At 44.4% G+C, this 134,418-nt stretch overlaps 5 protein-coding genes across 12 annotated transcripts; 3 read left to right on the top strand and 2 right to left on the bottom strand.

Moving 5' to 3' along the window:
* Positions 1 to 1,353: 1,353 nt before the first annotated feature.
* Positions 1,354 to 31,334, bottom strand: LOC118087311 (dipeptidase 2-like). Of its 5 annotated transcripts, none has more exons than XM_060275954.1 (11): positions 29,877 to 31,334; positions 21,820 to 22,084; positions 20,364 to 20,490; positions 19,696 to 19,825; positions 18,542 to 18,689; positions 17,128 to 17,197; positions 16,580 to 16,756; positions 15,200 to 15,287; positions 13,317 to 13,392; positions 11,689 to 11,824; positions 1,354 to 10,133 (listed from the first exon to the last, which is right to left on the bottom strand). In XM_060275954.1, exons 2-11 carry the CDS (start codon positions 21,954 to 21,956, stop codon positions 9,945 to 9,947), a joined length of 1,278 nt encoding a protein of 425 aa, XP_060131937.1. In that variant the 5' UTR covers positions 21,957 to 22,084; positions 29,877 to 31,334; the 3' UTR covers positions 1,354 to 9,944. The 5 variants fall into 5 exon arrangements, with proteins under 5 accessions (XP_060131937.1, XP_060131936.1, XP_060131938.1 ...); XM_060275953.1 differs by lacking the exon at positions 29,877 to 31,334 and adding an exon at positions 26,705 to 29,868; XM_060275955.1 differs by lacking the exon at positions 29,877 to 31,334 and adding an exon at positions 26,705 to 29,868 and having other exon boundaries at positions 1,354 to 9,409.
* Positions 31,335 to 35,068: 3,734 nt separating this feature from the next.
* Positions 35,069 to 94,460, bottom strand: DDX28 (DEAD-box helicase 28). 2 transcript variants are annotated; one of them, XM_035119898.2, is made up of 4 exons: positions 92,669 to 94,460; positions 91,312 to 91,379; positions 74,951 to 75,011; positions 35,069 to 35,703 (listed from the first exon to the last, which is right to left on the bottom strand). In XM_035119898.2, the coding sequence occupies exon 1, from the start codon at positions 94,390 to 94,392 to the stop codon at positions 92,722 to 92,724; it is 1,671 nt and encodes a 556-aa protein (XP_034975789.1). In that variant the 5' UTR covers positions 94,393 to 94,460; the 3' UTR covers positions 35,069 to 35,703; positions 74,951 to 75,011; positions 91,312 to 91,379; positions 92,669 to 92,721. The 2 variants fall into 2 exon arrangements, with proteins under 2 accessions (XP_034975789.1, XP_034975790.1); XM_035119899.2 differs by lacking the exon at positions 91,312 to 91,379.
* On the top strand, positions 40,079 to 55,230 carry LOC118086776 (dipeptidase 2-like). The gene is made up of 11 exons (XM_035118768.2): positions 40,079 to 40,224; positions 43,518 to 43,644; positions 45,198 to 45,327; positions 45,645 to 45,648; positions 45,922 to 46,059; positions 46,606 to 46,672; positions 47,269 to 47,445; positions 49,061 to 49,148; positions 52,161 to 52,236; positions 53,331 to 53,466; positions 55,129 to 55,230. The coding sequence occupies exons 1-11, from the start codon at positions 40,079 to 40,081 to the stop codon at positions 55,228 to 55,230; spliced, it is 1,191 nt and encodes a 396-aa protein (XP_034974659.2).
* Positions 69,503 to 87,524, top strand: LOC118086775 (galanin receptor type 1-like). Its single transcript, XM_035118767.2, has 3 exons — positions 69,503 to 70,192; positions 78,635 to 78,700; positions 87,119 to 87,524. The coding sequence occupies exons 1-3, from the start codon at positions 69,503 to 69,505 to the stop codon at positions 87,434 to 87,436; spliced, it is 1,074 nt and encodes a 357-aa protein (XP_034974658.2). The 3' UTR covers positions 87,437 to 87,524.
* Positions 94,461 to 95,144: 684 nt separating the features above from the next.
* DUS2 (dihydrouridine synthase 2) lies at positions 95,145 to 112,702 on the top strand. Of its 3 annotated transcripts, XM_035120081.2 has the most exons (16): positions 95,145 to 95,181; positions 97,445 to 97,584; positions 99,308 to 99,353; positions 100,305 to 100,396; positions 100,724 to 100,767; positions 102,014 to 102,074; positions 102,668 to 102,715; positions 103,645 to 103,710; positions 104,666 to 104,736; positions 104,907 to 104,993; positions 105,626 to 105,794; positions 106,453 to 106,574; positions 107,425 to 107,568; positions 108,385 to 108,472; positions 110,005 to 110,078; positions 110,646 to 112,702. In XM_035120081.2, exons 1-16 carry the CDS (start codon positions 95,151 to 95,153, stop codon positions 110,872 to 110,874), a joined length of 1,512 nt encoding a protein of 503 aa, XP_034975972.2. In that variant the 5' UTR covers positions 95,145 to 95,150; the 3' UTR covers positions 110,875 to 112,702. The 3 variants fall into 3 exon arrangements, with proteins under 3 accessions (XP_034975972.2, XP_034975971.2, XP_034975973.2); XM_035120080.2 differs by lacking the exon at positions 95,145 to 95,181 and having other exon boundaries at positions 95,211 to 97,584; XM_035120082.2 differs by lacking the exon at positions 95,145 to 95,181 and having other exon boundaries at positions 95,212 to 97,606.
* The last annotated feature ends 21,716 nt before the right edge of the window (positions 112,703 to 134,418 follow it).

Here is a 134,418-nt window from a genome sequence, read left to right as displayed (position 1 = left end):
AGGTGGTAGAAACTTCGTGCTGTATTGTGAAGTCACTGAAGCAGCCAGGTTGAACTTCTGTGGTGACTCTTGGCACGTGAATAGAAATCCCAGCAACACAGTCCTGTTTTTGTCTGTGAAATGGTGACCGTTGTGCAAATTCTCCAGGAAAATTGGAATGGTGGGGGAGACTTTTAAGGCCCAGCCATACTGCTTCCCCAGGAGCTGGATTTAGCACAACTTGTGGCCCTTCATATGTTATTGGACTCCATCAGCCCCAGCCACACATAAGCCCCAGCCACACAGTTGGCACTAATATGAGCCTTTCTGAGGCAGCTGCCTCAAGCGACAATCTGGGAGGGGTGGCAGATTTGGACCTGGGTGCTGCGCCTGCCTCCTGCCCGCTTGCTTGTGGTGGCAAGACCTCCTCACTGGGGCAGTTTCTTCATACTCACACATCTCTTTTTATCCCCCATTCAGGCAAGGATTACTATCTCACCCACTTCCTCAACCCATGCCCCCCCGAAAGTACACTTTACAAAGGAGGGGAAGGGAACATTCTTGTTTGCTTTTCTGAAATGTGGTTGAAGACAAAGGGACTTTGAGAAAACAGTGCTTATGGAAAATTAAATATTTGCTGTTTTGTGGTATTCATTTAAAATGTCTGGTGTATTGTGGATATAGGGGTAAAAATTCTCCCTCCCTCATAGGACTAGAACTTGCAGACACCCAATGAAGCTGCCTATTGGAGGATTCAGGACAGGAAAAAAGAAAATACGTCTTCACACATAGTGTGTAACTTTGGAACTTGCTCCGACAGGAGATTGTGAGGGTCACCAAATTGGCTCACTTTTAAAAGAGGCTTAGACAAAACCATGGAGGAAAGGGCTAGCCATGGTAGCTATGCTTTGCCTCCATGGTCAGTATTCCGAATGCCAGCTACTGGAAACCGCAGGAGGGGAGAAAGGGCTTTCGTGCTCAGGCCCTGCTTGAGAGCTTCTCATAGACATTGGGTCAGCTACTGTGAGAACAGGATGCTGGACTAGATGGACACTGGCCTGATCCAGCAGGTTCTTCTTATGTTCTTCTTATTGTGTGTGACCGGGTGGCTATAATCAGAAGTTTGTTGTCTTGGTGTCTGATATTTTCATGTTACAGGTAGGTAGCCGTGTTGGTCTGGATCGAAGTAAAATAAAAAAATTCCTTCAGTAGCACCTTAAAGACCAACTAAGTTTTTATTTTGGTATGAGCTTTCGTGTGCATGCACACTTCTTCAGATACCATAACATGATATTTTCATGTTAGAGAAAGGGGCTTCTTCCAGACTACTGCTACAAATTCGGGTTGTGTAGTTGAAGTAGATTTGGTGATCTTTCCCAACAAACAACTCACTTTTTAAAAGTTTTTTTGGGGGGTGGTGGTGGTAAGGAAGGTGACCAAGAAAATCACTTGCAAAGTATAAAAGTAGCTTGACACAATATTGCTTAACCTCCCTTGCAAATAAATCAGAATAAATGCTTAGATAACAAGTGATATGAAAGGAATGCAGAATCCCCCCTCCACTTTTCCCAGTGGTGTCTCCCCCACTCCCTCCATGCTCTAGAGCAGGGGTTCCCAACAAAATTTTCTCGAGGACCCCTCATCGAGCCGCTATTGTGACAAGGACCCCCATTAATTCCTAATCCTAAAATTAAAAAGTGAGAGCCAAATTAAGAGTCTTTTTATAAGAGTCCAGGGAGGAGGGAGGGGAATGGAGAAGACAGGGTACCTGCGCAGTAGCGCACAAATGAAGCCGACGCGCGCAAAGCATCTTGGGGAGGTGAGCGTTAGTAGAATGCGCGCGCTGCCTCTTTGTAAAACAGTAGTGTTTGTAAAGCGCCACCTAACGGCATACAGCAGAAGTACTGCCTCATCTAATTCTAGTTTTGCGCTAGACTCTGCTCATGCAGGAAGCGGCCAAAACAAAAAATCTGTTATCATACGAAATATATTTAAGATATTTTTTATTCTAATAGCATCTTGCGGACCCCTCTGGCATAGCTCGCGGACCCCTGGGGGTCCCCGGACCACCTGTTGGGAACCACTGCTCTAGAGAGCACATCATCCTGCTTTTTCATTTATAATGAAGGACAATGGCACTGCTATCGCTTCCATTACAAGCAAACAAGAGTTTTGCTTTATTTTCCTGGAGCCCAGGGTGTGTAGGATTAAACTCTAAAGCCTAAAATGCAATTGGTGCTGCATGCTTTGAAGTGGTAGGCAGTCAGGATAAGCCTAGTCTGATTCACTGATATAAAGCAATCTTGGTTAAGGCTGAGCAGTGCGCTGGTGCATTCTCAAGAGGAAACTTTCAGAAGTTTGTTTAGATTGTTTATTCGATTGCTTCTTTCAAAGGGCGAGCGGAGATGGACAAGAAGCAGTGTTTGTTTTTCCATGTCATATTAGTTAAATCACTCTCCTTTGGGGAGGGACAATAGCTCAGTGGTAGAGCTATTGTTTTAGGAATCATAGGAAGCTGCCTGATACTGAGTCAGACCATTTAACACCTCTCCATGGTTTCAGGCAGAGGACTCTCCTAGCTCTGCCTGGAGATGCCAGGGATTGAACTTGGAACTGCCAGAAGATAGTTCGGAAGATGCTTCCCTGCCGGAGGCTGTGGGTAGACATTGCCAGGCAGTATTGCTTTAATGATTTGACAGTGGGCTGGTTCACACATAACACTAAACCATGGTTTATTTAAGCCACATGTTATTTAGCAAACCACAACACAAGTTGTCCCACAAATGTCCAAACAAACCAAAGCTTGTCTTGTCTTCCAGTTGCTCTTGCCTTATGACTTTGTAGTTTGGTGAGCATCTACAGTGAGGTTCCTAAAGAAACTGTGGTTAGGAAAAGGTGCTGGGTTCATGCACAATGCAAAGCTATAGTTTAAACAAATTAGGAATTTCACTTCACATTTAAAGGTGAATCTACTTAATTTGCACTTTCTAAAACAATACACAGATGGAAACACAGCCATCCTTCAAAGTTCACACCTCTCAAAATTTTGCAATCCAGTTATCCAAGCAAGTAATTTGTACCATAATGCATATGGTATATTAAAGTGTGTGTAAAATGTGTGTCATGTTGTTGTTGTTTTATTACCTGCTTTCCACTGTAATGTCCCAGGGTGGGTTGCAACATCAAAACAACATTAAAAACCATTTAAAACAGCCCATTAGTGAAAATAACATACATAAATGGATTATATTAGGTAAAACTGACTTGCGAAATGGGTATATGTCCTGAGCACACCCAGCACCCGATGAGGACATGCAATTGTAAGTCTAGTTCTTTATTGCCAAAGCATGCAATTACATCAGTACCTGTGGTGCAAGAGTCACATGCACCATTCCTGCTAAGTACGGTAGCTAGCTAGGCATCTCCTTCAGACTTGTGCTCTGAGCCAGAGCAACAGTGTGACCACGCCTCCATCAGCACATTTAAACCTAGTGTGTGCAAGCAGCTGGCAACTTCTTCTGCGTAGCTGCTCCTGTTGCTTTAAGCCAATCTTCATCTTGGAGACAGCGGGAGAGGGGACTGAGGAGATTCTAATGGCCCAACTATCTCTGGGAGCATCTCTTCTACTTCTGTGCCTTCCTGCAACTCTTCCCCTGCTTCCTCTGCTCCCATCTTTGACTGCCCGACTTCTTCCTTTTCCTCCTGCCCCACAGGTGGCACAGAACCCTATAAATCACTGGTCCTGGATTATCCTCCTGCCCCCTCTGCCTAACCTATGTGAGGCAAAATTGCATAGGGAATAAGGGCAGATTTTTGCCTATATCACATGTATATTAGGAGAAATTCATACTAAACTGATGAATAATTTTCATTAGGACTTTTAAAAGAAATATCACAAACTGATGTGGAAAATGGAATTTAAGACTGGAAAAATGAGAAATTGCCATTGATTGATTCACAGACTCATATAGTTGGAAAGGACCCTGAGGATCATCTAGTCAAACCCCTGCAGAAATATGCAACATTGGCATTATCAGCACTATGCTTTAACCAACTGAACTAGGTAAAGGGGCTCCTGACCATCAGGTCCAGTCGTGTCCGACTCTGGGGTTGCGGCGCTCATCTCGCTCTATAGGCCGAGGGAGCCAGCGTTTGTCCGCAGACAGCTTCCGGGTCATGTGGCCAGCATGACAAAGCTGCTTCTGGTGAACCAGAGCAGTGCACGGAAACGGCGTTTACCTTCCCGCCGGAGCGGTCCCTATTTATCTACTTGCACTTTGATGTGCTTTCGAACTGCTAGGTGGGCAAGAGCTGGGGCCGAGCAACAGGAGCTTACCCCATTGGAGGGATTCGAACCGCCGACCTTCTGATCAGCAAGCCCTAGACTCTGTGGTTTAACCCACAGCGCCACCTGGGTCTACCAACTGAACTACCATTTGTTTACTGTATTTCTAAAACAAACCAAGGTTTGTAAGTCAACAGCAAACCAGGGTTTTAGGATGTGTTTTGTTGTCAGTAAACAAACCATTGTTAAACTACTAGTTGAGATTAATACATCACACTAAGCCATGGTTTAATGAACCTTTATGTGAAAACATAAAGTAATTTACATTCCAGAAGCTGAAGACACTGTTGAGCTCCAGATAATCTAAGCAAAAGGACAAACACTTTCCAAAATAAGAGATTCAATTCCACAGACGACAGCAACACAAAAGCCACCTGGCTCCACCCTCTATTTCCAGATGCAAAAGACTGGTGGCAAAGTTTGCACAGGAGCAAAATGGCTCTCCTGTTATTAGCTCTTATGAAACAAAACCTCTTGGCTTTCAGAAGTGTTTGCCCTGTTGCTTGCACTTGTGTGGAGCTCTGCACAAGTATCCAGCTACTTGAGATTAGCAAAATCTGGACCATTTGGTAGCCCCTGGGGAGAAAGCCAGCCTCTACAATAACCAAAGATGGATTGCTCTGTTTCTCTGGCAAGCCTCAGCTTTGGGCTTCAAGGGCACCAGCTAGGCTGTGATGCCAGCCTGTCAGAATCTCTAGTCAGCTGACGTCAAGGGCCAATCCCAGAGCACCCATGTAAAGCTCTGGCCTCAGATGTGGAGCAATATTTCCAAAGTGTTGCACCTCATGCTTAACCAGTCGGCAGCTGTGGAAAGCACAGAATTTGGGTGTATGTTAGGAAAAAGGGATTTGGCAGTGGGATGTGTGTGCATGTGTTACTTCTAGTTCTAAACAATCTGTTTATTGATAATTCATTTGCTTGCACAAAGTTTGTAGCCCAATGATGTTGGTTATTTACTGAGCACGCATTCTCCTTTGCTGAGGCTGTATGGTGTCACGGTAAGCAATTGTTCTCCCACATTTTCCTTATTGTCTGTTTCAATTAGCTTTGGGGCAAGTCACATTGCAGCGCCAGTGGCTTTATTGCACAGTTAACAAGATGACTTCAGTTTATATTCAGAATTTTCATATATGCACTGTTATGGGCCTTCCAGCTCTCTATAGAGGGCCAGGGTATATAAAAAATGATACTGGGGATGCCTTTACATGCTGCACATGACTCCTTTTTCTTCTTTGGCGTGTGTGTGAATGTCATAGCAATGAAAGGGGCTTCACACACACAACGGATACAGTGTGTTGCTCAGGGTTTGTTTCCTCTAAAGAGATCCATGCAGGAAGAAGCCACCACCTGGCAGGTGTTTTGCCAGGAGAACCACCCACCCTTTGGGCCCTTCCTCTCTTGGGAATACAGGGAATAGCAGCACCCCACATTTCTGGTGACAGACAAGAGGTCAGCACTGCAAAGGTCCCCCTGACAGAGTAGTCAGAGGGGACCCTGTGATGCAGACCTTAGATTTGGGTCTGCATCACCTGGCAAGACAGACGAGGACAGAAAGCAAGGACTCTCTCACACACACAGTTAGTGGCACTCCCTGGTAGAGGGCAGTGGTCTGCCTCTTTGGTCAAGGCCAGCCCCCCTGATTCTGAGGTGTTGTATCCTCCTGTGGGTTTGAGGTGTTACGCAGGCAGCAATAGTGAAGCTGCAACAGATCAGGACTGCCAGCAGCATCAAGTCACTGATGGCATACGCATCAAGGCTCCCCAAACTAAACGTTAGCAGCTCACCTGTATTTCTTTCTTTGGGATTCTTACATCCCACTTGATAGCTGCAAGAGGCTCTCAAAGCAACCCATAAGAGAGCCTCACAGAAGCTATCATGTTTGATACTTGGAAGGCAAATCATGATATGTGCCTCTCCGGTGCCAGGGTTATTCAGGAGGCACTTCCTGCCCTCGATCTTGGTGTTGTCCTTTGACCTCTGCCTGCTAGGCCGCAGGGTCCACTTAGGTCCTCAGGGGCAAGAGATTGGGGCTGGGAAGCTGGGGCTCACTCAGGCCAGGGTGGAAGCAAGTCTTCCTTTCATGCCCTTACTCAACTTCTGTACTCTTTTTTTTTACCCATTATTTGTTTTTCATATTAAAAAAAAGGTATCTGATTCGGCATTTCCCTTCTTCTACAGATGGCTAGTGTCCCCCTGGAGGTATCTGACTGGTGCTGAACCTCTGGCCTACACTAAACTAAAAAGCCTCTAAAACAAAAAAAGGGGTTGGGTGAAATTGGGGGGGGGGAAGAGAGTGAGGCGCTTGCAGGGACTGCATAAAGACACAAGAGGGCTCTGCAGCCCAACAAATGAGGGTCAAGGCAGACTTCAAAGCCAAGCTCACATTCTTCTGTTGCTCCAATGATGAGCTGGGCTTCCTTTCTCTGAAAGGGGAGATTGTCACCTGAGATTCGCTTTGGGCAGCTAAGTGTACTGGTCTGGCTGGCACACTTCCTCCCTCTGTCCCTTAAAATATTCCAGATGGTGGGCAATATTTGCCACTTCTGTTCCTGCCAACCAAGTCTAACCTATTTCCTGGTCTTTCCCGAGTGTGTCTGAAATTTGTTCATGATCAGATTATACAGGTGCGCTTGGGGCAATTGCACATGGCTGCAAGGATCCACAGACTTAAAGCTTTCTGTTTGTTTGTTGTTGTTTTTAAAAGAAGTATCTAGTCCTCCTAGAAAGAAAGTTAAGCAGCAAATTGTGCAGGTACCATAGCTGCCAAGTTTTCCCTTTTCTCGCGAGGAAGCCTATTCAGCATAAGGGAAAATCCCTTAAAAAAAGGGATAACTTGGCAGCTATGGCAGGTACCCCTCTAAGTCATACCTGTGAGATGACCCACCTTGGCTGCTCCCGCCCCTTAGAGATGTTAACCAGTGAGTGAAGTCAGACCTATGATGGATGAGCGAGTTGTTTGGACACCAAACAACAGGAATCTCTTTAAGTCCTTAGGAACTGCTGTTTCAGCTCTTTGTGGCTTAGATTAACAGATCCAACTTTTTCATACTATTCCCTCAGAAACGTGGGTGTGCACACCTTGTCTCCTCTGTATCTTTTTTGGGTGTGTGTGTGTGTGTCACGTAGAAGTAACCAGAGGGGGTGGTACTCACAGTCGTCACTCAAGAACCTGAGTGGAACCATCCGCCAGTGAGGTCAGGTTACTTAAGAGGAGACACAGCAGGACCAGTGTGGTTTGAAGCCTGGGGAAAAGGGCTGGACAGATTCGGCTCTTGGCCAGAGCTTCCCCACCCTTAAATTAAAACAAAACTACTGGACCCAAGTCAGACATTTGATCGTTTACATGTTACTGCCTTTCTAAAATTTTCAGCCAAGTGTTTTTTTTATTAAAAAAAGCAATGTGGTACAGAGAAGTTAAGCCCTGTGTTTCATACCAACATGCACGTGGTTGTTTTTAATAACAAAAATAAATAATTATTATTAATTTATTTATTGCCTTCTATACAATCATCACAGCATTTGAAAACACAAAAACATATGTTTAAAACAGGCATCCCCAAACTTCGGCCCTCCAGATGTTTTGGACTACAATTCCCATCTTCCCTGACCACTGGTCCTGTTAGCTAGGGATCATGGGAGTTGTAGGCCAAAACATCTGGAGGGCCGCAGTTTGGGGATGCCTGGTTTAAAACATAACGAAAACCCTTCGAAACAGTCACTAATGGTAAAGATCCATTTATGCAGTTGGGAAAAAGCCTGTTAGAAGAAAAATATCTTTCTGTTTCCAGAACGTGAAGAAGGTAGGCTCCTGTCATATTTTGACAGGAATGCTATTTCACAGAACAGGGGCAGCCACACTGAAAGCCCTGCTCTGAGTTACTGTGGAGTAGGCATCTGAGATGTTTGGAACTTGCAGAAGAAAATGTGAAAGTGCCAAGTTTTGTCCATGAGACTAACTGGGGTGGGGAATGATCATCCTTCCAGATGATGTTGGACTCCAGCTCCCATCAGCCCCAGCCAACATGGCCAATGGACAAAGATAATGGGATCTGTAGTCCAGCAACCCCTGGAGGGTCAGAGGTCCTGGAACCAAAGGTTCTGATTCAACTGAAGTTAATCATAATAATTGACTGGGGCTTTAGCTTTCAAACTGCTCTAGCGAATCCAACAGCAAGCAGTCACAGAATTGCTCATTATACTGATTTTAAATATATATATTGTACAGCAAAACTCTTCACAACTATTACATCGCATGTGATATTTTCCAACAATTTTTCAGCATGTTATAGGATCCATGAATCTAACTCTCCTCTCCCTCAGCAGCTGTCCCTCATTTGTTTTGGTGATCCTCTTAAATTGCTGAATCTGAAACTGCTGGATATTGATCTGGTTTTGGATTTATTTAACGATTTACTGCCTTTAATAAACAACATCATTTCTTTTCACTCAGCATGCTTGAGACAGCAAACAGCTAAGAAAACAAGCTAAAAGTAAAAAAAACAGAACAAAACAAAAAACAGCATACCACTAGAAAGAGAAAGAGAGAGATAATTAATCTCAGAGGTCAAAAGCCTGTCAGAAGAGGAAAGCCCTGAAATAGCGGTGAAAAGTCATCAATGTAGGGATGGACAAACCTCCATATGGAAGGAATTCCTATATTTCGGTATGGTAGCGTTGCCATATTTCAAAAAGTGAAAATCTGAACAGAAGTTGTTGAGCTTGCCATACGTCCAGATTTTCCCGGACATTTAAGCAATTTCTGCCCAGACACTGTTTCCAAGGGCCGATTGCTGGCTATGTCCAGGAAATTCCAGATGTATGGCAACCCTGCGGTATGGCTATCAAACAGGCAACCACATACATTTAAAGTGCATGGCTTTCCCCAAAGAACCCTGGGAATTGTCATTTCCTCTCAGAAAACTACATTTAATAAACTATAGTCCCCAGGTGTATTTGGGGGAAGCCATGTGCTTTAAATGTATACGGGGTGTGCTCTAGATGTATATGGTGTGGTCAATCTGCCCCAAGTTTCTCATCCCTCCACTCTTCAGTTCTCCATATTTCTAAACCAGTTTGTGGTTTTATCTGAAAAGAAAAATAAAGTCCTTGTGAAAATCTAACAGTGGTTTAGTGCAAAATTATGGATAGTTAAGGATGCCTGTGTTTTGAATTGCATATTGTTTTGGAAAGTGCGTTAGGCTGGTTTGCCTATAAACATGAACTGCACTGAATGTCTCCCACATTGCTAGCAGTGACCCTCCAGGTGATGTGGGGCTCTCAGCTCCCATCAGCCCCAGCCAATGCAGGCAAGGGTCAGTGAGGATGGGAGCTGGCGTCCCACAGCATCTGGTTCCCTGCCCCAAACTTAACACCTGCTGCATTTGGAGGTGGCATTTGCTGAAACCTGGTATTTGGCACGAGTATTTAAGGCAAAGGAGTCTTGTCCTTGTATTTCACCTGACTGCCCTTCGTGTCCAGAGACAGCCTCTACTCTTCATTCACGGAAATGAAGAAGGCACAGTGGGGGCCCCCCACAGCAGCATCTACATGCGTCACACTTCACATTGTATCTTCCAGCCAGGCATGCAGAGTTGTTGCACCACTGCCTGAGATGATGATCTCAATTTAGCATTGCATACACCGCAATTGTGAGTATGAGGCTGTACGGCTGCTGCCCTCCCCAGTGCAGTCCACGGGAATTGGTCGCTGTCTTAGATGGGGGCTTTAGTTTTGTGCGACAGGAATGGTCGACTTTTTCAGGAGGAATTTCCACTTCGCTCACGCCCTCTGACAAGCTCTCATTACGCACCTAGAAGTATTCAAACACAACGATATGTATCAGAAAGCGAGACCTTTGGATCAACTGTAAACATATGAAGCTGCCTTATTCTGTTGACCCATCTTATATGTGGGAGTAGGGCTGTTGAATTTAATGGGCACAACTAATTTAAGCCCGTTGATTTCAATGGGTCTACTTTTAGTACAACTTAGCTGGAGAAAATTCAGGCCAGGACTGGGGAACATGTGGCCATCCGGATGTTGCTGGACTGTGGCCAGGGATGATGAGATCTGTAGTTTAGCCACATCTGGCAGGTCAAATGTTCCCCAGTCCTGATTTAGGCTGTGCATAAACTGTCTAATGATGTTTCCTTGGGTTGGCAGTGGTTTACCAGGGTCTTGGGAAGTCTGGTGATGCCAGTAGCTGGGACCTTCTGTGAACAAAGCATCCTAAAATAGCAGCCTGGCGATGCTAGCGGAGGCTGATGGAAGTTGCTATTCAAGACTTGTAAAGGTAAAGGACCCCTGGACAATTAAGTCCAGTCAAAGGCGACTATGGGGTGTGGCACTCATCTTGCTTCAGGCTGAGGGAGCCGGCATTTGTCCACAGACAGTCATGTGGCCAGCATGATTAAACCGCTTCTGGTGCAACGGGACACCGTGACAGAAGCCAGAGCACACAGAAGCGCTGTTTACCTTCCTGCCACAGCGGTACCTATTTATCTACTTGCACTGGTGTGCTTTCAAACTGCTAGGTTGACAGGAACTGGGACAGAGCAACTATTGGAGGGCACCTGGTTGGGGAAGGCTGCTACATACAAAGAGTGAACTCATGCTCTAAATTCTGGTCCTTATCTAGGAAAACAAACACCACCACACCCAGGAGAAAAGTATCATCAGACCTGGGAGGACTCCAAGGTTTACAGAATTACAATTTCAAAACAACAAACGCTCTATTATGTACGTACACACACACACACACACACACACACACACACACACACACACACAGAGAGAGAGAGAGAGAGAGAGAGAGAGAGAGAGAGAGAGAGAGAGAGAGAGAGAGAGAGAGAGAGTCCTATACAGACTGAACATGCTTAGTTGATCCAGACTGCTGTCTAATCATTGTGGGATGGGGAAGGAAGAAAATGGAGGGGGGTGGAGAGTTTAAACTCTGCTACTCTCCTGCTGGAGGGTGAATTTAGCCCCAAGTTGTGAATCCAGGCACCCAGCTGATACTTTTTATTATTATTTACCCCACACATGTGGGTCACAGGGATTATATTTTCCTCCCACACTAAGTGATGCCCATCTTTAGGCTGGCCTGCTCCCCCCCACCCCCCGGGACACCTGACTAGCTGTTTATTGGAGGCTGAGTACTGACCTAAAAGAGTCTTAAATTTGATCCAGCAATGAAATGTTTCTGTTTTTAATTCCCACAATTCCAATTTGCTGGGTAACCTCAGCCCTTAGATCAGGGAACATCTAGAAGGCGCAGGTTCCTTCTCTCGGACCTAGAGGATCTCTTTCCCTCCCTCGGGGAAATGTAATGCCAGTTAAAAGGGGAAAACAAATATTAGCAGTACTTTTTCCACCTCCCGGAAAACACGAAGGAAGTTCTCTCTCAAAACACCCTTCAGCTCTTCCTCACTCCAGCCTCTCCTCAACAGCTCCTCGATCAAGGCTGGATATTTAGAGACATCTTCTAGTCCTGCAGGGAATCTGTTAGCAAAGAAAGCTCACACTGAGGTATGGAACAAACAAATTGTATATTGGATGGCATTTTTTTCCCCCTAGAGAGGGAACTTAATAAGTTCCCGAGTTCGGTTAACTGTGCAGCTAACTCCTGAGGGGATATACATCCTTCTTGTGCTAAATCAGATTCAAGAGTCCGACTGAGGAAGCCTTGCTGGCATTTAATCATTTCCTCCACCTTGCACTGTGTGATGTAATTCCTTTCACAGAATGAAAAGGCCATGAAAACTGTGGGATATCTAAATTGTTTTCAGGGATTTAATCCCAGTCAAGTTTGGAATGCCCCTCCTGAGCGGGATGCAACCATTTTCATAGGCTTTTCGTTCTAGATAAAGTCCTTACACTCTGGAAGTTGAAGCACTTATGAAAACGGTGTGCAGTGCTGCGTTTCCCCCTGTATTCCATACTGTACAGAGGTTGGACAAGCAGTTAGAATTTAGGAAACTAGAAAGCTACCTTCTACAGAGTCAGACCGTGGTCAATCTAGCTTGGTCCATCTACACCAGGCATCCCCAAACTGTGGCCCTCCAGATGTTTTGGCCTACAACCCCCATGATCCCTAGTTAACAGGACCAGTGGTTGGGGAAGATGGGAATTGTAGTCCAAAACATCTGGAGGGCCGAAGTTTGGGGATGCCTGATCTACACTGACTGGCAGCAGCTCTCTAGGAAGAGAATATTTCCTGCGATACCTAGAGATGCTGAGGATTGAAACTGGGACATTCTGCATGCAAAGCAGATGCACCACTAGTAAGCTACAGCTCTTGAATCTTTGGTGACAGGACAATATCCTCTAACATTGCCTAGGATAGCAGGTTAGAGGATATCAGCTCAAATGGTAGACCACTTAGTTCGTGGTCTGATTCAACCTGTCGTGCATTGCCTCATCCAGAGGGTTGCCAACTATTTTACACATGTGGGAACGTGCAGATTTTTGACTGACTGTCACAGGCACCATCACTTCTGAGTACTTCTCCCGCTCCTGGATCATCTGACCATAGAGCGACAGAAAGAAGGTGTACATGCACGCACACACAAACATTCTGCTTTCCCTATACATCTGGGTAAAAGTTGGATCCAGTAGAAGTAAGCTGAGAGCATAGAGCTGAAACAGGAAGTGGGGAAGAGTGTCATTCTTCCAACTTCCTCCATCAGCTCGATGTACTTTTCAAGGGGGTGGCTGCAGTGTGCTTGGAGGAACATCTCAAGGGTACCATTCTTATGCTATAATCTTTGGATGAAGGGTGGTTTGTAAATTTAATCAATAATGATGGTGACCCCTAGTCCTCACCATTAGCTACCAACAGTGGAGGTGGAGAAACGCAAGACACGATGATATCAAGAGGACATGGGGTGATTCTACACTGTGGGGGAATTCCAAGGATGCCATTTAAAACTGCATCCCACTGTAGTGCTGAATATATAACTGTCTTGCACAGCAATGAAAAAAGTTTACTAACCGAACTAATCCATCATAGTCACCGCCAATTCCTATTGAATGTGAACCTGCAATTTTCTTTATGTGGTCAAAGTGATCTAGATCATTTAAAGGAAACAACAATGACAATAGGTGTCAGAGCAGAAGTACATGTCAGGGGGGAAATGCACACCCATTTATGACATCTGATAGAAACACATCATGTCCAATTGTGGGCAAATTCAGTTGCAAGTTGGGTCACTGAAGTATGTGCAACCCACCCTGAGGTTCAAACTACACATTACATGATTCTCCATGGTTTTTTCACCCTTTGCATTTTAAAGACCAAGATCAGGTTGGTAAGTCTTGAAAGTGAGGCCTCTCTGTCTGGCCCTTAGAGCTTTTTCCAGGCCACACCCCTCACTGGTCCTGCTTTACCAGAGAATGATGAGAAAACTGAGTGGGGCAGGTGTGGAACAGGTGTGGGACGGTGTGGGATTCTCTGCTGTCAAGGGACACCTTATAGACAGCTAACCAAAAGGTAAAATAAAAACTTTTATATATCAGATCTACTTTATGTTTTGCAATTTGAATGTTTACCTCAACACCCTAGAACATTTTGTTCTTAGTTGCAGAAATGCCGCAATTGATTAAATGAACAAAAACATTTGTACAGATTTTAGGTTATTTTCTTAGTAACATTATTCATTAGGACAATTTTTCACAGAGGGAGAAGTCAGAACAGGCTGAAGGAAGGCAGCTGCCACAGTAATGCAAGCTCATAGCTGGAAATGAAAATTTTCAAGGCAGCTGGCCTGATATTTATCTATTTCCCTGGTCACTGACCTTGGGATAATAAGACCTGGGTTCAATATTACCTTCAATTACATATACAAAGGGGAAACCATTTGAACCGTGCTGAAAAAGAAAATGTCATGTGCTGGGAGCAGTAGTTATGTTAGTGCTAGAAGGGTTACAAGTGGGAGCTGCAACAAAAGGTTGCAGCATGGAGCACTGTTCAGCTATGCTCTCTTCCAGAAACCTCCAATCCACGCCCCCTCTCTACTACCCTCCAACAGATACTCAACATACTCAACATAAAACCACAAAAAGTTTAGCTTCCCCTAACCAGCCATAATACTGATGAAAATCACCACACTTTTTTTTAGTGGTGGTGGTGGTATTTCATTGCAATTGTAGCTGTGGAGGAAAAGGTTCAACTTCCCTTTCGTCTGTTCTGCAGCCCTGATGAAAACCACCCTCATGCACCTAAAAAGGTACTATTTTAAAGCTCCTAATCACACCATTAAGTAAGGTCTAGTTCAGGGGTCAGCAAACTTTTTCAGTAGGGGGCTGGTCCACTGTCCCTCAGACCTTGTGGGGGGCCGGACTATATTTTGAAAAAAAATAGTGAACGAATTCCTATGCCCCACAAATAACCCAGAGATGCATTTTAAATAAAAGGACACATTCTACTCATGTAAAAACATGCTGATTCCCGGACCATCTGTGGGCTGGATTTAGAAGGCAATTGGGCCGCATCCGGCCCCCGGGCCTTAGTTTGGGGACCCTGGTCTAGTTTGTTCCTTAGGGTGGATATCTACCTTGAATAAGCACACCTGCAGTCTTTGTGTGTGGCAGAATGACACAGGCTGCATCCACATGGCAATTTATTCCATTTTCACAACTTTCCACTGAAGTTCAGTATTCTGTTTGAGCTTTCACAGCATGTAAAAGCCACTTCTGGAACTATAGTGGACTGTGGTGCAAGTTTAGTGCTCATTTCTGTGTCGTTTGCTTCCAGAAATATTCCATTTGCAAATAACATGGAAATGAGGGCTAAACTTCTGCTATATTCCACTCTAGTTCTGGAAGGTAGTCTGATATTACTAATAGAGTGATATATAGAAAGCTGCTTCTGCTAACCTGCAACAGTTGAAATGCTCACCGCTTGGCTACCACAGGCCAAGAATTTGGTAGGGAACGTCACCATCACAATCCCACGATTCCTTTTCTAAAACAAAGGAAGAGGAAATGAAGCAAGTCCGATACAAGTAGACTGGTACCATCAATAATGATATGGATGTTGGCAGCTAGAACATCAACGACAAATTAATTGTATCTGAAAGTGAAGGCTGAGGTGGGGAAGAAAAAACTCTCAGAAAAGAATATAAAGTCAAACCCAGATTTGATGTGGGAACAAACCAGGGCTAGATCTACATTGATCTTCTAAAAATTATTAAATATAACATTGTATAACATTTAATGGCAGTTTCCCTTTGCTCTGCAGCGCCCCTGGTGTCACATTTTAATAACTCATTTTTAACGTTATAAACCAGGGGTCAGCAAACTTTTTCAGCAGGGGGCCGGTCCACTGTCCCTCAGACCTTGTGGGGGGCTGGACTATATTTTGGAGAGAAAAAATGAATGAATTCCTATGCCCCACAAATAACCCAGAGGTGCATTTTAAATAAAAGGACACATTCTACTCATGTAAAAACACCAAGCAGGCCCCACAAATAACCCAGAGATGCATTTTAAATAAAAGGACACATTCTACTCATGTAAAAAACGCTGATTCCAGGACCGTCCGCGGCCGGATTGAGAAGGCGATTGGGCCACATCTGGCCCCCGGGCCATAGTTTGGGGCCCCGTTATAAACCATGAGTGTAGATACACCCCAGGTTAATTACAGAATATACAAGTGAAACAACCGAAGGTGTTCCTGTATTAAACAGGTCCGGGCTACCTCAGGGTATCTTGGATATCTTGGAATGTGGCCCTACCCTGTTATAGACTGCTACGTTTGATACTATTTTGGCCCATTTTGTTTGTGTTTAGTTTCGTGATTTTTTTTCCTCTAGTCTTTGTCCCAGATTCCAGCTTTGTGGAACAGTATTTCGGGAAAAAGTGGTTTTTTTAAAAAAAAAGAAAAGAGGCTACCTCAGGGACCACCAGAACCCTTATATCCTAGCTTGATCACTGAGATCATATGCAGAAGCATTATTGGTCATTCCCTGAGTTGGCGAGGCTCATTGGACAACAAGAAATAGAGGTTTTCATGTCATTGGCTAGAACAGGAGGGGCTTATCCCAGGAAAACCCACTCTTTAATGCCGAAGCACAACAAATGGCAATTTGGGTTTTCAATGGATTTCCATTTGCTCTGATTCAGCTTTAAAGAATGGGTTTTTGTGGGGGAAACGCCAAAGCAAAAGAGAAAGAAAGAGAGAGTGCTCAGACATGGAGCTTTAAATCCCAGACCGTGAAGGAAAGTGAGTTTGGATAAGCCCTAAGTCTCACTCACCAGATCCTGCAGGATATCATCTGGAACATTTCTTGGATGGTTGCAGATTGAGAAGGCGGATGAATGGCTGAAAATGACCGGTGCTTTGGAGATACTAAGAGCTTCCCTTGCTGTTGCGTCAGACGTGTGAGATAAGTCCACCATCATCCCCAGTCGATTCATCTCCTTCACCACTTCCTAGCACAATATGGGCAGATGGTGCTGTCGGTTATGCTACTCTTCACATGATCTAAGAACATAAGCAGAGCCTGGCTGCTGCATCAGGACAAAGGCCCACCTAGCATCCTGTTCCCACAGTGGCCAATCCGATACCTCTGGGAGGCCCACAAGCAGAATCTGAGCGCAACAACACTCTCCCCACTCAATGCTGTGTGCAGTGTGGTTCCCTTTGGGGTGTACAATTTACAAAGGCATTGTGATATTGGCAGCTTTATTTTGATCCCGTTACTAGTGATCCTAATATGGAATTTGCCTTTTCTGTACATTTCGAATACATTCAAGTGCATAGCAGCCAGCAATTTGCTAATTTTCACTTCACTAATGCTTACTTTGCCGAAAGTGCTCAGGCCCTCAGTGCCGGGATAAAAGTCATGTTCTTGCTTTGCTGAGGTTTCTGCCCTGCAGGGGGAACAAAGATGGCAAGGGATATTTAAGAAGAAACTTAAGCCTGTCAAGGAACAAACTCTGAAGTGGAACAGTGTTACAAACACACAGAGAGACAGATGTAATTGCATCTAGAACACTGAACTTTTTGGGGATGTTGTGAGCATCAATAAAAAATTGGCTGCCATGGGGTGTGTGGCATGAAACAGAAAGGTTGCTGTGGGTTCGTGACATAACACAAAATAGCTGCCACATCCAAGAGAGCAGAAAAGATTTAAGGGTGGGCGGGGAGGAACAGGCATGCTCCCCATCAGCCACTTAAAGCGGGGGCAGGAAAGACACCTCTCTCAGCTCCTGCACATTCATTTACAGAGAGAAGCCCTTTGCACCTCTCTTCTGGTCAAAACAGATGGGATGCTGAGTGCCCGATCCTGGCATCCCATGACATGTGAGCATGTTTAAAGGGGCATGTTCAGTGAAAGGGGAGGCTGAGCCAGTGCAAACAAGAACTGAGCAGGAAGAGCAAAGGGCAGGCATCCCCAAACTGCGGCCCTCCAGATGTTTTGGCCTACAACTCCCATGATCCCTAGCTAAGAGGACCAGTGGTCAGGGATGATGGGAATTGTAGTCCAAAAGATCTGGAGGGCCGAAGTTTGGGGATGCCTGGCAAAGGGTATTGCAGGGTTTTGAGGGGATATTTACTGCTAGAAGATCAAACCTATCCATTCTGAAGGAAATCAGCCCTGAGTGCTCACTGGAAGGACAGATCCTGAAGTAGAGGCTCCAATACTTTGGCCACCTCATGAGAAGAGAAGACTCCCTGGAAAAGTCCCTGATGTTGGGAAAGATTGAGGGCACTAGGAGAAGGGGACGACAGAGGACGAGATGGTTGTTCTCGAAGCTACGAACATGAGTCTGACCAAACTGCAGGAGGCAGTGCAAGACAGGAGTGCCTGGTGTGCTCTGGTCCGTGGGGTCATGAAGAGTCGGACACGACTAAATGACTAAACAACAACAACAACAGAGCAAAACTTCCTGAGCCACCCCTGCTTCAACTGCACTGCCTCTTCCTTCCACTTAGCACTGACTGGCTGTGACTCTCCAGGGTTTCATACAGAAGCCTTTTCCAGCCCAACCTGGAGATGCCAGGGATCAAACTTGTGACCTTCTGTATGTAAAGCAGATGTTGAACAAGTGAGCTACAGCCTTCCCCCGGTCCTTCATTTAGCATACTGACCTACCCCTACTGGCACATGTATTTTCTCGGTACAGGAATAAATACATTGTAGTGTTTTAAGCAATGTTGGCAAATCCCAGAGAAACAGCCCCTCTCTGAAGGAACACTTGTTTGTAGTTTACCAGGGAGTGTTGCAGTTATGGGTCAGCGTCATGTACCGAACACCCAGCTCATAAAACATCCTCAGGGTCGCAAGGCTGCTGTCAATGGAGTGTCCCCCTTCGATGCCAATCAAGCATGCTATCTTTTTGCTGTCAGTGCTGGCAATGCCTGGATTTCAATCAGAAAAACAGATCCAACTTTTTTAAGGCACATCAAATCAGAGCAACATAGTTGTGCAACTACAGGTAGATTTACAGCATATAGGAATGAGGAATTTTGTTTTCGCTCGGTTTCTGGTTTCTCCAGTCTTAAGTTCTGTTCCTCACATTTCCTCATCGGTTTTGGGGTTTGTTTGTTTTTTTAAGTTCTCCTTAAGATTCATCAGCACTTTCATGTGAATTTCTCCTACTATGCACCATTTAAAATGACATTTCCTCTGATATAAACATTTTTGCAAAGCAATTTCCCCCAATATAGTGCATTTTTTCCTGTTATTTTCACTAATATATACACATTTATATGCACAGTTTACTATATGCATTTTGGCACACATTACATGGCTGGAGAACTGAATTGCAAAATTCAGAAAAGTGGGGCGTTTGTGTTTATTTGCATATTTTTATGCAAAATGTTAATTAGGTAAGTTCCCTTTTCAATGTAAACAGAATCAAATTTCTCTCCCATCCCTAACAGCTTTTTATGTTTTTACTGTTAGCAATGCCTGCAAATACTAAAACAAAATAATATCTGACCCCCCCCCCCCGCCAGCCCCAAACAGCCATGAAACATGCCTGCCCTCCTCATATGCAGTGCTCCAACCCTGCCTCTGGCACCCCCTGCTTCCATGTGAGGATGGAGCATCTGAAGGGGCTGTGGATAAGCTAATATGCAAATGTGAAAACTGTGCCACTTATTTCTGGATCTAGCATATGATTTTGGGCTGATGTACATGGGATATTTTTCTGCCTGAGTAGGGCACGCAGGTGGCGCTGTGGGTTAAACCACAGAGCCTAGGGCTTGCTGATCAGAAGGTCGGCAGTTTGAATCCCTGTGACGGGGTTAGCTCCCATTGCTCGGTCCCAGCTTCTGCCAACCTAGCAGTTTGAAAGCTAAAAAATTAAAAATTAGCTGCCTAAGGAGACCATCTCACTCTAGCGGATGCAGGACACGTTACCTTGAGAAGACGTCACCAGCTCAAATTCTTCATAGTCTTTGCACATCCGCTTGACAACATCGATCTGTTCCAACGTCAAGCGGACAGCATCTTTGTTCTGTGCACTGCAGAGAACATACACTGACCAAAACTGGAAGAAGGTTGACAAAATGCAGCTTTAAAACAGAATTTCAGATGTAAATATGCCTGTTTGGCACAACTATAGGTACACACAATGGATGCTCGGTTGATATGCCGTTGACCCAGCTGCCTTCAAAGGAGCTGATGGGTGCTGAGAAGGGATCCCTTTGAAGGTGTGGTACGAATTCAAACTGTAACTGCAAATGGACATTTTCCCTCCATAACCCAACCCCATAGAAAATACCCATATCATAGATGGCATGCTCACAGGCCTTATTTATCATGTTTTTAATATTCTGTTGGGAGTCACCCAGAGTGGCTGGGGAAACCCAGCCAGATGGGCAGGGTATAAATAAATAAATATGTTGTTGTTGTTGTGACCAGGATCCTACACCCTTCCTTGCTATACTTTTCCTCTTTCACCTTTTACATCAAGGGACTACACAATAATTCATTTCCCACACTCTTTTGTACCAGCGATTAAGTAGAATCAGCTGATGAGTTCAATCCTGCCTTTTGCAGGGTTTGGGTACATACTGAGCACCTACCTGAGCACCAACATGGCCAGTTTGGAGCTTCCGGATGTTTGTGTCTGTTTTGTTGAGTGTTCTCAAGTCAGTCTTGCTCAGCTTGTTCCGGTAGAACCATCTCAGCTTCAGGGGCAGGTCATTGTGTCTGCGTGATAAGAAGACAGGACGTTCTAGTCCAAGCATCCCCAAACTGCGGCCCTCCAGATGTTTTGGCCTACAACTCCCATGATCCCTAGCTAACAGGACCAGTGGTCAGGGATGATGGGAATTGTAGTCCAAAACATCTGGAGGGCTGAAGTTTGGGGATGCCTGTTCTAGTTTACTACTGCTTTCTAAAAGGTACGTTTCTGTCTGCTATCGCTGTGGGAGCTAATGAAAGAGGATGGACTGTAAGGCGTTCTTTGAATTTCTTAGTTCACACACGTGCATTTCTGTCACAGAACTTGTGGCATGCCTCCCTCCCTCTCTTGACCCGAATGACCTGGACTTTTGGCCCCCAGACTTTTGGTCTCATCATGGCAGCAGTTTGCCACAGTACACTTGATATTGAAATGTTGCAGGTCAATGAGACTCATATTTTCACTTTTGGGGGCCGGGCCCGGGGATTGTATAAAGGAAACATGGCTGCCCCTACCTATGTTAAAACAACCATATTAATAGCCTCATGCACTGGGAGGCTGGGTTTTCTTTCTTTCTCTTTAATGTAAAAGGAAGAGATAAAGCAATGTGGAACAGCCCCTGCACTACCTTGTGAAGGGAACCATAGGAATGCAGGTTATAAGGAGGACACGTGATCTGATTTGGCTCATGTACGGACTGGAATCAAATCAGGTGTGTCTTCTTTGAAATTCGAGTTGGGCAGATTCCTTCCTCATTGCTGCCTGGCAGAGGCAGTTTGCAACACAACCAGGAATGTAATTCCAGAGGCAGGCAGGAATGACTGAATATTTGCAAGCTCTGTTTGTTTGTATTCAAGAAAAGCATTACTGTATATTGAATCAGAAGAATACTGTATTCACAGGGGTGGAGATCCTCAGGATCAGGGGCCAAATCCAGCCTTCCAGGCCTCTCTATATGGCTCTTGGGACTCTCCCCAGGTCATAACCCACCTCTAAGTCATACTCTTTCACCTCAGGCTGTCTTTCTGCCATGCCAGAAGAGGCTTTTGAATTCTGATAATGGTTTTTGCTTTCATGGGTGGAGAGAGAGAGAGAGAGAGAGAGAGAGAAAGAAGGAAGGAAGGAAGGAAGGAAGGAAGGAAGGAAGGAAGGAAGGAAGGAAGCTAGCTTTCTGTACAAAAGAAAACTTGACATTCATTGCTTTGTCCACTTTTGTATCTGGTCCCACCAGTAACTGGCATACAACCCACAGAAATCTAAAAAAATGTTTCCCCAATCCTTGCTATATCAGAATATAGCACAGCCCAGACCACAGTGATGCTTTCGTAGTTATGAAAACAAGGAATTCCACCTACCCATCGATTAACGGGACTTGCTTCATTAGATCATGAGCTTTCTTTCTTAAGTCTGCCTCAGCTCTGGATCCCAAAATGTCAGCAAGCAGCAGGAGCAGCAGCATCTTCCACGGATCCCTTTTTGGACCCGCAAGCATGTTTACCGAATGGCAACGTTCACGTGGCACCTTGAATAAAGAGCACCACCAAGCTGTCAAGCTTGTGGAGTTTCCTCAGGCAATGGCTTCCAAACACAGATGATGCTCTGTGTTTTGTTGGCTGGCCACTGAAGGAGGGGCGGAGAGAGAAAGGGTGCTAATTACAGATGAGAACCTTGCAACCCCACTTTCAGAAAGCAACGTCTTTAAGCTGGCTCTCCAGCAGAAAATGATTAATAGCGTTTTAACCCACAAGAGATGTATTTAGCTTTACATTCCATGGACGTGACAGGGGTTGACTCCCACATGGATAAAACACACACTCACGTCCTCCTTGAGGGCATTTAAGGATAGCCTTGATCCTTTCCCTGCCAAGACTGAATGAGTTCCAGGCCATGACTGGTTTTTGATACCGTATGTGGCATCAGATGAAAAGGCTCTCCATACATTTGAACAAGCCCTCACACGTCTTTTGCACCCTCACTCACAGAGACGGTTCTCAAGTAAGGCAAAATGTTTCAACAGGTTATATCAGTTGGGCTGAAAAGAATTTACTTTTACAAATGCCTTGTGACATACATTCCACACTTGCAGGTAACCAGTCTTTTCATGTGGCAGCAGCATCTACGCCACGGAACTTCCTGTCCATTGATATTAGTCAGCTTTTCTTTATTATCTGTCTTATAATATGACTCCAACACTGTCCAGTAAGGATCCTATTGCCCTGACTGAAGATTCGGGCCTGGAGTTCATGGGAACTCCCTCCTCTTAGATCAGACAAGTCAAAACTATCCACCCTCCCATCCCCTATCTACCTCGTTTTCCTTCTTTCTTCTTAGTGTCTTAACAAACGAAACTGATTTGAAAAAAATGATACATGTTAAAATATGAGACACTGCACACACCTTTGTAATTCAAGAAATCTTTAATAAAAAATAATTTAAAAAACTATTTTAAAGATTGATGAAGCTGTCACTATAACAGCATAAAGAATTAGTGAGAAATAACAGAGAACAAACAACACATGCAAGGATTTCTCATATGACTAGGATTCCCAGGGCTTTCTTGCTTTTTTCTTGCTCCTACTTAGTCCCTCCCATTCCAGATCTCACCCCTATCTCAGCCTCATGGAATGCAAATAGTACCTTTGGAGAGGTGATTAAAAACAAACAAACAAACGTAGCAGGGATAGAAAGAGTTAAGCTGTTCCTGTCCACCCCTCAGTGTCACAAGATTGCTCAAACTTTTCCGTAATTGCTGTTTACATAGCAAAAAACAAACAAGCAACAGCAGAGGGGCACCTGAGGATGTTGAAGCATTCTGACTGGCACTTTTTGATATGGATGCAATTGAAGGCATCCTTTGATTCCTGCACTTCTCTGAATTTTGCAATACAGTTCCCAGTTCAATGTGTCTATTATTCACTTGTCAGTCTGATACACCACCTTTTGCTTGTAATGGCCCAGGGAGATTGACACAGATAAATCCCATAACTTCAAAATTGAAATTATTAATCGCTGTCATATGGTAGAAACCCAATTGCAGGGGCTCACCCACATTTCTGTGGTCTTAGAGGCTATACTAAAGAGATTCAAATATACTGAGAGATCCAAGTCTAGAGATAGATCCACCACCACCACAATTCACTAAAATGCACCCAAAGGACTGCTTTATAAACACATATGAAACACCAATGCATATATACACATTCTTTGGAGAAAGGGAAGGTGGATCAGTGATGCCAGAGACCTGTGGCCTTGAGCTATTTCAAAAGGCCTATCACAGCCTGCATTCTAACACTGAACAGAAATCAGATGTGGGGCAGGGGCAACTCGAAACACAGACCAAGCAGTTTGTGCAATTTCACACACATCCCCAAATTACACATTCCTCACCCTCTGACAGTGCTGCAATGGCGCTGTAGTTTTGGGAGCCCAATCTGTCATCATACCGGTCCTGCAATATAGCACCATCTGTAAGCGACCAAGTGAACTGCTGTGTGATGACAGACCTACAGCCCTATTATATTGCAGGGACGTTTACTGACACCTTTCACAGGTACTGGTGGGCACATTGGTACCCAAAGTCACTGCAGTGGTGACTCTGGCCTTATGAGCTTTTGTGGTCTCAAGACCACCTCTTACACCGTAAGAAATCTGCTAGCTAAGGTGTGACAAGGCATGCTGTTTTTGCTGCTGCAAGAGACAAATGCGACTACCCCTGTGAGAAGTTTAAAAGGGCATCCTTAAAAGGCAAAACTGGGACAGCAATTTACCAGGGACCAATAACCCAAATAGGGATTTCCCCTGGAAAGCAGGGTCACTGGAATGTATGATCATAACTGAGTTGCTGGCATTTCAGTTTCTCAACCGCATGCTGTGAGAACAGCTGAGAAATCATAGCAACATGTTTCCAGGCTGACATGAAGTCGTTTCTTTCTCTCCTCCCACCTCACAATGCACCATCTCACTTCATATCTCTCCTCTTTTTTCAACTGCCTAGGGCAGGGGTTCCCAACAAAATTTTCTCGAGGACCCCTCATCGAGCCGCTATTGTGACAAGGACCCCCATTAATTCCTAATCCTAAAATTAAAAAGTGAGAGCCAAATTAAGAGTCTTTTTATATTTTATATTTATACGTTTTTTACAGTTACAACAGAGTACTCCATCAGTATACAGTTAGTTTTAATTTTCAGTTCTTAATGAGATGAACCACTTTTTAACCAACGGCCCATTTTTAACTACGCGAACTGTAGCTTCTGCGAAAAACAACGCTTTGTTTACAAACACTACTGTTTTGCAAAGAGGCAGCGCACGCCAGGGAGGAGGGAGGGGAATGGAGAAGACAGGGTACCTGCGCAGTAGCGCACAAATGAAGCCGACGCACGCAAAGCATCTTGGGGAGGTGAGCATTAGTAGAATGCGCGCGCTGCCTCTTTGCAAAACAGTAGTGGCGCTGTGGTTAAACCACTGAGCCTAGGGCTTGCTGATCAGAAGGTCGGCGGTTCGAATCCCTGTGATGGGGTGAGCTCCCGTTGCTTGGTCCCAGCTCCTGCCAACCTAGCAGTTCGAAAGCACGTCAAAATGCAAGTAGATAAATAGGAACCGCTACAGCGGGAAGGTAAACGGTGTTTCCATGTGCTGCTCTGGTTTGCCAGAAGCGGCTTTGTCATGCTGGCCACATGACCTGGAAGCTATACGCCGGCTCCCTCGGCCAATAATGCGAGATGAGCGCGCAACCCCAGAGTCGGTCACGACTGGACCTAATGGTCAGGGGTCCCTTTACCTTTAGTGTTTATAAAGCGCCACCTAACGGCATACAGCAGAACTACTGCCTCTATCTAATTCTAGTTTTGCGCTAGACTCTGCTCATGCAGGAAGCGGCCAAAACAAAAAATCTGTTAGCATACGAAATATATTTAATATATTTTTTTATTCTAATAGCATCTTGCGGACCCCTCTGGCATAGCTCGCGGACCCCTGGGGGTCCTCGGACCACCTGTTGGGAACCACTGGCCTAGGGCTTTTCATTTCTCCCAGCATTCAGGCCTTTCAGCTATCCCAAAACATTACACCTCTCCTCTCTCTCTCTCTCCTCTAAAAGCACTACCGTAACTAGATACTCACTTTGGTGTGTTAAATTGCGCCCAATTCCGGGCCTGGACAGAACCAGAGGCCATGCACAGCCCTAATTTGCACTTTTTGAAACAATACTTGAACTGTAATACAATTACCCTTCAAAATTCACACAACTCCTCATTTTGCAGTGTAGTTCTCCAATCAAACATTGTGTACAAAAATGTGTATACCGGTATTAGCAGGGAAATGCAGACACTGCAGACCTTCCAAATGTCCCTATTTTCCAGGGATGTCCCTGATTTAGAGAAGCCATCCCAGTTTCTGTTTTGATCCCGGAATGTCCCACTTTTCCTTAGGATGTCCCTGTTTTCATTGGAGAAATGTTGGAGGATATGGAGTTATCTGACCCCTGAGCTGTCTAAAGGCAATCCTGTATAGGGAAAGTTTTTTTAAAATGTTTAATGTTTTATTATGTTTTCATATATGTTGGAAACTGCCCAGAGTGGCTGTGGCAACACAATAAGATGTGTTGGGTATAAATAGTAAAATTATCATTATGGAATGGGACGTCCCTATTTTCATCAGAGAATTGTTGGAAGGAATGACATTGTATGTCCTATCATATCAATGTATTCTGAAACATTTAGCTGTGTGAATTTCAACGGACAGTGAATTTCAAAGGATAGTTGTGTTTCAGTTCAGATATTGATGCAAGATGTGCAAATTAGGTTGGTTTTTTTCCATTAATGCAATCACAATCAAATATCTCCCCCATCTGTGTTTTGGAACTATTAAGGCCAACAAGCTTCCCAACCTCTCTATTCTTTCAGAGTCCCCCCCCCCGACATCATTTACAGACTCCGGAGAGCTCCATGTAGAGATGATGATTTTTAGAGTAGGCAAGCAATCCATAAAAATGCCTGACCTATTTTATTGGTGGACATTCTAAAAGGGCTTTCAAGTTTATATTTTCACCCATTGTGGGTAGGAAGTACTCACAATCTCTACTACAATTTTTCTTTCTGTCTTGTAAAAAAGAAATGAGGAGGCAAATGACTGTAAACCCTCTGGGAATGGCAGCTTGGTCTTCTCCCTTAGAATTAAATAAGCTCTAAAGACAGTTTGCAGCAGTTGCTCAGAGGTCTATGGCAGCAAAATAGAACACTTACCGGTACATTAAGTGTAGTCATTGCAGATGTCTGATGACCCAAGTTGCAGCAGATCCATTGTCTGTAGTTTCAGAACAATTTGGACAGGACCGAATATCCTCACTCTCTGTGATTTCTCGGCAGTTGTTGCCAACTTTGCCCTGCACTGGAACTTATCTCTCTGCGTCATTATCTATGATTGCCAGCTCTCCCTTCCCCAGCAGAAACCCATAACACAGAGAAAACAACAACAATCCACCCCATTTTAGATTGCCTGACAGTCTTAATCCCGCCAAACTGCAACAATAAATGGCCAAGTAATTTTAGAACATAGGACAAGTCTGCTAGATCAGGCCAGTGGCCCATCTAGTTCAGCCTCCTGCTGTCACAGTGGCTGAGCAGATGCATGTGGGAAGCCTGAATGCAGAGCCTGAGCACAACAGCCCTCTGCCCACCTGTAGTTCCCGGCAACTGGTATTCAGAGGCATAACGCCTTAATAGTGGAGGTATAGCAGGGCCATCCTAGCTAGCAGTCACTGAAATCTTTGCCCTCCATGAATTACCCTAATCCTCTTCCATTAGCATCCAAATGGATAGCCATCACTGCCTCCTGGGGAAGTGAGTTCCATAGTTTAATTATGCACTGTGTGAAGAAGTACTTCCTTTTGTCTGTCCCAAATCTTCCAACATCCCCCTTCCTTGGATACCTCTGAGCTCTGGTGTTACGAGGGAAGGAGAAAAAGTTTCTTCATGCTTTGCATAATTTTGTGAATTTCTATCACGTCATATCAGGAAAAAACCCTGAACGCACAGCACTTCTGCCAGCAACAGTGCCTGATATGATGACAGCTGGCAGGAGAAAGATTAGGAGTTGCTCAACTTGCTTAGTATCAGGTCTCTCACCCGTATTACAGGGAGGGAAAGATAATAAAGCTTCTGGCAATGAAATAGGATGTTGGACTATCATGGAAACTTATAAGAGAGCCAGTTGTGCTTAGCTAGCTGGACTAGGGTTGCATCCATGTCATACATTTAAAGCACTCTTCTTAACAGTTACAGCTTCCCCGAAGAATCCGGAGAACTGTAGTTGGTTAACAGTGCTGGCCTCGCAGAGATTCAATTCACTGAGCCCTTAACAAACTGCAGTTCTCAGTATTCTCTATGACTTTTCAAATTAATATTTTTTATTAATTTTACGATAGATATGCAGTAATAAAGTGAAGAGAAAATGTGAATAGGAAAAAAAGCATTACGAAGAGAAGGGAGAGCGCAGATAGATAATTACATTAATGTAAATAAGGAGGTTATTATCTGCCACATTGTCTTTCCAGAAATGTATAAACATTGGTCAAGACACTTGCTTTGGTAATTATTCTGTTGTTGTTTTTCTATTATATGATTGCTTTCTCTGCAAGGCTGTTTCCCAGGTTTTCTTTAGCAATTGTGTAATTGTTGGAGTATTTTTTTACATTTCCAAAATTGGGCAAATACAAAGTTTTGCTGTCACCAGCAGAGTTTGTATTGGTTGAAGATCAACATATTTAACTGCAAACTGGAACATTCCAAGAAGCATTTTTAAAGGATTTTCGGGTAAAAGCATATCCTGTAATTCCCTGTGCTGTTTTCAACATTATTGTCCAGAATATTTTTCCTTTGCTACAGTTCCAGGAATTATGTCTAAAATCTGCTTTCATTCTTCTCCCCAGCAGTAGATCCCTGTGTGGTAAACTTCGTTCAGTCTCTAGATTCTCTTTGGTTACATTTGGTAATGGCTTAGCATCCTCCCCCACAGCTGAAAACAGTAGGTTAGCTTAGGGCAGTGGTTCTCAAACTTTTTTCTCTGGGACACACTTTCAGAATAAAAAAAATTGCTTGAACCACACTGATATTTTAAAAAAATAGGAAATACAATGGGGGGGGGGACAACTTCTAGCAGTGCTTGATTTATAACATAGGACACAACTACGTTACATGGGACTACGAACTACGAACAACTACGAACTTGGGACACCCAGAAAGTATAAAACAATGCAGCTACAAGAACACAAATCATTCCCAAAATATAATTAGAAACGAGTCTCTTGCATGTGTACCTTCAGTATTTATACCAACTTAATGAGAAGTGTGAGCTTGTTTTTGCTGGGTAATCTCATTTCAAAATTGAGACAAAGAAACTCGCAACTCCTCATCAACACAAATGAAATATTTAAATGTTTCCTTAATGGTCCTTGAATCTTCCTGCCACGCTTACCATCCTCTCTTGCCATGCCAGTGTGGCATGCCACACCCTTTGAGAACCACTGCCTTGAGGGATATGGGACATGTTATGTGGCACACACAACGCTGTCCTTAAACACCTTGAAGCTGCTTCCCACCACCTCTGCCTAATGGCAGTGCCAGCCCTGAACACTCAAACTGAAGCCTCAAATGGGTGGGCTATGATGCTCCTCAGCATCACTGGGGCAATGATGCAAGATGGGGTGCCATAGCAGAGAACTCCCTATGAAACTCCCCCAGGGGCAGGAGAACACAGGCAGCGGCTGTAAACCAAAGCAGACCATCTAGCCAGAGGCTGCTCAGAAAAAAACAGGTAGGCAGGCAGGCAGGCAGGCAGACAAAAAAACTAACCTGAAAAACCCAATTGCCACATACACAACTCACCTCTAGAGTCCCTAGACAGAATCTCAACTTAGGAATAGGGGAGAAAGTCAATTCAGTGTGCATTTAAAGGCAAACCTACCCAACTCACACTTCTCAAAACATAATGTGAACCAAAACACAGCCGTACTTTGAAATCCCCACTTCTCTGAATTTTGCACTGCAGTTTCCAAATTCATGTACTAGTGTAAATTGTGTGTGAGAGAGTGCACACACACACGTATATGCAAATAACATTTTTACTATCTATTATATTAGGGGAGTTGCTTTGCAAAAATGTGCCTCTTAGACAAAATTGCATAGAAACGTGCCTGTTAGGAGAAATCTGCCACTGTCACACATGTATAGTCCTATCCTTTGAAGCCAGACTCTTGGTGCCCTTCCACCCATCAAGTGGAAACACACTGCACTACTGTGTAGCAAGTACAAACAATTACAACCATATAGCAGAACCATCATTGGCAACCAAACCACCGTAATGTGCAATGGCAGCTTTGAAAAACAAAACATGCTATTTGGGTTTTGTTGACCTTACTTTTCCCACTGTCTGGAAACCATGAAGAAGTTCTCTTTCAATGTGCCCGTCAGTTCTTCCTAACTCCAGCCTCTTCTCAGCAAATCCTGGATCAAGACTGGATATTTAGAAACCTCCTCCAGTCCTCTAGTCTAGCGTGTCTGTTGGGGGGGGGGGAAACACCTCATGATGAGTCACCACAAAACTCATTACTTCTTCTGTCCAGTAATTGTATATGTGGATCTTCCTTGCAGCAAAGTAAGGGCTGAATGCGTGGAAACTGCTCACTGGGGGGTTTATAATGGGTTTCTAGAAGTCAGAGCCACACTGACTTCCAGTAGTTTCCGACAGTTTGGTACATGGTTTTCTTTCTCCCCAGAGATAACGAAACACAGAGAACTGAAATGCACAGGCTGCCAGCGAAACAATTTCAGCAACTCTGGCATGGTAAAAGCTGCTTAGTGAAAATTGTGCACATTGTAGTTCAGATGAAAATAGGTTTTACTTTTCTGGCAGAGCTCCCAGGCCTCAAAAGCCATATAAGGCTAAAATGAGTGCACTTAAAGGAGGAAGTGGGAGGGTAAGAGAAGAACAAACCATTCTTACTATGGATATTTGGTAATAGGCAAAGCATCCAGTGGTGTTTTCTGTCACCTGCACCTTATCAGCGGGATAATTTTTTACTGATGATGTTTTCTGGAAATGACAACACACGCAGTGCACTGATAGTCACTGATAGCCTTATCCTCTACAAATGTGTCTAATCCCCCTTTACCGCCATCCAAGTTGGGGGCCATCCCTCTTGTGGGAGTGAATTCCTCAGTTTAACTATGTGCTGCATGAAAAAGGTGCTCTTTGGGGGGGGGGGTCTGTCCTAAATCTTCCAACATTCAGCTTCATTGGATGTCTACAAGTTAAGAGAGAGGCAGAATTTTTTTTCCTCTAGCCTTTCTCCACCCTATGCATTATTTTATACGCAATTATCATGCCACATCTTAGCTGTCTTTTCTCTAAACTGAAAAGCCCCAGATACCTTTCCTCCTAGGGGAGGCTGCTCCATCACCTTTGAACTTTCTCGTTGCCCTTTTCTGAATCACGTCTAGGGCTGCAAGATTTCAGCTTTTGCAATAAGAGGTCATTTCAGACTGAGACTCAGAGCTCATCCACACTTCCGCTTGCCCCAGTCCTAGAAAGCAGAAGTCCAAGTGGTTTTCCACTTGACCCACACTTTCTAGGCATAGGTCAGAGCGGTTTTCCCATTGCCCTGCTCCTTTCCCAGGTTAAACTGGCTCTTTAGTGCTATATCAGAGGAAACAACAATCCCGAGAAAACCTGAACTGCCTATTATTATTATTATTATTATTATTATTATTATTATTACCCCACCCATCTGGCTGGGTTTCACCAGCCACTCTGGGTGGTTTACAACATATCTAAAAACATAATAAAACATCAATTCTTAAAAACTTTCCTAAATGGGGCAGCCTTCAGATAGTTGTTTATTTCCTTTACATCTGAAAGGAGGATGTTCCACAGGGAGGGTGCCACTACTGAGAAGGCCCTCTGCCTGGTTCCCTGTAACTTTGCTTCTCACAGTGAGGGAACCAGCAGAAGACCCTTGGAGCTGGACCCCAGTGTCCGGGCTGAACGATGGGGGTGGAGACGCTCCTTCAGGTATACTGGGCGAAGGCCATTTAGGGCTTTAAAGGTCAGCACCAACACACTGAATTGTGCTCATAAACCTACTGAGAACCAGTGAAGATCCTTCGACTGGGAGTGGCCCGGCAGCCACTCCCAGTCACCAGTCTAGCTGCCGCATTCTGGATTAGTTGTAGTTTCCGAGTCACCTTTAAAGGTAGCCCCATGTAGAGCACATTGCAGTAGTCCAAGCGGGAGATAACCAGGGCATGCACCACTCTGGTGGGACAGTCTTAGGGCAGGTAGGGGCTCAGCCTGCATATCTTTGCTCTGACTGAGCCCTAGAGTGGAAGGGTGGGGAGCAGCAGGAGAAGAGGAAGTGCATGTAATTCCTCAATTGGGAGTAAGTTCCTTGAACCCAGTGATCTGTCCATGGTACTGCAAGCCTTGTATTTGACATCTGTGGTTCTCCTGAACTCTGGACACATATTGGCTACCTCTCTCTGCCTTTGGATAGCAAGTTGGACTGTCCTTCTCATTGATCATATCACTCTAGCCCAGTGATGTGCTGAAGCTCCATCCCTCATTTCTCCAATTACTCCTCCCTGCTGCAGAGTGTATTTTTCTGCTGCTTCTGCATATTTGGCATAAGGGGTCGCTTGGTTTTCTCTCTCATAAAGGTAAAGGGACCCCTCACCATTAGTCGTCCAGTCACGGACGACTCTGGGGTTGCGGCACTCATCTCGCTTTACTGGCCAAGGGAGCCGGCTTACAGTTTCCGGGTCATGTGGCCAGCATGACTAAGCCGCTTCTGGCGAACCAGAGCAGTGCACGGAAATGCTGTTTATCTTCCCGCCGGAGCGGTACCTATTTATCTACTTGCACTTTGGCGCGCTTTCGAACAGCTAGGTTGGCAGGAGCTGGGACCGAGCAACGGGAGCTCTCCCTGTCGTGGGGATTCGAACCGCCAACCTTCTGATCGGCAAGCCCTAGGCTCTGTGGTTTAACCCACAGCGCCACCCGCGTCCCTTTCTCTCTCATACTTATTACTAATTTTAATGCCCCCCAAGCTTTCATTGTCCCTGAACATTAAATTGCTGTACAGACTAAGCTGTAGCTTGGTAGCACTTGCTGCAGTGTCCATTCAATCAGTCTGGTTTCCATGGTAATGCCAGCAAGCAGAGCGAAGCTGAGAAACTACAGGAAGTGGAAGAGTATCTAGCAAATGCTAGAGGTCTAGCAATCTTACATTGTTAATAGAATGCAAAAGAAACAAAAACAAGAAGCACAGGGAGGGTTGCCTAAGAAATTTCTGTTTCATCTACCCAGACATCATTAGCATTTCTATTTGTCCCTCCCCCTCCAAGAATGCCAGTCAAAGAATCAGTCCAGAACTATTCCAGGTTACTGGTTTGGTTCCTCTGCAACAGTTGCCATCCATGGGATGGGACTGGACAGGACCAAATGATATCAACACTGGCTTTGTCAGTGTACAAATACACCTTGTGTATCTTGTTTGTACCTGGGCTCTTTCATTTGATCCTTTGAGGAATCAGTTCCCTTACTGGTTTTGCAGCTGGGAGGAAAGACATACCCTACTATGATCCTCTCTTAGCACAAGTATGGACACTGGCATGAAGGATTTGCCACACTCACCAGAAACTTCAAAATAGGATCAGGAATGTTCGTTAGGCTGTTGAAAGGGCCAATGAAAGGCTGGAAATGGCCAGGGCTTTGGAGATGCTGAGATCTGCCACTGCAGTTGCTTCAGACTACTTCTTAGTGCAACAGAGACAGATGGCACCATCAGTTATAGCAACCTGGCTAAACACAGCTCTTTGTCTCAGTTCAAGTATTGCACAGACAACTCTCAGTGTGGCACTCTATTATTTCAAATTGTGTTTTGAAACTGAAAGAGAAAAGCCATAAAATGGGCATACTTCTTTGTAGTGTTAGAAAACAGTCTACAAGCTCCCTCCAGCTCTGAGACCTCATCTACACTATGCATGTAAAGCAGTATGATACCTCTTTAAGCAGTCATGGCTCCCCCCAAGGAATCCTGGGAACTGTGATGTGTCAAGGGTGCTGAAAGTAGTTAGAGACCCCTATTCTTTTCTCAGAGCTACAATTCCCGGAATAGTTTAACAATCAATTTCCCTTCACGGAGAACTCTGGGAATTGTAGCTCTGAACCCCCCTTTGGATTTCACCATTGGAAGCTAAGGCTCAAAAGAAGCTAAATATGGAGACCAGATGGCCAAAATACAGGGATATTCTGGTGGAGGAAGGAGACCAGTTAAAATTAAAGACATATGAACAATTAAAAAGCAATCCAGATGATTGGCTCCAATACTACCAGATAAATGAACTGTATAAAATGGACAAGAAAAATGGTTTTTCATCAGAAAAGTCCAAGCTGGAGACGGAGTTGTTAGATCCAAACACAAAGAATCTTTCCAGAATGTATAGTTTGTTGCTACAGTGGCATTTGAAAGATGAGCAGACAAAGAAAGTTATGATAGATTGGGCAAAGGATGTGGGGCACAATATTATGATGGAGGATTGGGAAAGGTTATGGAAGAAGAATATGAAATTTACTGCATGTACGGTCTTAAGAGAAAATATGATGAAAATGTTTTATAGATGGTATTTGACGCCAGTAAAACTTGCTAAGATCAACCATAACCAAGATAATAAGTGCTGGAAATGTAAAAACGCCGAAGGAACATTTTATCACGTGTGGTGGACCTGCCCATTGGTTAAGGATTTCTGGGAAATGATTTATAATGAATTGAAAAAGGTGTTGAAAAACACGTTTATTAAGAAACCAGAATCCTTTCTATTGGGCATTGTGGGAAAAGAACTACCTATGAAAGATGTGAATTTGTTTTTATATGCCACAACTGCAGCTAGAATATTGTTAGCAAAGTACTGGAAGACACCAAAGACACCTACTGTATAGGAATGGCAAATGAAAATGTTGGACTATATGGAGCTTGCTGATCTGACCGGAAGACTATGCGACCGGGGAGAGGGGAAGACGGAAGAGGAATGGAAAAAATTTAGAATCTATTATAAAAAATATTGTAGAATTGATATATGAAGAGAAATATAAGCAATTGTGTATGTTGCAGGTTAAGAATTAAGGGAAAGATATTTAAAATTTAGATTAGAATTTTATAATGGATGGTAAAGCGTAAAATAAAATGTGGTAATTGAAATTAAGGATAGAAAATACGAGTAGAACCTGCGAAGAATGATATGCAATGAACCGTTAGAAAGGGGGCTCGGGGAAGTCCATGATTGAAACGGAAAGTGAGTTATTAAACTAGATTTATCTGTTATCTTGATTCCTAATGTTTCTTTCTTTTCATTGATATGAATGTTTGAATATGGTACGTATATATAGATGTTACTGCTTGTTTTTATATAAAAAAAATCTTTATATATATATAAATCTCTCTATATATAATCTTTATATATATATAATCTTTATATATATAATATCTTTATATATATATATATATATATATATATATATATATATATATATATATATATAATCTCTCTCTATATATATATGGAATTGTAGCTCTGTGAGGGGAAAAGGGATGTCCTAACAGTTCCTACCGGTAGATCTAATTTACTTTTGTTCTCCTTCCTATTCAATACCTTTTTTAACACAGTCTGGCAGCCGTATATTGCATTTATATCCTACAAAGAACATAATGGAACAGTCCTTTTTACAGTCCAAGGTATGCATGCCAAAGCAAGTGATTTATCAAACCCTGAAACCAGCTGGGTTTATTGATCATTCTAACAAGGACATCGATTCAAGGATGCAGACCTGAGTGCAATTACGTGTTATGCTAAGCATATTTAAAAAAACCAAACATGCTGGCCAGTTTATTTTTCCTGAAGAAGCCCATCCTGCCATGTGCTAGCGTTCTAATCCAGGACAGAGGCTCTCACGGTTGTTTTTACTGGAAAAAGTAAGTGGCTTTTTCTGAAAAAATGCTAAACACACCTTGAAAAACATACACATAATACAAACTGAACATAATGCATGGTCTGCAACACTTATCTGAGCACTAACACAGCCAGCCTGGAGCTTCTGAACATTTGTGAGGGTGGTGTCAAGGGTCCTTATGTCAGTTTTGCTCAGCTTGTTATGTTAGAACAATTTCAGATTCTCGGATAGATCATCGTCTCTGCATGGTAAAAAGAGGAGAGATTAGCAATCTGCACAGGTGACCCCTTCTACCTAGCAAAAGTTGCACCCTGCTAAATAGCACATTCCCAATCCAGTACTTTATATAATAATGTGTTTGTGACAATTCCATGAAGGTTTGGTTATAAATCAAATAAGTAAGGGTAAAAATAATATCATATTCTTCCTTTAGAGGACATCGTTTTAATTCTGCCTTCTTCTTTCCCTCCTTCAATATTTGGCTTCAGAGTGGAAATAGCAAAAATAGGATCTTTGTGCAAAATGAGCATATTAATTTAATTGCATAACTCATTTGGGTACAGCATTTGAAAGGCTTTTCTGCATTCAAAATGATGGGTTTTTTTTTAATGCATTACATGATAATACGTTTAATACATGATAATGTACTCAGAGTGCCCAAAACAATAATGTGGCAAGGTGCCTTAATGCATTTGGGGAGGGAGAAAGAAATTGGGCATACTAATCCATTAAAGGGACTCCTGTCATGAGGTCGAGGCGGCTCTGCCTTAACAATCGGTCAGTTCTGGTATCTCAAATGCTAGAAAACAGAAGCCACTTCAGCAGAACCTCTTTCAAGGTCATTGGGTGGAGCTGTTCAGAGGGTGGCAGATTTTAAACTCAGTTAGTGGCAATTTCTGGATACATTTCAGTTGTGGTTTAGACTTGGTTGTGGCACAGAAATTGCTTTGGTCACCCTGTATCTCTGTCAGGTGAGAAACGGGAAATGTATCTTTGCTAATTCTCCTCAACTTCTCAGTGGCTTTTGATACCATCAACCATGTTATCTTTCTGAAGTGGCTGTCTGAATTAGAGTGAGTGGCACCACTTTGCAATGGTTCCTATAATACTTGGATGGTCATTTCCCTCCCTTTTTCAGAATTCAAAAATGCATTTGAACATACCATAGGGAGGCTGCTTTAGCATCTATCTATCATCTATCTTGGGACGCAGGTGGCGCTGTGGGTTAAACCACAGAGCCTAGGGCTTGCCGATCAAAAGGTCGGCGGTTCGAATCCCCATGACGGATGGGGTGAGCTCCTGTTGCTCAGTCCCTGCTCCTGCCAACCTAGCAGTTCGAAAGCACGTCAAAGTGCAAATAGATAAATAGGTACTGCTGCAGCGGGAAGGTAAACGGTGTTTCCGTGTGCTGCTCTGGTTCGCCAGAAGCGGCTTTGTCATGCTGGCCACATTACCTGGAAGCTGTACGCCAGCTCCCTTGGCCAATAAAGCAAGATGAGCGCCACAACCCCAGAGTCAGTCACGAATGGACCTAATGGTCGGGGTCCCTTTACCTTTACCTTTCATCTATCTATCATCTCTATCTATCTATCTATCTATCTATCTATCTATCTATGTATCATGTACCTATCATCTATCTGTCTATCTACCCTGTTTCTCATATTTTAAGACATACCCATAAAATAAGCCATAGCAGGATTTCTAAGCATTCAAGGAATATAAGCCATACCCCGAAAATAAGACATAGTGATAGGCGCAGCAGCAATGCTGGCTGCGGCAGGAGGAGGAGGAAAAAAATAAGACATCCCTTGAAAATAAGCCATAGTGTGTTTTTTTGAGGAAAAAATAAATATAAGACATGCCTTATAATATGAGAAACACGGTATCTATCTATCTATCTATCTATCTATCTATCTATCTATCATCTATCTATCTATCTATCTATCTATCTATCTATCTATCTATCTATCTTTCTGTCCTATCTGTCTTCATTTACGGACTTTCAGTACTGTATATGTGAGTGGCAAATGGTAAACATATGGAGTGCAATCCTTTATGATAAAGCAAACAATATGGACAGTTCTCAACAGATCACACAGAAGTAATCTAAACCTCTTAGTTTTCGTTTATGAATGTAGTCATTGCGTATATCATTTTCAAGTTCCAGACAATGTGAGAACTTTAAAATATATTGGAATGAAGCAGGGTGCCTCTTAAAATGCAAAAAGCAGTCTCTGGGCTTGTACTTTGGGGGAAGCGAAATAGGGAAATGGAAATGGAAGAAACTGCATTTGCTCACGAAGGGAAGTCACGCTTCTGAAGGAGTTTGCGGAAATGCAATGGAGATTTGTATTGCCAATGCTTCAACTGCTTGCATTTGCTTCTGTTCTAAAAGCGAGCTACAAGTGGCATTGACCAGGGGCAGGGGTGGCTTATACCTTCACTTTCAGGAACATAAAGTCCCCGTCTCCCCCCCTCCCCTGCCGCCTGGAAGATGATGTCCATCTTCAGGTCCAGAAATCAAAGTGAATAGCTTTTAAAGTCACTGCAAAACAGGGTGCCCCCAGCTTCCTCCTGTTCCATTCCTTCCATCTGGCAGAACTGTTCAGTCTGAGTTGTTCAAAAGGTTTTTGTATATCTTACATATGGGTCATGTTATTCTTTGAAGTGATGCTAGAAGAAAACAACTTAGCTGAAACATATGCAGCTCACAAGAGCCCAGCTGTGTGTGTTTTAAGTTTCAGAGAACTTCATTTCTGGTTAAGGAGCAAGGAAGTGTTGAAAACCCTCTTTAGTTTTTCTCATGATCAGAAGAAAGAAAGAAAAGAATTCTTGGAACTGAGTGAGGATCTTTTGTTCTATTTGCTTAACTGTCGTGACAGGGCTGGGGAACATTTTTCAGCCCAAGGGGAGGGCTGTGTTTCCTTCTGAGCAACGTTCCTTGGGCCACGTGCTGGAGTGGGTGGGGCCAGAGGCAAAATTAGGTGGAGAAACAAATGCAAAACTTACATTTGTATAATAGGTTACTCACCAACTCAGCCATCGCTATCCTCCATCCAGGAGGCATTATCAGACTCCAAGGACACATTCCAGCCAGGGAAAACCAAACTCTGTGGAACTCTCACCCACAAGAGGTTATACAGATGCCATCCCAACTGAGTTTCAGGTGCCCAGTCAAAACTGCTGTATTTCAGGAGGCCTCTTTACGCAGAAATAAGCTTCCCAGATATTTTACATTTTAAAAACTTTTATTTTTAAGATTTTAAATTCTGGAGGTTTAATTTATGTTTTAAATTTTGTATATTGTTTCTTTTATTATTGTATGCTGCTTTGTGACCAACATGGTGAAAAGTGGGATATAAATTTCTATGTAAACAAACAAGCAAACAAGCAAACAAACAAAGTTGTGGAGCATCACAAATTAACCACCCCAGTTGCATGATATTCCACAATTCTATAAATGCTGAAACTTATTTAGTTAGCAGCCTTAAGTGAATTTTCCTCATCTCCTTTGAAAATCTGGACAGCCTCACTGTCTTTACTTTTTCTTCCTTTCCTCTTTGTAACACAAACTAGATCTCCTGAGGGATGGGGAAAGAAAGGCAAATCTTCCTAATTTGCACTTTCTGGTATGTGAACCAAGAAACACCAGTCCTTCAAAATTCACATTTCTCTGGCCAAGTAATGTGTGCAAAAATGCATATGCTAGGGTAATTCGTGCATAAAAAGCATAGAAATAACACACCCAAATGCACTATGTTAGGGTAAACTGCTTTGCAAAAATGCATATATTTGTCAACATTGCTTATAAACACGTGGATATTTGCACTAAAATGCTGATGAATTTTCATGAGGGCCTCTCTCTTTTTTAAGCAAACTGTGGTGGAAATGTGGGGAAGTGAATTTACTCAAATGTGAACAAGCCCCAAGGCTTTGTGGGAAACAGAGCCTGAATCACCCAGCAACATATCCCAGGTACTGTACCCAACATGGTACAGAGCAGGGGTAGGCAACCTAAGGCCCGTGGGCTGGATGTGGCCCAATAGCCTTCTAAATCCAGCCCGCGGACGGTCCGGGAATCAGCATGTTTTTACATGAGTAGAATGTGCCCTTTTATTTAAAATGCATCTCTGGGTTATTTGTGGGGCCTGTCTGGTGTTTTTACGGTACATGAGTAGAATGTGTGCTTTTATTTAAAATGCATCTCTGGGTTATTTGTGGGGCATAGGAATTGGTTCACTTTTTTCCTTCAAAATATAGTCCGGCCCACCACATGGTCTGAGGGATGGTGGACCAGCCCACGGCTGAAAAAGGTTGCTGACCTCTGGTACAGAGTCTTCCCTCCTACATTATTAGGCCATGTAACTTTTTATATCGACAGATTATGAGATGTACAGTATATGACCAGGGTGTGGGTGGAGAAGAGCCTTTCAAGAAGGGATTTCCAGTACTCATTCAGAACAGGGTCACCATGTGTTTTCTTTCTGTGTGGGAAGAGGCCAAGGCTGATGGATGATTTCAGGTGGGTATTCCCCTCTTCCTTTCAGAGCTAAACTAGTAAAAGATAAAACTACCGGCTGAGTTTAAAACTGCCTTGCTTCTGCCACTCAGCAAACATGTTTTTGGACCTGAAGAGGATTGTGCTGAAATGGCTTCTGCTGGAGCTGTTGCTGCTGCTTTCTGGCATTTGGGATGCTGGAGCTGACGATTCGTTAAGACAGCAGGCTCTCAACCTCATGGTGGAAGTCCCCTTAATTGATGGGTAGGCCCGATTTCTTTCTTCATCTCCCTGTCCAAAACACATGGTTGCTGTTGTTTAGTTGTTTAGTCGTGTCCGACTCTTCATGACCTCATGGACCAGAGCATGCCAGGCACTCCTGTCTTCCACTGCCTCCCGCAGTTTGGTCAGACTCATGTTGGTAGCTTCGAGAACACTATCCAACCATCTTGTCCCCTTCAGGATCTGTCCTTCCAGTGAGCACTCAGGGCTAATTTCCTTCAGAATGGATAGGTTTGATCTTCCTGCAGTCCATGGGACTCTCAAGAGTCTCCTCCAACACCATAATTCAAAAGCATCAATTCTTTGGCGATCAGCCAATTCTTTATGGTCCAGCTCTCAATTCCATACATTACTACTGGGGAAACCATAGCTTTAACTATATGGACCTTTGTCAGCAAGGTGATGTCTCTGCTTTTTAAGATGATGTCTAGGTTTATCATTGCTTTTCTCCCAAGAAGCAGGTGGGACTGCTGTCACCATCTGCAGTGATCATGGAACCCAAGAAAGTAAAATCTCTCACTGCCTCCATTTCTTCCCCTTCTATTTGTCAGGGGCTGATGGGACCAGTGGCCATGATCTTGGTGTTTTTTTAAGACACCTTTTTGTGTTATTTTTTGGCCCTATGGGCAAGCCTAAGGTATCATACGCTGTACTAAAAAGACCTCATTTTGTACCCAAGAGAAAGCTTTCAAATTCTGCACCAAAATGATTATGCCATTAGATGATGGTGCTCATTTTACAGAACCCTTATTTAGCTTTACTATCTCAATGTTGAGATTTCAAAATTGTTATTCGCAGTACTTAAAACACCATTTCTTGGGGTGCCTGAGGGTCAGATTAGTGAATTAAGTGTCCCCTTAATTTCCCCTTATTTAATCAACTTTAATTTCTCATAGTGGGGGCTTATATTCCAGTTTCTTACTATTCATCCCCCCCCTTTTCCCTCTTTTATCATAATGGAAAGAGAAGAGGGGAAAAATAACAGGAATCAGTTATTTAACACCCCCCACTTGGGAACAAAACAGCATGAATGAGGGCAATTAATTACTAATCCTCAGGCCACACTGAGCAAGAAAGCAATAATATGGCCTGAATCTGCAAGCAAAAAGCTTTCAATTTAACCAAACAGTTACAACCCAAAAGACTTACCGGTAGTAGTATGCTTTAACTTTCCACATTAGATAAGCTGGTTCTGCAATTGCATTTTTAGCTCTCTTAAAAAAAAACAAACAAACTCCAGTACCAGGTCTGATAAACACAGGAGTTCAACACCAGAAACTGATGTGAGATGTTTGGGGAAAGTTTTGCCCTAAAAGGTACCACATAAATCTTTGAAATAAATAGCTGGTGGATTATTTCCAATATGGAGATGTGAGTGGTAACTGTGTGGTTTAAGTATAAATTTAATTTTTTAACTGTTCTTGTTTATTTTAACTCCACAACTTACCTTCTGCTGACCTCAAACCAAAAGAATTATGCCTGCTGGGTTTCTGCCTTGCCTTTGTGGTTTAAAGGGCTCCAAAGTTCATTTACTTAAATTACTATCAGCTGTGTGGGAGCTAGGGTGATGACTTTTTTACAACCTCATTTCCCTGTATCATAATTTGATGAGCTTTCATTAAAGATTAGATAAAATCTTACTTTCAAAGAGATTTGATATAAAAAAAAACCTCACACACAAAATGATTTAAAAAAATTTATTTATCAGTTTTTTGACCATTTTTGAAGTCACTGTAAGCAGATATAAAGTTGAACCCACGCTTTAGAGTCACATATATACAACTTTATATAGGGTCATCAAACACACAAGGAAGCTTTTTTTAGCTGCAGTAACAGTATAGACGCTGCTAGAGGACGATGTTTTGCTACCTCTCCTGTAGGTTCTTTTCCCAGCATGTCCGGCAGGGTCTGCTGGCTGAGTTTTGAGGTCCCAAAAAGGGGCTTTTACCTTGCGCAGGTGTGACATTTGTATACCCTATGTTGCTAAGAACACTCCCCATTGTGGAATGTGGTGTTGTGTCCAAATTTGATACGAAATATATATATAATTGTTAATAGAATTTTATGAAATGGTAAAACGGCAATTAAAAAATGGTTTGTGCGTAACCTTTTTTAAATATTTCAATGGAATATACCTCATTTTAGTCATTAATAGGCAAAAGTTCATCCATTTGTGCTACAGGAAATAATTTTTGAGGAAAAAAATGAAAAAGTCATCACCCTAGTGGGAGACTTTAGCGCTTGGAACTAGAGTTGGAGCTTTTGGTTTTTGGAATGCTTTTCTGGAACTCTTCACACACAAATTGTTCCCTTTTATGAACTGTGCTCCTTACTGCATTTTGTTGATCCCCACCAAGATTAACCAATGGAGATTTACCCACTGAGAAAGAAGGAGAAGCCCCCCAGTAAAAACCCATAATAAGAAAGATACAGCACTGAGTGTGGATGAGGTGTCAGGATGAGCAAAAGAATTAAACCAAAAATGCCTTTACAGCTAAGGTGGAGGTAATGTTGATTGGAAAACTTTACAACTATAATACTGCTCATAGACTGTACTATACTGATATAATATGATGTCGTGGGTATTTAATAACGAGGAGACATAGAGGACATGCAGAGACTGCAACCCTCCCAAACTCCAAGCAATCCGAAATTGACAGTTTCATGCTTGGCAGTTTTGGCAACTCTGGTCCATCTGGGTATTCTCTTTCTGCGTCTAATCATCATTTTGGCAACTACTTTGGTGGAAAGAGGTTAATGAGGACAGCCAAGAAACGAGGACTGAGAAGAGTTTGCAGGCTTTTGGATCTCAGCCTGGAGATGAGAGTGATGGCAGAACCGTTTTAAAGGGAAGTTAATCCTAATTCCAGAGCAAGTGGCCTTTGAAATGTCACCAGTGCCAAATGGGATCCTGCCAAATTGGCAGGGGGGAAACAGAATTGTTTAAATAACGAAGCCATTCAAGATAACTATGTCCAGAATAAATCTTGATGGGTCCCTGCGTGTCAGGGAGGTTGTTCAATGCTTGGTACATGTTGTGATCCTGCCCATGAGCTCAGGTGTTTTTGGAACTTTCTATAATGAACAGTGCAAAACACAATGGACTAGGGTTTTCTGTTATGTTTTATCAGCAGATACCAAGATGTTGTTCTAATTGGATATCCTTATAGCTTCGATCTATGTGTGCTGCTAGCATTGTCTGAATGCCATTTTTTTTAAATACGGAAAGGATTTTATAGCCTTTAACTCTTCCACTAGGTATTTTTATTTTTCAGGCACAATGATCTGCCACTGAAGCTGAGATGGTTTTACAAAAACCAGCTGAGTAAAATTGATTTAAGGACCCTCAGCACCACATCCACAAACATTGAGAAGCTCCAGGCTGGTCATGTGGGTGCCCAGGTAGGCTCTCTTCAGGGTGGAAGTAGATCCATACTCTTGGATTGAGTTCCTTACTAGAGTGAACCAGAGACCAAGCATGGGGGAGGGATGAGTACACTTCCAGCTTTGGCTGGATGTCTGTTGCCATGATGGGAAAGATGGAGGTGGAAACCAAGGCTAGATTGGGTGTTGGTTGGTTGGCCAACCTGGCCCCCTCTGGTGGATTTTGTGTTAGTGGCCAGGCCAGCTCCATATATCAGGAGGCCCTCAGCAGCATGTGCTGCCAATGCCTGCCCCCAAACACCCACGCTCCCCTCCCCTAAGATGACTGCACACACAGTATATGTAGAGTTTTAGTAGTGGCAGCGGCAACACTTTTGATTGGGAGCTAAGTTCAATTCCCCTCTGTGGGCAAAAGCTCTTGAATGCTCCTGCCCTTCCTTCCTTATCCTTAAAATGGTGTTGGACTGGAGCTCCACAAAGGGAGGACTTTTCCCCGACAGTTCCTCAAAGGAGAGGGCGAGTAGAACAGTGTTGTGGACCTGACAGATGAGAGGGCAAGTAAAACATGACCCACGACCCTCCTGACAGATGTAGCAAGTCTCCTTAGCAGACAAGTCCTTGAATGTAGGAAGTTTACATTCTCCTGGCTAAGAGGCCTGTGGAAGGGAACCACTTCTCTGAGCAGTGAGCAGTTTGGTTTCATTCAGTGGCAGCAGTGGAGGCTGTTGTTATCAGAGAGAACAGGGCACTACCCCATCAAGCTCTGTCTGCCCTCAGCCAACTCCACTTGGTGGCCATCTAGGCTAGGTTAGCACTGCCTATCAGTTCCCTCCTCCTTAATCCCAGGGTTGCCATTGCAGGATCCTGCAGGCAGGAGCTTGAGGACAAAACTAGCATTAGCTGGCTCTGCCTGTCACTGGCTGCCTCCCTCTTTCATCCTTCCTGCCTTCCACCTTAGGAGTCCCAATGGGCACCAGCCACCACTGGGAAACGCAGGCTTTTTGACATTTTCGCGATAATTGACTGGTTTTAAAATGGGCAGGTTAACCTCAGGTGGGGGATGCACAGCTTAAATACTCCAACAAATAGCCCAAACCCACATTAGATCTCTGGAGAGGCAGCCAGCACCCTCAAAACGCTGTTCGTTTTGCAGAGCCCCAAAACTCAGTTCTCTGCCTGGCTGCCTCACACTGCAGGCCTAGCCTGCCTTCCTGCCTGCTGGAAGTGAGGTGACAAGTCATCATCTATCTATGCCTTTTTGAACTATCTCGGTTCCCATAGAAACACATTGCCAGAAATTGTCTAACAAAAGAATGCTCCTGGCTAGATCCATCAGATCAGTCTGACCATTTTAGCAGCCCTCCCCTCTCTTGGCCAGATGCCAGTCTTACAACTGAGTTGGAAGGGACCGTAGGCATGCTCCAGCTTTCCACCATAGCTGCCAAGTTATCCCTTTTTTTAAGGGAAATTCCCTTATGCTGAATAGGCTTCCTCGTGAGAAAAGGGAAAACTTGGCAGCTATGCTTTCCACCCACCCGCCCACTCATGCTCTATTTTCATGTTTCTTTCAGTTTTGGTCAGTGTATGTTCTGTGCAGCGCTCAGAAGAAAGATGTCGTGCGCCTCACTCTGGAGCAGATTGATGTTGTCAAACGGATGTGTGAAAGCTATGATGAACTGGAACTGGTGACATCTTCTGAAGGTGACGCTTGATACTGATTTTTATATTCTGATGCTTTCTGAACTTTGAGCTCTGGTCCATGTGGCCCCTGGAAGACTGCCCAGAAGGCAATGTGGCCCTCAGGCATAAGAAAGTCCCCCACCTGTCCTAGACCAGCACTAACCACTATGCTGCACTGTCTCTAACTATAAAAGGTTTTGGTCGCAGGTCTCCATGAGTTACACTCCATATTTATACATAAAAGGAAACTATTGGTTCCACTAACAGAGCTTTGGGAAATTAGAGGTGGGAGATAAGAATTCTACCCCCATAATTGTTCCAAACACTCACCCTTTGAGCTTTGTAGCTAAGAGAGGATTTGAACTCAGGACTCCTCATTCCGACACTTTAACTACTGTTCCACACTGGAACTGAAATTACTGTTAAGCTAGTCTATGACTACATGGTCATAAACTACATACATACATACATACATACATACATACATACATACATACATACCAAACAGAGCAGTCCATGTATCTATTAGCTCCCTGTATTGCTCTCTTTTGATCATTCTGTGTTAATGTGCCTGGTAAACTTCTGTCTTCCTGATCGAAATACAGGCATTGACAGAACTGACAGCAAAAAGATAGCATGCTTGATTGGCATCGAAGGGGGGCACTCCATTGACAGCAGCCTCGCGACCTTGAGGATGTTTTACAAGCTGGGCGTTCGGTACATGACGCTGACCCATAACTGCAACACTCCCTGGTAAATTACAAACAAGTGTTCCCTTCTTTGGGATTTACCAACATTGCTTAAAATACTGTAATGTATTCCTGCAGTGAGAAAATAAATGTTTCCCCCCCTTCAAGGAGGTGGGATTCTAGTAATGGTCAATGGTGGTTAAAAAAAACAACACCCTACCCGTCAAATGTTCAGATTGCACAGGTTGATGGTTGACCAGTGAGCCACAAGCAGAACAGAAAGAGATTGGGGACTCAGCTACATTAGTAAAGAAAAAGCGTTTTGTACTGTATGCGTTATAACACTGTGACAACAGATGGCGCTGTGGAATCCCGTCTTTCGCCAATGTGATTTTCCATTTTGAAGTACAGAACGCGTTTTCCTGAAACACTTTTTTTTAAAATGTGTCTAGATCCAGCCCGAGATTACCTGTGCTGGTTCAGAAAGGAGTTTAATACAGGTCACTATAAAGAAATATATAAAATACACAGGTGTAAACAGTACTGGGCTAGATGATTCCTTGTACTTCTTTTCCATTTGAATAATCATTTCCCTTCCCTGCATTTTTAGGGCTGAGACATCATCAAAGCAATCACAAGACTATCCTAACACTAATGGCTTGACTGATTTTGGCAAAGTACGTAAACTGATGAAGTCCTTTGCAATGCCCGCTACTGATTCTCTTCCAAAGAAGCATTCTAGCATTCTTTAGCAACAAAAGCTTATTATCACCTGTCTGGGTTTTAGGCCAATTTAATAGTCTTTCCCCAAAGAATCCTGGGGGTTTATAGTTTGCAGAGGGGGCTGAGAATTATTTTCTGGAGTTCTCCATCTCCATCCCACTCCCAGACTCATAGGGAGGAATTCAACATTGTCAGCAGAGGCACTTAAGTTTGCCAGACAATATCCTTCTTAAACTGTGGTGCCCAGAACTGGACACAGTACTCTAGCTGGGGTCTGATCAAGGCAGAATAGAGTGGCTCTATTACGTCTTTTAATCCAGGCACCTGTTGATACCGTCTAGAATAGCATTAGCTTCTTTTGCTGCTATGTCACATTGTTGACTCGAGGATGCATGTCCAATTTCTGGCTCTCCCTTCCCCACAGGGATTTTCAAAGCTCAAGAAAAATAGAATGCATATATTTCCATTGCCAAAGTGAAATATGAGTTGTGCTCTATTTTTGGCCAGAGTGGCAAAACTGATGAAACCGTCTTGTTTATTTTTGTGCTAGGAAGTGGTGAAGGAGATGAATCGTCTTGGGATGCTAATAGATTTATCTCACACATCTGACGCAACGGCAGAAGCTGCCCTCCGCGCCTCTCGCGCACCAGTCATTTTCAGCCATTCTTCAGCCTTCTCCATTTGCAACAACCCAAGGAACGTCCCTGATCATATTTTGCAGCTCCTGGTGGGTGTAGCTAAAGCTTAATGCTTGTCCAAACCCATGCAAAGGCAGGATATAATAGGGGGCTCAGAGGCACATTTTTCCTCTCAGCTGCAAAGTCAGTTTAAAAAGTGCTTCCTCAGAGAACCAATTCAAAGATGTCCAGGTAAAAGCAAGATGGAGAGCTACTTATAAAGCTGTATTATAATGGTCCATCTAGTTTAGTATTGCCAACACTGACTGACAGCAGCTCTCCGGGGTTTCAGACAGAAAGTCTCTTCCAGTCCTGCCTGGAAATGCTGGGGATTGAACCTGGGACCTTCTGAATGCAAAGAAGATGCTCTCCTGCAGGGCCACAGACCCTTTCCTGGTCAATGTCTTAAACTTAAAGCCTGGCTTACTATTGCTTAAGAAGGGAGGAGAAACCAAACTGATCCCAAATTATTCTCCTCTGTGGCTGTTTGATGATTGATATACATGGAATATTCAAATATTTGTGGAATATCATATCTGCAAGTGAAAATATGGTACTATTTGATACGTGCACATAATGGCATTTTGTGTTTTGCATGTGATCATTTCCAGAGGGGCAGCTGTGCTGCAGAAAAGCAACAAAAGAGTAATCTCTGCACAAATTGTGCGTACGTCTGCACCACAGGCATTGAATCATCTCCATCAGTTTATTCATCACCTTGTAAACAATCAACTCAAGGCAATGTACAATAGAAACAACAAACAAAAGTTTAAAAAACCCCAGCAGATGACATTTAAAGCAAAACAAACCCAGCAAAACAGATGCTCATGGCAAAGACCCATTTATATGATTGGGAAACCCTGTCAGAACAAGAATGTCTTCAGTTGTTTCCAGAAAGTGCCGGTAGTGGGAGCCTGTTACAGTTTTACAGGAATGTTGTTTGGAACAACAGGTGCAACCACATTGAAAGCCCTGCTCTGAGTTACTGCAGAGTAGGCTTTTGAGATCTTTGCAACTTCTGGGAGAAACTTTTGTGCAGACTGCAGTGATCTCCTGGGTATATAAAGAATAAGGTGGTCCCTTGCAGAACCTGGTCCCAAGCTGTATATGGCCTTATATGTTAGTACCAACACCTTCAACTTAGCAGATTGGAAGCCATCGCAAAGCCTGAAAGATATTACACGCTGGCAGTAGTTTGCCCCTGCAAGCAAGCAAGCTACTGTGTTCTGCACCAGCTGCAGCCTCTGAACTGACCAGAGGACAATATTCACCTGGTGCCAGACAAATACATTTCGTTTTTTGCCAGACTTTTTAGCCAGGCTCTTAATTATCTGTGGCCTTGGGTGAATGGAATGTTTTAATCTTGCCTTTTAAAAAAATAGGATTGTCTTTTAGATATTTCTTTGTTTTTCCTTTCATGCCACTTTCAATGTATGTGTTTGTTTGCTTAAATATTGTAAGTCGCTTTGAGTTCCCTTGGTAAAAAAGTGACCAATAACTTTAATACATAAGAATGAGAACAATGACCCAAAGGGTGGCCCCACATGGAGTGCATTGTGGTAATCCAACTGAGAACACTAGGAAAGTGCTATCAGACTGCAAGTGTTACCGTACTTTGGATTGTGGTGAATGGGCTGGCCATTCATTTTGCCTTCCTCCTTGCAGAAAGCAAACAACGGAATTGTGATGGTGACCTTCCATGCCAAGATAGTGGGCTGTGACAATGATGCAGTTGGCATTTCGACCGTAGCAGGTGTGTACCTCCCAGGGCAGGAGTCAAGCGTAGTGGGGGGACAAATCTGCCACTTTCAGTTCTCCACAGTTCTCATTTTCCAGTCTTAAATTCAGTTCTTCACATTTTCACAACACTCTACCAGCAGGGGGCACGAGTGGCACTGTGGTCTAAAGCACAGAGCCTAGGGCTTGCCAATTGGAGGGTCGGCGGTTCGAATCCCCGCGACGGGGTGAGCTCCCGTTGCTCGGTCCCAGCTCCTGCCCACCTAGCAGTTCGAAAGCGCATCAAAGTGCAAGCAGATAAATAGGTACCACTCCGGCGGGAAGGTAAACAGCATTTCCGCGCACTGCTCTGGTTTCACCAGAAGCTGCTTAGTCATGCTGGCCACATGACCCGGAAAAACTGCGGACAAACGTCGGCTCCCTCAGCCAGTAAAGTGAGATGAGTGCCACAACCCAGAGTCCTCTGAGACTGGACTTAACTGTCAGGCGGGGTCCTTTACCTTTTTTACCTACCAGCAGGGATTTGGAATACGAGCTTGTGTCTCCTTACCTTTTTACAACAGCTGGCCTATACAGGTTTAAAAATAAAATAAAATATTGAGTAGCCAGTAATTATGATGATTGTTCAGTTCTGCTTTTCAGGGTTGGTTTTGTTTTGTTAAATAAATTATATATATATATCACATTGCTGTACACCTCCCCGATATTTTATGAGTGGGGAATGCACAAACACCTTTATAAATAAAAATTGCCACTGCTGCAATTAGCAGCACAAAAAAACCCCTTCCGTGAATTCCAAAGAGAGATTAATTTCTGCTGCTGATTGCAGTGCATGCACCAACTTTGTCAGGATCAGAGTGGGACAAAGGGGTTATACCTGCGTTCCCCACATGCTGCAGTCTTGATTGAAAATGGACAGCCCCACCATGCAATTTTTTTTAAAAAAATAATTTTTATTAAATTTTACATATAGGGGGGGAAAACAAAAAAAAGAAAAAAATTAAAGAAGAAATACAAAAATGCAAAATACAAAAAAGAAAAAGAAAATGTAAATCCCCTTCTACTACTTCTAACATTTTCCCTTCCCTTTCTTTCTGACCTAATTTATAATTAACTATTATCATTTCCAAATCTCATCTGGATAACATAAAATTACATCTTATCACACATTACATAACCTTATTTTAAATCCTTCTTACTCATTGTGTATAAAAAGAGAAGGAAAGATAAAGAAAAGAAGGGGGAAAAGGCCCAAATTAAAAATAAAAAGGCATAAAACATTATCATCTTCTCCCATTTCTAATCCAAATCTTTCGGACTTCCTCATTTCCCCCTCTTGAGTTCCTTATCGATCTCTAATTATTGCAGTTTCCAAATCTAAAATTACCTTCTTTCATCCAATTTATAACTTCTTTTTAACCTTTTACCCATCCTACTTCTCCTTTAATATCCAATATTCTCTAACCTTTTACCCAAAAATATTCATAATTAATTTTCAAAATCTTCTTCCCCCTTTTTCTTGCTACCCTAAAAACTAGATCTCCCCCCTTTCCTTGGAATCGGTGTCTCCAGAGATTTCAGCCAGCACCTTATTACATTCCATGTTCAGACCGTGTTTAATCCGCCCATAAAAATCAACTCAATTCCCCCTCACCCCACTCCTGTTCTGTCACATTCTAAATTTTGCTCACCCCTGTCTCTCCCCTGCTATATTCCCAACATTATATCCTCAATCTTCTCTTTCAGCCCCCCTCCTACTTCCTTCTCCCCCTCTCTCACTGGGGTAAAAACCTTTTTATTTTTCCCCTTTTGGGGGGGGGGCTTTTGAGTCAAGTCCCTTCGCTGTTCCACCCCTCCCACTGGCGAAACAGTGGTTTCCTCTTCATCCCTTCCCTGTTCCACCCCTCCCACCGGTGGAACAGTTATTTCTTCCTCTTCAATCTCAAAAATCAGATCTTTAGAGTCAGCAAACTTCTTCCCTCCTTCAGGATTGCGGTTGCCCTCTGTCATTTCCAAAGTTTTCCCCATGGTCAAGTCACAGCATACATCTTCTTCTAGTGCATCCCCTAGTCCTTCTGCGTCTTCTCCATCTTGTTCCTCTCTAAGTTCATATGGATCATCTACTTGAAAGTTCTTTTCTGTTAATTCCTCAGTCCTTCCGTCCATACTTGTTAGAACATCTTTACGATTACGAATCTCCTCTGTCATTTCCAAAATTGTTGTCAAAATCAAGTCCCACAGTGTGTTATTCTTCTCACAGTCCAGAACATTCTCTTCCTTCCTGTTGATGCTTTCCACCTCCATAATTGTGGCAGAGCAGGAAGTGGTGTTGTTATTGTCCTTATTTTAAATTTTCCAAGTATACAAAGAATAGAGTTCCATCTGAACTGGATCCAACCTCTATTTCTTTGCTCTTTTTTCTTTATTTTTCAGTCTCAAATTCAACACTGAGTAGCCTTAGAGTCTATTTTTTTAAAGACTTCCTCTTTTGTTTGTCTGCAGCTCTCAGTCAGTCTCATACAAGCAGACACATTCTTTTCCATTGTGACGTCATAAAGACGGCTAGCTGGTCCTTCCTTTGACCCGACTCCAAGTTCACCGGGGGGGGGGGGTTCCCCTTAAGAGATCACAGTCTTTGCAGAGATTTTAAGCACTTTCCCCTTTTCTCTTACTCTGCATCTGGAAAAAAGCTCCTTTTAAAACAAGATTTCTGAGCTTTCCTTAGCTTTGCTGCATCGTCCATTACTCAATTAACTTACTTAATCCGGATTGGTCTTTTTTTAAAGGAAGAATCCGCCGCTTGCTGGCTGGAGGCTCGGAGCATTTGTTAGCAATTTAAAACAAAAAACAAAAAACCACACCCAGTACTGACCCCAATGTTGCCCAGTGAACTCCATGGCTGAATTCTGATTTCAACTCTCTTCTCCCAGTCCAATTACTTACCAACCCCAAACCACACTAGTCACATTTGCCAGTCTTTCTGAATCATGTAACTCATGCTTTTCTGCCTCTTCCATCCTCCCCTTAGATCATTTTGACCACATCAAGACAACGATAGGCTCAGAATATATCGGAATTGGTGGTGACTACGATGGAGTGACCAAGTTAGTAAACATTATTAGGGGTAGGCAAGACTGAGTGACTAAGCTAGTAAATCAATATGTTGCTAACAACTTAATGTGTTAGTTAAACTGTGGGCATCCCATAAGCCGCTGTGGGAACAAGATGCTGGACTTGCGGGTTTCATGGATTTCCCCCATCCTGATTGCTTGGCTGTTTGGTTTGCTGCACTCTGCTAGGATTTAATTGGTACTGTATTACTGTTTTTGGCATTGTGATTTGTTTTTTTGTCTACCGCCTTGGCTTTATTTGAAAAGAAATGTGGAAATAACAGCAACAGGAGCAACAACAACAACAGTGTTTTACACTTGGGATTAATCTGCAAGGTGTGAAGCAGTTGTTTCCATTTCACCTGGAATTCTACCAGACCTGAATTGTTGGGAGATATTGAGAAGCTCAAGTACATTTGCTACCCGCCTCCCTCAATTGACTTTCCTCTGAGGGGAATGACCGTTCCCCCCATAGAAGGGGAGGCGCATTTTGTGCAGTCGCACACAGCCCCCTGGGATCCCTGAGGCAGCCTTGTGAGTTCGGAGGCCGGTGCTGCCTTCCTGGGCTGGATACTGGTGGTCTCCGCACACACAGTTAGTCGTCCAATCCAGCTTGGGGAGGCGTTGCTGGGGAGGAGGGATCGGCCAGGTAGGAGGAGGTAACCTTAGAGTGCACACAGCAGAAGCAGAGCCATTCCCGGGAAGCAGCCGACGGCTCCAGAGCTGTTTTCCTCTGAGGGGAAAAGAAGAATATACCATACAGGAGCCTTTGCCAACCTGGTGCCTCTCCCCAGACTATGACTCCCATCAGAACAAGCTGTGCTCGCTGAGGATGCTGAGAGTTGCAGTCCAAAACCTTAAGAGGGCACCAGCTTGATGAAGGTTGCAAAAAGCATACAGTATAGGAAGCTACGAGAGTTCAATGTGGCCTTCCTAGCTGGGCTCTTGAAGTCCACTGTAACCATCCAAAGGTTAGCTGAAAGCAGCTTGCCCCTTGCTTTGTTCTGAGAAGGACATCAGCTCCCTTCTCTGCAATTACTGGCCCAACGGCACTGTGGCTTATATGGTGAATTGTAATTTCTTTGCAGGTACCCTGAAGGGCTGGAAGATGTTTCCAAATATCCAGCCTTGATCGAGGAGCTGTTAAAGAGAGGTTGGGGTGAGGAGGAACTGGCGGGCGTTTTGAGACAGAACTTCCTTCGTGTTTTCCGGGAGGTGGAAAAAGTAAGAGTGAAAGAAATCCTTTCTTTGTCCATCTGGCTCTCTTGCTTAAAGCGACTCCTTTTTAATGCAGCTTGGTTTCTAACAATAGAGACTACCTATCTGTTTATCTAGCAGATCACCTTGGCCATTTGGATGTTCAGCTGAACTCATGCTAGGGATAGGGAAGAAATTCAGTTTAATGCAAAACTGCACTCATTTGCACTTCCTGAAACAAACCTAAGGGTCTGGTATAGATGCCTGAAGGGCCACATTCGGCCCCTGCATTCCCTATTTTTGGTTTACAGGCATAAGTGATGCACCAGGCCTCCTGAACAAACAGTAGCAACTTTGGGACTCTTATGGAAAACACGTGTTCGATCCCAAGCCTATAATCTCCATATTCATACAACATGCCACTTGGGAATGTTGACGGAATACTTAAAACATTGTGTGATTAATTTTGCTTAGCAGAATTCTGGGGTGATGGTGGAAATAGATAACTTCGAAATTTGTTTGAATGGTTAAGGAAAGTTTAGATGATAGTTATAATAAATTGATTCACCTTATTGTAAACATTTACAGCAAGGCAAAATTCTACAAATTGAATTACAGTTTTTAAAAGCCTGATATTGTCTACTGGAACAGAAGAATGAGCGACATCGACTTAGATCCTATCAAAGTTAGTTGAGCTTAGGTCACACTGAAATCATTGGGACAAGTTAGTTGAGTCTTAAATTAACTCCTATTGGTTGCAATAGGAACTGAGTTCAATTAATTAAGTTGGGATCCAGCCCATTAAATATTATTATTATTAATTAATTAATTAATTATTATTATTAATTTTATTATTTATACCCTGCCCATCTAGGTGGGTTTCCCCAGCCACTCTTGGCAGCTTACAGAATATATAAAACATAATAAAGCATCAAACATTAAAAATTTCCCCATACAGGGCTGCCTGCATAACTTTCAGATGTCTTCTAAAAATTATGTAGTTCTTAATCTCCTTGACATCTGAAGGGAGAGCTTTCCACAGGGAGGGTGTGACTACCGAGAAGGCCTTCTAGCTATGCTAATGGTCCAGTGGTTTAATGTGCTTATGGCAACCTGATATTTTTAAATTTCTTTTCTTTCTATTTTTCTGGCCTCTTGAATTAAAGATAAGCACCTAACATAGTCAGTAGCTGTCAACAGCAGAGAGATATTACAGGCTTCCCATAAGCATCTGATTGGCCTCTGTCAGAACAGGATACTGGGCTAGATGGACCTTTGGTCTGATCTGGGCTTTTGGTTGTTGTTATTGTTGTTGCTGATGCTTTTTAAAATAGACAGACAGAACCATCAGTATATAAAGCAGCATCCCCCAGCCTGGGGCCTTTCAGGTATTTTAGATACCTGAAGCAAAGCCCCTGCAGCGAGCAGGTTGCAGTTAAAACTTAGACAGCTGGTGGAAACAAAAGAGCAAATGGAAAGATGGCTGTAGTGAGGAGTCATGCAAATAAATATACCTACAGATTACATCTGCTTCTGTATTCTTCGTTCTTTCATTATTTTTAGTTTCATTGTATTGAAGCTCCTATGCACCAATTAGAAAAGATTGGTATACAAATTATTGAAATAGATGAAGAGGAGATTCCAGTGGGTTTTGCCTTCTAGTTAGCTCTGAATTTTGGATTTTTCTAGGTGCGTGATGAGAGTGCTTCCATGACAGCCGGAGAAGAGGAAATTTCCCCAGATGACGTACAACACGACTGCCGTTTAGAGTTGAAGCCTCCTCCTGGTTAATGTCTTCTTCTTGGGGACAACCAAGCACCTTAATATGTGGGAATCATGTTGTGCAAAGAGAATAATAAAGGTACTTGCCTCCACGGACGTGGAAACTGGTGGCAGCTGGTGATCTTTGAAGATCAGGGCCAGGGATCCTACAGCCTACAGGCAGAATTAGTGGGGAAATGTACCTGTGCTGCTGGTACAAGTAGTGGTATAAAACATACAACACGTGGGCGACACACAATAATCCCTATATTAATTATGCATTATTCACCATACGTTATTTATCAAAACTTCTAGGAAAAATACAAAGCTTTATGCGAAAGCCACAGAGACTTGCAAACTACCAAATCTGAAATGAACTGTTGTTATCTGATTCCAGTGAGTTTCTCAAATGTTTGACTCAGTCTAAATGTCCAGTTCTAATATGTTTTATAATATTTAACTCAGTCTTTTGATTTCCTTTGGATCAGTTCATAAGGATACCAACAGAGGTAAGTTTGATGTTATTCACAATACCGAGAGATGCTGGTAGAGTTGTAGACAGATGTTATTGAAAATGTAGATGAAGATGTAGACAGGGTGCCGGCATTTTGATCCTGTTTTGCCCTGGCAGTCCTGTTACTTAGGAGGCCGCTATTCACCCCCTTTGGCTGGGGTTTGCAGATAGCACACTCCCACAATAGTTTCCGGGCTTCTTCAGTGGTTCTCAAAGCTTGAATACATATTGATATTTAATTTCATGAAGAATACTTTTTCTTGGCTTAAGCTGAAGAAATTAATTTGCTTAGCAAGGTTACCCTGTTTGGATCTGGGTATAAAAACATTCTTTCATTAACATTTGCTTAACAGGTGTTAATCATTAGTGAGGAGAAAGGAAGTGTAGGAGAGGATGAAGGACAAGAGGAGATAGATGCTGACAATACTTACAATGTCTATGTTTCTCATACAGATTCCACTGCTCATGACCAAGACTTTTTGGATATCTTGTTTATTGTATTTCCTGGCAACAAGAAACAAGATTAATCTTTTTGTTTAAAACATTACAACCGGGGGGATTGAATTCAAAGTTTGCTCTCTCAGTGTTTATTTAAATATGGTCATGAGCAGTGGAATCTGTATGAGAAACATAGACATTGTAAGTATTGTCAGCATCTATCTCCTCTTGTCCTTCATCCTCTCCTACACTTCCTTTCTCCTCCCTAATAATTAACAGCTGTTAAGTAAATAGAAATGACAGCCATGAATTGCCGATTTAAAGTATTCTTCATGAAATTAAATATCAATATGTATTCAAGCTTTGAGAACCACTGAAGAAGCCCGGAAACTATTGTGGGAGTGTGCTATCTGCAAACCCCAGCCAAAGGGGGTGAATAGCGGCCTCCTAAGTAACAGGACTGCCAGGGCAAAACAGGATCAAAATGCCGGCACCCTGTCTACATCTTCATCTACATTTTCAATAACATTTGTCTACAACTCTACCAGCATCTCTCGGTATTGTGAATAACATCAAACTTACCTCTGTTGGTATCCTTATGAACTGATCCAAAGGAAATCAAAAGACTGAGTTAAATATTTTAAAACATATTAGAATTGGACATTTAGACTGAGTCAAACATTTGAAAAACTCATTGGAATCAGGTATCAACAGTTCTTTTCAGATTTGGTAGTTTGCAAGTCTCTGCAGCTTTCAGATAAAGCTTTGTATTTTTCCTAGAAGTTTTGATAAATAACGTATGATGAATAATGCATAATTAATTTAGAGATTATTGTGTGTCGCCACATGTTGCATGTTTTATATCACTACTTGTACCAGCAGCACAGGTACATTTTTCCAGTATCTTTGCATTTACCATGGCATCTGGTACCCATGTGTTTGGTTATACTGAGGAGGAACAGTCCCACATTGTTGGTAACTTTCCCTTAGAGGAGGAAGAAGGAAGCGATATGGTGAATTACTTAGAGGATTTATATGATTGGAAAAGGAAAAGAATCAGGGCATTTTCACATGCCTCTACCCTGTCAGAATACATAAGGTCTAACATGATCCCCAGGGTAAGAGTTCTAAAACAGCCTAGACTCTATAAAGGAGATGAAGATTTCGTTACAAAATGGACAGGCATATTGAACAGATGTGCTATCGATTTAATGTTGTTAATTATCGAAAAATCAAAATCTGAAGTAGATAGAATAGACTCAGAGATAGACAAAATCAAAAAAGACTTTAAGGAGGGGAGTGATAAAGCAACATATGACAGAGAAATAAAGAATCTACAGGCAGAATTAGGCCTGACACAGGCACCAGTTTGGCCCATGAGGCTATTCCCCCGAACCTCCCCCCTCCTGCTCTACCTCTGTATTTTCAGGTGTGAGGTAGGTGGGGCAGCCAATGCACAATTGAGAGCCTTAAAGTATGCATCCTATTGTGCAAAAAATAACAATAGTATTTCGTATTTATAAAAAGGCTAAGTTTCTCTTGCTTTCAGAAATCCTCCTGACTAGCCTGGACATATAGAGCACCCTGTAACATCACTATCCTTCCCATTTCCTACAGACAGAGCCAAGCTTTCACAATAGTGAATGACTATTTTGTATGTGTTGGATGGCATCTGCTTTATTCTCAAGACAAAACAAACAAGATGAAAGTCACTGAGTGGGCTGTAGCACTTTTCTCATCTCGCCATTATTGAGTCATGGGAATCAGCGGGATTCTAAAAATTGGAGGAAGATTATTTTTCTACCCAGATATTACTTTTTGAGGTATGGGGTAGCCAACATACTGCCCTTCAAATGATGCAAGCTACAACTCCCATCACCCCTAGTCATTGGCCATAATGGTTGCTTGCTAGTGGGAGTTGTATTCTGAAACATCTGGAAGGAATCAGAATGGCTACATATAACATTGAGCAATGCTACCCAATTTTGCGCCAGTTGCCTTTTTAACCTAGTAAACCAGGAGTGGGAAGACTTCTGGCTTCCGGGACCCGAGATCCACCAAAAGGAAATGTGGTGCCTCTTGGCACATGTTCAGCCCCGGAATTTGTTTTTTGGTACACAGACTGGCCACACAATAATTCTACTTCCAGTCTCCACTCCACCCCTGCAAACCTTATTCATATCAGCAGCTTAATTTGCTATTGTGTTAAACAATTGGAAACTAGAATCCTTTCTGATATACTGAGAAATCACCCAGAGACTTACTAGACAACCCCAATCTACCTTTGGCATGAGCCCTCAAGTTATCTGCGGCCAAACCACTAGCCCAACTATTGTATGGCACCCCATTTATGATAACATCTAAATTGGATGTGTATGAGAAAATCCAATCGGGATTCTTAAGATCTATATTCCTTACGCCCAAATGCGTTCCTAATGCAGCCTTACGATTGGAAGCTGGACTACAGGAAGTAGAATCTAAAGTATGGCATTCAGCTCTACTGTACTGGCTAAAAGTGAATAAGACTTCAAACGGCCTTCTCCCCCTAATCTTCACTGATAGATTCTGATCTATATGGGAGCAGACCATCCAAAAGAAATTAGTCTCGTATGGACTGCTGGTGGGGTCCACTCTGTCCACGGGATGGGAAAGGGCGAAAAAGCTAATTAAGGAAAGAATCTCTGATATTGATCGACAAAACAACTTAACCCGACTTTCCTTAATACATAGACAACTGTACGAGCATTGATTAAATTATCTAGCTAATTATTTAAAAACGTTAGAAAATCCGAGATATCGGTGGGCCTTCACTAGGGCTCGTTTCAATGCTCTACCCTCGGTGTTGTTAACTGGTAGATATCTCCAGATTCCGGTAGAACAGAGACTATGTCCTTGTGATAACAAAGAGATTGAATCTATAAGTCATGTCCTCCTCCATTGCACATTGTATCGAGACATGAGGAAGGAGTTAATTGATCCCTTGTTAAAAAACTTACCAGGCTGCTCAACAGAAACGCTTACTAGATACCTACTAGCGGATTTTAATTCAGAGTGCACTAAGAATGTAGCTAAATTTTGTTACTACACGTCAAGACTAAGACACGCAGAGACATCAATCAATAACAGTGATAAAGCCGCCTATTAATTCATAGCGGATAATAGTTAAAGGGAACCTATCCCTCATTAAATTTTAACCTAATTTTAATTTAAAATAGGATTATGAAACAGTATTGCCCAAAGATGATACTATCTATTTTATGTATTATTGGTTTTCTTTTTCTTTTTTGCTGGTCTATGACTGTAAAAAAGATATTATTATTATTATTATTATTATTATTATTATTATTATTATTATTATTACCTTCTGCATGGAGTCAGAATGTCCATCTGGATTCTGGAGAGGGGCTAAGTAATCTGGGTTCGATCCCATGTTCAATTACCTAGCGTTGCTCCCACCTCACAAGCTTCTGTTCCAGCCACTGCCCTGTCTCTGACTGCCAACAGGGAGGCTCACGTCACAAGCCTGGCTCAGGCATTGTTTCCAGGGCTGCACCAAAAAGAGCATGTGCTGGCCCAACCTGCCCTCATGAATGCTTGTTTGCTTGCCCAGCCCTGTCGTTTGGGATGGGACTCGTGTGAATGGGCTGTGTCAGGTGTTGAGTCAGGGACTAGCTATTGCCCAGTCATGCACCATAGAGCTCTGCTTTGAATTCCTGAGCTGTGTAACCTGATCTGTGTTTGGACATTGCAGTGATTTGGGGAATAAAACCTTTGGCAAGAATGGTGCCAAGAGTCCATGTACTTCATCCACGAGTGGGAGCCAGGGCAGGGACATGCTTTCCTTGAGGGTCATCGGCTGGGTGGCTTGGGAATGGTGTCGTGGGATGTTGTTTCACATACACGCAGGACTGGGGATCAACAATTTGAAGGTGATGATAATGGCAGCATCAGCTATCAGCCTGGAGCTGTTTTCATCAAAACCGCAGCGATAGCAATGATAGGTAAGTAATTTTCACTACACACACACACTTTTTAAAGTGTTTCAGCTTCCACCTTCTTCAGCTTCTCCGCTAAAAATAAATTGATGCTTCCCTCCTGTCTAGAGAAAACCTCCATCCAAGGGAGGTGGCAACTAACAAAGAAACTCTGTGGTGGAGGCTGCCCTGTCATTAGTATTGAAGCAAAATTCAGCTACATGGAATGGGACTGGCACCATCTTATCCTTTGCCTCATGGTCAGCCCTGTATGGGCCATTAGGCTGCTTGTGTTAAGCCAAGAGGAAGGGAACAAAGTTATTGCTCTCCTCTCCTGAGTTGGAGCAAAGCTAGGCAGTGTAGCTTTGCACACACTTCTATGAACACCAGGAGAGTGCCCAGCAAGCTGGCTCATTCTGCATCGAGCTCCAACTAACTCTGGCTAAGGAAGCAGGCCAGAATTAGCAGCCATAAAAGCCCAGATGAGCCCCAGCTGGCTCCTCTGGTCACCTGATCCTACTGCAGTACATACTTTGGCAATCATCCTTAGAGGGATGGCACTGCAGATTGAGGTTGAATCCTGACAAGACAGAAGTACTGTTTGTGGGGGGCAGGAGGCGGGCAGGTGTGGGGGACTCCCTGGTCCTGAATGGGGTAACTGTGCCCCTGAAGGACCAGGTGTGCAGCCTGGGAGTCATTTTGGACTCACAGCTGTCCATGGAGGCACAGGTCAATTCTGTATCCAGGGCGGCTGTTTATCAACTCCATCTGGTACGCAGGCTGAGACCCTACCTGCCCGCGGACTGTCTCGCCAGGGTGGTGCATGCTCTGGTTATCTCTCGCTTGGAATACTGCAATGTGCTCTATGTGGGGCTACCTTTGAAGGTGACCCAGAAACTACAATTAATCCAGAATGTGGCAGCTAGACTGGTGACTGGGAGCAGCCGCTGAGACCACATAACACCGGTCTTGAAAGACCTGCATTGGCTCCCAGTACGTTTCTGAGCACAATTCAAAGTGTTGGTGCTGACCTTTAAAGCCCTAAACGGCCTCAGTCCAGAATACCTGAAGGAGCGTCTCCACCTCCATCGCTCTGCCTGGACACTGAGGTCCAGTGCCGAGGGCCTTCTGGCAGGTCCCTCGCTGTGAGAAGCCAAGTTACAGGGAACCAGGCAGAGGGCCTTCTCGGTAGTGGCACCCGCCCTGTGGAACGCCCTCCCACCAGATGTCAAAAAGAAAAATAACTACCAGAATTTTAGAGGACAACTGAAGGCAGCCCTGTTTAGGGAAGCTTTTAATCTTTAAGAAATTAGTGTATTTTAATATTTCTGTTGGAAGCCACCCAGAGTGACTGGGGAAACCCAGCCAGATGGGCAGGGCATAAATAATAATAATAATAATAATAATAATAATAATAATAATAATAATAATAATAATAATTGTGGCAGGGACCAGGCCATCAGTTCCCTCTGTTTGCAGTCTTCCACTGCCTCGCCCACAAGACTTGATGCTGCTTGGGTTTTTCTGTCACAGTTACCATTCCGTTGCTCCAGCCTCTTACAGTGACCCCTGCTGGAACAGGCTACAAGGGCTATCTAGTAAAACGGTTTTAGCAGTCTCTACCACAGGCATAGGCAAACTCAGCCCTCCAGCTGTTTTTTGGGACTACAACTCCCATCATCCCCAGCTAACAGGACCAGTGATTAGGGATGATGGGCGTTGTAGTCCCAAAACATCTGGCGGGCCGAGTTTGCCTATGCCTGCTCTACCAGTTACTTTCCTGAGGGAAACTCGCAGGAGGATTTTGCACCAGCAGTCAAGTAATTTATTTTGGGCAATCTGATTATGTAAAGTTTATTACTGCTGTTTGAGATCAACTTACCGTTAGCAACAGACACACTCAAGAAAAGTATTTTACTTCTGCTGGAGAAAATTACCACTTTCTAAGGTGATTGGTGTAAATACCTTAAGCGTGCACCAAATACATTTTATCCATGACGCAAATACTCCCAGAAGCACAGCTTTTGCAACCTGATGCAATTCAGGTGTGTGTGTGTGTGTGTGTGTGTGTGTGTGTACCGGTAGCTGTGTTTTTCCCTGCAAAGTTTAAAAACTGGAGCTAGGTGGCAGCACTTTCTCGGCGTTACCTACTGTAACAGCAGGAAAGTATATAGCCAGCAAAGAATGCATCCACCACCCTGCTTTAAAAGTAAAGGTTCCTGAAATTATGGAGCACCATCGCAATTAGGTAATTTTAGATTCTGGAATTAATGGGCTCGTGAATGGCATTGGATATTACTTCACTTACTTAGGGAAGGGCTATAGCTTTGCATGTAACCGCCTATGGCATTTCCACGTAAGGTTCTGAATGTCTGAAGGCTGGAGAGCTGCTGCCAGTTAGTATAGGTGAGCTACAAGACCAATAGCCTTATCTGAGTCAGTATAAGTTCCAGAACATGTGTTGAGTTATAGCGCATTGATATACTCTGCCTGCAGAAGGTCTCATGTTCACCCTCCAGTATCTGCAGTATGTTGCCCAGCATGGCTACACTGGAGTAGATAATACAGCTGTGCGGATTGGAGCTGATGGACACTGTAGTCCCCAAACACCAGGTCCAAGGAAAGCTGTGTAGCGTGACTTAGTATAAGAACATTCCTGAGGAAGCCTGTGTAGTTGTGGAGGGTGATGCCTCTAACCTCCTTACCAGCCCCTGGTCTCCTCTTCCCAAAAAGGTCATTACCAATTCATGACCAAACAATTCTCAGTATTTGCCTTTATATCTTGCCAGGGCTTCTTTGCAGTTGCTAAAAAAAAAAAAGTAATTTCCTCTCTGCATTGGATCACCTCCATGCCTCAGTGACCATATTTGTTGTTGTTATGGATGTGCCATCACAAGAGTACTTGGAAAGAAGCTTGTTTTGTTTTGAACTCACAGTGGCCGGCTTAGTTCTCAGTGGTCTTCATTCAATCCTATGGGATAAAGCGTGTGATTTGACACAGTTGCGAGGGGGGCAAACCTGCCACGTGGCAAGCACGAAGCCCACTGCAGCCCCCCCCCACAAGTCTTAGCCCCAAATCCCCAAGGGTGCATCTCTTCACTTTCTCCCAGAGACCATTATTGACTCGTAAAATGTATGCTCTGTTGTTCTGCTGCAATCACAGCACTCTGGGAAGGTTCAATTTAAAAACTATTAACAGAATAGATCGTAAAACATTTACAAATGCAATAAAATGAGAGGCGGTTATAGCCGATAAAAACAGTTCTTAAAAAAAAAAAAAACCCTAACAACTAGGGGAAATCATGTTACTAAAAAACAAAAAACCTTCAGTCTGGTATCAAATGTGGGCCAGAGTAAGGCATCAGAAAACCAATAGACTAGGATAAACATGTGAGGTATGGACTCTGATTGTTCTACTTGCCCAAAAAGGTATTAGCCAGGATAGATAGATGATGATGATAGTCATCTAGTCCAGCCCCTGCATTGCAGGATGCAACAATGGCAGCCCTGACAGGTGCCCATCCAGCTTCTGCTTAATTCTCTCCCAGAGAAGGAGAGCTGACCAGCCCACAAAGGTAGACTGCTCTACTGTTAAAACAGTTGATCCTGTTAGGATGCTTCTCCTAATACTTAGCCAAGATCTTCCCTGCAATTTCATCTGTTGGTCTGAGTTTTGCTTCTGTGTGGCAGCCCTTTGAAGACCACTCATGCCTCCCCTTGACCTTTGCTTCTCAGAGCTAAACATGCCTGGCTCTTTCCAATAATTTGTTATAGGACTTGGTTTCCAAATCCCTAAGATAGTTGGGAATGAGATTGGGAGAGGGGTATTAACAGCTTCTCCCTTCCACCTCAGTCCATAGCATGGATTGCTCTAATGCAAGTTGTCTAGCTAATGTTCTATCCCAGTTCCTGCTGTTCCTGGGTTCTGTTGCCAGAGGAGTCCACTTAACCATTTCCCCACCTCTGTAGGTAAATATTTGTTGTTTAGTCGTTTAGTCATGTCCGACTCTTCGTGACCCCATGAACCAGAGCACGCCAGGCACTCCTGTCTTCTACTGCCTCCCGCAGCTTGGTCAAACTCATGTTCGTAGCTTCGAGAACACTGTCCAACCATCTCGTCGTCTGTTGTCCCCTTCTCCTTGTGCCCTCAATCGTTCCCAACATCAGGGTCTTTTCCAGGGAGTCTTCTCTTCTCATGAGGTGGCCAAAGTATTGGAGCCTCAGCTTCAGGATCTGTCCTTCCAGTGAGCACTCAGGACTGATTTCCTTCAGAATGGATAGGTTTGATCTTCTTGCAGTCCATGGGACTCTCAAGAGTCTCCTCCAGCATCATAATTCAAAAGCATAAATTCTTCGGCGATCAGCCTTCTTGATGGTCCAGCTCTCACTTCTATACATCACTACTGGGAAAACCATAGCTTTAACTATACAAACCTTTGTCGGCAAGGTGATGTCTCTGCTTTTTAAGATGCTGTCTAGGGTTGTCATTGCTTTTCTCCCAAGAAGCAGGCATCTTTTAATTTTGTGACTGCTGTAACTATCTGCAGTGATCATGGAACCCAAGAAAGTAAAATATTTCACTGCCTCCATTTCTTCCCCTTCTATTTGCCAGGGGGTGATGGGACCAGTGCCAAAGAATGCTCAAACTACCGCACAATTGCCCTCATTTCACATGCTAGCAAGGTTATGCTCAAAATTCTACAAGGCAGGCTTAAGCAGTATGTGGACCAAGAACTCCCAGAAGTGCAAGCTGGATTTTGAAGGGGCAGAGGAACCAGAGACCAAATTGCAAACATGCGCTGGATTATGGAGAAAGCTAGAGAGTTCCAGAAAAAACATCTACTTCTGCTTCATTGACTACGCAAAAGCATTTGACTGTGTCGACCACAGCAAACTATGGCAAGCTGTTAAAGAAATTGGAGTGCCTGATCACCGCATCTGTCTCCTGAGAAATCTCTATGTAGGACAAGAAGCTACAGTTAGAACTGGATATGGATTGGTTCAAAATTGGGAAAGGAGTACGACAAAGCTGTATATTGTCTCCCTGCTTATTTAACCTTTATGCAGATGGGGCGGAGCAAGCGGGGGCGGGGCGGTCCGCCCCGGGTACCGCCCTGGATGGGGTGTCACTCAGGGGCCGCACCCCCACCCCTCGCCTCTGCACGGCAGCCTCGGGGGAGGGGGGAAGCTGCAGGTGCACCAGCCGAGCGATTGGGTGCCATGCAGGTGCCTGCTGGAGGGGAGGTGGCACTCAGGGCCGCGCCCTCGTCCCGCAATCGGCGCCTGAGCCTGGACGCTCTGTTTAGGCTCCATTTAGAAGTCACAGGGCCACACGATCCCCCTCTACGTAGCACACATGTGTAGCGGGATGAGCGCCAGTGGGCTATCTACCTGGAGCCCGGACGCTCCGTTTAGGCTCTGTTTTGAATTTGCGGGAGGGGTTGTGATTCCCCCTCTACATAGCAACACATGCGTCGTTTCATAGCGACGCTGCGCCCCCCGGAGGCATGGCAATTTGCCGCCCCGGGTGTTGCGGCGCCTCGCTACGCCCCTGTATGCAGAATTCATCATGCAAAAGGCTGGACTGGATGAATCCCAAGCCGGAATTAAAATTTCCTTTTCCACTGCATCATTAGGACATGCTTTGCCTGATTTTAAAGTGCTTTTGAGAAAGTCTGATGAAAGGGGGGTCTGCAGAGTGCGTAATCAAGCCCAGGCTGCAAAACAGAAGCATTTCAGAAATTCATGACCCCCCGATGCGCAGATAAACAGCATCTAAATGAGCCAAAGCAATGTTAAGTATTCTTGGCTCTGGCTAATTTACACGGCTGTCTTGACATTCTCACATGCAGGGGAGGTACATAAAATGAAAAACAACCGGATAGGGCTAGCATCCAATTTCCCACAGCGGACAACCTGGGAAGCCCACAAGCAAGACGTGCACACCAGTTGTCCTTTCTCATTGTGGTTGCCCAGCAACTGCTTTGAGAGACTCAAGCTGAACCTGTAACAAAATATTGCACTATGGAGTGTTTCTGTTCAGCCAGCCATGCCCCCCTCTAAGACACTCCATTCCCTCTCTCCTGTCGGGTCACCCTCTCCAAACAGCCAGCCAACATTCCACATTCACGTACTTTGCTCAAACTGCACTGGGCTCTGCACTTCTGTAGAACTTGGAGTTTTCCTTGAGCTGCTGATATGTCCTGTGCATGGATGGTACTGTTTTGGCTACATAAGCCATGGCACTCTGCTCCGAACACTGAAAACATAAAGGGAATGACACAGCCTCTGAATGCAGTGGTTGCATATGGCTACAGTGGTGCCTCGACTTACGAATTTAATCCGTTCCGAAGGCACCTTTGTAGGTCGAAAAATTCGGAAACGTGATTTCCCATAGGAATGCATTGGAAACGGAAAAATCCGTAAGTCGAAGCAACCCCATCTAAAAATTCGTAAGTCAAAAAAACCCTATCTAAAACCACCGTGGTTTCCGTTCGGATGTCGAGAAATTCGTAAGCGTGCAGCCATTTGCCCCATTCGTAAGTTGAAAAATTTGGTTGTCGAGTCGTTCGTAAGTTGAGTTACCACTGTATTGTGGAAAGCATCCATGGAGAGTCCTAGCCTTCTTCAGAAGTTTGTCTGGTTTCCTGTTTCGAAGCCATCTAAGTCAGCATATCATAAATGCAGGCTGCATTCTGCGGGGAAAGTACTTTCTTTTATGGGGGTGGGGGTGGGCAATTGTTTTGCCAAATAAGTGTTCCTCCTAAAATGTGCATATTAGGAGTGATCTGCCATAAGATGCTGAAGAATTTTCATGAGGAACTTTTGTTATCAGTGCAAGCATATGTAGAAATGTGGAGAAGTGAACTGTAAAAGTGGAAAAATGTAAACTAATCGAAACTGAAATTGACAGTTTCAGCTTTCCCTACCTTAGTCACTCTTGGCTTTTTCCAGTCAGATCAGCCATCTACCTTATCTGACATTTTCATATTGCTTCACTGACTGGTGCCTTATTATCTCCACTTTTCAACACCTAATGAAGCAATCTCCTTTGCTTCTTTAGGCAGGACATAATGATATAAAGCTGAAAGAGCAGCAAAATGTGTCAGAAGCCAGAACACTTTATTCAGAGAGCAGTACATTTTAAGACTCTATTCTTGCTCCTGATGAAAGCAGAAAATTGCAGCCTCTGTGTAACTTAAGGCTGCAATTCTATACCAGCTTAACTAGGAGGAAGCCTCACTGAACTTACTTCTTCTGAGTACACTTGTGGCCATCTACAGGCTGTCAGTATTTTACCAGAGAGAGATTCAGGTGCATCCCAGAACTTTAGGTTTATGCAATTAAAGTGGATTTGGGTGTTCTAGTCCAACTCCCTGCAATACAGAAATCTGCAAAATATATACTTGAATTGTAGAAAGAAAATTGCCTCTTGTTTGCCTGGATGACTCTCCTTCATTGAAGGCTTTTAAACAGAAGTTGGATGGCCATCTGTTGGGGGGACATATGCTTTGAAATACTGTTGTAAGCTTCAGGAGTACACAGAACTATTGGGCAGAAGAGCAGCCTGAGTGGCCAGGACCCACCGGAAGGGAGTGAGGTTTTTGTATTGTAAGACGTTATTAAGCTGAAAAGGGATTGATAGATGTATTAAATGATAAGATTACTGGCCATTACAGAGTGGACTGAAATGGGAGTGGCAAAATAATAAAGTATTTGCATTAATGTTAATGAGTAATCTTGCTCTATCTCTATGGCTGTGAAACCTCCTTCCCTCTTCCTTACTGAAGAGTTCTGTGTAGCAGGAAAGCTTACGTACTTGTTAACAAAAGTTAGTCAAATAAAAAGTATATTTTGACCTAAAAAAATAAAATGCTGCTGTAAATCTGTCTTTATTTTACACTTTTAACTTATTGAAACCTGCTTTAAGGGTTTTTCTTTTCTCTTTTTTTACAATCAAATGGTGTATAAATATTATAAAATAAAACTACCGTATTTCCTTGTGATTCCTGCTTTGCAGGGGGTTGGACTAGATGACCCTTGGATCCCTACCAACTCTACAATTCTATGATTCTATGAGCCTCATTGGGTGTGCAGCAGCTCCAGGGAAGGGCAGGACCTAGGGAGAAGGCGTGGTTTAGACCTGACGGGCCAGGCACGTAGGATACCAGAAGGTTGTCTATTGGAGAAGGTGGCCCTCAGATTTCAAAAGAGTCCCTGCTCTGGCTTTCTTCAGGTCCCTGGGCAGCCTGCACTTCTTGTACAGAATATTGACACACACAAAGACAGACACCTTTGTGTACATGTTCTTTAACACTGCTCAGAAAGTTGAACGCCTAGTGAGCCAGCAAAGGGATTGAAATATCTATCAATTCTGATTCCTCTCAGTTTCTCACTTTTCTAAGAATAAGTTTAGTTCTCCACCATTCCACATCAGTTTGCATGAAATAATTTTAACAGTCCTCATGAAAATTCACCAGCATTTTAGTGCAATTTTCTCCCAATATACACATTATTCAATGCAAATTTGCCACATATGCACACATTTGCAAAGCAATTTCCCTAAGATAATTCACATTTGCATGCTGATATATGCATTTTTATGCACACTTAGCCCTAGTATATGCATTTTTATACACATGGCTAGAGAACTGCATTGCAATGTTCAGAGAAATGCAAATTTCAAAGAACAGCTGTGTTTCGGTTTGTGTATTGCTCTGGAAAATGCAAAAAGCTTCACCTTTAAATTGAATTTCTGCCCCACCCCTAGAACATGTTTTTAATTTGCACTGTAGATTTTGGGAAATTGGGGGGGGGGAGCAATACTCTTGATTACCCTTCTCGAAACACCCACTATACCAGCACTTTCTCTGCTTAGCTGTCAGCCCTCTCCCCTCCCTCTGACTACAAAGCAAAGGGAGGAGGAGCTGGAAAGGACTCGGTCTGCCACTCTCAGCCTAGGCTCACAACACTTCAGCCGCAGATCTTTGGAAGAGGCTTAAGGCAACAGCCTCTCAAGCGCAGAGGTCTCTTTAGCTCTTTCTCTCTCGCACGCTGTCTCCTCCTGCTGCTGACCTTTGGCTTCCAGTGACCAAACCCAGAAGATTCTCGTCCAGCTGCCTGTCTAGCCACACACCCTTTCGTGGGGCATCACTGACGTTGACCACCACCACACTGGAGAAGGTATCTGAAGAGAGAGCATTCGGGATCCAACAGGTCTCCATCCTGGAGGAGAAGCCTTTGCCCCAGGGTCCAAGAACTCCCAAACCTCCAGACAAAACACACAGACACCCTCTTTTTACTGGAGGGTCCAAGGAAAGGTAGTTCTATCCCTTTCAAAGGGTGTGGGGGGCATCCCATCAAGTGACCTGGCTCCATGGAAGAAGCTGTGAGCAATGCCACCGTTTGCAGCCATGACTTTGGGTTCGAACAGGCCAACGCCTCCCTTTCCTGGCCAAGCATATCTGGAAGTGGCCCAGAGACGGTGATTGTGCCTGTGTTGTTTGGGGTGATCTTCCTCCTGGGCATGGTGGGGAATATGCTGGTCCTGGTGGTGCTTGGCCACCTCCGGCCAGGTGGGCGCCCATCACGCAGTGCCACCAACATCTTCATCCTCAACCTGAGCATTGCAGACTGCTCTTTCCTCGTCTTCTGCGTCCCCTTCCAGGCCACCATCTACTCCCTGCCCGAATGGGTCTTCGGTGCCTTCTTCTGCAAGTGGGTCCACTACCTGGTCATGACCACCATGCTGGTCAGCATCTTCACCTTGGTGGCCATGTCGGTGGACAGGTACATCGCCGTGGTGCATGCCAAGCGCTCGCTCTGCATCCGTAGCAAACGCAACGCCACCCTGGGCGTGGGGGTCATCTGGCTCCTGTCTCTGCTCATCGCCATCCCGGTGGCTCAGCACCAGGCCCTCATGAGAGGCCACCGGCAGGCACCCAACAGCTCCTTCTGCTGGGAGCATTGGGCAGACAACCCTGCGGCCAAGCAGGTCTACAAGGTTACCATTCTGGTGGTGGGTTACCTGCTACCTCTGGTGCTCATCACCTGCTGCTATGCCAAGGTGGGTGCCGGGGCAAGAGGGGATGGAGATGGGTGGTTGGCAACAGGGTTTCAGAATGGTGCCACAGACTTCTTCTCTGTGGCTTAGTGGCTTAGTTTAAACCACGACTACTTGATCCCAGAACTTCTTTTGACAGCCTGCGTAAGATCATTAGGTCTAAGACCACGTAAACTGTGCCACCGGCAATCCCAGCATGTTTGAAGTTAGCTATGTTGCTAGACCTCTTGAAAATCTGAGATTAAGAAGTGTAAGTGGGGGCATTTTCTCCATTCTTGTACTTTTTCTCATGGTCATCTTGCCACTTTCTCTCCGTCAACTATGTGCAGGTCTCTCCTCCCTTGGATATCTGGCAGGACACCTCACTGCTTTCTTTCCAGAAATGCTCTTCTTCCTGCTCTTACTCTTATTCTGCTTTGTTCTCTCTTGTAGGCTGCATTGGCTCCCGTTATTTTCTACATTCATTTTTTATTCAGCCAAGTACAAGCACTAAGATTTCCCTTTTTCTTCTCCCTTCCCAAGTCCCCTAGGACAGTGATGAGCATCAAATGGATTGTGCCCACGGGTGGACACTTTCTGGGGCTCTTGCAGCAAATGCTAAGTTACGGGCGGTGGTCTAAGGAGCAAGGTGGTTCTTACTGCACATGTGGACCTCCCATGGCCTGAGGGCCAATCCTTAGCCTCAGATGCCTTCAGTGTGGCCCCCAAAGGTGACCTCTTGCCACCAAATCCCTCCCCCAATTTTTTGCTGCCTCTCTGTGTTCATTCTCCCCATGTTCAGCCCTCCCCATAGAGATTTGGCCATGCTGAGGAGCCGGGACCTACACCTTAAATCTAATATTGGTAGGTAACCCTTAACTGGTGCTACTCCTGGGCTACTGGTGCTAGTGGACCTCTATTATAGTGGACCTCTATGGCTGATGAAGCCCTGGATTGCTGGGAGTGGGGGAACAGAACTGCAGTTAGGGGTGTGAATTGTTGTCCATTTCCTCCTGATGTGTATCTATCAAAAGAAGGCCGCCTTTCTCCCTTTACATGCTCTCTCATTTCCCCATTCATTCAGTGGGATTTCTGAGTGGACGTTTCGAAGATTGGTGCTGTAAGGCTGCATGTGCCGTGTGCATTACGTAGACATAGGTTATTCCCTAAGTCGGGAGGACTAAATGTCCAAAGGCTTACCTGAGAGTAAACCCCACTGATATCCAAGGGACTTGCTTTTAAGTAGACATAGTTAGGATTCAGGTAAATAGTTTGCCCCACCCTGTAGCTCTCCAGAGGGGATTTATTTCCCTCATATTCTTATTTTTCTTACTCATATTCCTATTCTTCCACGATTATTAATTGCATGCTAGACAATTGTCTCATGATGCATGTTTGCCTGTACAGCAAATTTGAAAAGGAAACAGGGCAGTATTATTAGCATTATCTACATAAAGACCTGCCATTGGGGGAAAAAAACAAAGCAAAAAACAGGTCTGGATTGTGGCTTGTTATGTGTGCTTACTCCCTGATTTGGAATTGCAGTCGTTGTTGTTGTTGTATGTTTACTCAAAAGTAACTCCCGACCTTGGATGTGATTTGGACAACACAACATCCCTGAAAACCTACGCACAAGAGAACAAACGGACCTGCCTCATTGCTTTGAGGGGCTAAAGAGAGCCTTGAGACACTGGGGGTGAAGTGCAGAAAGGGAATCTTAGTAGGACAGGATCCTACAGAAGGAAGTGCCCTTGAATTTAAAGGGAGTTACTCCTAGGTAAGTCATTTTAGGACAGCAGCCTTAGTCCAGTTTGCTTGCTCAAATGTTTAAGTCCCAATCTCAGGATGCTTTGGACAGCACAACATGCCTGCAATGTAGCAAATCCTAATCAAATAACTCCTACTCAGCGCAGACTGAATGAAATGACTGAACCTACTGTAAGTTAGTGTGCCTATTAACTTGAATGACCTACTACTTTCAGTAGAACAAGACTGAATACCACTCCAAGTCTACTCATAAGGAAGTCCTTAAACCATTAAAACAACTACCCACCAATATAATCATACGCAGAAAATAAACCATCATTTCACCTCCCCAAAACCTTGGCAAAAGAATATGCACCTTTTCCTTTTTTATGAAATAGCTGGGGCCAGGTATACCTCAAGGGGCAGGGAGTTCCAATGTCTGGGAGCCACCTTTAACAATGATTGCAGGAAAGCCTGTGTTGTTTTATGATGAGATAAATGTTGTTTGTGACTGTAAGGGAAGGTCTGTGTATTTAAAGCATTTTTAAGAGGGAGAGCGTGAGAGACACTCAAAGTGTATTTGTCTCTCCCCATAACCCCATAACGTATTCTCTCCACTCTTAGACCATTTGTCCCAGTTAGGATGTGTGAATATTTCAATTACTTTCAATTTCTCTCCCCCCCCCAACTTAAGTACAGTTCTTCAAATTACCACATCAGTTTGTGGTGGTGTGGGTGTTTTTTTTGTTTTTTTTAAGTCCTCGTGAACCAGTTACAAACATTTTAATTGAGTCATCATATGAGTTTTCATTCCATTTGCATATGAGTAAGATAGTAGTTCTGAAGCAAGAAGCGTCCTCCCTTTATTTTTAGGTGATGTACAAGTGTGTCATCAGAAGACTGCATCTTACCTTGTACAAAGTGTGTGTGCGTGCGTGCCTACCATCTTGCATGATAATTTAGGGACACCATTTCAGTTGATTCAAAGTTTCTGATTTGATTAAACTTTGCAGTCCTACTTTTTAATGTGTTTTCTTCCTAAGCAAAATTCAGACAGAGATCTTTTGCAGAATATCATTTTCTTCTGCAGGTAATAGCTGGAACAGCGAAATTGCTCGCATCAAATTCTATCAAGCAAGTGGATTACATTAGCACATAGTGTGTCTGGGTAAAGAAAGCCTTTTCAAAGAGAGGAATAGGTATGATCATCCTTGTGTAATTTTTTGGGGGACAAGACCTGGTTACACAAATCGCTACATAGTGTATAAATAGATTTTGGAAAGACCACAGGGAATATAATATCTACGAAGGTAAAATATATTTATTGATCTGCCCACTTTTGTCTCTGGCCCTGTCCCTCTCTGACAATGCCCAGAAGGGAAAGGACTCCTTGCATTCACTTCTGGGCCACTATGCTCTAGCTTGTCTCTGAGACAGGTGTGGCCGGAGTGGACAAGTGTGGACAGGTGTGGACAGTATATTAAGAGCAGAGGAAGGAGGAAGCCTTCTGGGTGAGAGAGACAGGAATGGAGTGAGAATAGCTTCCTTCCTACAAGAGTACAGCCCTAAACTTATCTTGCCTCCTTTCCTCCTTTCTTTTCTTCCCCTCCAGCTAAGATCTTGGGAACTTCCTCCTTTCCCTTCCTGTGGGGCACTAGGGACTCAGGGAGTGCCACTATCACAAAATACAGAAGGTCGGGTCTAATGGACTTGATCCCCAATAAAATGTCCTTTTCATGACAGGTATTGAGTCAGATTTGTCTCCCACGGAAGCTGGGACTACCTCAAATTATCCATGTTCCCAGCCGGGTGATGCTCACAGCAAACTAATTGAACCAACGACAATAAGAGTTGGCTTTCTTTCCCCTTTAATGCACACCTGTGCAGAGCTTGTGAAGCATTAGGCTTGAGTCAAATCCAGAATGTACCCACATGCCTACTTGGCTTTATGAATCCTCCCCATTCCTGAACCATGGCAGGTCCTATTCTACATACTTGCTCAGTCATGAGACTAGTTCAACACCTGCCCACCTTTTCTCGGGTGGTCGTGTGCCCTGCTTTACAGAAGACAGTCCTCTGTTTGAAGGCATCCTGTATTTCAAGGGTAGGAAGCCTGTTCATTGAACGCAACCCATAGAAACATAGGAAGCTGCCTTACAGTGAGTCAGACCATTGGTTCACCTTGCTCAGTAGTGCCTTCCTTTCAGTAAGTAGCAGTGACCTGTCTGCTGGCAAGCTGGCTCAGCAGCTATGCTCCCCCTTCCACTTTCCTGAGAGGCTCCACCTCCTCACTGCAACGGGTCCAAGGGGAGGGCGACTTGTCACTGTGTGGGCTCTCCGCAGATACCCAGTTATGCTGACTCTTGGTGCTGGGCCAGATGCAAAGATGAGCAAAATGATAAGCAGCAACGTTCAGCAAAGCAAAGAGCAGGAGCGGAAAAACCGTCCCAGAGAGTTAAGCTGGTGTAGTTGTTTGATCAGGACTTCGGAGACCCATGTTCAAATCCCCATTCAGTTAGGAAGTCTTGGACAAGTCACTGGGAGTGGCCTAAGCTACCTCCCAGGTTGTTAATGAGGGTAATACAGCAAACTAATGTGCAGGAGCACCTTGTTCCACTGTGAACCCACCTCAGGTGCCAACACTGCAGGGAAGATGTGGATCAATCGAAGGAAATGTGATCAGTCTTGCTTTGGGACAGGCAGGTGGCTGGAGTGAGTGAATGAATGTATGTTTCCTTCCAACCAAAACATTCTGTAGTGTGGCTGCTTGGGAGTAGTTTGCCTTCTGCCTCATTGCTTTGTGTAAGTATGCCAGCAAGAGGTATGCATGATAGATTTTCTTTTAATTAATTGGCTTAAGTACGTAAAGTCTCCTAGCATTAATGGTTAAGCCCATTCATTGCTTGGTTACAGTGCTTGCTGTAACTGCGTTTTCAAAAGGTTAATCTAAATTTTGTTGGTGCACTGCACGAATTCCCCCTCTTAATGCCATTCTTTAAAAGAATTAAAATAAAATCTCCAGTGAGTCTAACGTACCTTATCTTGATCCTGGAATGGAGTTAAATAAAAGCGAAACCTTTATGCAGAGATTATTTACCTGAAAGTAAATAATAGACAGTTGTTTACAAGCAGCTCTTTAAAAAGAAAAAGACTCTGTCGAGGGGAAGGGCCATAGCTCAGGGGAGAGCATCTGCTTGGTTTGCATGAAGATTGAAGAAGGTCTCAGGTTCAATCCCTGATATTTCCAGGTAAGGCTGGGAATGTCCTCTGCCTGAAACCCCAGAGAGCTGCTGCCAGTCCATGCAGACAAAGGTGAGGGAACCTTTTCAGCCCAAGGGCACATTTCCTTCTGGGCAACCTTCCGAGGGCCACATGCCAATGGTGGGCAGGGCCAGAAACAAAAGTGGGCAGAGCAATGAATGCAAATGCCACCTTTGCCCAGTAGCTTAGTTTTTGCATGTGCCCCTCTTTATCTATTTATTAGTTACAGAAACATTTATATACCACTATATCACAAAAATATATCATTCTCTATCCAGGGAAGCAAAAGGTCTCATCAGAGTTCAAGGACACATTCCAGGCAGGCAAGAATCCCCAAGGTGCAAAGCAGAGTCAGTCAGAGAAGGGGGCAGCCTGGGAAGGTGAGGGGTAGGGGTAGGGGGAATCCTCGGGAGGGTTTGGAGGACCAGATAGAGAGGCTTGTTAGGCCACACTTGGCCCTTGGGAATGAGGTTCCCCATCCCTGGTATAGACAATACTGAGCTAGATGGACCAGTGGTGTGACTCACTGACAGGCACCTTCCTGTGTAATGGATCTACTAAGCCTCGGGTAGGCAAAAAGCAGGCTGGGATCTACTGCTAGATCTTTTTGCTAGATCACAAGAATTTCCGACCTCCAACTAACTAGCAGCAGCAACAATTGGAAGTCTGCCTTCCTGGCTGTCAAAATGAAGAAGGCTTTGGGTGAGTGGCAGGAAGGAAGGTGTGTGTGTGTGTGTGTGCGTGTGCGTGTGTGTGTGTGTGTGTGTGTGAGAGAGAGAGAGAGAGAGAGAGAGAGAGAGAGAGAGAGAGAGAGAGAGAATGGGAGGGAGGGAGAATGAAAACTCAGTTCTGGTAATGAGAATGAATCCTTGGGCTGAGCATAATGCTCAGAAGTATCATTGTCCTTCTTCAGTTGTGAGTATACATCTGCTGCACTGAGCCAGTGTGGAGGGGAAGTCCATGTGGTGCCCTCTAGATGCATGTTGCTGGACTTCGATTCCAGCTCTCATCATCCCTGACCAATGGTCCTGCTGGCTGGGAGTGATAGAAGGCAGAGTCCAACAACATCTGGAGGGCACCATATTGGTTATCTCTGCACTTGGTTCCAGTTGGTGGCTGTCAGAGATCCCCTAAGTAGACAGCACAAGCCAGGTGCCTGCCCACCACTGTACTTAGCAACACACACCTGCTGAGATTGGCTGTGCCTCTTATTTAGAGATTATAGATGAAAAGCAAGAGCTCTCTAATATAAAGATATAAATAGAAGCCAGTACACAACATTATTTGAATATCCAAGGAGACAGAAGCATTCCTGTTTTTACAAGACATGCTTTACCCATATGCATTTCCACTTTGTTCTATTTATATACCTGCACCTGACAGGTAAGAACCCAAGAAGCTCGATCAGACGAGAGACCTAACTGGTCCAGCATCCTCTTCCCCACAGGGGCCTTGCCTGATACCTGGGCAAAGCCTGCAAGGAGAACATCGGGGCAATGGGCTTATCCTCTCGTTGTTCCCTGGCAACTGGCAATTCAGGGCCAGACTGGAATCTTATGTTAATTACATGAATACAATTGAGTCGTGTGGATTTTGTTATGTAAACAGCTGCTCCGGGGGAGCCTGAACAAGCTCAGCACCACTGGGAAGGCAATGTGAAGTTGAATACTTTCTCTCCTTGCTACGGGTTGACAATGACCTTTCCAAAGCATCTCTGTGCATTCCACATTAGCGTCAGTGGAAGATTCAACTGAAATCCAGAGAGCAGCTTCAGAAAGGTTGCTGTTTTCATAACAATAAAAATGCATGTTATTTGCATTCACACAATGAGCATTATGCCTAATAGTCTCATCCACAAAGGAATATTGCTTCCAAACCTGAAGGTAGCATATAGCCATCCCTATTGAATAAACACTGACACAATATAGGAAACAAAACACAGCCACCCTCGAATGGAGTCGAATGGCTGAGTTCAATTGTTGAGTTGAATGGTTGCCACCGAAATATGTCAGTCACAATTTTAGTCCATCACACTCCCTTAGTAAACTCAACTCAAAAGACCACTTTCCCCCATTGCTAATAACAAGGTCAGATCTCACTTGTCATTCCCAGACTGGACTGCTACCATGGCCACCTGTTAAATTTGGCTCATGGGGTGGGGGGTGCTGGGGGATGTTATAATCTGACCCACCAACCAGATCCAATTACGCACCCCTGGGATTGCATCAATGTCGTGAGAAACGCAAATAGCAGAGAGCTTCCAAAATGAACCCCAAAGCAGAAAACAATGTGTCTTAAGATGCTAAATATATGGGTTTTGTTTTCCAAGCAGCCCAACGTATTTCAGCCAATTAGTGTTTAAAAGCTGTCTTCAGGGGCTATAACAACAGAGGCAATACATCATGTGAATCATTTCTACTCAACGTTTAAAAACAAACTAAATTGATTATGTACAAATTGCATATAAGCTTAGATAAACGAATCAATGTGGGAGAGGGACAGATCTGATTCTGGCAGGGGCCATGGCTGGGAGCAAAGGGTTGAGCCTTGTGCTTCCTGCACACTCCACAGTCTGGCCCTTCCGCAGTGCCACCAGTTTGGTTCTGGACTGGCTTTCAGTGTGGCTACCCCTGTTTCGTGGAACAACATCCCTGTGGAGATATGACAGGCACTCTCTTTTTTTGTCCTTATGGAAACAATTGAAAACATTTTTGTTTCACCAAACTTTTCCAGCTAGGTGAAAAAGGCTCTGCCTTATGTGTTCATTTTGCCTTGTTTTCAACCTATCTTTAGCTGGTTTTGGGGTGTTGTTGTTTAGTCGTTTAGTCGTGTCCGACTCTTTCTGACCCCATGGACCTTAGCACGCCAGGCACTCCTGTCTTCCACTGCCTCCTGCAGTTTGGTCAAACTCATGTTCGTAGCTTCGAGAACACTGTCCAACCCTCTCGTCCTCTGTCGTCCCCTTCTCCTTATGCCCTCCATCTTTCCCAACATCAGGGTCTTTTCCAGGGAGTCTTCTCTTCTCATGAGGTGGCCAAAGTATTGGAGCCTCAGCTTCACGAACTGTCCTTCCAGTGATCACTCAGGGCTGATTTCCTTCAGAATGGAGGTTTTGGGGTACTGTTTTCAAAACTATTTACTTATACCACAAAACAGCTTAAAAAAAAGTTTTGAAAACAGTAACCCATGGTTTTGGGGTACTGTTTTCAAAACTATTTTTTAGCTGTTTCGTGGTATAAGTAAATTAATATCAACACATTCTGGCCAGGCAAAGTCACTTGAGGAGAGCACAGGGTTGGTGTGAGGTGACCTGGTAAGAGTCCCAGGAGCTGGCAAGAAATAGCCAGAGGGCTGTACTTGCCCCCCACCCTGACCTAAGGTACCCCACACCCCTGATGCAGCAGAATAAGGAGGATCTATTGTGCAATAAAGCAAGTTTTTCTTTCTTTCTTTCCTTAGGTTATACGCCATCTTCAAAAGAAGGTGAAGAATATTTCCAAGAAGTCAGAGAGATCCAAAAGAAAGGTAAATTAAAAGAAAACAGCATCCAATTACCAGGGAACATTAGCAAGCAAAATATTGCCTGCCCCAGAGCTAAAGTATAACTGATCACAGAGTCCTGTAAAATCATTCTATCAGGCTCCATCAGAAGCATATACTTTTCAGTGCTGTCAGCCAGATCACTATTTAGATGCCTGACTATGGCTTGTGGTTTTGGTCTGTTTCCTTCCCAATTATGTATGTGATTAATTCTGATTCTGATGCGATTAATGAATTGTAGCAGACGCTTGCCTCTTCATCCAGGTGACCTTTGGAAGCTGTACAAATGTAAAACTCCAGAGACATTTATCTTGCTCTGTTGAAATGATATCTGAAGTTGGAATATACCAGTATTTAAGTTCCCAAGCGGGGGAGCAGACCTCCCACCCACCTCAAATGAGTGGCCTAAAGGCAGGAAAAGGTGCAGAGCAGGGGCGGGCACCTGCCACAAGATTTGGTTTGGATCCTAATTCAGCATGTCGGAAACCACATTACTTTGATCTGAAGTATTTTGGAGACTGCCTAATTTGGCTTGGGGTCCAAATCTTAGAATTGTACAGCTAGAAGGGACCACAAGAGTCATCTAGTCCAACCTGCTGCAATGCAGGAATATTTTGCCCAACAACGGACTTGAACCCACAACCCTGAGATTAAGAGTCCCATACTCTACCAACTGAGCTACCCAGCAGAAACCACTTTGGACAAAATGAAGCTTCATTCAGTATGATGGGGAATTAAAAAATGGCTATTGTCTTGTCATTTGCAGGAATAGTACCGGTAGTATCTGTTCTCCAGAGTAGATAAAAACATGCCAAATTATGGGCAAAATATATCCTTGTGGTTTGGTGATGAGTTATCTTTAAAGCTTGATTATCTTTTCTATTTCTCTAGACCATATCTGTACTACAGTATAGATACTGATATCAATTCCTTGCCTTTCTAACACCATTTCCCATGCAACACCTCTCAGCCTCCTGGCTCTCACCCAGGACGCCACCCATCCACCCTGGCTCTCACTCAAACAAATTCACAGATCAATGCCAAAAACTCATAATAAGAAGAGTTCCTGCAAAATGCTGGCATGACCTATATCTAGCGTTACTTTTATGGGCAGGCGTCAAGGTTGACAGAGCTTGCTCAGGCTGCTTCCAGCTGTGTCCCACATACCTAGTTCTAGGCTACAGCAGATTTGCTTTGATTGGAGTTTCTTAGGGGGTCTAAAGGATGGCAAATAGAACGCCCCACCATAAACATGCCTCTGCACACTTCTCTTCTAGCAGGGAAGGAAACTTACATATTTTTTTAAAAAATTGTTGAATTCTTCAGGTTGAATTCTTCTGGATTTTTGTTGGGGGCAGGACTTTTGTTAGGGGGGCAGAACTGATGTGATTGGTCAATTCGTTAAATATTTCCATTGTTTTACTTGACTGGGGCTGCCCCCTGCCCCCTGACTACACCCATGGGGCAGACAGCATGGCAGGGCAGTGCCCCATTCACCCCTGTAGGCTGGCCTGCACTGAATACAACAGAAGGATGGAGCCATCTTGTACACATACATAGAACTTACATATCATTCTCCATTCACCGCAGATGCTGTGTTCTTTCAATGCCTGGCTTTAAAAATTCAAACAGCTTTCAAGGAGGAAAAATGAGGGGATTAAGTATCAAGGAGGAGAGAATAAATCCTGGATGTGAGCCATATTGCCTGTGCTGCTCTTCTGTTTTCAGGATCATAACTCAGACCGTATAGTAACAACAACAACAACAACAACAACAACAACAACAACAACAACAACAACAACACCGGTCTTGAAAGATCTACATTGGCTCCCAGTATGTTTCCGAGCACAATTCAAAGTGTTGGTGCTTACCTTTAAAGCCCTAAATAGCCTCGGTCCAGTATACCTGAAGGAGCGTCTCCACCTCCATCATTCTGCCCGGACACTGAGGTCCAGCACCGAGGGCCTTCTGGTGGTTCCCTCGTTGCAAGAAGCCAAGTTGCAGGGAACTAGGCAGAGGGCCTTCTCGGTGGTGGCGCCTACCCTGTGGAACGCCCTCCCAACAGATGTCAAAAAGGAAAACAACTACCAGACTTTTAGGAGACATCTGAAGGCAGCCCTGTTCAGGGAGGCGTTTAATGTTTAATAGATTATTGTGTTTTATTTTTCTGTTGGAAGCCGCCCAGAGTGGCTAGGGAAACCCAGCCAGATGGGCGCTGTATAAATAATAAATTATTATTATTTTCATAACAACAACATATTTATTATTTATACCCCGCCCATCTGGGTGAGTCTCCCCAGCCACCCTGGGCGGCTCCCAATCAAATATTAAAACAATACAGCATTAAATATTAAAAGCTTCCCTAAACAGGGCTGCCTTCAGATGTCTTTTAAAGTTAAGATAGCTTCTTATTTCCTTGACATCTGGTGGAAGGGCGTTTCACAGGGTGGGTGCTGCTACCGAAAAGGCCCTCTGTCTGGTTCCCTGTAACCTCACTTCTCGCAATGAGAGAACCGCCAGAAGGCCCTCGGCGGTGGATCTCAGTGTGCGGGCTGAATGATGGGGGTGGAGACGCTCCTTCAGGTATACAGGACTGATGCCATTTAGGGGTTTAAAGGTCAACACCAACACTTTGAATTGTGCTCGGAAACGTACTGGGAGCCAGTGTAGATCTCTCAGGACCGGTGTTATGTGGTCCCAGCGGCCGCTCCCAGTCACCAGTCTAGCTGCCGCATTCTGGATTAGTTGCAGTTTCCGGGTCACCTTCAAAGGTAGCCCCACGTAGAGCGCACTGCAGTAATCCAAGCGGGAGATAACCAGAGCATGCACCACTCTGGCGAGACAGTCCGTGAGCAGGTAGGGTCTCAGCCTGCATACCAGATGGAGCTGATAGACAGCTGCCCTGGACACAGAATTAACCTGTGCCTCCATGGACAGCTGTGAGTCCAAAATGACTCCCAGGCTGCGCACCTGGTCCTTCAGGGGCATAGTTACCCCATTCAGGACCAGGGAGTCCTCCACACCTGCCCGCCTCCTGTCCCCCACAAACAGTACTTCTGTCTGTTTCAACCTCAATCCACTAACCACCATCCATCCTCCAACCGCCTCCAGGCACTTCTGTCTGATTCAACCTCAATCCGCTAACCGCCATCCATACTCCAACCGCCTCCAGGCACTCACACAGGACCTTCACCGCCTTCACTGGTTCTGATTTAAAAGAGGTAGAGCTGTGTATCATCCACATACTAATGAACACCCAGCCCAAACCCCCTGATGATCTCTCCCAGCGGCTGCATGTAGATGTTAAAAAGCATGGGGGAGAGGACAGAACCCTGAGGCACCCCACAAGTGAGAGCCCAGGGGTCTGAACACTCACCCCCCACCACTTTCTGAACACGGCCCAGGAGGAAGGAGCGGATAGTGCCCCCGGCTCCCAAGCCCTCTAGACGGTCCAGAAGGATGTTATGGTCGATGGTGTCAAAAGCCACTGAGAAACCCAGCACAACTAGGAAAAACTCTTACCTTTGTCCCTAGCCTGCCAGAGATCATCGCAACCAAGGCAGTTTCAGTCCCATGGTGAGGCTAGAATCCTGACTGGAAGGGATCCAAATGGTCCGCTTTTTCCAGGCGTGCCTGGAGTTGTTCAGCAACCACCCGCTCAATCACCTTGCCCAGGAATGGTAGGTTTGAGACTGGGCGATGTTGGCCATATTGGCCGGGTCTAAAGCTGTTTTTTTAAGAAGCAGTTTAATGACCGCCTCTTTCAGCGGGTCTGGGAAGGTGGCGGGGGCGGATCATCCGAATTGGTCCTACCTCCCTGCAGAGGGGAAGGGTCCCATATAGTGTCCTCTTTCAAGCCAGAATAGCCAGTGGTTCTTCTTTCCTTTGGCAAAGGAACTGTGCAGGGCTGCCTACAGACATTAGAACAGGGTTTCCGAAAATAGGGTCTCCCACTGGTTTTGAACTACAACACCCATCATCCCTAGCTATCAGGACCAGTGGTCAGGGATGATGACCTGTCCAAAAACAGCTGGTGACTCGAGTTTGGGAAACCCTGCATTAGATCACAAGAATAACCTACTGGATCAGGCCAAAGGCCCATTTAGGTCAGCATCATGTTCTCACAAAACCCTTTGCTTATGGGAAGCCAACAAACAGAACACAAGCACAATTGCAGTTCCCAGCAACTGCTGTTCAGAGGCATACTGCCCCTGAACATAACAGTAGAGGGAGAACATAACAGTAGAGGGAGAACATAACATAGCCATTGTGGTGGGTAGCAGCTAATGGTGGGCACTGACATTGGTGCTGTGGTCTTGGGGCAACAATAGATAGCTACAGTATAGTTCCCCATTTTAAATTTCCCAAAATGCTCCTGGAGAAATGCTCTTGGTGCCTTAGGGGTCAAATTAATACAAGGACCTTGAACCTGGCTTGGTAGCAAATGGGCAGCCAATGCAGATGCTTTAACAATGATGTCACATGTTGTTAGCCATGTTGTGCTCCCATCAGTAGTCAGGCCACTGCATTCTGCTCCTGCTGGAGCTTCTGAATCAGGCCCTAGGGCAGCCCCACATACAGCGTATTACAGTAATCCAGCCTTGAAGTTACCAACACATGGATTACAATGTGCACATGTACATAATGCATACAGTGGAACCTCGGGTTGTGAACGTGATCCGTGCAGGAGGCATGTTCACAACCCGCAGCGCCGTGTTTGTGCATGCGTGTGATGCATTTCGGCGCTTCTGCGCATGACGTCATTTTGTGTTCCTGTGCATGCGTGAGCACTGAAACCTGGATGTAACCCGTTCCGGGACTTCCGGTTTCAGTGCGGGCCACACCCCGAAAACGCATAACCCACAGCGTTCACAACCCAAGGTATGGCTGTATATTGCTGACAATAACAGACACAAAGGCATTATATTAGGGGAAATTGCTTTCAAAAATGTGTTTTATGAGAAATGCACACTAAAATGCTGGTGAATTTTTGTGGGGTACTTAAAAAAATTGCAAACTATGCTGAAATGAACCTGGGGAAAATGAGAAACTTGGATAAATGGAAACTGGCAGATTCATCCATCCTTATAAGTCACAAGTCCTCCCAGAGTATCCCCATTGCCATCTGCAAAATGTTGATGGGAGGTTGGATGGTAGCTTTTGCCAGAGGGCAGCTATTTAGCATCTGCTTCCCATCTGCAGCAAGTGGGAACAACAAACTTTCTTGCAATGCTCTAAGAGGGGTGACTCAAAATGATGAATGTGAACTGTGATCCCATTCCCATGAACAGCATATGATTCTTATACTTTGGACTGGCTGATGGCACTTTTAAACAAGAGTCCTTGCAGTGCAGTTCTTCCTCTGCAGCTCTTACATTTTTGGGCTACTACAAGACTGGCAGAAGTTGAATTAATTGGTTTGGATTGAATCTAAAAATCATTTCCCCATTTGGAGCGTCTACTGCTGAGATATTCTTTCTTGCTCTACCTTCCTCTGTCCATTAGCTCTCTAGCTTCTGTTCCTGTGATATTACATCCCATAATACGATTACAGACTTTGCCACCTATTATCCTGGTATAGATGAGGTGGAGAAGGGGGAAGGAGAGAGAGAGAGAAAGAGAACATTCAGCAGAGACATTTGAGTTTTGTTCTCAGTTCTGTGGCAGATTGCTCCATAACATTTTGTGAGTATGTTTACACTCCTCTTTGTAGAGAATGAGCACTACCTCTTCCATTGCCAACCCTGCCCAAAAGCAAAGGGTGCCTTCTCCTATTCTCTCTCTCTCTCTCTCTCTCTGCATGTGTGGACAGGGATGGGTGAATCAGTCAATTTCAGTGTCTCTCGGTTTCTCCTCTTTTTTTGCAATTCATCTTTATCGGTTTCTCCTTTTTCCAATCTTCAGTTCTTCACATTTCCACATGGGAGAGATCATTGCTTTATTCAGGTCTTGCTAGCAGGTTTCCCATAGGCAACTGGTTGCCTCTTACTGTGAGAGCAGATGTTGGGCTCAGTGGGTCTCTTTGCCAAATCCAGCAGGGCTCTTCCTGAGCTCTTATGAGCAGCTGCAGGTTCTCTAACAGACAATGCCCTTTCTTCATGTGTGCTTCACCTTTTCTGCCTCCACTCCATAAGCTGCTTTGTAATTATTTTCCAGAATTACCAAAAATGTGCTGTAGAACATCTACGCAGCTCCAAATGGCTTTGTTCTCTGAGCCAAACACAGGTAACCAAAGCAACGTGATTAGGACGCATTTCCAACAGCACTTTAGCCCATGTGAGGTTTGCACTTTTGCAGTGATGTTTGAATGATGACTCAGATTGAGATTACGCTCAGGCACCCGACAGAAGCCAGTGTTAAAAGGGCAATGCAGACTATACCAGGATGTTGAGCAGGGCTGTCAAAACTCCAGAGGGGTCAGGGGACGAAACTTCACACCCAGCTAATGTCCATAGGAACATGCCTAAGGTTTTTTGTTTTGAACCACAAAGTCAATCCCACCGTGATTTACTACTATCATCCCTTCCAGGGACTATACCTCAATCCTCTGTAATTTACACATCCTGTAAAATCCAAATCAGGGCCTGCTAATGGTGGAGTGGAAAGTGCAGGCCATCATCATCATCACACAAAAGCACATACACACCCATGGCCACAAACCCCTATAGGAAGCATGACATAATAGCCAATGTTAGGATCAGAGTAACTGCAATTCTTTGCCTGATTACCTGCAAATGAGCTTCACTGAACTCAGTGGGGCTTTATTTATGACTGCATTGGCTAAGAACGTAAGTGCACCAGGCATCTTTTCCCCCTGGCTTCTCCGGGCAGGGCTTGGAGACCCCCATCTGAAATCCAGGAGAGTTGCTTCCAGTCAGTGCAGGCAGTACTGAGCCAGATGGATCAGTCGGTCTGTGTTGGTATATATATGGCAACTTCCTGTGTTTCCAACCCAGCATCCTGTTCTCGCAGTGACCAGCCAGGGAGCTCTTAAGAAGGACCTGTGCACAACAGCCCTTTCCCCATGTGTGAGTCCCAGTAACAGGCATTCAGAGGCATACTGCCTATTGCCTCTGACAGTGGCTAGTAGCCGCTGGTAGCCTTTATCCTGCGTTATAAAATAAAAACAGCCCTGCAAAATCAGACCAAAGGCCCATCTAGTTCAGCATTCCACACGCAGGCAGGACGGGATTGCAACTGGAGACATCTGGTGCTTTCTTAGGTTTATAGATAAACAGGTTGAAAAGCAAGCAGGCGGGCTGTATGAATCCCAAAGCAGCAGCATTCCAGCACCCCTTGCCAGCCAGAAACTTCTTGGCAGTCATCTCCCGCCAGCTTAATTCAATCACATTTACAGCTATGTTTTGCTAATGGGAAATAAAGTTTTAGAGCCAAGTCCTGGATGTTTATCTTCTGCCCATGCACGAGCCCCTGCAGGTATATGTACAAAGGGAAGGACTTGCCTGTGATGGTGTCACAGCTCTGTGCCTGCAGTGCTGTGTTCTTAGACATCTGGCTATTAGCAAACACTATTTCCCTCTACCCCACACTGAATCCAAAGGGAAAACAAAGACACTTCTTTCTTTTGGGCACGTGCAGATAAAGCCTGACTGGAAAAGCAGCTAATTAATGGGTTGTTAGACTGTTCAAAACAGCTAAGAGGATTAGCCCCCCATTGACCAAGTTCAGCAGTTAATTGCAGCTATTTTCCATTTAACATGTTGCAGATGGTGATAAGGCTATCCAGATTCATGATTATTCTAGTATCTTCTGACCATTTCTCAGTACCGCCTCTTTATAACATTTTCTTTTGTAATTGGTTATAAGTGGAGGTTGTCTTTGTTTTGTACATATGGTTTGTTAAAGGCCTCTTGCAAATTTACTGTGTGCTATTTCTGTTATTGTCTCTCTGTGCTATAAGTAGGATGGGGAGAGTGGAACAGAATTTTGGGAGGCAGGCTCTAGAAATAAAAAAATATGATAAAAGTGTAAAAGACTATCCAACCTATGCTGCTGTGCAACTGCACACAAATTAAACATGTGTGGAAGCAACATTAACATTTTGCACCTGCCTTCCCCATCTCAATTCCTTCCAGATGTTTTGGACTACAACTCCTACCGTCCTCGACCACTGGCCATGCTGGCTGAGGCTGACCGTAGTTGCAGCCAAAAACATCTGGAGGGCACTAGCCTGGGGAAGGCTGATTTGCATCCCCCAAAGTCAGCCAAATCTGTTTTAGATGGTAGCAATACTTTATAATAGTCAGACCACATTCTGTGTTGTTGATGTTGTTGTTGTTATTATATTTACACACCCTTCACTCTAAGGCCCCAGGGCAGGCTATACAACTATCAAAACACACTATTAAAATTTTAAAACCTTTGTTTGCTTTTGTCTTCTAGACAGCTCAAACAGTGCTGCTGGTGGTTGCTGTCTTTCTAATCTCCTGGCTCCCGCACCACGTCATCACTATGTGGGCTGAGTTTGGCAAGTTCCCCCTGAACGATATCTCCTTCACCTTTCGCATCATCGCACACTGCTTAGCCTATGGGAACTCTTGCATCAACCCCATCATCTACGCTTTCCTGTCGGAGAATTTCCGCACAGCCTGCCGGCAAGTCTTCACATGCAAGGGCCTCCTTCAGCCGCCTCCTGCAGAGAAGATGGTGAGGATCCGCATGGAGAACTTCTCCACTTCTCACTCAACAACCAACGTGTGACATGGGGCGGGGAGGAAGAGCTATCAGCAAAGGAAGAAACAGAAGAGAACACAGTAGTGTCCAGAAATTCCTTGCACAGACGCAGATACATCTCAACAGGGGGAAAAGGGGGTGGGGGAGGGGGAGGGGGAAACAGACCCATTCTGGGTGTTCCCTCTGTGACATTAATGGTACTCACAGGAGCTGTCCATTCCTCATCGCCACTGTTTAGACCATTGCTCATAATTGTGGCTTCAGAGCGACAGCCTTCTGACATGCATACCGGTATGTACAGGATGCTGACGTGCATATGTATAGGAACAAATTTAGAATCACTGTAAATAGGGACGCTGTAAATAGGTGATAGGGACACGGGTGGCACTGTGGGTTAAACCACTGAGCCTAGGGCTTGCCGATCAGAAGGTCGGTGGTTCAAATCCCTGTGATGGGGTGAGCTCCCGTTGCTCAGTCCCAGCTCCTGCCAACCTAGCAGTTCGAAAGCACCTCAAAGTGCAAGTAGATAAATAGGTACTGCTCCAAGCGGGAAGGTAAACGGCGTTTCCATGCGCTCTCTGGTTCACCAGAAGCGGCTTAGTCATACTGGCCAGATGACTGGGAAGCTGTACGCCGGCTCCCTCAGCCAGTAAAGCGAGATGAGTGCCGCAACCCCAGAGTCGTCCGCGACTGGACCTAATGGTCAGGGGTCCCTTTACCTTTTTTAATTCAACCGAAGTACAATATGGGGAAGACACTGCCCAAGTGACTGGTGGGCCTGCTCAGTCCAGAGGCTCACTGTTGACAGGTAACTTCAAACCCTCCCAGTCAGTCTATACCCTTCTTACGGTTCTTTATTTTTAAACTGGACTTGGACCGCAAAACCCTTCAAAGTGGGGGCTGTCCTTTGTGGAGCAGGACACCTATCTGCTTTCACTATGCATGAAGTGTAGTACAGTAGTTTCTTATGGAAAGATATGCCCATGTGTGAAGTAAGTGTATTTAGCAGTGACAGATAATAAAGGTAAGAGGATGTTGAGGGGAGACACATTGGAAAGCAATTGCTGCTATGGATCCATAGTGCTAAAGCTCACTTTTGTTTCTACCACCTCATTTGTGAAAGGCTTCCTTGATGTTGCATTGCACATACCAAGACATTTTGAAATTTTGGCCCAAAATAAGTCTGGATTCTGCCCTTTCGATACAGAATGTACATTGGCATAGTCACTCTTTTTTGCATAATTTATTTAAAAAACTTATTCTTTATTCTAGTTTGGGTAGTAACAGGAAGGAGCTAGCTAGGACACTGATGCCTCCCTCTCAACTGCTGAAAATTATTTCAGCTACTTTTCTGGGTTCTGATGTTTCAGCATGCCCTGCCTGAATACTGTTAAGTATATCTTCATAGCCATAAGGACTAGAAACTTGTTTCTCCATCTCCAATTAAACAAACAAACAAACACTTTGATTTGCAGGAAGCAGAAATCTGCTTCTAATACATTTTGCTTCCAATGCCATCCTCTCTGCTTACTCCATATCCTGCAGAAAAGGTTGCCCAGGCATAGCCCAGATGGCCCAATTCATATATCCAAGTGGCACATTTATCATTTGAAACACAATGTGCACAGCTTCATTTGTGAAAAGTGTTGATGTGACACCAGTTCCCTGCACAGTTCTGACAAGATGAACAAGTCTATCACAAACCTCTGCTTTTGTGATGGTGTTGCTGAAATCCAAGGACTATGTTCAGAGCCCCCTGGAGGGTAAACATTAAATAGATCAATCTCTACAATCAGAAAGAGTTTGATCTGATTCCACCTTGCCATGAAGACCTGTGTCCACATAGCTCTGTCGCCACTAGAAAGCCAGTGTGGTGTAGTGGTTAAGAGTGGTAGACTTGTAATCTGTTGAACCGGGTTCGCGTCCCCACTCCTCCACATGCAGCTGCTGGGTGACCTTGGGCTAGTCACACTTCTTTGAAGTCTCTCAGCCTCACTCACCTCACAGAGTGTTTATTGTGGGGGAGGAAGGGAAAGGAGAATGTTAGCCGCTTTGAGTCTCCTTCGGGTAGTGATAAAGTGGGATATCAAATCCAAACTCTTCTTTTCTCTTCTTCCAAAAAGTAACCATACTGTGCGTAATATTCCTGCCCAATCACTGAGGTCTTTGGGAGATTTGCCAAATCACTGCTAGTGGTACTCCCATGGTTCAGTTGCATGGCTTGTAGTCACGAGGAGCCATGCATTCAATATTGTAGGCCCAGTTTCATGGAACTTCCTTTCAGTTGAGGTCAAGCAGGCCTGCTGAACCTCCGGCACCTACTGAAGACTTATTTTTAGTTCAGCAGGAATTATGATTTTACATTCTTAATTGATTTTTGTCATTATTGTGTTGGTTTACTTGAAAGGATAGATAGAATTTGAAGGGACCCCATGGATCATCTAGTCCAACCCCGTGCAATGCAGGAATATGCATCCATACAGGGATCAAACCCGCCACCTTGTTGTTATCAGCACCATGCTCTAACCAACTGAGCTAACCAGCTTGTACACAGCTTAGAGACTATAGTAAACATGATAAAATTGGCAGGTGCAGGTGCACACCAGATCCGGCTAACCCTGGAGTGGGGCATGGGAGAGACAACAGAGGGGGAGAGGCAACAAGAATAATCAGAAAATAGGAGAAGGGCAGAGGCAAAGGCAATGCATCATGTATGTTAAGAAAATGTCATTAGAAACATGTATACTTTGTGCTGAGCTTCACAATGGTTTTCATAAGGCACCAATATGTCTTTCTGTTCAGAGGCATTGGCTGCAAACTGTGTGCTTGCGTATGTATATTTTTAAATTTCTTTCTGAAATGAATACCTATACCTATGGGTATAGGGTGGTAAAATAAATAAATGTTCATGTTAAAAAATATCTGTTACTGTGCATTATCTGAATGCATCAGACTAACCACCAGGTTGTGCATTTTCCCCTACATTGTGTTGCTGTCGTAAAAATGAAAAACACCATAGTGATCAGTCTGCAGTGGGAATGTCCTTTGCTTCACTCTGCTGTGCAAAATTGGAAAACACTGTATTAAAACATTGTGTGACTCAATGTTCAATAAGTCTCGGTGCTTTTTAAAAAAATAAAAAATAGCCCTAATCAACTAGCTATCAATCCTGCATGGTGCTGCTTCAGGGGCAGGGATCGAATAATAGAATTGTAGAGTTGGAAGTGACCCAAGAGATAGGTCATACTTGGAAAGGTAATGAATAAGGAAGCAAGCCTGAAGTCCAAGAATTATTATAGAAAGTGGTCCCCAGATGTTCCACAGGTGGTCATTCATAACTGGCCAGTAAAGAAACCCAGCACAATAACGAAAACAAATTTTGAACTACAAGCAGGAATTCAAGCCACCGTAAAAGCTTCCATTGATTTAGGAAACTGTCTAATTGTGATCAGAGGCAGCATCAAACTAGCCTTTCAGGATCCTGGTGTATGGGATAAATTTTGGTCTCTAATTCATATGTTTACTGAATTTATTCAAATTAAAAGGTTGTCTAAATAACCACACCAACCTTTCTCTGTACTTAATTCAGAAAGGGAATTGCAATTTGTAAAAGGCAGCCTGTGCAGAAGGGGCAGGAGGTTCTTGAGCCATAAGACTCCTGCCTTTTGTCACCTATCTTAATAATATCCAGATAGTTTCCAAGAGAAAAGAAAGGAAGATTCATTATATTGGCCCAATTGCAGGTACAGTACTGGAATAAATATGTCCAGGTTAGATGCCCCAAACTCCTACCCTGCTAGCAATCTATTTTCCATAAATCAAAGGAATTATCCATTAACAAATGCTCAAGATAAGCTCAGGCGTATAAGTACTGGTAATTATAGAAAAGCATATTGTGATACCTTCATCTCCTCTTGAAGATACCATAACTGACTAGAAAACATCCAGAAAGGACCTGGGACCTGGCAGGCTGGGATAAGAGAAAGGCAGATAAAGTTTTTTGTACAGGTATCAACCCTTCAGATCAGCAGCATAAGTGGGTTATGCTAGGACAACAGGAGTTGCACAGTCATTTGAAGGTCACATCCTATTGGTGCTGGTACAACCACTGCGGCTCTTGCACCAGCAATACTGGTGGCCTTGCAATACGTACCTGTATGTATATTGCACCCACACGGAGATGTCAGGCTGGATTTAAGCTGTTAGCTCAATGTGAATACCACTTGAGTAAATGGGTCAAATCAAGTCTTAACTCTCTTTTATTTCATTAGGAGTTAAGTTCGGCTAACAGACTGGCTTCACATGCATAGGAACATAAAGGAAAAGGTAAAGGGACCCCTGTTAAGTCCAGTCACGGACGATTCTGGGGTTGCGGCGCTCATCTCACTTCACTGGCCGAGGGAGCCGACGTTTTGTCCGCAGACAGCTTCCGGGTCATGTGGCCAGCATGACAAAGCCATTTCTGGTGAACCAGAGCAGCACATGGAAACGCTGTTTACCTTCCCGCCGGAGCGGTACCTATTTATCTACTTGCACTCTGATGTGCTTTCGAACTGCTAGGTTAGCAGGAGAAGGGACCGAGCAACGGGAGCTCACCCTGTTGCAGGGATTCGAACCGCCAACCTTCTGATTGGCAAGCCCTAGGCTCTGTGGTTTAGACCACAGCACCACCCTCATTGGAACATAGGAAGGTATGAATATTTTCCAGTCACAAGTTATTTTAGCTCAGTAATGTCTACACTGACAGGAAGCAGCTCTCCAGGATTAGAGGTAGGCACTTTTCTCAGCTCTACCTCATGATGGCTGGGATTGAACCGGGAACCTTTGGCATGCAAAGCATATATTTCACCACTGACCAACAGTTCATGCATCAAGAAAAATGTGCAAATGGCAGAGGGACAAGAAGGGCCTGTTGGAAAGTTCTGCCCCCAATTCTCTAACTGCTCTGGCTGCTTAGGTAAGCGCAAGTAACAAAGGGTGCTTCAGGTATAGGTTGTTATTCTTTCTTTGAAGTTGAACCTGACCTCTATAGGTGAAACCAATAAGGGGATCACACAAAATAGTTCCACCCTCCCCTATATGTGATGGATGTGCTCACCTAACACACAAGCATCAGCCTAAATGAAACTGAGAAGTCAGACAATTCCATTCCAACAGTCATTTATGCTTGTGCCTTTAATGAGTACATGTTTATTTGGTTGGGCTGCTCTTTTGCACAGATTCTCAACCTAAGCACACAGAATGTTTGATTGTACTTACACAGTCAAGTACCTATTCAAACATCACTTTAAACTGGAATCCTTTAGTGAAAATCAGACCTTTTTCTTTTTATACAAAGCTTCTTTAACAATAGGCTCCATCCCTGGCAATGGAGTCCTTTTACGAGCTGCAGTTTCTATTTTCCGGACAAGGTCCACATCCCACCTGTGGGTTACAAAGCTAATTGCAGTCCCAGGGAACTTACTGCCTGTGCGACCAATACGCCCAACACGATGCAGGTAATCGTGCAATGTTTGTGGGAAGTCATAGTTCACAACTAGCTCTACGTGGGTGGTGTCCAGACCCCGGGAAGCAATATCAGTGCATACTAAGATGTCAAATTCGCCTTTCTGGAAGGTGCCAAAGATGCCAGCTCTCTCACGTGCTGCCATCTGTCCTTGCAGGCGTAGGTGTTTAATTTTATGATCATCCAAAATGTAACCAAGCCAGTTGACAGTGCTGGCCTTGTTGCAGAAAATCAAAACAGCTCCAGATGAGGGCCCCCGGTCTTTCATAAGCTGCAACAGCTCCACCACCTTGTCAGCGCCTTTCAGACGCACGAACTTTTGCTCAACATGAGGTTGAAGACGATGCAGACTAAAGCTGGTCAGGACATTGAAGCTGCTCAGATCAGCGACTTTACTCAGAAGGTCACCCAACCCCTTTGGAAGGGTGGCTCCTACAGCCACTAACTGGGATTTAGGATTCCAAACATCACCAAGTTCCTCAGGGCTAGTGGCAAAGAAGGCATGCCGAAGCACATCTTCCACAAGGTCTACAAATGTGGGATCCAGCAATGTGTCCACTTCATCCAGCACCAGGCAGCACAGCTTTTCCAGGGACAATCCCTTTCTCCGCAAAGCCTTATACAGTGCGCCCGGTGTGGCCACCAAGAGATCGGCAGGACCAGCCCGGAGCTTTTGCCGAACAGAGTGTTTGCCCCGGCCACCACCAATTTCCCTCACCTGCAAGTCCAGTGGAGTGCACAGGTAAGAGGCAACACGTCGCACCTGTCCTGCAAGCTCCCGGGATGGCAACACCACCAAGGAGCGGGGGGCAGGGATAGCAGCGGCCCCATATGTGAAGGCCGGGGATTGCAAGAGTCGCTGGATAAGGGGCAGTAGGTAGGCCAGGGTCTTCCCGCTGCCAGTCTCTGCAGCACACAGCGCATTGCACCCTGTCAGCAGGGGAGGGATGGCACGTATCTGCACAGCAGTGGGCTTAGAGATGCTCAGAACATCCTCTAAGATGGAGGCCAGCTGTGGCTGCACTCCCAGAGCTTGGAAAGAGGAAGGAGCAGCATCAGCAGCATCAGGGTCTCGCTCTTGAGGCGACTCCTGTCGCATTCGCTGCAGCTGGAAATAGTCCCCCCGAGACAAGCGATGCTTCCAGCCAGCCGAGACCAAGAGCGGCTGTTCCCAGCGCCCCACTGTGTGGCGAGCGGCTTGACTGAGTTCCGGCCGCCGGCTCCGCAGCAAAAGTTTCCCGGTCCGGGGAAGGTCAGCTGCGGGGGCGCCTTTTCCTCTGGGCCTCAAGGAGCCCCGCTCCAGCCGGAGTTGCCAAGCGCGCGGGATCCGCACCACCTTCTCCTTCTCCGACTCTGGTGGGGGTGGCGGCCCGCCGGAGCTCGGGCGGAGCAGGACCCAGCGGTGGAAAGCCAGCCGCAACCACGGGGTAAAGCGGGTCGGGGCGCCCTGAAGGGCCCCGCACGCGGCGAGAGCCATGAGACGGAGCCTCCGCAAAAGCAGAATAGGAAAGTTTCGGTAAGAGTCGCGTTCTAATGACGTCTTAAGCCCGCTCTTGTTTCTATTCGGCGATCGGCCTCACCGCATGAGGTCGTCGGCTCATGACGTAAACCGCGTGCGCTGTGCCGCGTTTAGAGAATGCTCAATTGGTACGCCATAGAGAAAGAACTAGAGTGATACTTCCGGCCGTGATGGTCTCACAGAAATATAACAAGATATTGCAGACGCACAAAAAAGGTCTGTTTATGGCAGACATAGGCAAACTCGGCCCTCCAGATGTTTTGGGACTACAACTCCCATCATTCCTGACCACTGGTCCTGTAAGCTAGGGATGCTGGGAGTTGTAGTCCCAAAACATCTGGTGGGTCGAGTTTGCCTGTGCCTGGTTTATGGACTATTTATGCACGTAGAGTGGTGTCGCTCTATTGCTGTGGTACCTCCATAGGTATTACACCATATCTAGCGCTTCATCATACCTTACCTAAATATTTCAGGGTTGATGCCCAAAATTGTAATGGTTCAGTCTCTGTTGTTTTCTATGGACATCTCTCAGTTTCCGAGGGAAGAACAAAAATGTTTCGTTTCATTTTTTAAATTTTGTTTTCAAAAGTAGAACTCGGAAATCGAAGGTGCCTTTTTCTCCATTTATATATCTATGGGAAAGGGGAGACTCGTGCGGATGACGTACTGCGAGGGTGGAGAAGGAATGGGCGCGCATGCGTGGTAGCTGACTCTCGATGAAGGAGGTGGGGCTGAGTCTGGCGCGTGGTGAGTTCGTTGGGAATGGCATCTAGGCCGCCCCTCTGCCCCTCTCCTTCTGAAGCTCCTTAAAGGATAGAGGAGGCCCCTATCCCCTCCCCCCTCCCCTAAAATCCCCTTCCCTAACTTTGGGCTGGGCTCTCATTTAACCCTGCTTGGAGAAGAAAGAAGCAGAACATTAAAGGCGATAAAAATAAGTCCATAATAAGTAGACCTTCCCAAACCTGAATGTTTTCCAGATGTTGAACCGCTGGCTGTGCTGGCAGGGGCTGGTGGGAACTGAAGTCGCACAACTTTTAAGGCAGGCATCCCCAAACTGCGGCCCTACAGATGTTTTGGCCTTCAACTCCCATGATCCCTGGCTAACAGGACCAGTGGTCGGGGAAGATGGGAATTGTAGTCCAAAACATCTGGAGGGCCGAAGTTTGGGGGTGCCTGTTTTAAGGGTTTCTCTCCATTACAGCCTTGGGCTTTTCCTCTCCTTGGTGTATCAAATGACCCTATTATTGGAGACCACCAACATCTGGAGGTTACTTAGGCTGCTTAAAGGTAAAGGGACCCCTGACCATTAGGTCCAGTCATGGACAACTCTGGGGTTGTGGCGCTCATCTCACTTTACTGGTCAAGGGAGCCGGCGTACAGCTTCTGGGTCATGTGGCCAGCATGACTAAGCCGCTTCTGGCGAACCTGAGCAGCGCACGGAAACACCGTTTACCTTCCCGCTAGAGCGGTACCTTTTTATCTACTTGCACATTGATGTCTTTCGAACTGCTAGGTTGACAGGAGCAACCTGACCGAGCAACAGGAGCTCACCCCATTGCAGGGATTCAAACCACCGACCTTCTGATCGGCAAGCCCTAGGCTGCTGTAATATGCCATAATTAATTTGTTTATTCATTAAGGTGCTGCAAGTCTGGGTTGTATCTAACAAATCAGGGTTGATAATTTTTCATAATGTAGCTCCCTCAAATAGATCTCAGTTATGGATCTTCTCCATTTTGTGCCCCCTTGGCTCAATGCCCTGTGCAGGGAAACTGCCCACACCGCCCTACATCTGGCACTGAACTAATGGTCAGAGCAGACTCACTGAAATCAGGGCTGTATCTGAAGAAGTGTGCATGCACACGAAAGCTCATACCAATAACAAACTTAGTTGGTCTCTAAGGTGCTACTGGAAGGGTTTTTTTATTTTGTTTCAACTACGGCAGACCAGCATGACTACCTACCTGTAACTAGTGCTGTTCAGTTAGTCATGGCTGATTTAATTCAATTGGTTTCAATGGGTCTACTTTTGAGGATGACCTAGTCAGATACAACCCTTTTCTCTCTTTGCTTCAGCAGACTAACACAGGAGCTCCCAAATTGTAGTCTAGGAACTGTTCGTGAAGAACAGCAAAAGCAATGTAGCACTTACCACAGCATATTGCAATTGCTACAACAGACAGAAAAATCATTAAGTAGTTTGCCAAGACTCTCTGCAGTTTTCAAGTGGTCTGTGGGGAAAGAAGCTTGGGAACCACTCAACCAACACACTTAGTTAAAAGATGCAGCAGGAGTCTCATTGATTCTTAAAGTTTGGAGAGGACCTTGTAATCAATACAGTCAAACAAGAGATCTTCAGTATCCCCAACAGATTGCTTTCGACCCTCTGCTTGAAGGCCTGCAGCAAGGTTGAAAACCTATCCCAAATTGATTAGTTCCACTGTTGAACTGCACTTACTTTTTAGTTCCTTCTTATTTTTCTTGCTCTGATCATCCTTTACCAATTTGTCTGTTTCCTTAAATAACATTGTATTCTAGATGTGCTTGACTAGTGCAGAATGAAGAGAAATAATTCAGAAGTGTTTTTGTCCCACTCTTTGGCCAAAAAAAGGCCCTCAAGAGTAGCTTACAAATCTAAATCAGTGGACAGCACCTGTCTGCAGGTTCCCCAAGAGACATGATAAAAAGGAGAAAGGGTTAGGGAGTACAACAAGTTCAGGTGCTATGTCTTACAGAGTGACCAAAGGGAAAGAGAAAAAATTATCACACATCCCAGTTTCCCACAGGGGCAGTGATTTCAAAGTGCTTGCCTAGCTGCCCATGAGGCTACTTGCAAGAAGGGAGAAGTGCTTTGGAAATACTTGCTTGGGTTGGGGCCTAACTGAAAACCAGGAAGGGGGGTGAGGCTTCCAGCTCATATATAAGTTCCCACTCTGAACTGTCTTTGTAGTTTGTCTTTGTCATTGTTTAAAAATAATGCAATTTCCCCCAAAAAATGTTTTCATTTCAGACAATCCAAGAAACATGACGGTGAACACAACATCGCTCTCTTTCAGAAATAAGGCCATATTGGCACCTATGGTCAGGGTTGGGACCCTACCAATGCGACTTTTAGCTTTGGATTATGGTGCTGATATTGTATACTGTGAGGTAGGGTGGCTGAGTCAATGAGGCAAGAGAATATTTCTATTTTGCTCAAGTTGTTCCCAGTGGCTTGGCTTGCATGTTGTGTTAATTTTGTTTCGTTATGGTTAACTGCAAACAAGCAGAGTGTTGGTGGATGTTGCTCAGAACTTGGAGCTTTGCTCTTTCTTTTGCCTGGCTGTGCCACACCAGGAGCAATAGGTCACAAGCCTTTCCTCAAAGCTACAGTGTTTTGTGGAAAGTGATGTGAAACTCTGCCAAACTCCTCTTCGCAATGCAGGAAAGTAGGAAGAGTGCATGAGCCCAAGGCTTGCAGTGGCTCCTTCCTTCTCATGCATGTAGCATTAAACCGTGGTTTAGCATGGTGCATAAAGGTAGCCTCTGGAGCAAATGCCCTACTCCTGGCTTAAGCAGAAAAGGGAAACTTCAACTCAGAACTTAACAGTGTTAAATGCTAACCAGTGTTTACGTGTCTTTTTAAAATTTAAGGCACTTATACGTTGCCTTTTAGCCAAAAAGGCCCTCAAGACGTCTTACAAAAATGAGTACTAAGATAGATCGTTCCCTCATACCTGCAATTTAAACCCCATGACACACAAGGAAAAAGGAATGGGCAGGAAGAGGGAAAAGCAAAGTCAAGCAGAACTTATTAAATTTGTTACAATTCTTATAACACAGTTATATAGTTCTGCTATGCAGATTTTAGCAGATCAGCAACTCATTGCTGATTCCAGTGGCAGTTCTGGCTGACTTGCTCTTTAAAACAGCAGTTCCTAAGATGTAAAGTAGAATAGGTTAAATATGGTATTTTAGGTGGAGTGTCCCTACACTTCCGCTCGTTCCCTCATCTTGGTCCTCCTGGTGGCAGGGGGAGGTATGGGGGTGGGGTGGGCTCCAAGTATAAAAAGGACTGCCTCTTCTGTCCTACCCCACCTAGGGATTCCCTGGTGGCAGGGGGATGCCTGGGATTGGAGTGGGGGGGAGGGGTAGGATGTTAAGGAAGAGTAATATCTGTACCGGTAAATGAAAAGGATTAATAAATTATGATATATGAAATTCCTAAAGAGGATTATGAATTGGAAATCAGTAAGGGGGGGGGGAAGGGGAAGTCCACGAGATAATGATTAAGAAAAATGGATGTTTAAAAGTTATATTTTTTATCGTTTGTTTGTTGTTTGCTGGTTTTTCTTTTCTTGTTTTTTTCTTGTTCATGTGTTATATTGTTCTATTGTGTTTTGATGGAAAAATTGAATTAAAATTATTATTTTTAAAAATAAAAACAACAGTCCCTCCCTAAAAGCAGTCCCCACCCCAAATCACTTCTAGGAGCAGAGTTGGTGACCATGTCCAGGCAGGAGGCTGGGGCAGCTCCTGTGACATGGTTCTCCCTTCAGGCTGCTGAGTTGATGGGAAACTCCTCATGGGAGGGACTTGATGTATCAGTGGTGGTTCTGGCTGTATAGCCCTCCCCGGAAGCATTCTTCTTCCAAGGTCACAGTGTCCAAGCCAGGAGAAGTGAGCAACTACCAATACACAGTTTCCCCTTAACATAAACGTCTTGAAACTGGTTAGTCCAACTAAAGTCCACTGCTGAAAGTAGTTTTTGGATTCTGGTAATAGGAACCTGAGTCAGTTTAAATCATGATTAAGTTGGGGTGCCTTCCTGAATATGAATCCACCTTTCCCTTCGTTTGATGCATTTTTATAACTTTTGCCTTTTTTCTTGAAGGAGCTGATTGACATAAAGATGCTGCAGTGCAAGAGAGTTGTAAATGGCAAGTATCTGCTTATGTATTCAGTTACTTGAGGGACAAAAAAGGTGAGGTTGTAGGTGGGGTTTTCCAGTTTTCTTCTCTTGGGCTCTCCATCATCCCATGCCATTATATATGCTTCCTGGGACAGATGGGAATTATAGTTCAGCAACATCTGGAGGGTCAATGGTTCCCTGTACCTAGTTTAACTGAAGCATTCCTTAAACCAGTGTTTCTCAGAGCACTGGTAGAATAGTTTGTTGTCTACTGCTTGTATTTAATTTAGTAGAAAATCTTCACAGACTGCTGAATATTCCCTGTAATATTGGCTAATGGAATGCATTCTAGCACAGCCGCAGAATGAAGTCCTTTGACCAAATGGTTGTGTAGGTAATTGCGAACTTCTTCAACTATGAACTAAAACCTTGAAATAAATTAAATTTAAGCACAGTATGTCTGACCAAATATAAGTACATGAGTATATAAGTACATGAGTCTGACCAAACTGCAGGAGGTAATAAAAGACAAGAGTGCCTGGCGTGCTCTGGTCCATGGGGTCACAAAGAGTCAGACACGACTAAACAACAAAACAGTATGTTCCTCCCTATTGCTGAAGATTCAGGTTATAAGTTGCTGGGACTTCAAACTGTTCAGGATTGTTATTAGAGATAGGGGCACTCTGCACAAAAAAACAGCGTATAAATATTTGATACTTTGAGTTTGAAGTGTATTGTAATGGACCTGCTTCCTTTGGAAGAGTTTAACACTAATCTAACAATGATACACCCAATAAATTTAATTGGGAAAATGGAAAGCCTGCCAATCATCTTAAAATGCATGCTTTTTAAAAAAATCTGGCAGCAATTTTGTTTTTCTTTCTCTCTTAAGATCTTAGAACTGAAACCCTTTTGAGTGAAAAGATGGGTGCATGCTGTTTATCTTTATCCTGTTCTGTTTCCCTTTTCTATCCTGCAGAGATGCTTGGAACAGTGGACTTTGTTGCTCCCAATGAAAGAGTTGTGTTCAGGACCTGTGAAAGGGAAAAGGACCATGTTGTCTTTCAAATGGTAGGAAGTAACTAGCCCTCAACATCCTGCTAACCAAATAAGATCTGTGCTATTTACATTTTTAATGTACTGCTAAGGACAGTTCCCGTGAGATCTCTTGTGATTTCACGGGTGTAGAAGGAGAGAGAATGAGGAGAGCACATTGTTTTGTAAGGTTTGGATGAAAACATGGGTAATCCTTGTCTGCCATGTATTAATTATTTTATTCATTTATTTCATAAAATGGCAACACTGCTTGATTGTAAAAAAAAAAATCTCAAAGTGGTTCACAAAAAGGTAAAACAGTTTTTGTCTATGTATTTTTCTCTTTGCTGTTGTGCTGTTCAGGGGACAGCAGATGCTGAGAGAGCCTTGGCGGTAGCCAAACTTGTGTAAGTATCTGTCAAATTTTACCTTTTTATTAAAACCTTTTCCTCCTTTGGGGGCCTGCTGAAAAATGGCTTGGCATTTCACCCAGTCTTGCAAATAAATTGACAAAAATTACTATCTTGCTAATTACTCTCTCACTTCATCTGCTTTTGTGCATCAGGAGTAAAGATGATACTCCACATCCCAGCATTTACACCTACTGTATAGCAGGCAAAACAGTAGCTAATAAGAGCCTGCTTGTTTGTAACAGCCTAATGGTGTGTTTAGGTTATTGTGCAAAGTGTTGCTTCCTTATACAGTATTAAAAGTTTTATTTTAATACCCCCAAATGGGACCTCGTGACAAGGGTGAGGACCCATTTTCAGCCTGTATTCCTTTCTGGACAAAAGTAGATGGGCCAGAAGCGCAAGTGGCCAAAGCAATGGATGTGAACCTTATCTGTGTATAGTAAAGGTAAAAAAGGTAAAGGACCCTGGATGGTTAAGTCCAGTCAAAGGCGAGTATGGGGTGCGGTGCTCATCTCGCTTCAGGCCGAGGGAGCCGGCGTTTGTCTACAGACAGCTTTCCAGGTCATGTGGCCAGCATGACTAAACTGCTACTGGTGCACGGAGGACCGTGATGAGTGCCAGGGCGCAGGGAAACGCCATTTACCTTCCTGCCACAGCAGTACCTATTTATCTACTTGCACTGGTGCTTTTGAACTGCTATGTTGGCAGAAGCTGGGACAGAGCAACAGCAGCTCACCCCATCATGTGGCTTTGAACTGCAAAAGTCGAGAGTTTCTTCACCCACCCACATGCTTTCCATCCAGGCAAAGAAAATGCATGATCACTGTTTAAGGACACCTCCCAGCAAGGCAAAAGCTCTCAAGGGGGCATGTTTAGCAGGCTTGGAGGGGATAGGCTTTTTCACATAATGCCCCTTAAGTGTCTCTCTTGAGTTCTCCAACCCATTGCTGAAAGCAATGTTCCACCACCTGGCTTGACTGCGCAGTACTGCTGGGCAATGTAAGAATGGCATCAACAGAAACACCAGAAAGTTGGGAAGAATTCTTAACATGGTGTGCTCACCAGCTGCCAGTGCCTCAGTTAGCCACCCCACAGTTGAGAGATGAGCAATTGTTTGTATCTTACTGTTTTAATCTGTAGAAAGGCACCTCGGAGATCCATTGTTCAAAGGCAGTGTATAAATATTTGGGGGTCCTTTGGTTTTAACATATACATTTTCTTTTTCTCTCTGGCATTTCAGAGAGAATGATGTTGCTGGCGTTGATGTCAACATGGGATGCCCCAAAGAATATTCCACTAAGGTAGGTTGACTCTTGTCCAGTTGTATTTTTTTTGTCTTCCTGTAAAGATAATGCATCTTGTGTTTACGCATGTGGTTTGACTTCATATCCATTTTTAGAAATAGGATTTTGTAGTTGCAGGGCATGGGGAAGCCTCTTGGTGGCAGCCCCACCCTCATACCTTACATTGAATCGGACTGATGGTCCTTCTAGCCCAGGGGTTCAGGCATAGCTGAAAAAGACCCCAGCCTATCTGAGATACTTTGAACTAAAGGGAAACTTGTGGTCATCCATATATTGTTGGACTACAACTCCCATCAACCTTGTTGGCTAGTGCTGATGGGAGTCCATCAGGTCCCTCATTCCTGAATTGAAGATTTCAGGGGTTGAGAAACATGTGCATTGCTTTGTATCAGACTACTTGTCAATAGATTGCATTGCAGAAAGTGTAATAATGATCCATGGGAGCAAACATGATTTTCTGCATAATATGTGGCAATTTGAAATTTTCAGGTGTGGGTGTGACTATACTGCTTTATATTCGTTTTGATAAGTGCCTTGTTGGTTCTGTGGTACTGAGATAATGAATGCCTTTTGTGTGTGCCTTTTCCCAGGGAGGAATGGGAGCAGCACTCCTGTCTGATCCCGACAAGATAGAATCTGTAAGTAATTTCTGGATTCATTTTTTTTATTGTCTTGCTTTTGGTTTTATGCTCTAACTCAACAAAGAATAAACTGCAAAATGTCCTGGGAAGTGGATGGGTTGGCAAGGCATTAAAATGTCTGCTGTTGTATGACGAGTGTTTTAAGACAAAGGATGGTTTGTAGTGCTATTTTGCTATCTCTACAGCTATAGTTTTTGGAGTTTGGGGCGTTATTCAGTGCAGGACCAAAGAACCAGCTTGTGCTTAGAATCCTTGATTTCTAAAGACTTCCAGGGCATATGGAATGTTACTGGGTTTTTTTTGAAGCTATTAAAATATGTCAAGAATTAGAAATCCTTGAAAGGATGAAGTACAAAAACAAGGTACTTGAACATTTCCAACCACCTGTGCACGCTGTTTGAAAGCTGATGAAAATGCAAGCATACCACAACTTCTTTTTAAAGAAATCTGCTCAGAAGGAACAGTTGGGAGTAGCATGAAGCAATTGTTCTAGGGATTAGTTAAGTCAAACTTCCGAGCATGGTGCTCTCCAGTTGTTTTGGACTTCAAGTCCCCTGCAAGCATGGCAAATGGTGATGAATGATGGGAGCTGTATTTCATAACATTTGGATGACATCAGACTGAGGAAGGCAACTTTTGACCTCAAGCTGCAGATATGTTGTTTGTTATTATGTTGTGTATTTTTGTGCTTTTATACTGTGTGATCCTCGGGTGAAACAAACGGTCTGAGAAGATAGTAATTAGACGTAAGATGTTGTTCACCTTTTAAGGTGCTTTTGCTCCTCCATGCTTCTTACTGAGAAAGGAAGTGAAGTGGGAAGGGATGGGAGCAGAGCAAGTGAGGAAATCTTAGCAGTACTAGCTAGGCTTGTCAAGACTCAAATCCTGCTTTCCTTTTGCTGAAACAGCCCTTTTTATCTCTTTAGATTCTGACTACTCTTGTCAAAGGCATTTGTAAGCCAGTGACCTGCAAAATCAGAATCCTGCCGTCAGTAAGAACATCTTGTGGTTTTTGAAACATTGGATCTTGGGCAAATGCGCAGTGCTTTGACTAGAAAGCACAGTAAATTATGACAATAATAGTTGTGTTTTTATCAGAAATGAATAAAATAGCACTGCTGCCTAGGCAGTCTATGACAAACCAATGAAGCTTAAAAAGATGAAAATCATTAGCTTTTAAATGTTTAAGATGACCGGCAATACATCTGTTGCAAAAGCTAGCTGAAAATAATTGCTCAAGCAAATGGTTTAATCATGCAGAATAGTGCTATGTTGGAAGAAGCAACTCTTGTGAAATTTACCCTTCTGTGAATAGGAAAGTCAAATGTTGCGTCCATACACAATCTGTCTAGACCAGAAATCAAGACACTATGGCCCTAAGCATTGTCCCTGGCCCTTGCTCATGCTGACTGGGGCTGATGGGAGTTGAAGTCCAGCAACATCGGGGGGGGGGCAGTGCTGTCACTAGTTGAATTAGGTCTCAGCAATAAGCCAAGAAAATTCATTTTGTGGGGTTCAGGCTGCTATTCTGCACACATTTACCTGGGAGTCTGACTTCTGAGTAAATATGTACTGTATAGGATCACTCTGTTAAAGTTGTTTGGTAATGAGCCAAAGATAGACATAGCTCCTGCTAGCATAGAGTGTACATGGGGAGGGGAAGCAGAACTGGGATGCACTGGCCTCGCCTCCATGGCATTAGGTATGTACAGCTCACTGCATGTAGACCCTGTCTTCACCCCTCAAAGTTTGGGTGTAATGTTTTGTTCACTGGGCCTGTGTGTGTAAGCTCTTAGCCAAACATGACATAAGGGTACAGACATGAGGCAAGGCCTGCCCAATTCCCATCACTCATTGGGCATATACCCAGGTCATCATAGAGTTAAGTACTGCCTGCATTGAAGGGAACTTGCAAATGGCGGTTTGTGACTTTTTCTCCATTTCCAGAAAGAAGAAACAATAAGTTTAGTGAAGAAGATAGAGCGGGCTGGTGTTGCTGCTGTTGCAGTTCATGGAAGGTGAGTTAATTTTCCATCTCACTGGAGCAAAATAATTTCTGGTTAGCCCTTCTTGAATGTATTTCTGCACCACAAGGGCCTAGCTGGCTGGAATTACATCTGCGAAGAAGAATGCTCTGTGCCAGTAATCTTTGATCTGTTTGTTTCCTTTCCTTCTCTTCCTTGCAAAGGAAGAAAGAAGAGAGGCCTCAGCATCCTGTCCACTGTGATGTGATCAAAGCCATTTCTGAAGCAGTCTCTATACCAGTAATAGCCAAGTAAGTGGGACTAGATGGCTACTTTTTGTTATGAGGCATCCCTATCTAGCAATGGGCAGTATGTTGAGAAAAACTAGAGAAAGGAACTGAAAGATTCATTCATGATAAATGACATCACACTAGCACTCAGATCAATATGTACTTAGTCCTAAATTCATTTTTAATTAAAAAAATGGTTTAGCATATTGATTTAACTCAAACTCTAAAATGCCCAGAAATTACAAATGTTAAGGACTTCACATCATTTAGGAGAGCTTGACATAGGATGTTATCCTATCCTGTGGTTAATTGCAGCTTCAGCAGTACTTTGACTGCTTTGATGATAAACTTCCTTTAATCCTTCCGGCTGCAACAAGAGCACCAGGTTTGAGTACCTTCCAGGCCTTTGCTGGATCAGCATGATCTCATAAAATAGTGGAGCACATTGTTAACCAAATGAGTCTAATTAGAACAGTGCCATTCTTGGCTTGCAAGGATTGTAGCATAGATAAATACTCATTTTCAGCTTTGTGGGGTTCATTGGAATTAAACTACATTGCTGTAGCTTGGTTTTTTTAAAAAAAAATAATAATAATTAAATTCTAATACTGAGTTTGTTAATACTGATAGAAGAAATGTTGTTCTTATTTCAGTGGAGGCTCTCATGACTTCATAAAAGAATATTCTGACATAAAGGTCTTCCAGCAAGTAACAGCAGCATCTTCAGTCATGGTTGCTCGTGCTGCCATGTGGAACCCCTCTGTCTTCAGGAAGGAAGGTCCATGGCCCTTAAAGGATGTCATGCAGGAATATATCAAATATGTACGGTTTCTTTATTTTTGTTCTAAAAAAACTACATCCACAGTTGTTTCTGAATACCATTTGCTAAGGAGAGCTAAGAGTCCTGCTTGTGGAATTCCCATGGTCACTGTGAGGAAAGGAAGCACCTTAAATTCAGCCTGGAAATGAATAGGCAGCCAATGAAGATCTTTCAGGATCATTGTTACCTGAACCCTAAGGGCAGCCCCATAGAGAGTGCATTGCAATAATCCAACATAAGGTTACCAGAGCACGAGTCACTGTAGTCACACTCTATCCAGGAATGATTGTAACCGGCAAAGCAGTCAAAGCTAGAACAGGATTGGGAGACCTTCCCCCAACCCCAAGGGCCATTGATCCACAAAAAAATATTAATCTGTTGGGGGGACACCTCACACAAGGAAAAATGAGGGATAGTTTTGAGAGAGGTGAAAGTGTGAATAAAGGCAAAAGCATCCCTTCTCGGTCTACTATAATAGATTTATATTTAGATACACTTACTACGAGCTGGATGAAATTAAGTAAGCGGCTGAATGAGGCCCACGGGCTGTAGGTTCCCCACTTCAGGACTAGAAGCAAAGTCTTGAAAGACTTCACCAGCTGATTACAATCTGCTTTTTATCCTACCATAAAATGCTGTTTCTTGTATTGCTCTCATCAGGCAGTGAGATATGATAACCACTACACCAACACCAAGTACTGCTTGTGCCAGATGTTAAGGGAGCAATTAGAAAATGCACAAGGGAAGAAGCTACATGCAGCACAATCCATGCAGGAAATCTGGTAGGAATATTTCCTTTTGAACCAAAGTAAATAGCCCTTGGTAAAGCGACCGTTGTACTGTGCCTGAGGAAGAGGGCCTGAAAAGGGATGAGTTTTTAAATGTAAATGCATTTGAAGTGTGTTAATAAGGTCACTGTTTTAAAATTTCAGTTAAAGTACCATATGAGGACCCTGAATTTTAAAAAGTACAGTAGTTTAGAACTACCTCCTAGTGGTCAGTGGTTTGTTGCATCTAGTAGAAAGTTGCCATCACAGACAAGTCTTTGAGGTCAGAGCAGCATGTTCAATGACAGATTGCATTCACTGCCAAGTGGCAGAGTGAGGGGGGTAAAGAGGTGGGTAGGAGAGGATGCTTAGCTTGGTCTACTGCTTTCCTCCTGCATACCTACTTCCCAGTCACTTCGCTAACTTGGCTTCCAGGCACATAGTTGCTGCAGCAGGGTGGGGTGTGAAGATTGCAGGGCAAAATGGAAGTCAGGTTAAACATCTTCCTCTTCCTTGCTATAATTTAGCATCCCATGCTGCTGCTTGGCAGCTGTTCAGGAGAGATCTTGGCTCTGATGTAAAAAATGTAGCTCCGGCCTGATCATTCAGGACAAAGGAACAAAATCTTTTTGGAAATCATCTCCCCACAGCAGCTTTCCATACTTTATACACAGCTGTGCAACAAATTCTGTGGCATAGACTGCCCATGACATTTCTTAAGAAGTTATGAAATGGGGAAATAGTGATACCATCCCTGTGACAGATGCCAGCTTTGGCACCTGATTCATTCTTTAAAACACCTCTGCAATTAGAGGGTATATTTCTAGTATTAATTTGGATGTATTGTGGCTTTGTTTTTAATTAGTGAAGCTTTTGAGATGAGCAGTTTTTACCAAGAAACCTCCGCCCTTTTGGAAGCCAAAAAAGCATCTTCAGAAGCTAACAACCAAGATGAAGAAGACCACAGTGAAGATTCCGATGTCATAAAAATGGCTGTTAAATTTGATAAGTAAGAAAAGGGATTTGATTGTTCTGTTTCTTTCAGTACAGGGCTATCCCAGTGTCTTCTATTCTCCATTGAAAAAGCCTGCAAACACCCCACTCTGCCCCTGCCTTTAGTTGTGATGTTTTGTGGTCGCGGTTCGGTATGGTTGCACACATATCGGACGCACCTAAAATGGTCACTGTCTGCATTGGACACAAGGTTCAGCTTTCTGAGAGTCCCAGTTTTTGTATTTAAAGAAGACCTGATGGTGACACAGATATTCTTGAATGTGTGTGGGCAATGCTTGCTAAAATAAATCTCAGAAACCAGAGAGGAGCCAATTTCCAGTGATGCAGGCAAGGAGCAGGTTCCTTTGGTGCCCCCCCCCCCAATACTCTTTGACTTTGATTATGACTAGGAAAAGCGAGAAATAATTATGCAGAATAAAATAAATGAGGGTATGCAACTGCAGTCTACTCAGAGTAGACGCAGTGAAATGATTGAAACTAAGTTAATCATGTTCATTAATTCCATTGTGTCTCCTTTGAGTAGAAGTAACATTGAATACAGTCCATGGAACATATACTCAGTTTCCATAATTTACTCAGCTTGTAGAATTGGGGTTTTATTGGCTCGGAATTTGGATTGCCTAGATGCAGAACTTAATTTTTATTTTTAGCACAGGCACCACACAGCCATGTCAGTTGCCCAGAAGAGTTTGTTCCTGCAGTCCTTTTTTTGCATTGTGCCTGCTGCAGCCATCCTTTTGCCATCCAAAGACTTAACACAGCGACTCTCCTGGGATGAGTAATAACTATTTGTTTCTGTTTTTCTCTTCAGACGAGAATATCCCCCACAGATCACACCCAAAATGTGTCTCTTGGAATGGTGTAGGAAAGAAAAGCACCCTCAGCCGGTTTATGAAACCGTGAGTCTCTGCATTCTGCAACAAGTACTCTTTTGAAAGACACAGTGTAATCCTATACATGTCTACAGTGGTACCTCTAGTTACAAACTTAATTCGTTCCGGAGGTCCATTCTTAACCTGAAACTGTTCTTAACTAGAGGCGCACTTTTGATAATGGGGCCTCTTGCTGCTGCCGCTGCGCCACCAGCACATGATTTCTGTCCTCATCCTGGGTCAAAGTTCTCAACTCGAGGTAACTCTTCCAGTGTGGTGTAGTGATTAAGAGTGGTAGACTCGTAATCTGGGGAACCGGGTTCATGTCTCCATGTTCATGATTCACACACCAACATATAAATCAGCTTTCCAGGTAGTGTGCAAAGTGGTCCTCATGTTTTATTTCTATGTGGCAGTTTTATCTGTAAATGAATTTGCCACATGTGTTTAGTTTCTGAACACTTACTGAGTCTCTCATGAATGTGTGAGCTACCTGCAAAGTATAATTACAAAGATAATGTTGAGCAGGCTTTAAGATTTATCTGTGGTGGCTGTTGGGCACATGCAAGTTGTTATTATTTGAAGTTGCAATAATTGTGTTCGAAGTTGTGACATAGAAGCTTCCCAGAATCAAAGACCTCCAGCCAGATATGGTTTCAGCCATTTTTGATGCTACCCTCTGGCATTTACGGTAGGGGGTATGTGAAACCTTCCACAATATATATATTTGTTTATTTATTGCAAATATTTGCATTGCCAGAAGTTATCTTACATGTCTGGAGCACTTTTTCTTCGTAGATGGGCAGCTTTTACAAGGGTGGTATTTTCTTATTTGTTTGCTCGTTTCTTAGCATTAGTGCACATAGTTCCACATTCCAAATATAAAACTGTTCCTTGTAAGGGGAGAAGTGACTTTCTCATCTGGTTCCTCTGTCAAAAGCCCAACGAGCTGTTTTCTGCTTATGTATTTACTGGATTATACCTCCACCCTGCATCTTTGAAACAGGCTGTGGATCTAGTTCTCACAAAGTGGTGGGCCTGTTATCTGGGCTGAGCAAATTTACTTTTCAGGTGAGAGCTAGTTCATTTTTAAAATCCCATGTTCATCATAGAAAACTAGCGTGTCAGGGAGTAGACTGGGCTAGAACTCTTCTGCTTGATACCTAGATTTCTATGAGAACATTCAGCCAGATGAGTTCTAGTATGCAAGGGGAAGTGCTACAGGCCAAACACAGGTTTACTTCTTTAGTGTTGTTTGCCCCAACATCAAGTTAAAATATCCTAGCTGCTTGGTGGGCAGCATCTGATGTTTCATGTTGAAGTACCACGGCAACACACCTGTTGAATAAGGTATGTGTATTCTAAGAGAGCTGCACTGTTGCTCCAATTTACAATTTCACAGTTGCAATTCCAGGGACCTGCCACCTGAGGGCTGCCCTTACCACTTCTCCAAGAGGGTATATGACCCTGTAGCCAGAGCCAACTCGCAGCTCACAGGTGTCTTTTTCATTTTATGAAGACAACATGAAATTATCCTTTGATGTCTTGCCTTGTTTTAGGTCGAAAGACCACTAGATAGACTCTTCTGTTCTATTGTCACGGTAGCAGAACAAAAGTACAGATCAACCCTATGGTAAGTCTTTTTGGAGGATGGGGTGTTTTTTTTACCCCAAATGGGAGCTGGAGGGTCAGAGGGAACAACACATAACTGTTCATTAGTTTGCATAACCTGTAAATACAGAAGTGATGCTGGTGTGTAGGCACAGCGATTTCAAATGTTTAAAGAACTTCACATGCATTAGACTGGTTTAGATGTAGCACACTAAACTGCCATTTGGCTTTGCAAGAATGAACCGCAGCAAGCCTTGGGCTTGTTCTGCCCGGGGGGGGGGGCGTTACAGCTGTGAGGATTTCAGAAGCTTTTTGATTAATTACACCTTGCCGGGTTGTCCACACCCAGGCAGACTGTGGTTAATTGGAATGTAGGAACCTGCTGTATACCAAGTCAGACCATTAGTCGATCTAGCTCAGTACTGCCTACACTGACTGACAGCAACTCTCTGGGGTGTCAATCAGGAGTCTCTTCCAGCCCTACCTTGAGAATTCATCATAGGACATGCAAGTGTCACAGCTTGGGTTGGACAGCATGTATGTTTCTGAATTGTTCTCTTCCTACCCTACGTTTTGTTCTTTCTTACAGGGAAAAGTCAAAGAAGTTAGCAGAACAAGCTGCAGCTATTGCCTGTTTACGAACCCTTGGCCTCCCAGAAGGGAAGTGGAATGAAGAAGCAAACCATTTGGTTAACAAACGCAAGAGGCAAGACCAGGAACACTTGAACAATGGAGAGCATGGAAATGACCTTGTAGCCAAGGCTGCTTGCAAAAAAACTCATTTTCTTCCAGGAGCTTCTAACCCCAGTGTTTCTTAATTGTCACGGTGGTGTGAAAAGAGCCATTCTACAACTATGCAGCTTGCCCCACTCGCCCTCTATTTCTTCTGGATGCAGTCCGCTGGAACAGACAACTCTGGATTTTGAATTGCGATGTGTATGATATCATTGGCTTCTTTCTGCTCTTCCTTTGATGCCTTTGTAGCTTGCAGTTTCATTGAGAAAAGAGAAGATTGGCTCTGCGTTGAGTTCTCTTTCCCAGTAAATGTATTTGAATGTGGGAAGAGGGATAGTTCATGTGTGTGTTTAAATAGTCCTGCAGTTTTCTGGTTTGAAATGATGTTCCTACACAGCAGTCTTCAGTCAGTTAGCCAGCCGGTTCTCTCTTTGGGAAGAGCTCAGTGACAAAAAGGAGCTCAAGGGCAGTAACCTCAGTGTCACAGATATATTGAATCTGTTACCTATATAATATCTGATATTTGGTGGCAGGCTGGTGAGAATCTTAATAGAGATTTGTAGCTAAGGAGGGAAGGTGGCTAGGGTGGAAGCGGATCTTGCTATACATCTTTTCCTTACCTTTTACAGCAGCAGAAGCCAACATGGTGGATCTTGGATGTTGTTGAACTACAGTTCCCATCAGCCCCTTCCAACATGGACAGTGGTTGTGAATGATGGGAGTTGTGGTCAAACATGTGGAGGGGAACATATTGACAACCCTTTTTACAGAATGTATCTTTTTACACTTTATGCAATTCTGAACTCCAATTCAAAAAAGTGTGCATCTTGTTATTTGTCTGTCTTCTGTAAGTATCAATTAAAAAGTTGATCCCCTGTCTCCTAAAAGTGGTTTTACGTTAAGTGCTTTCTTATGTTTTGTTTATATTCTGGGGCAAAGTGAGATGAGGGGGACAAAAGTAATTATATCCATTATATTTAGATGATCTCCTTACCTTTTTAAAATAGTCAGACTATTTGTATACTAGCAACATTCCCTTCATTATCAAAAAACAAAACTTAGGCTTGAACTGATTCAGTCCCAGAATTCCACCACAAATTTCTATGGGGCAAAACAAATGGGATGTGGTTTTGAGACACGGTTAGGAGGTGGGAACAGGAAACGGTATGTTGCAGAGAAATCATGGTGGGAGAATGAATGTTGGGCCACCGAGTGTGTCAAGGATGGGTGGCAGATTTTGACCCACCGAAAAGCTGTCCCCAGCAACTGGTATTCAAGTAGGGAGAGTGTTCTTGCACTCAGGTTCTGCTTGTGGGCTTCCCACAGGCATCTGGATGGCTGCTGTGAAAATAAGATGCTAGACTAGACGAGTTATTGGCTTGATCCAGCAGCCAGACTCTTGTTCTGTAATGCTTTCATTTCTGCCATATAAATGAAGGGCACCCATTCACTTACACAGGAGAAAGTAAAGCATGGTGCTTGGGGACCTTATTGGGTTCTTACTGGTGATTCCCAAAAGAAGGCTCCTGCCACCCAGCACTCCTGTCTCTGATGATATCTCATTTATTTGGTTGCAGTAACTGTGGGAGCTACTTAGAACTGAGAGAGATTTCCTTCAATATTTTCTGTTTGCTCTGTTTTTATCTCTTCTGTTACATCTCTTCTGTACCTTGAAAAGCAAGATTCCTGTCGACTAAACCAAATGCAAGGGAGGGTTCTACTCTATGTAAACAGCAGAGGGCAGTGTGGTCCGTAGCTCATGGTCCAGCTGTGCTACTGTAGTGCTGACCTTACCGCCTTGGAAATGCTGAACCAGGAGCAGAGGAGGCTACTTTCTGGGTGAGCCTGTACTCAAAACTACTTCTGTCTCTGCTTCAACATGGCTACTGGCATTTCTGCCATGATCACCACAGCAGTCACACTTCAGCTTGCAAACAAGCAGAAGTCCGGTGCAGCAAAAACGTCAATGATCTGCTTACGATTCACGCATGAAAACTAGGTCAGCATCAAATATGCACCATTGATTTAATCTCAGCATTGATTTTGAGGGACTGGGATTTTCTCGGCACAGCATTTGTACTGCCGTTTGTTCCTCTAAGGACTCCCTCTTAACGACACCATCTGTTACCCAGTTTAGCCTGCACAGATCCAAAGGGGGATGTCACACCACCACACACAAAATTATGAATCTCCCACTGTAGGCTTTTGAAAGCATGGTAAGATCCGACCTGTTTGGACTAGCCACTGAGAAGTGTTCTTCCTATCAGGATTGTGTCTTTGAACTCCAATAATGCTTCTTGCTTGCCTAAGTGCAGGAAAGAGGCGCGTGCATGAGTGTGTGTAGAAACCTGCCTCCTGCACAAAGGCAAAATTCACATTTTCTTTGCCCACATTTGCTTCTGACCACCAGGTGCATGTGGCCTCCAGGCAGCTGCCCTGAATGGAATGCAGCCTTCTGTCTGGAAAATGTTCCACACCTTAGAGTTAGAGCTCTGGATTGCCCAGAAACGGTTCGGATGTTGCATCTCAATTCTGGTTTCTTTCCCTGATTTTTTGAATTGTGTGTTGTTTTTAAGCATGCAAATCTAAATAAGTAAACAAACAAAAGCCAGAAACGGGTGCCCTGTCAAAGACCTCAGTGCAAGAGATGCTGACATCTCTCCCCTTCTGCGTTTGCACTCACTGTCCATTTGGAATGTGACTCTGAAGAGCTCTTATAAGCCCTTTGGCCTTAGATACTCCTGTGTTGGGGACTCCCTTCTCCTGAGGAAATGTCAGTGGAACGATTTTTGGAATGTCCCAGGCTTCAAGCCGAGCCCTGCCCTGGAATGTGGGGCCAAACGCTTGAATAGCGAAACTCCAGCAGGGCGGTTTCAGAGCCCTGTTGGCGGCAGTAGCCACATGGCAGCTCAGCTGCTCTCTGGTTCAGGCTTCAAAAATGCTTGGGTGGTTTTTCTTTCTTTTTCTTTTTTTAACTTACCCACTCTGACCTGCAGGGCAGCGCAGCTTTCAGGAGGCTTTCAGCAGGGGCTTCAGTGCCATGGGAAACAGGTGTGAGCTTGTTAAAGGACTTCTCATTCACAAAAGGGTTTTGTCACCAGTTGTGACAACTAAAAGTCACCGGAAGAAAGCAGGTGGCCGGGGGCGGGGGTAGGGTTAACTGGGGCAGGCGGCAAGTGTGTCGCAGCCAAAAGAACCTTGTTCTGAGCTAGTTGTCTGGCTGGCACCAGCCTCCGATCTGCTGAATACACAACCTCTGTGTGAGCTTGTTATTTGTTGTCCCGTTCCCCCCCCCCCCCCCCGGCAAAGGCAGAATGCAGAGAATGCTAGGCGGTGAGCTCTTCTGGCAAAATCCACTTGAAAGTATAACCGTAAGGTCCTGGGGCAGTAAAATATGCAATTGTAAAAAGGTCACAACAAGAAAAGCATTAAAAATAGTTTTAAAACAATTCCATATATAAACACAGGTAAAAAAAAATAGTTTAAAAACCAGTTCAGTGGTTACATTTGAACCTGCTGCACAAAATAGAGAAATAAAAAAATAAGCAATTATTGTTTAAGTGCGGGTTTGGAGTGAGAGTGGGGGTTGAAACCAACCATAATATGCATTTAACATGTAACTTTGAAATTTATAAAACATACAGAAACTTCAAAACCATCAGCTTGATACATCAGTAGTATTTGAGCTCTCGAGTGTTGTCTTCTTGGTGGTTCAGGAGTGTGGACCTGCAGAAGCCTACTGTTGTTTATATTGCTTTCTGGGTATAAGAATTGTTTTCATTTACTTATTTTCTACATTCATACTCCAGCTTCAGGTGGTTTTTGTTTTGCTAGAGTTGAGTAGCTAGGATCCAGCCTGAAATGGAGGTTCTCCAAAAGGGCAGCTTAGTCAGACAGGCAGAGCGCCTGGAGTTCAAGTAAAACATGCGGCCGAGGCTTAGCCTATTAATAGCCTTCGCTTTAGTGGCGTGTGAACAAAGCAGTGACCTCAGGCTTTATATGACTCTGTGCAAAATCTGTTCAATAAGTCCTAGTGGGAATGTTTTCCTTGCTGTTGTTTCATTCTGGGAAATCTTCTGATTGGCAAGTTGTGACAAGAGAGAGTTTCCTGCTTTGATAACAGGAATAACGCTGAATTTGTTTTTGCCCCCCACCCCCACCCACCTTCTGCCACCCAGAATAAGTTTGCACACAAGATGTTCTGTAATAAAGTCGAAAAGCAAGCCTGAAAATGACTTTGGAACTCAGTGCTGTAAGAATTGATTATATAAGAAAAGCTGGTTTTTGTAGCCCTTGCATCTGCTGAAAGTCCAGAACCTGCAGGGAACTGGCTGCGGGTTCAAATATTCTGCACCCCTCCTTGTCCTCTTTCCTGACTCCATCTCCCCGTATCTGCTTTCCATTCCTCCTACTTTATCATTCTTTGCAAGTTGAGAAAGAAAGTGACTTGCACATAGTTAAAAAGCAGTTATGTTCCAGTTTCTTTTTAATGAACACGCCAGCTATCTTTCTCTTCTGCTACAATATTCTTACGGTACTTTGGCACTCTTGCTTTAAAGAAGCTGACAGAGGGCTTGTAATGTACACTTCTGAAGCAGAAATGAATTTTGGCTTCATTCCCTAGACCCCTTTGAAAGTCATTGTGTTTTCACATTCGTGTATGCAACTCGACTGAAATTAATCCAGAACTATGAGGACTCTTTCTTGAGAGAGGAAACCGTATGGTACTGAGTCTCCTCGGGGTTTTTGCCTGTTTGTTACTGAGTTTTTAGAGAGCCATGGCAGCCCTGCACACACCCACACCCTCCAGTGAATTAAGCCCTGTGGGCCTTGTCACCAACGGGAAGGTAATTTCAGTTTGTTGTGCTGTTGTGACCTGGGTTTAATGCCAGCTTTCAAACTTTTATAAAATGGTGCAGGTGAGAAGGGAATAAGAGTTCAGAGATGATGAGCAGAAGTGTAGACACCTGGAAGCAGGTAGTTTGTTCATTTGAGAGCTACTTGGGCCTTTCATGTAAGCCTTTAAAGGTAAAGGGACCCCTGATCATTAGGTCCAGTCACAAACGACTCAGGGGTTGCGGTGCTCATCTCGCTTTATTGGCCGAGGGAGCCAGTGTACAGCTTCCGGGTCATGTGGCCAGCATGACAAAGCCGCTTCTGGCGAACCAGAGCAGCGCACGGAAACGGCGTTTACGTTCCTGCCAGAGCGGTACCTATTTATCTACTTGCACTTTGACACTGTTTACCTTCCCGCTGTAAAGGGTAAAGGGGACCCCTGACCATTAGGTCCAGTCGTGACCGACTCTGGGGTTGCGCGCTCATCTCGCATTATTGGCCGAGGGAGCCGGCGTATAGCTTCCAGGTCATGTGGCCAGCATGACAAAGCCGCTTCTGGCAAACCAGAGCAGCACATGGAAACGCTGTTTACCTTCCCGCTGTAGCGGTTCCTATTTATCTACTTGCATTTTGACGTGCTTTCGAACTGCTAGGTTGGCAGGAGCTGGGACCGAGCAACGGGAGCTCACCCCGTCGCAGGGATTCGAACCGCCGACCTTCTGATCAGCAAGCCCTAGGCTCAGTGGTTTAACCACAGCGCCACCTGGGTCCCACCTTCCCGCTGTAGCGGGACCTATTTATCTACTTGCACTTTGACATGCTTTCGAACTGCTAGGTTGGCAGGAGCTGGGACCGAGCAACGGGAGCTCACGCCATCGCGGGATTCGAACTGCCGACCTGTTCGGCAAGTCCTAGACTCTGTAGTTTAACCCACAGCGCCACCCGCGTCCCTCATGTAAGCCTTTAGCAAGAGCCAAAGAACTCTTGCCGTGTGGTTCTTTGCCTGTGCCAAGAGATGGGGGGGAGTTGATGCTGTGGCACCAAGATTTTAAGTGCCAACTCAGCATCATATTGATCCTGGATCCATGAAATGGATGGCACTGTATTTTCAGGACAGGGGTGTTTCTGGCCCCCTTGCTGTGATTGGATGGGTCGCACAGGGCAAGGAAGGATCTATGTAACCTAACAGCTCCATTCTTCTTTTTGCGTGACCTCTGGCATTATGAGGTTTTGTATTTTTGCAGATGTTGTCTTGTTTCTTTGTAATGAGGATGGAGTGATTTGTTTGCTGATGTTTTGTTGTATTTTATGTGAAATGGGTTATTGAAATGTGCTTACAAGAATTCAGGCCTTTTTTGAATGGTTATAGGATGGCAGTTTTCATTGATTTTTGTTGTATATTTTTGTCATTTCCATGGGCTGCAAACTACCTTGAGGACAGAAAAGAGGAAAGCCTGTAATATAAATTGAAAATGAAATGAAATAAGTAGGCAGCTGCCTTCTTTCATGTGCATTAGCTATCAAGTGACTGTGGATTTTAATATCATTTTCCTCCTAATTGCCTAACGGTCAGACTAGATGTTTGGAGAAACACTTGGGTGATGGAATCCAGCACTTTGTGGAACTTCCTAAAAAGTGGTGAGGGGAGAAGTTGTGGGAGGAGCCGGAGGGTGATGGGTTAAACACTCCTCCCACCCTCCCCTCCAAATGCTGCTCCTTTACCTTCGTCCCCTTGCTTTTTAGAAGTTTGTCAAAGACTTAGACTCAAATATCTGAGTCTTTTTGCTGAAAGTTTTCTTTGTACCTTAGTGAGAGAGCCTGCAGATGATTTAGGGGTTAAAGTTAAAGCAATACATCATACCTGTGCTCATCTGTTTATTTGCTGATAATGAATTGCACCCTGAGTGCAGACTTTGCAAGCTGGGATTTCTGCGCATCCCTTGGAGACCAGGCAGCGTTCAGAAACAGTTGGCTGGCCTGAGTCCAGGGATTCCCAGTGGAGTCACAGTGTTCTTCTGAGCAGGAGTGGGGTGGGGGAGGAGATGGTCCTGACACGATTTGGCAAACCGTAGCAGATCTTCAGCCATAATCCAGCTCTGTGTTGGATTACTTTAATCCCTTTGCTCTGCTTGCAGGAGCCCTTCTGCTAAGGGCGCTTTTAAACAAGCATTTCTATCAAATTGCAGCAATGATGTTGTTTTCCTGCTGTTGAGCACTGGGAATCTCCACAACAGGAGAAGATGGGAAATGGCACAATGTGGTGATAAAGTGGGTTTGCAGAGGAATGTTTGCTGGGTGCCTGGAGTTCAGGTTTTTCCCTCATAAAAATAAATAAATAAATCACAGTCCGGTTGTTAACCTCAAATTATATTTCTTATTTTATTTTAATCATGTACAGTATATCCAAACAATTACAAATAAAAAATTTTTTCCCCAAAACAACTCATGAAAATCACAGATATAATAAAAAAGAGGGGGAAAGTTAAGATCTGCCAAATGTCAAAACCATCACAACTGCAATGCAAAGGAGACAGCATAAAACTAGGGAAAAGTAATCATTACAAGCCTTGGTGGATAAAAAGGTTTTCAGCGCCTGTCCAAACACAGGAGGAGATGAGGATTGCTGTACTTTCCCAGGGAGAGAATTCCTGAACCAGTGAGCCACTGTCCAAAAATCCCACTCCCTGTAACCTGCCATTCAAATTTTTGCTAATGACACATCAGGGAATAAGGTTGCTGATGCTGATCTTGGGGCTTAAATTGCATTCATATGGGCGGAGGTGATCCTTAAGGTAATGTAGTCGTCGGTCAATTAGGGCAGTAAAGGTTAATCCAGTAGCGGCTGACCTGTGACCCTCCAGGTGTTGGACTCAAACTCCAGTCACCCCAGCTAGCATATTCAGTGATTAGGGAAGATGGGAGTTGTAGCCCAACAACATGTGGAAGATCACAGGTTAGCCACTTCTGGATGGAAACCAGCAGTTCATACTGAGCCTGGAAACAAATTGGTAAGCAAGGTAATTGGTGTAGGCTCGATATAGTCTGTGATAATGGTCTTACTCCTGCCATGATCCTATGGCCACATTTTGAACCCATCGCAGTTTCCAAACTCTTCTAAAGGCACCCCCACATGAGAGCATTGCAGTAGTCTAGCCAGGATCTAACCAACACGTAAGTGATTGATACCAGATCTGCTTTCTCCAGCGTGAAGCTGATAAAAGGCATTCTAACTTTTCAACGGCACCTGGGCATCCAGGAACAATGTGGGGTCTAGGAGAATCCCCAGACTTCAAACTTGATCCTTCAGGGCAGTGCTATTTTTCTAGAAAAAGAGGTGCCGGAACTCACCCCAAATGCCTCCCTTGTTCTCTTATAATGGAAATGACGCCCACCTGAGAGGTGCTGGAACTGAGTTCCAGTGAGTTCTGGCTGGGGGGGGGGAAGCCCTGCTCCAGGGGGGAGTGCAATCTGACCTGGAAGAAGCTGCAAAGCTCCACCAAGATCAGTAGAATGCCCAACTACCAGAGCCTCTGTCTTGCCTGGATTGTTTCAGTTAGTTTGCCCTTATCAGGATCAAAACTGCCTGCAGACACTGGTTCAAAGTTTCCACCATCTCCCTAGGATTATCTGATAGAAACGAGAAGGATGGCTGAGTGTCACCAGTGCACTGATTATGTCAACCCAAACCTCTGCGTGACCTCATCCGGCAGTTTTTTGTAGATGGTGAAGAAGTAGTCTGTGCCTAAAGGATATTTCTGAAAATATGCACAAACGTTTTATATGTTTTCCTTACTCCTTTTTGGTCTTAAAAAAAAAGGTTTGCAGGAGGAAAGGAGACCATAAGTGGAAGCATGACAATGGATTTAATCGCTGCATTAACTAAAGAAATCCCATCCCTTAACTGTGAAGGTTTCCCACTAATCCTTGTTGCTTTCTAAGCCTTTGGCAGATATTACTGATGTGTGCCAAGTGATTTCTTCATCTAGGGGATCTTGAGCCAGGCACACATAATCTTGACCATGTCTCACAGGGTTATTAAGAGGATAAAATGGGACATACCCATGTATAAAATACCTGAAAAGGATGACAGAATGCAGGTATGATCAAAGAATTCTTTTGGTGTGCCCAGTTATCCCTGGTTTCCCTACCTATCAAATTCTACTGATGCCAGAGTTCCTTTCCTGTAAAGTGCTGGGGACCTCAGAATAGGCTTGCAGGTTAATGGGATGATCCAATGAAATGTTTGTGTCATTCCTCCTCTGGGTCTTGGGGGGCATAGTGCAGCCTCCAGCCTTGCCCCAGCAGACAGTTGGTTTCAGGAAACAAGTGAGGTGGGAGTCAGTGAGCTCTCAACTTGAGAGAGAGAAAGAGGAAGTGTTTCATGTTTCATTTGCTTCAAGTCAAGTTCATTTGTTCATTGCCTTTGAATAAGGCAGCCTAGGTTGGTCAACAGTGTCCCAAAATAGGCGTGTGGAACTTTCCCCATTTTATATTGTGATGTTATGTTGAGAACCGCCCTGAGACCCGCAAGTATAGGACAGTATACAGATTTAATTTTTAAAGAAATGATAATTATGCACAACTAACAAACATAACTAAGGCAGGGGTGGTGAACCTGCAGTGCTCTAGATTTTGTGATGCCCCAGCCAGGATGACCAAAGGGCAGAGAAGATATGGGGGGGGGGTTTGTAGTCCATCAAAATCTGGAGATCCACAGGTGCTCTACCCCTGTACCCAAGCTATGAGCAAACCTTTGGACAGTCTTTTGAAATATTCACTTAATGGAGGCATGGACAATGGTTGTTACTTTTATGTGTTGAACTGGGAGGGGAGGAGAACTCTTTTTAACGACCAGTCCATCCCTTAACATAAGGGAAGGGCCCTTCCTACACACACACACACACACACACACACACACACACACACACACACACACAGACACAGACACAGACACAGACACAGACACACACCCTCCAGGTGGTGACTGACATGGTCATTGGCCATGCTGACTGGGGCTGGTGAGAGTAGGGAATTTATCAGCATCTGGAGGACTACAGGTTCCCCGTTCCTGCTTCACAGTTAAGCTCCATCACATCTGTGTTAAGTGATCTTGAGTATATTTTCATAGCTGGGTCAAGTCCAGAATGCTTTGCGAGAAGCAGGCAGGCATTATTGGGCAACTCATCGGAAATGTGGCCAATGGACATCAGTTCCCCCTTCTTTCCAACCTGCTGCGAGGCATCAGCTCAGTTCCTGCAGGGCACCAACTTGGCTTGCTGCTCTTCTGGACTGGAGAAAGTGACGTAGAATATTCCTAGCCCCCCTCGGGTGCCTGCACTTCACAGTAGCAAGTTTATTACTAACAGACAAGCTGTGTTTCAGCGTAGCGTGTTTTCCAAGTAGTGATCTTCCCTTTGAAGAAACCCCTGAAAAGTTCTAGGGAAACCTCAAACATTCCCAGAAATACAGTTTGAAAAGCACTGTTGAAGAGTGAAAACTCTCCAGTCAAACACTCTAAATGGCAAGTGTTTTGACACTGCAAACAGCCTGATTCAGCAGTTCCTTAACTTTCATCTTCATAAGCTGTACCATATACACACTGCTGTCTCCCCCACCTCAGTTTTATTCAGTGTCCAAGCTTAGCGGTTTTAAGCTAAGCTTGAAGGATGTGAGGCTGCCTTGTTCTCTGTTGCTAACCAGAAAAAGCCCATCGGAAACTGCCTTATAGTGATTCAAGAGCGTTTGGTCCAACTAGTGCAGTGTTGTCTAGACACTGACTGGCAGGGGCTCTCCAAGGTTGCAGGCAGGGACTATCACATCCCTACCTGGAAAGGCCAGGGGTTGAACATGGGACCTTCTGCCTGCAGAGCAACTAGTCTATCATTGAGCTACAGCCCTTCCCAGCATTTTAATGTATCAGACCAGTGGTCAATCTAGCTCAGTATTGTCAACATTGGCAGTGACTCTCCAGGGTTTCAAGCAAGATTCTTTCCCAATTCAATCTAGGGAGGCCAAGGATTGAACCTGGGACGTTTTGCCTGCAAATGCTCTGCCTCTGAGCTCCAACCCTTCCCCAGCTGAGACTCTTGACTCCTTCAATCCATCAAAGATATTGGGGAAGGGTGGAGGTTGCCATCTGTTGCTCTATGAGTTGACGCACCTGTTTGCCTTTTTGACAGAAGCAGAAAAGAGAACAAAGCCTGAGGCCAAATATAGATACGGATAGATCGATATAGTGTATGCATGCATAGGCACACACGTTTTGTGTGTGTGTGTGTGTGTGTGTGTGTGTGTGTGTGTGTGTTCAGAATAACATTTTGTCTTTCTCCCCACAAGTCCAAACCTAAACCAAAGGTATGTGTAAGCAAATTGAGAGGAAAGTGAGCCTTTGCCAAAACAAAAACAAAAATAACCCAAACCCCCAAGAAAACACAACTTGCTCCGTTGCCCTGAATTAGAAAGTCTTAACCTCATCCTGTTTGCATCAACAAAACAAACACCTTACTTTTCATCAGCCCCTTGATCTCTTTGAGGCTGGCTGTGTTCATACCCATTGCCCCAGGTTGTGAAGTCTCCATCCAAAATCTGCTGGAGGAGAAGAATGAGAAGAAGCTCGCCCACACCGTTCACATCCGACATGGAGGAGCTGCAGCTTCCTCGCTCACCTTCTGCGCCATGTGCGCACTGACTTTTCTGCTGACCTCATGCAGCTGCAGACACACTGATATGCACAGCCGGACTGGCTTACCCTTGACGCAGCTTAGCACATAGGTGCTGATGTTTGCTGTGGGGAATGTGCAGGTATGTTCTCTAAGGATCTGAAGGGCACACAAGGGACATGTCCCAGTCCTGATGGTCTGGATCATCCGAGCACATTTGGAACAGAGGAAACTGCTGTACTGAGTCAGGCTATTTTTCCAACTGGCTCAGTATTGTCCACACTGACTGGCAACAGAAATTAATAAATTAATAACAACAACAACAACAACAACAACAACAACAACAACAACAACAACTTTCCCCAGCAGTCTCTCCAGGCAGCAGTCTCTCCCAGCTCTTCCTGGAGAAGTAGGAGATTAAACCTTTAACCTTCTGCATGAAAAACACCAGGATATGAAGAACCTGAATTTTGACAATGGGGAATAGGAGAAAAGAGGGAGAGGAAATTGCCCAGAGACTCCCAGTGACCTTTGGTCAAGGGATGTGAACCCGAGTTTCCCTATACAGTACTGAATTGCTACAATTGGGGTTGGCATGACTGAGTGAGAACAGACCACAAAGCGTTCCCTAGACCTTCTCCAGCTCCCTTGCTTGCTTCCCTGGCCTCTCTGGTCCAGAAGGGGTGAGCAACTGAATAATGGTGGCAGCAGCTGTCATCACCTGCCTGCCTGCCAGCTACGTGGCATTGATGAAAAGGAGGCACAGCAACAACAGCTGGTGACAGCAGCAGTGAGGAGGGATGGTCCAACCAAGGGAGGCAGCTCACACTGAGAATGGGTGTCTTACCCAAGAGCTCCCAAAACCTGGCAACAACCAGATATTACTGAATTACAGTTCCCATAATCCTTGGCCACTGGTCATGCTGGCTTGGCCTGATGAGAGTTGGAGTCCAACAATATCTGGATCCCCATCCCTGATCTTGCCCTTGCACTGCACAGATCTTTTCAAAAACTCAGATTAAAAATAAATACAAATGAGACAGCTATTTGCTGGCCCTTTAAGAAACCTATATGGAAGTTTCCCATAAACAAACATGAAAGGGTATGTGTATATATATATCTACTGTAATCGTTTGACAAAACCTAGAGCACCAGGAGGTTTTTCTCTTGATGGGCAAGGAAACTGCACAGCTTCATTAGTTTCCTCCTACACCAAAGTATCTCCAACCACATCTTCTGCCACCCACGCCAGCGTGGCTGTCAACATTCAGCTTGATTGACTTTAAAAGGTCATCGTCTTTTAAGATCTTTGCACATGCATGCACATGTTCTTGCGCTTAAACCAAAATAGACTTTCTGAACAAGTGGAGCAGCCACAACTGTCAGATGTGCAAAACAACTTCCGTCTATCTTAAGTTGGCCCGTCTTAGTTGGCCCACCTTTAAAACAATACAAAAATGTGGTGTGGGCCCTGTTGGGTATTTGAGGCTTAAACCCCTGGTCCAAAGATCTAACCCCAGCTCCAGTGACAAGGGCTTGCACAGGGTTAGCCAAGTGCTGTATCCTTAAGCCCAGGTGGGATGGTTGGATGTAGGGTGGTCACTTACAGCCCTTCCAAAGACTGGTGCTGTTGTTGTTGTCATAGACACAATAGCAGTGCATCAGTGGTGGATTTATACTGGAATGCCCACGCATCATTTCAGTTTATTAGTTCTTCTGCAAAGGCCCATCTGGTCCAGCATCCTGTTCTCATAGCAGCCAACCAGATATGCATGGGAAGCTCACAAGCAGGAGAGGAGCACAACAGCTGGTATTCGGGGACGTGCTGCCTCTGATCCTGGTAGCCATTGATTTCCATGGAACTTCTCTCCGGAACTACTTCTGCTCACTAGAAGTGTTGTCCATCTCAGCATACCCACCACCATACCCCCTTCAGCACAAAGTCCAGTGTCTCCATCTCACGCAACTCACGGAATATATATTATTTCCCCTAACTAATGAAACTAAGGCCAACATCTTCAGTCTCTGCCTACGAATATTACTGGTGATGACTTGAAACTCTGCCGTTTTCAGAAACAGGGAGATATTTTCCAGACACAAAAATAAGCAGATAAGCTCTATGCCTGCCCTGACAAGCTTAGACTCTAAACAGAGTGAAACTAGGGAAACAAGATTGCTTAGTCAAGGAGACCTTCCCTGTTTTCTCTGGCCTACTTTGCCCCCCACCCTCTTTAAGTTCACCCTGCTTTCATCCTGACAAGACAGAAGTACTGTTCGTGGGGGACAGGAGGCGGGCAGGTGTGGAGGACTCCCTGGTTCTGAATGGGGTAACTGTGCCCCTGAAGGACCAGGTGCGCAGCCTGGGAGTCATTTTGGACTCACAGCTGTCCATGGAGTCAATTCTGTGTCCAGGGCAGCTGCCTATCAACTCCATCTGGTACGCAGGCTGAGACCCTACCTGCCTGCAGACTGTCTAGCCAGAGTGGTGCATGCTCTAGTTATCTCCCACTTGGACTACTGCAATGCACTCTACGTGGGGCTACCTTTGAAGGTGACTCGGAAACTACAACTAATCCAGAATGCTAGACTGGTGACTGGGAGTGGCCGCCAAGAACACATAACACTGGTCTTGAAAGATCTACATTGGCTCCCAGTACGTTTCTGAGCACAGTTCAAAGTGTTGGCGCTGACCTTTAAAGCCCTAAATGGCCTCGGTCCAGTATACCTGAAGGAGCGTCTCCACCTCCATCATTCTGCCCGGACACTGAGGTCCAGCACTGAGGGCCTTCTGGCGGTTCCCTCGTTGTGAGAAGCCAAATTGCAGGGAACTAGGCAGAGGGCCTTCTTGGTGGTGGCACCTGCCCTGTGGAACACCCTCCCAACAGATGTCAAAGAGGAAAACAACTACCAGACTTTTAGAAGACATCTGAAGGCAGCCCTGTTTAGGGAGGCTTTTAATAGATTACTTACTGTTTTATTTTTCTGTTGGAAACCGCCCAGAGTGGCTGGGAAAACCCAGCCAGATGGATGGGGTATAAATAATAAATTATTATTATTATTGTTGTTGTTATTATTATTATTATTATTAACATACAAAGACAATAAAGAGGTATAGATATACACCAAGAACAAGCAGGGCAGCATCACAGTGTCACCTATACTGCATAGCTGCCAAGTCTCCTGTTTTTTGCAGAAAACACCCGGAGTTTAATTCGTTTCCCGCTATTATCTTGAATAGAAAAAAATCCTGGAAATCCCCTGGATTTCCTACCTGCCAGGGAGGCTCCATTTCGGGTGCCACTCTGCCCATGCCTGGGCACCGGAAACTGGACAGAGCAGCACCGGAAGTTGCTTCTATGCATGTCCAGACATGCGTAGAAGCGACTTCCGGTGCCGCGCCACTGCTGATCCCGCATTTTTCAGCGGGAGACTTGGCAGCTATGCCTATTCTGCTTTGCAGGGAGTTGGACTAAATGACACTAGATGAGTCCTTTCCAACTCTACAAATCTGATTCAATGATAGGACCTCCCTTATCACAGTCCAGAGTGTTGTAAGCCCAAAAATGGCTTATCTTCTGAGTTAGCCAATAAAACTCAGAGACAAGAGGAGTTAGGAGTCCATTATGTTTATTGCAAAGCAATAAGGTTACAGTCGAATCTTTTCGGAATACTGCAACCCCGCCCAAAGGTCGGGCAGGAATTTATAACATTTCAGACAAAGGATTTTGATTTAACCAATCACATAAAACATTACATCATTTAATATTTTAATATTCATCATTGTCTCATTTCATATTCAATGCGCATATCATTACCTAATCTAATACGCATGCGCAATAAGCATTGCTAACTAGGCCAAGGATTGCTAGCTAGGCCTCTGATTCTCAATAAGATGTTACATTGTGAGATAGTATGCGTGTTGGGAACCTGTGTTACGTGTACTATATAACAATTTGTGTTCTAGCTTATGAATTGCTTCTTTGTGATTTACGTATTAGCTGACCTTCTATCCCAGTAGGGACGGCTTCTTGCTGAATCATCAGTTTCTTTAAAGCAACAGGTTTCCATAATTCACTATTATAAGCATATTCCAGGATTTATAGGGAATTACATTATTAACTTAATTGGGGCCCTTTGGGCCCCTGCTACATTTCTCCCTTTCACTTCAAGCTAGAGGTGCGAGACTACTCGCACCGATCAGCTTGACACTTATGTAACTCATTCAGCTTGACCCTCAGGTAACTCAGTTAGACAACTCCTGCTTTTGGCAATTGGTGGTATTGCAAAAGTAACTGCTTTTGGGCCATGTTTACGGACTATGTTGGGAAGGATTTAAATACAGATTGTCATCTAAATTTGGTACTGGGTTGGCACCATTCCATTTAGCCAATAAGACCAGTGCCAATCCCCCTACTAACATCCAAAAATGTATAGAATTGCCATTGCCCTATTTGGACGAGGGCGCTAAAAATAAGGGAGTCTTTTAGATTTGGAGATTAGGATCGAAGAATCCTCAAGCTTCCCATTCTGCGTAGAGCAAACCAGCTTCCAGAGTGTGACGTAGGGATCCTGTTGGTACAAAGTCAATTCTAAGTCAAAGTCTTAGTCCTAAGCACACGTCCTGGTGCTCACAGACCAAAGGTGAATCCAAGGAACAAACCCCCCAGCAATCGCAGTCTGTGGTCAGCAAAACAGCAAACAGCCCTCGCCACCGCGGTGTCAATGGCTCATCAATCCACAGATTCAGCCAGATGTGTACTGGTGCGCTGGTGCAGAGGCCATCAAAGGGGTATGCCCAAGGACGCACCTGGGGAGAAAAAGAAACAAAACACGGCAGAGAGAGACTGCACATGGTGATGTAATGCATGTCCCCCAATAACCACCAGCCCACTGTTGACCCACAGGAGAATATTGGAGGGTCTAGGGAATATCTGCAAACAGGGCAATGGGGGGTCTGTGAACAGGGCAATAGGGAGAAGCTCAGACAGAGCTAGGTTGCTGGACAGAGCCAAGGCATTGAATTAGGTTTAGAGCCATCAGTTGGCAACTCTCATTGTTCTACACTGCCGTGGCGGCCAGCTTGGCGTGTTTGCCAACTCCGCTCTACGGTGTTTTGCTTGGACAATGGAGTTAACCCCTCGATGTGCTCTTTCAAAAGGTGACAATTTCAGGGTTCCTTTTGGGTAACAACAAATTCTGGGCAGGGTAACAGGGGTACCTCTGTCTATTTTATCACAGTCTATGAAGTGTTTGCTTTGTCCACTCCTCCAATACCCCGGAACCAGAGCCACCTTCAGCTCCTCTCATCGTCCCCTGTTTCTGCCATGACAGGCAGCCTGGCGGGCCACCAACTCCTTGGCGGGCCATCAACTCTGCCCCACAGCGTTCCGTTTGGACGACGGAGTCACCCCTTAGATGTGCTCTGCAACATGGGCACGGAGGGTTGTGAAAGCACACTCCAAATCTGTGTAGAAGATAGACATTGCCCTCAAAATGTGTACACATTCCTCTTCCATCCTGTTTTTCTTCCAATTATTCCAAATTTCTGCCCCCGGTCTGTTTACCAGTAGCATCCCACTATCCCCCTTTCTCTCCTGAGGTTCAAAAGTACCCCACGTCCTCACAATGTCAGGTCTAGTACTGTAGCTGCTGCTTCCAAGAGCTCCACCTTTTCCATTCCCAACATCCCATTCTTCACTTGCCACCCTCACATAAACCTCTGTTCACATATTCACTGATCATTGGGAGCTGTGAGGCCCCCTTTCATCCCACTTGCTTAGAATGTTGTGCAAGAGGGGCTTATGACAAACCAATATCCTTCCTCCATTCTTTTCCTAACCCATTTCAAAATTCACCCACTGCTTGCACACCACTCTTTCCCCACTTAAAATGAAATACTGAGTGCATGTGTGAACAAGACAGGAACATGTGTGAAAAAAATAAAATACTGGGTGCATGTGTGCTGAAAAAAAAAATCTTCCAGTCAGTTTAATGCCAAAAGCAATGGTGATATCAGGAAGCACACACACTTCACTTGCCCCCACCTTCCCAGGCCAAAAGCTTGGGAAGGAAGGCCACAAGCAGTGAAGAGAACAAAATATGATACAATTCATACTGCTAGTCAGAGAACAAAGGGATTACTCACGCACACACACACTAAGGATGCCCCCTCCATTTACTCCCAGAAGGGAGGGGAGGGGTGGATGGAGAAGAGAAGGGAGGGTGTCTGTGTGAGAGAGGGGGGGAGTGATACCCTGCACCCCCCTCTGCGCGCACATACACACACAGAGAACACAGGCCTATTATTGCGCAGCTATCATGGGTGCAGAAAACCTGAACAAAATGTGAAAATGTGTTAAAAAAAAATAAAATACTGAAAGCCAGAACATGCAACCAGCAGGTGCCATTAAGGAAAGTCCAGAACATGAAATTTCGTTTAAAAAAAATGAATAAGCACCAGCAAGCAATAACTAAAAAAACAATAGTCGGGGTCGGAGCTGCAGTAAAAAAAATCCAGAAACCAATATGAACCAGTGAGAGAGCAGGAATAAATGAGACAATTAGAGTAACCAGTGTAGACCAGTAAGAGCCAATCAAGGGAGCAGGCCTTTAAGTGCACCTAAGCTGCAGGTTAAAGAAGGGAAGGAAGGCCTGCAAAGTGCAATGTGTTTGGAGAAGGGGTCATTTTTCCCTAACACCAGGAAGGTAAAGCAATTCATGGAAGGTTAAGGGTGTGCTCCCAGACACAGTGGACAAACCTCTATTGTGTTAAAAGTAACTCAGAAGAACAGCAAAAAAAAAAAAAAAGAATGCACTGATCTTCTTTCGTTCTGGGGGAAATGATACAATTCGAAATGCTAGCTTAAGGAACACATAGTCCTTTTCACACACACACACGAATGCAAACGCCTGGCTCTTCGCAGCCCCCCCTTCCATCAGGTTGGAAACACAAGCCTCAATGCAAAAAGCACTCAAAAAGAGAAACAGCCACACAGTCATGCAAAGGTCTAACCCCCCCCCTCCCCAGCCCTTTTGCTCGGGAGGAAGGGGGGAAGCCCATAAAAAAAAACATGCAAAGAGGGTACATGGACCTGGATGTTTCTACCCCCATGTTGCACAGACAGAGAATTTGTGGAAGGAAAAGCACACTCACACACATACACACACACACATTACACAGGCAAGGTTCAATCAGGGATATAGAGAGCTTTTATTTCGTAAAAAGTAACTTGGAAGGAGCAGAAAAATTTCCTGTAACTTACTGCTTTCAGGGAACAGTTCCTATCAACAAGATAACTTCTATTTGGTTAACCGGAAAGGAGGAAAACAAAGAAAGTCCCTTTTTTCCCTCCCGGGCAATAACACCCGGATAGGACAACAGGGGATAACTTAATAATCTCTCCCCAGTCCCAGCTTTCAGCTGGAACTCGGACTTGACACACACACCGACTCAAACAAACTCACATAACCTAATAAAATTGAACAGCAACACTGATCACACCAAGGCCTCTGACGACGCAGAGACCCCCCAGATTCACACCAAGGCGTCTGCAGATGGCAGACACCCCCAAACAGAATCTCACCAAGGCGTCTGCAGATGGCAGACACCCCCAAACAGAATCACACCAAGGCGTCTGCAGATGGCAGACACCCCCAAACAGAATCTCACCAAGGCGTCTGCAGATGGCAGACACCCCCAAACAGATTCACACCAAGGCGTCTGCAGATGGCAGACACCCCCAAACAGATTCACACCAAGGCGTCTGCAGTTGGCAGACACCCCCAAACAGATTCACACCAAGGCGTCTGCAGATGGCAGACACCCCCAAACAGATTCACACCAAGGCGTCTGCAGATGGCAGACACCCCCAAACAGATTCACACCAAGGCGTCTGCAGATGGCAGACACCCCCAAACAGATTCACACCAAGGCGTCTGCAGATGGCAGACACCCCCAAACAGAATCTCACCAAGGCGTCTGCAGATGGCAGACACCCCCAAACAGATTCACACCAAGGCGTCTGCAGATGGCAGACACCCCCAAACAGATTCACACCAAGGCGTCTGCAGATGGCAGACACCCCCAAACAGATTCACACCAAGGCGTCTGCAGATGGCAGACACCCCCAAACAGATTCACACCAAGGCGTCTGCAGATGGCAGACACCCCCAAACAGATTCACACCAAGGCGCAGATGGCAGACACCCCCAAACAGAATCTCACAAAGGCCAGTGCTGATGCAGAGACCCCTACTCAAAGGATTATTTCAAATAAGTTTTTAAACAGCAACAAAGTTTCAAATTCTTACTTCAGCTAAATCTAGTTAGCCCCGCAACCCTCAATTTCCCTCTTGGTTTACTATTCGGCCCACTAACAGTACCTTCTGCCCTCTGTGACCTTTCCAAGGTGGATCAGACCTTGCTTCCCCTTTTTAAAAGGAGGTTCCCAAACACCAAGAATTTCATACCTTTCTTATCTGTTGGTCGTTTGTTGCCGGGACTCCGTCTCCTCCTCAGTTAGTTGAAACGCAGGTTGGGCGTCTTTGTCCTCGACTGCTTCTCCGGATTTTCCCAGGATTCTTCCCTTGGCACGCGCTTTGAAGAAAAATCCTTCGACTCGGCCGAAGTAGTAGAAGAGAAAAACGTGTCCCAAAGCGTCCTGCTTCAACCTTGGTACATCCGAGAAGTCACGGCACCAAATGTTGTAAGCCAAAAATGGCTTATCTTCTGAGTTAGCCAATAAAACTCAGAGACAAGAGGAGTTAGGAGTCCATTATGTTTATTGCAAAGCAATAAGGTTCCAGTCGAATCTTTTCGGAATACTGCAACCCCGCCCAAAGGTCGGGCAGGAATTTATAACATTTCAGACAAAGGATTTTGATTTAACCAATCACATAAAACATTACATCATTTAATATTTTAATATTCATCATTGTCTCATTTCATATTCAATGCGCATATCATTACCTAATCTAATACGCATGCGCAATAAGCATTGCTAACTAGGCCAAGGATTGCTAGCTAGGCCTCTGATTCTCAATAAGATGTTACATTGTGAGATAGTATGCGTGTTGGGAACCTGTGTTACGTGTACTATATAACAATTTGTGTTCTAGCTTATGAATTGCTTCTTTGTGATTTACGTATTAGCTGACCTTCTATCCCAGTAGGGACGGCTTCTTGCTGAATCATCAGTTTCTTTAAAGCAACAGGTTTCCATAATTCACTATTATAAGCATATTCCAGGATTTATAGGGAATTACATTATTAACTTAATTGGGGCCCTTTGGGCCCCTGCTACATTTCTCCCTTTCACTTCAAGCTAGAGGTGCGAGACTACTCGCACCGATCAGCTTGACACTTATGTAACTCATTCAGCTTGACCCTCAGGTAACTCAGTTAGACAACTCCTGCTTTTGGCAATTGGTGGTATTGCAAAAGTAACTGCTTTTGGGCCATGTTTACGGACTATGTTGGGAAGGATTTAAATACAGATTGTCATCTAAATTTGGTACTGGGTTGGCACCATTCCATTTAGCCAATAAGACCAGTGCCAATCCCCCTACTAACATCCAAAAATGTATAGAATTGCCATTGCCCTATTTGGACGAGGGCGCTAAAAATAAGGGAGTCTTTTAGATTTGGAGATTAGGATCGAAGAATCCTCAAGCTTCCCATTCTGCGTAGAGCAAACCAGCTTCCAGAGTGTGACGTAGGGATCCTGTTGGTACAAAGTCAATTCTAAGTCAAAGTCTTAGTCCTAAGCACACGTCCTGGTGCTCACAGACCAAAGGTGAATCCAAGGAACAAACCCCCCAGCAATCGCAGTCTGTGGTCAGCAAAACAGCAAACAGCCCTCGCCACCGCGGTGTCAATGGCTCATCAATCCACAGATTCAGCCAGATGTGTACTGGTGCGCTGGTGCAGAGGCCATCAAAGGGGTATGCCCAAGGACGCACCTGGGGAGAAAAAGAAACAAAACACGGCAGAGAGAGACTGCACATGGTGATGTAATGCATGTCCCCCAATAACCACCAGCCCACTGTTGACCCACAGGAGAATATTGGAGGGTCTAGGGAATATCTGCAAACAGGGCAATGGGGGGTCTGTGAACAGGGCAATAGGGAGAAGCTCAGACAGAGCTAGGTTGCTGGACAGAGCCAAGGCATTGAATTAGGTTTAGAGCCATCAGTTGGCAACTCTCATTGTTCTACACTGCCGTGGCGGCCAGCTTGGCGTGTTTGCCAACTCCGCTCTACGGTGTTTTGCTTGGACAATGGAGTTAACCCCTCGATGTGCTCTTTCAAAAGGTGACAATTTCAGGGTTCCTTTTGGGTAACAACAAATTCTGGGCAGGGTAACAGGGGTACCTCTGTCTATTTTATCACAGTCTATGAAGTGTTTGCTTTGTCCACTCCTCCAATACCCCGGAACCAGAGCCACCTTCAGCTCCTCTCATCGTCCCCTGTTTCTGCCATGACAGGCAGCCTGGCGGGCCACCAACTCCTTGGCGGGCCATCAACTCTGCCCCACAGCGTTCCGTTTGGACGACGGAGTCACCCCTTAGATGTGCTCTGCAACATGGGCACGGAGGGTTGTGAAAGCACACTCCAAATCTGTGTAGAAGATAGACATTGCCCTCAAAATGTGTACACATTCCTCTTCCATCCTGTTTTTCTTCCAATTATTCCAAATTTCTGCCCCCGGTCTGTTTACCAGTAGCATCCCACTATCCCCCTTTCTCTCCTGAGGTTCAAAAGTACCCCACGTCCTCACAATGTCAGGTCTAGTACTGTAGCTGCTGCTTCCAAGAGCTCCACCTTTTCCATTCCCAACATCCCATTCTTCACTTGCCACCCTCACATAAACCTCTGTTCACATATTCACTGATCATTGGGAGCTGTGAGGCCCCCTTTCATCCCACTTGCTTAGAATGTTGTGCAAGAGGGGCTTATGACAAACCAATATCCTTCCTCCATTCTTTTCCTAACCCATTTCAAAATTCACCCACTGCTTGCACACCACTCTTTCCCCACTTAAAATGAAATACTGAGTGCATGTGTGAACAAGACAGGAACATGTGTGAAAAAAATAAAATACTGGGTGCATGTGTGCTGAAAAAAAAAATCTTCCAGTCAGTTTAATGCCAAAAGCAATGGTGATATCAGGAAGCACACACACTTCACTTGCCCCCACCTTCCCAGGCCAAAAGCTTGGGAAGGAAGGCCACAAGCAGTGAAGAGAACAAAATATGATACAATTCATACTGCTAGTCAGAGAACAAAGGGATTACTCACGCACACACACACTAAGGATGCCCCCTCCATTTACTCCCAGAAGGGAGGGGAGGGGTGGATGGAGAAGAGAAGGGAGGGTGTCTGTGTGAGAGAGGGGGGGAGTGATACCCTGCACCCCCCTCTGCGCGCACATACACACACAGAGAACACAGGCCTATTATTGCGCAGCTATCATGGGTGCAGAAAACCTGAACAAAATGTGAAAATGTGTTAAAAAAAAATAAAATACTGAAAGCCAGAACATGCAACCAGCAGGTGCCATTAAGGAAAGTCCAGAACATGAAATTTCGTTTAAAAAAAATGAATAAGCACCAGCAAGCAATAACTAAAAAAACAATAGTCGGGGTCGGAGCTGCAGTAAAAAAAATCCAGAAACCAATATGAACCAGTGAGAGAGCAGGAATAAATGAGACAATTAGAGTAACCAGTGTAGACCAGTAAGAGCCAATCAAGGGAGCAGGCCTTTAAGTGCACCTAAGCTGCAGGTTAAAGAAGGGAAGGAAGGCCTGCAAAGTGCAATGTGTTTGGAGAAGGGGTCATTTTTCCCTAACACCAGGAAGGTAAAGCAATTCATGGAAGGTTAAGGGTGTGCTCCCAGACACAGTGGACAAACCTCTATTGTGTTAAAAGTAACTCAGAAGAACAGCAAAAAAAAAAAAAAAAAGAATGCACTGATCTTCTTTCGTTCTGGGGGAAATGATACAATTCGAAATGCTAGCTTAAGGAACACATAGTCCTTTTCACACACACACGAATGCAAACGCCTGGCTCTTCGCAGCCCCCCCTTCCATCAGGTTGGAAACACAAGCCTCAATGCAAAAAGCACTCAAAAAGA

The sequence above is a fragment of the Zootoca vivipara genome, chromosome 6 (genome assembly GCF_963506605.1).
Source record: "Zootoca vivipara chromosome 6, rZooViv1.1, whole genome shotgun sequence".
NCBI lineage: Eukaryota > Metazoa > Chordata > Lepidosauria > Squamata > Lacertidae > Zootoca > Zootoca vivipara.
The sequence above is the reverse complement of the archived record's forward strand: the minus strand, read 5'-3'. Positions and strand labels throughout refer to the sequence as shown.

Bases quoted from the DNA above. Each gene is read 5' to 3' on its own strand.
- LOC118087311 (XM_060275954.1), bottom strand. From the start codon at position 21,956: ATGCTTGCGGGTCCAAAAAGGGATCCGTGGAAGATGCTGCTGCTCCTG. The intron at 18,690-19,695 runs GTAACGTGTCCT...ATTGAAATCCAG, and splicing joins GCTGGTGACGTCTTCTCAAG to GCATTGCCAGCACTGACAGC. The intron at 13,393-15,199 runs GTTAGCAGAAGC...TAAATGATCTAG, and splicing joins GAGCATTTCAACTGTTGCAG to ATCACTTTGACCACATAAAG.
- LOC118086776 (XM_035118768.2), top strand. From the start codon at position 40,079: ATGTTTTTGGACCTGAAGAGGATTGTGCTGAAATGGCTTCTGCTGGAG. The intron at 49,149-52,160 runs GTGTGTACCTCC...TCCTCCCCTTAG, and splicing joins TGGCATTTCGACCGTAGCAG to ATCATTTTGACCACATCAAG. The intron at 52,237-53,330 runs GTTAGTAAACAT...ATTTCTTTGCAG, and splicing joins GACTACGATGGAGTGACCAA to GTACCCTGAAGGGCTGGAAG.
- LOC118086775 (XM_035118767.2), top strand. From the start codon at position 69,503: ATGGAAGAAGCTGTGAGCAATGCCACCGTTTGCAGCCATGACTTTGGG. The intron at 70,193-78,634 runs GTGGGTGCCGGG...TTCTTTCCTTAG, and splicing joins TCACCTGCTGCTATGCCAAG to GTTATACGCCATCTTCAAAA. The intron at 78,701-87,118 runs GTAAATTAAAAG...TTTGTCTTCTAG, and splicing joins CAGAGAGATCCAAAAGAAAG to ACAGCTCAAACAGTGCTGCT.
- DDX28 (XM_035119898.2), bottom strand. From the start codon at position 94,392: ATGGCTCTCGCCGCGTGCGGGGCCCTTCAGGGCGCCCCGACCCGCTTT.
- DUS2 (XM_035120080.2), top strand. From the start codon at position 97,411: ATGCAATTTCCCCCAAAAAATGTTTTCATTTCAGACAATCCAAGAAAC. The intron at 102,075-102,667 runs GTAGGTTGACTC...GCCTTTTCCCAG, and splicing joins CCAAAGAATATTCCACTAAG to GGAGGAATGGGAGCAGCACT. The intron at 102,716-103,644 runs GTAAGTAATTTC...TTATCTCTTTAG, and splicing joins ATCCCGACAAGATAGAATCT to ATTCTGACTACTCTTGTCAA.